At 36.9% G+C, this 144,179-nt stretch overlaps 1 long non-coding RNA gene across 1 annotated transcript; it reads right to left on the bottom strand.

Annotated features, from left to right (window-relative positions):
- Positions 1-22,770: 22,770 nt before the first annotated feature.
- LOC129659435 (uncharacterized) lies at positions 22,771-76,168 on the bottom strand. The gene is made up of 3 exons (XR_008718074.1): positions 75,926-76,168; positions 45,368-45,430; positions 22,771-22,890 (listed from the first exon to the last, which is right to left on the bottom strand). It is a non-coding gene; the product is annotated as an uncharacterized LOC129659435 (long non-coding RNA).
- Between the last annotated feature and the right edge of the window lie 68,011 nt (positions 76,169-144,179).

Raw genomic sequence — 144,179 nt, forward strand, 5'->3', positions numbered from 1 at the left:
CTTAAAAAATTGTTGAAAACAAAGATTAAACTTCATACTCATGTTCCAGGGAAGGAAGGATAACAGGAATACAATATAATTTAATCTTTGACTTTTAGATGAGGCTGTTTACAAAATTAAAACAAATGGCTAGTGATTTCAGATGAGAGATGATGAACAATTTTCAGAAATGCAAGAATTTATTTCATTTTATTCATCCAGGTAGAAAACAAGGTTTTCTTTAGTTACTTGTAGGTTTCTGAATTCACTTTGCTGTATAGAAACAGTGAATAAAAACAGGTAACAAAATACTAACAAAATATTTTGAAAGGAGAGTAGTTAACCTAAAATGTGCACTTTGCATTTCTACCTCTCACTTATTTTCATTCATATTTTTCCCAGAGAGGGGCACTTCCAGAGTTCCCTGTATAACCAGATCCCTACCTGACTTCTGACACGCTGAATTGTGCTCATATAAGCCTCCTCCTGAAATGAGGAAATATTTGTTGAATCTCAGAGTTTCTGTAATCCCAGTTAGCTTTAATATATTTCTGGGTTACATCTTTTTAGGATTTTTGTTCTCTGAAGATATGTCTAATTAGTCTGTCTTTGCAAAAAAAAAAAGAAATATCTTAAGGAAGGACAGATTTTCAATTAACAGGTAACCAAAAGTGCTCAAATGTTGAGGGTATCCTTTTCCTGTGACTATAGTAATCCTTCAGTTCAGTGAAAAGTAGGCAGAACATTTATGCTATTGATTCATCTTCCAGTACCCACACTGATGGCTGCATGGAAATAAAATAATACAGGAGCACCTCACATTATACTACAGCTAGTGATTTCATGGAAGACAAGGTACATCAAACCATTTGCCTAGTTTTGGAAAGACAGGATTAGTTCATGAGGGAAAGGATAATTTTATAGATATTTTGAAATTAAACAATGTTTCTGCATGTGAATCCTCGAGACTTTTCTTTGAAATTGTGTGAAATTGTGTCCAAGCTATTAAACTTTTCTGTTACACAGATTACTCACCTATTTTAATAAAATATGCCTAAAACCTGTTAGAATGAAATTAGTGTGAAATTTAATAATGTGATTAACATCAAAGGTATGTATGTGGCACATGGTAAAAACTTAATACATATTTATTTTATTTGTTGCACAACAAGTGGGCACATCCTATTCACTTTGTTCTTCAGGAAATAGCTCTTTGGTTTTGAGGCTTGTTTATTGAAGTAGGGGTTGACTTTTAATTCTGTGAACAAATGGCAGGATGAGCTTTGTTTACTTTTACTTTATATAGAGTGAACATGAACTCTATAATAGTCTGTAAAACAATAAATTACTTGTAAAAATAAATGGGTATCTAACAGGAAACCCAGAGAAAATGGAACAGAAAAATTGTCTTTTATACAACATGTAATTATCCTGCCAGGGGTCTTCAACCTCCAGGCTGCAGACCAGTACCTCCAGTCCCAATAGCAATGGCATTAGATTAGAAATAAAATGCACAACAAATGTTATGTACTTGAATTATCCCGAAACCTACCTCCCACCCCTAGTCCATGGAAAAATTGTCTTCCATGAAATCAGTCCCTGGTGCAAAAAAAGCTGGGGACCGAGATGATTTTCCTACACCTAGTTAGAAAATGAAACTTCTCTATCTTTGACTGCAACCTGTTACCTTAGTTAGACAACAACTAATTGCTGAGTGAGTTTAGTGAGTTTAACAAATGACTAGTTACAGAATTAAATCAACTACGGAAATACCATGGTGCTTCAAGGAATAAGCTTATCAGAAAACAATATATGTGCTCAAAATTTATGGTTACCACACTCTGCCCATGGCTGTAAATTTCTTTCCGGCTATTGATGTGTATTTGTGTAAACTGCCAGCAAGCTGGGGCTTCCTTGGTGGCTCATGGGAAAGATCCACCTACCAGGTGACTTGGGTTCAAACCCTGGGTCAGGAAGATCCCCTGGAGAAGGAAATGGAAACCCAGTCCAGTATTCTTGCTGGGAAATCCCATGGACAGAGGAGCCTGGTGGGGGTTCATGGTCACAAAGAGTTGCACACGACTTAGTAACTAAGCCTGCACACACGCACCAGCAGGTTAGCAGTCAGATGATATCCAAGCAAGTTCTTCCTATTTTCCACTTCTTATCTTTTGCCTTTGGTTAACTGAATGGGAAACCCATTTAGAATCAAGGACAAGGCCCAATTCTGGTAAAAAGTACCACAGACCCTGGCATATACTTTCTTCTGATCCAAACAGAGACTGCATACCACAGCTCTTCTCCTGATTCCATAGAGGAAGTTCAGAAGTTCCAGTGTCAAGGGACACTGCCTATCAACAAAGAGACTCTTCCATGCACTGTACTATGTAGAGCCCCCATTAGCACTAAAAGAATTGAAGGAAGGGAGACCTCAGGCTTGTAGTCCATGAGTTTAATGCAGCCAGCATTTACACTGTGTACCTCCAGCATGGTCATGGTTAATAACATTGAATGTGAATGCCTGTAGGCTGGTGTGCTCTTCCTAGTCAACTGCAGTCTATTCTGAAACCTGTTATCTTAAATTTGTGGATTTGTCTTTGCAACTCTTGATACAGAACCAAGAGTTACAAACTCAACTCCTTCTTTTATTGCATTAAATAATTAAAACTTTCTTTACTTGAGAAGGAAAGTAATAAGTGGAGACATTACAGAATCTAAAATACCAAATGCTATGCAAAAAAAAAAAAAAAAGTGGGAACCTAAAAGTCAGCAGAGTGAAAGAAGAAACTAGCAAATCCATTTTGAAGCAATATGTAATTAACCTATTGAACATCATGGTTTATATAGTTGGAAAGGATTAATTGCTGGGCATTTTTAACATGACACACATCAAGTGATTTTTATAGAGATTTATCTAAGAAGTCGCAGAACATTTTCAAGAACACAAAACGGCTTTGTGACTGGTTCCAGCAGCAGACTGTACATAGCCAGCAGTTCCTTTGTACAGTGCCGGCTGGTGTGGTTGGCCATGCTTGCCCATCATTTCCACCTTTTGTGTCAAAACAGACAGGAACAAGTCATCTTAAGCTATGTGAATTTTTAAAGACAAAGTAAAAGAAGTAATTTAAGGTCTATAAATGTTTTCATGATTATTAACTGGTTGCCATTATTTTGTTCTGGGAAAGAAGTAGTGTGTACAAGAGTGTGTATGCAGAGATGTGCATGCTTGTGTGTTTATGTGACTCACTCTGTCATATCCAAGTTTTTCTGGGCTAGTGGCTCTTAGTCATGAAGCACTGGAACTGTGTTAGGTCTAACAGACAACCTCAGGTGTGTAGCCCCAGAGCAGCAGCTCCTGTACTTGCTTTTAACTGCTAATCAGGATAAGGTGTGCTGCTGAAATTGCATTTTTGACGCTTGCTTTCCCACTATCTCCCTCAAGGCAATGTTATTGTGACAGACCAAAGAGTAGGGGAGAAGAAATTCTGGCTTTGAAAGACTGATAGAATTTTCCTCCCCTTTCAGGTCCTAAGCACTCAGAAAAATTTGAATATCTTACTGGTTAACGATTTCCAAATGGGAAAAAAAAAAAGAGATTTCCTATGGAGGAAAGGGACATGAGTAAGATTAGAACCATAGCCTTTTTCCTTGGAGAAACTGGCTTTGCATCACGTCTCTCCTATCCCTTCTCACTGCCTATAAACTCTACCTAACACCTGCCCATGGGCAATTTTTCCCCAACTCACCTTGCCAATAAGGGCCAAAGTCTTCTTGTTGAATTGTGATATTCCTTATTCTCAGTGGGCTTCCCCAGTGGCTCTGCTGGTAAAGAATCCATCTGCAGTGAGGGAGACCTGGGTTCGATCCCTGGGTTGGGAAAATCCTCTGGATAAGGGAACGGCTATCCACTCCAGTAATCCAGTATTATTCTTAGTACTTACAAAGACTCATCGTATCTTTCCTCCATTACAAAGCTTTTAAAAACATCCCATTGTCTACCAATTGAGGCACACTTATTTCCATGGCATTTGGTGTCCAGTGTGATGTTGGAACCCACTTTCCAATTTTGTCTTTTGTTGCTTATTTTCATAGACTGTATCCTTCAGCTTTTCTCAGATAGATTGCTTTGGTATTCTTGTAGGAGTGTTTTGTTGTGGAGCACTAATTAAAGAACTTTTAACCTCCTTGGGCTTTTAACCTCCTTGGGCTTCCCTGGTAGCTCAGCTGGTAAAGAATCTGCCTGCAATGCAGGAGACCCTGGTTCGACTCCTGGGTTGGGAAGATGCCCTGGAGAAGGGATAGGGTACCCACTCCAGTATTCATGGGCTTCACTGGTGCCTCAGAGGGTAAAGAATCCACCTGCAATGCAGGAGACCTGAGTTAAATCGCTGGGTTGGGAAGATTCTTTGAAGGAGGGCATGGCAACCCATGCCAGTATTATTGCCCAGGGAATCCCCATGGACAGAAGAGCATGGCAGGCTAAAGTCCTTGGGGTCACAAAAAGTCAGACACAATTGAGCAACTATATATATATATATATATATATATATATATATATACACACACACACACACATACACATACACACACACACACCTGCTTAGCTTTAGTGCTGTTAACACCAACATCACCTCTCAAGTCATAGTGACAAACAAAAATGCCTCACCTATTTCTGAACCTTCAGTAAGAGAGTTTTACTATCCTTCAAGATGAGATATGCTCTTGAACTTCACTTGCCTTCATTCCTTATTCATGCTGTTTCCTTGGTTTGAAATGTCTTCATAGCTAACTCATGATGCCTTAATGAAATCACCTCAATTCTTAGTTCAAAGAGATTTCACCTTCCTTTTGAATTCCCAAGGCAATTCATATTCATTGAATGCCTACACATGCCAGGCAGTCTTGCTACTTGCTTTATATGCATTACTTCCCCTTAACTTTGTCCTTCCTGGTTCACAGTGAGTGATATTGAAACTTACTTCACAAAGGCCATCCCTCCTACCTCTTCCATCTTCTTCTCACCAGAGGGCAAGTTAGAGCTTAAATCTAAGCTCTCTAATCTTATTAGATGTCTAACATTCAGCAGTTTCTATCCTAGATATGAAAAACCATTTACTAATTTTCATAAAGGCAATATATTGACTTAGTTCTTGCCTAGACTTGCCATTTTCATATCTTACCCTCTGTAAGGATCCCAGCAGAGTACACTGGGATCTCAAAACAGTCTCATAAAAATGCTTGCTATAAAAATCTGGACTCTAAAAAAATGACTAATGAATTCCAATTTCCAGTGTTTATTTGATAACCCAGGGAAGTTCAAAAGAGTCAAAATCCAGGATATCTGATCATTGGTCCAGGATGAGGAAAATTGGGTGAAAACAGCTGAAAAAATTAAAACTAAAGAAACATAATGAAATTAGCTTTACCTTTTCAAACGAATACATAATAACAATGTAGTACTCTAAAACCAACATAAAATGCCAGGAAAATTTTGATATTTTGAGGATGTTAATGGGTAACAATTCAGAGCACATTAAGAGGAGTGACTGCACAATTTCCATTACCATCAATGAAACTAATATGGTAAAATTCACACATATTGCAGTGGAAGAATGACCTCAACTGTCACTGGACATGTTACTTTTTGTGGTGTGTGATTTTCTCCTCTAATTTGAGGCAATTTAATTTTCTGCCCACTTCACAGAGAAATGTCAGGCTGAATGACGGAGCATTGATGTTGAACATCTTTCTTCACACATTGTATTTACAATAAAACTGATTCTGTTATCCTTGATAACACTAAATAAAAAGCAAAAGCCACAGTATTCTTTAATATATACTCACCTTTGAAAATCAGAATTTGGACACACATTTTAGTCATACTTGGAAAATAGTAGGAATTTGAAAATTTAAAAACAAAGTTTTTTGTGAACAAAGAAGAAAATTCATTATTGAAGAACAACAATACAACAATATATTAATTGTCTTACTGTAAAGTTTTAGGATTAATGATATATTGGAAAAGTTGCAAAACTTTGATTCTATGTTCATTTTAAATTTTTTCATAAATCAAATATGGAATAGTGGTTAAAAGGACAGTCTCTGAAACCAAACTGTTCACAGACTGATTCTACTGATAGTCAGCTCTGTCATCTTAGATAAATTATGTAACATTTCTGGGCCTCAGTTTCCTTACTGATTAATTGAAAGTATTAGAATTCCTACCTCTTAAGATCATGAAGTTAAAATGAATTAATACCTTTAAAGCATGTCCAGTAAATGTTCATTATCGATATTATTATCATAAATATGAAACATATTATATTGGAAGAAACAAGATAAATTCTCATATTTGTTTTATTTTTATGCTCTTTTAAAATATATTTGATGTGATTATTCTATTTTACTCTATATTAGGGAAAAGGATATCAATGTAAACATGCTATATGAATAATGATTTTAGAGGACTCTTAATTCCTAACAGTCAGTGAATAACAAAGAATGGGACTTATTGACTAATCCAAATACTATTTTTTATCTCTCTCTGCCTCTCTTAATCCAACATAGCTATTCAATCCAATTGCCTGAGTATAGGGACCATTTCTTACTGGATTCTTCATTTTTATCATGTAACTCTGGCTTAGCACATAGTAGGCATTCAGTAAATATTAATCCAGTTCTTTTCAAAATAAATATTCCACTTTATTTGTACATTTATCCAACTAGCCAGTTCACCCAACCATCTTTTATCATGGCCTGGGGCTTTTCATCTTTAATCTTTTCCATCAGAGGAGCCATTTGAGCTCCATCACCTCCTGATTCCTATATACTGCTCTTAGTACACCCTGGAGAAGACACTGGCAACCCACTCCAGTACTCTTGCCTGAAAAATCCCATGGACTGCAGCCGGAGGAGCCTGGTAGGCTGCAGTTCATGGGGTCGCGAAGAGTCGGACAGGACTGAGCGACTTCACTTTCACTTTTCACTTTCATGCATTGGAGAAGGAAATGGCAACCCATTCCAGTGTTCTTGCCTGGAGAATCCCAGGGACGGCGGAGCCTGGTGGGCTGCCGTCTCTGGGGTCGCACAGAGTCGGACACGACTGAAGCAACTTAGCAGCAGCAGCAGTACACCCTAATCTCTGTCTCCTTAACACTCACAACCATATTCAGTGCAACAGTATTTAGCCCTGTTTATTTAGTTTCATGGTAAATTTGACTCTTCAACTAGATCATATGCAATTTAAGAGCAGAGATGAATATGATACTTTTTTGTGACATCTTATAGTTTCATTAGAGTGTAATTCTTCCAATCTTGAAGAGTTACAGTATTGCATTTGTATATTATATGCTTATGCTACTGCTGCTGCTGCTGCTAAGTCGCTTCAGTCATGCCCGACTCTGTGCGACCCCACAGACGGCAGCCCACCAGGCTCCCCCGTCCCTGGGATTCTCCAGGCAAGAACACTGGAATGGGTTGCCATTTCCTTCTCCAATGCATGAAAGTGAAAAGTGAAGGTGAAGTCATTCAGTCGTGTCGGACTCTGTGCGACCCCGTAGACCCCCCCAGGCTCCTCTGTCCATGGGATTTTCCAGGCAAGAGCACTGGAGTGGGGTGCCATTGCCTTCTCTGATATGTTTATAAATACACACAAATATATTATCATATGAAGTAGAGGAGTTAAGGAAAGATTCTAGCTTCTAACTCAGGGACACTAAATGAATATGTATTTCCCTTTTACCCATGGGCCAACGATGAGTTGGCCCTGTATGTATTCAACTTCTGCTACTATGGGAGATGCAGGATAGCAAATAAAATACTTTAAACTTTACTCTGAGTCTAATACAGCTATTAATCAGTTATAGACACCCTTAACATTGAATTAATATAATTTCACAGGCCATTCTAATGTGTTCTGCATCTCTCAAAATTTGATGTACCTAGTTCTAATTCTGTAAAGATTCAAAGAAATTCAAAATTATAATGCAGCTAATCAAATAATGCAGTGTTTCACTATATAAAGTGTAAGCAAATGTTTTATAAGCAATAACTCAATTAATTAAGGTAGACACTATTTTATCCCCATAAATATAGGCGAAGAAATTGAACTGCCCACCAGGCTCCTCTGTCCAGGGATTCTCTAAGCAAGAATACTGGAGTGGTTTGCCATGCCCTCCTCCAGGGGTTCTTCTCAACCCAAGGACTGGACCCAGGTCTCCCAAATTGCAGGTAGACTCTTTACTGTCTGAGCCACCAGGGAGGTCCGAAACTGCAAGAGGTTAAATAATAGTCAAAATCACACAGTTTGGAAATGGATGAACCAGAATTCGAACCTAGGAATTTTGGCCCCAGAGCCCACGTTGTAACTACCTTGCCATATTGCTGGCAGACCCCGTAGGTTGCCTACACAAAGCCTCTGCCCTCCAGATCCTTTCTGAGAGCCTTTCTGTGTGATAGTCACTTTCTTGATCTCCCTGAAGGCAAGGATGGATTATATAACCTAGTTCTGGCCAACAGGATTAGAAGAAATGCCTTCTGGGTCTTTAATTTTCTACACTGGCAAAAAAATAAAAAGACGTGTTAAAAGAGGCCCAGTTTCTTCCCTGATTTTAGATATTGATGTGTGAGGATGTAATGCTTAGAGCTTCTGTAGCCATCTCGCAACTGAAAAGAAGGTCAAGAGAATTACAGAGTCACTCTGTGGTTGTACATATCTAGGCTTGTGTACTAACCCTGGACCTCCTTCCTTATGAATAGCTTATACTGTGAGAGTAGTAATTCTTCTCTTTTTTTTTGCTAAAGCTACTTTTTGTTGAATATTGTTAGCTGCAGTTCAAATCTTCCTAGTGATGAAACTATAAATCGCTATGATTTATTCCACTCTTAGATCTTGTCATAAAATATGACATTTTACTTATAATCAAGATTAGTATTCCCATAAGTATTTATGAGCATCTTATGTTCTTTCAGGTTTTCATATAGGTATGATTGTATTTGTAAGACTTTTTTCCCTTTATATACCAATTTTTTATTCTTGGTCAAATATGAAACAAATGCAATAATTTTATTTTTTCCAGTTTACTTTTTACTAATTCTAAAATTAGATCACCACCTTGATTCATGAATTACTAGCTTGAAAACATGTTTTAAATTCCAGTGACAAATTTGACAAAGAAAACCTTAATTTTTAAACTGTGGATTCATTTGAATTATTTGACTTTTTTCATATCATATAATAGTAATAGTTAGAAAAGTGAAAGTATAATTCAGTTTCATTTCCTTCTTTATATTTAAGTTGAACTTAAACTTGTGTTATGTTAGCCTCTGTCATATGAACTTCCCCAGGCCCCTCTCACCTAAACAATCAATCAGACAGGAAGAAATATCTTTCCTTCAGATTTAAAAATTTTGTTTTCAAAGGACACCATACATGTCCACTTTGCCCCACTGCCTCTCCCTGATCAGATTGAAAGTAAGAATTAATCACCATTTTAAAAGATTTTAGATTATCTGTAAAAGAAGGTAATATAGTCTCAGTTTGCTTTAATTTTTTTTTGCTTGTTTTTAGAAAACATTGGTTCATTAACAGTTAAACATTTTTGATATTTGAAAAATACATCTTTATTTAAGACTAAGAGTTTAATTTTATTGTGATAAGTTAGGGTGTGAAGACAGATTTATTAGCATTAATAGAAGTAGATTCAAAATGTTGTAAACCATTAAGAAAAAAAAAATTTATTCCTTAGGGAGTATTTCAACTGAAAGAAGCAAAAAAAAGAGCTTAGAGAAGCCTGCAGTTTGCTCTGTAATTTACCCGTAGTGCCTGACAACTATGATGTCAGAGTACATAACACCACAGCTTGTTGGGCTCATTTCAAATCTGCATCTGTAATGACAAAGTGCCATTTTCAGCCGTTTGTGAATAAGATCATTGAGCAAGACTCAGGTTTAGATATGTCACTGCAACCACTCTCTATAAGATGAAATTTTGAAAAAAACAAATCAGGATTCCTACAGTGGGCTGTCATAACAGTATCCTCTAAAGATTCCATTGCATGTATTGCTTAAATACATGTGTTCAATTTAAGTGAAGAAACTACCGTTCTCCACCTAAGTATATAATAGGATTTCAATAAAAGTTGGCTGATTTGAATGCATGATCTGATTTTGACGTACCAGGAGAAGAGACAGAGGAAGCAAAATTGGGCTGAGAGTGAGTATAAAATCGCCTGAAGTTACAAGCTCGAGGTCATATTTGAGCTAGAGGACATTTCCTTCATCTCATATTTTCATAAAGAGGTTAAGACTTCCCGTCCACTGCCTAGGAGAGAAGATATTAAAGTGAAGGTTTCTGATACCTCTTCCTACTTAGCCTTGTCTGGAGAGGAGATGGAGGGATTTACTTGCGGGTGAGACTGAGGACCTAATATGCATTGGGCCATGCCCCAAGAATGGGTAAAATTTCCTTTAACTAAAAGCTGAAAGCAATCCTCTGTAATTCTCCTCCTTCTCATTCTGTCCTCTTCCTTGTCATTCCCTCTTTGCTTCTCTCTCTTGCCTTTTTCTCAAGCAGTGCATTTTCCCTCCCCCTTTGCTTCCTATTTGCGTGTATCTCAGAACTTTTCCAGAGCCCGTTTGGTTTGAGGTAGGAGGCTGTTTTCTGTTGTTGTATATAACAATAGCAAAGCCAGTACTGTATCAGCTTGTCATGTGGCTCTCAGTGTCTGCTCACAGTTGTTTGGAATCTATAGGAGGAAACAGGTCGACTACTTGGCTTACATTAGTGTTCAATAAAGCACTAAGTTCTAGGGAGCATCAGCTCTCAAGAAAAAAGTATGTCTAGACAAAGTCTGTGGACAGAGTCGGAAATTTAAGTGACAGGCACTTTTGTGTAAGATATCAGTAAAAGTTTTTTTAGCTTATTTAGGTGTTTCTTACAAAAATTAAATAATAAAAATAATAATAGGTATCATTGATGATTATATTATTATAGGCCAAGTGCTGTACCATGTATTATATATTTTTATATCAATTATTCCCAATAACTTCAAACTATAGATTGACAAACTCCTAATAATAATAATGACTAATACTAAATAATAATGACTGCATTATTATAATGTTTCTATAGACTGGTAAAGTTCAAATGAATAACATAAGAAGATTTATATGAAACAGCTAAGCTCATGGCAAAGGTGATGTCATTTCCCCTTCCAATACCATTTCAGATTTTGCTGATCAATCACAACATAATCAATATGCACTGATACAGAGACATTGAATACATTTGCCATCTTCATGCTGTCATAACCCCAGATGGGTCTAAACTCTCGATTTCCTATGATTAGTTGCCACTTAGACTCCTAGAAATCTCAGTGGCTTAGAAGAATTTTCCAAATAGTAGGTCATAGGCGAGGCCTGTGTGTACTGATGAATCAAGAGAATCATTTTCAGTACTCTCTCTGTTTTATGAACTGTTCAGATAATATCTATATCTGAAATTATCTAAACTACAACAGATAGAACTTTGTGCTCAGTTGTCTGACTCTTTGCAACCCCATGGACTGTAGCCCACTAGGCTCCACTGTCCATGGGATTCTCAGGCCAGAATACTGGAATGGGTTTATATGCCCTCCTCTAGGGGACCATCCCAACCCAGGGATTGATCCTGCATTGGTATGCAAGTTTTTTACCATTAGCCCCACCTGGGAAACCCTGGCATATGGTAAACACTCACAGATATTTTTCAAATATGTGATTGACTAAAGATCCCAGTTGAAGGATAGAAACACAGACAGATTTCCCTTTGTGCCATAACTTTTTCTCCTTGTGTCCTTTAATTTATTTTCCTAGTAATTTAACTTTAGAATCTTTTATTTGAATATATTTCCATCTCCACCCTTGTGAACTCATAGTCCAAGAATCTTCCTTGTGTCCCAAATAAATACCATCATTTCTTGTCCTCCAGATAACAGAGATAAAAAATTTAGGAAATAGTGTACTTAATAAACAGGCTGCATATTCTACTTGTTTCTTTTTCCATGCCTCCTTCCTTTTGCCTCTCTCTGATAATAATTCTCATCCAAGAACTTAATCTAGGCAGAAGAGAATGTTTTCCTTGTTCAAACTTGGGTAAGGGAAATTCTTTTCCTAAGTGTGTCCTAGGCCACCAACTTCCTCTATAGCTAAGTGTAACATTACTATCTCTGTGTATACTTGAAGAGGAAAAGTTAAAATTTTACATAAGCTCCTGCTCCTTCTGCCTCTGTAACCCAGCTTGCTCCTTGCAAAGTCTAGATCACGTAGGTCTCAGAAAGTGAGAACTCACAATACTTGGAACTGGAACTTAACTCACTCACCCTTGTCCTGCTCTTTGCAATCACCCTAGCCCCTGCAAACCCACAAATCTGCTTTATCATGCCTGTCTGTGTATAAAAAACTGTGTAACCCCTTTGTTCGGGGTTCAAATCTTGGAGTGTTAACTCCTCTGGGCCCACAGGCATAATAAACCTGAGTTCTCCAGCTCTCCGAGTGTGGTGCTTGGTTTCTCAAGAATACTGGTTTTGTTAGGGGAAGCACGCTGATTGAAACCGCCCACCCTGGCCAGGCACCATAGTAATAATTTGCATGAGTTGTTTTACGACAGCAGGTCCTGGTAAGGAATATGGAACTAATAAGCCACCAACAACTGGAAGAGTTCGGGAAAGGTCAAAAGGAGACACCACATGTCCGACCACCTCCCAGAATCCTTCTGTCTGTCATCCATCTTGGCTGAATGAGGCGTGCACCACCAGGAAGGACTCTGAGTCAGAATAATTGGCTAAAGACAACCTGGAAACTAATCCCATCACCATAAAACTGGAGACTGCGAGCCATGTTGCAGAGCAGTTCTCCTGGGTTCCCTTACCCTGCTGCTCTCCACCTGGGTGCCCTTTCCCAATAAAATCTCTTGCTTTGTCAGCATATATGTCTCCTTGGACAATTCATTTCCAAGTGTTAGACAAGAGCCCATTTTCGGGCCCTGGAAGGGGTCCCCCTTCCTGCAACAGTTTCTGCAGCACACTTAGTTGAGCTCTCCTTAGAAAATTTTATTAAATGAAAACTATAGACCAGGCACCCTTTAGGAGCTTTCAAAGGTGTTATGTAATTTAATTCCAATAACAATATTAGGGCTGTAAATTCTTACCACCATACTACAGTTTAGAAAAATGAAGTTGGACAAAAATAGGCAGCGTACCTACAGTCAGCTATCTAGTGATGGAGCTTACATCCACTCACATCATCCTGACTCCAGCAATGATTCTTTTTCTGCTGCTGCTACTGCTAAGTTGCTTCAGTCGTGTCCGACTTTGTGCGACCCCATGGACGGAAGCCCACCAGGCTCCCCCGTCCCTGGGATTCTCCAGGCAAGAACACTGGAGTGCGTTGCCATTTCCTTCTCCAATGCATGAAAGTGAAAAGTGAAAGGGAAGTTGCTCAGTCGTGTCTGACTCTTAGCGACCCCATGGACTGCGGCCTACCAGGCTCCTCCATCCACGGGATTTTCCAGGCAAGAGTACTGGAGTGGGGTGCCATTGCCTTCTTGCAAATATTTCTTTGTGTTTCCTGTAATTGCAAGTATCTCTTCTTTCATCATCAAGTGTCTCCTCTTTCATCATTCCAGTTTTATTCTCAGTCCCCAAAGACATCTTTAAGTTACTAAACAGCTTAAGAGAATTTGTTTCATCACCAGGACCTTGTTTTTTTCTTTTTTCTTTCATTTTAACATTTGTAATTAGAATCTGGAATATAAACCACAGAAGCAGTTATCCATTTTGAATCCATGAAGGGAGGTAAGTTACCAAAAAAGCTAAAAACAGCCTGTGGAAGTATCAGAGGCATTTATATACTGATGCTGATTGTATTTTGTACGCTAACAAGACACTAGAAACAATCACCGTAATTTGAGGATTCAGCGTGCCTTTGACCACTTTCTTGCATTCCAAACAAAAAGCAGCACAAAGAATACAAAAAAAAAAAAAAAAAAAAAGATTTAAGAGGCTTGATACTCTTCTTTACAAATTCAACCAAGACAAGTAATTCTTTTTCTTATAGACTATCAGAAAAAATTAATACCTTCCTGGAAAGTTGAGACATGTTTGTTTTACTGCTTTGATACATGACTTGGGGGAAAAAACGTTCTACTCCATGCTTTATTGTTAAACCTAACATCTGACTTTTGTTCTGCAGACACCCAGCACTTTCCTTGTTCCTGGATGCCAGAATACTTAGGAGACAATGTACTGCCCCAAGCCTCCTTGCTGGAGGTTATGGTGTCATTAGCACCTTCTGCTCCAGGCACCCCTGTTTAAAGAACTCCTGCAGCTCCTACAAGGATTCGTACCATTGACAGAATAGCAGCTAATTAGCTTTGGTGGTTTATCAGATGCCACTGAGGTCACTCACTTCTGTCCTCTTTGTGGAAAATATTCACAAAAGCAGGTGCCTTTTTCACTATGGCTCCTAGTGTAAATTCTACTTATGTTTTTTCTCACATTAAAACAATAATAACATTTCTTCCATCACTGCTGTTACCTTCAAGCTGCTGGATATTTCAGATATATAGCTACTGTGCCTTCCCCTTTCCCACCCCTCCTGGTTCATTTTTAAGACACACAGATGCTTTCATCAATGCTCTCTTAAAACCTGCTTGACTCCTTCCTTATCATTCATGTTATTCTTTTCAACACATGTATGGTTCTAGGTATTTCAGAAGGTTACTAAATATTTGAGCTGCTGTTTGAAGTTATATAATTGACAGAGACTTTACTGTCAGAGATTTCTAAGAGATGCAGGATGCTTTTTCAAAGAAGACTATAAATATGTATGTAGATTAATGGAGATTGTGTTATTTTTGTAATATAGAATGCTATTTTTTGTTTTTTCGAAAAAAAAAAAAAGATTTCTGCCCTCATTTAATTCATCTTTTGTTTACCTTTCTAAAATCATAATCTTCCCACTGCAGTACTTGTAGTTTTCCATTGCAAATCTAACAAATAGTGAGTATGCTTAGTAAATTCATGAAATTTTTAAATGTACTCAAGAAAGTTGGATCCTTACACACTTTCCTTTTTAAAAATAATCAAAAAGATGATTGTTTTCATCCATCTAAATGGAAATCAAGGCACTTAGGATATTAAAAATTTCAGAAATAAAATGGTAAGATTAAGTTCTTCTTACAGTGGAATGGGAGAAGAAACTGGCAACCCACTCCAGTATTCCTGTCTGGAGAATCCCATGGACAGAGGAGCCTGGCAGGCTACAGTCCATGGGGTCGCAAAAGAATCAGACATGACTTAGCAGCTAAACAACAGTTGAATGGAATATAAGAAAGTTCTGATAAATTTTTAGTATTGATTCATCTTTCTACAAATAATTTCACTAATGCTGTTTCCTTAGCAGATTTCAAAATGTATTGTACAAGAAAAAAAAATCCCAAGAAAAATGGATTTTTTTTTTTTTTTAGTTTGGTATGCAGTGGTCTACAGAGTTAAAGCCTTTAGCAGATAACTTAAAATTTGTTATCTGAAATGAAATCGTATAAACAAAGATTTTAAACCTGATAAAATTAACACAAACAGAGTATCAACTTTTGAAAAGAGGAAAGTCCAACGTGAATACTCACCACTCAACTCTGGTTATGGAGTCTAGATTCTGAGATTCATTCAGCTTTGCTTTGTTGAGAATAAATTTGCTGGTACTGAGCATTTTAGAGCTTAGATAGTGAAAACTCTTAAGTGTAATGAGTCTCTGGCTGGGGAGAAATATCACCATTTCTAATAGTGCCGTTGTAATAGAATAATACTTATGATTATGTAAACTCCTAAAATGCTTTTGCAAATGTGTCACTCACTTAAATAAAAGAGTATACACTTTCTACCCTGACTTCTTTCTCTTGTTGGCTTAAATAATCATCTACCTTTTTACTTTATTCTATATTAAGTAATAACAATCCCTATTTTATCAGACAATGTGCAGCTCTTTTCCATGAAAAGAAATAACAAGGATATAACCAATAGAAAGGTATAAGAAAGGAAAAAACCAAACTTTTCAAATGAGTACCACAATATAAAACCATACCACTGTAATCGATTTTCATGTTTCCAGTGGAGTGTACAAATATTGAAAGTAAAAATAAATGAGTATACTAGTTATTTCTTGCTCTGCTTTAATCCTGTTTTTTGTTTATGTATTCACCCATATTTATTTTCTTACCATCTATATGACAAACTAAGATAGATCGTGCTGCTACTAGTTACAAATCACAAAATCTCAAAATTTAGCACAACACAATCTTATTTGTTGTCCTGTGAAGTCTTTTGAAGTTCAGTGAAAGTAGCATATAACTTACTAGTTTTTTCTTGTATCTGCTTTTTAAATAGAATCTTTCCCATATAGGCTCATATAATTGAATCATGATTTAATTTTAAATTTTGACAATATATTGTACCCTTCAAGACAGAGGAATTCTGTCTTTTCAACTGTAATGATCTAATTTGAAAGATTGTATTAATTAAATCTCTCAGAGTAAATGCAACTGATAATATTATTAAAGGCCTCTTTTTTAAAGTTATTTTAGGATTTTATTTTTTACATTTGTAATCTCTATAAAGTCAGATCCATAGGTGTGTAAACAAGCAGTTAGTATTTCTTTTTATTCTTCAAATTACTTTGTATTGCAGAGTATTACAAAGAGCACAGTGTGATAAGCAGAATTCCTCTGTGCTTTTGGGTCACTCTGTCTGATTCCTTCCCATTTTGATATGACCTAGTCTAAAATGAGAGACACATTCTTTAAAGTGGCTAATCTGTACAGTTTAAACAAAATCATTCAGCTATCAGTCTTCTCTCTTTACTTCTGGGTTGTAAATTACAGGTTGAATTTACCAGGAGTCACAGTATTTGATTTACAGAAAGAAACAAAGGAGGCCTCTTTGATTGCAACCTCTTTTACCATTTATATCTTGGTTTATATCAAAATTGAAGGTGACATTGCTGATTATATTACTCCAAGAAAGGGACCGCCAGTCATGAGTTGAACTTTTTCACCAAGCACATGAAATCTTTGCATATAGAAAATAATGCCAGTCTATTCTTGAAAGGTAAGGATTGAGGCATAAATATTGTAGTGGAATATCCTGACCAAATCCATCTGGATGTTGCAAAGGTTTTTCATTTCTTTCTCTTGCAGTTGAGCCTGTTTTTTCAAGAAGAGCATGTACAGAGCCACCCCCAAGCATATCAGCACTGCCTGGTTTTCCCTTAGCTGTCAATTAGACTACAGTGCTATATCAAATTGAGTTGTCAGGGGTCCTGGCTCTGGCTGAGTCTTGCAAGCTAGTTGGATAGTTTGATTTGCCTAGTTAAGGTTATAAAACGTCCATTTCTACAGAGCCAAACCAATAGTATGACTATTTGTCACATGAAATTTTTTATCTCACTTGCTTATTTATTCCTTAGATATTACATGAATAATACACAGTGCCTACCTTTAGGAGACTTCAAAGCTACTGGTTGAGGGAGTAGATACATGTAGTGGTGGTTTAGTAGCTAAGTCATGTCCGACCCTTGCGACCCCTAGGACTATATCTCACCAGGCTCCTCTGTCCATGGGGACTGGACAGAATATTGGAATGGGTTGCCACTTCCTTCTCCATGATACATGTAAAAATCATAATAGCTGTTTGAACTATAGTATAGAATAGGAGTGATTCATTCATTGAGACAAGCTGGAGCTTGCTTAGGATATTAGTTTTGTTTATTGCTGCCTAGCATGTCACAGGAAATTAGCAGGTTAAAATAATAACCATTCATTATTTCACAGTTCTCTGGGCTTGACATTCCAATGGGTTTGCCTGGATTTCATGTTCTGGGTCTCACAAGGCTGGCATCAAGATGTCAGCTAAGTTCAGCTCTTATCTGAAGGATCTGAGGAAGAAGGATCTGCTTCCATGCCAACTCAGGTTGTTGGCTGAACCCAGTTCTCCGTGGTCATAGGTCTAAGCTCCTAGTTTCCTGGCTGGCTGTCAGCCTGGGGGCCACTGATTGCTCCAGAGGCCACCTGCCTTCTTTATCATGGGGTCTCCTTCATCTCCAAATCTGGCAATGGCATTTAAAGCCCTTGTGCTACTTACATCTCTGACTTTTCCCTTTTGCTACCAGCCAGAAGAACTCATTGGGCACGACTGAGCGATTTCACTTTCACTTTTCACTTTCATGCATTGGAGAAGGAAATGGTGACCCACTCCAGTGTTCTTGCCTGGAGAATCCCAGCGACAGGGAGCCTGGTGGGCTGCAGTCCATGGGGTCACACAGAGTAGGACACGACTGAAGCGACTTAGCAGCAGCAGAAAAACTCATTACTTTTTAAGAGCTCATATAATTATATTAAACCTACCTACATGATCCCTTATTTTAAAATGAACTGATTAGTAATCTTAATTATAAGGGCAAAATCCCTTTGGCCAGTTAAAGTAACATAATCATTGGAGTAACATGAGGAGGCAAAGGTCATGTGGGCCATTCTAGAATTCTGCACACTAAGTTCAAGAAGTCTTTTTACAGATCTAAGGTTGAACCCAGCATTTGAGAGAGGAAGAACAGAGACAATGGGACATTAAAGTTTAGGTCATATTGTGAAGACAACTGGGAAAGTCCAGTGTGCTTGTATCAAAAAAGTCAGGTGATCCTCATCTTGGATTCTTATGGGGTAATATTGTGCAGTTTTGTAGATTTTGATTCCTGTACAGCTAAGTGCAAATACCATATGGCAGACTGTGTAATAGATGTATCAAGAGAAGGATACAATAAAACATAGAGAATGAGCACAGAAAAGGGGCATCTTACTCAACTCTCAGCAGATGGAGGTATTCAGAAAGATTTCCATGAAGAAACTTGAACTGAGTTTTTAAAAATAGGCCTATTTGCCAGGTAAGTGGGTGGCGATAATGAATGGACCATGAAGAAAAAACCAAAATATCAAAGAGGGGAAGAAAGTGGTATGTGCATGAGAAAGAATATGTTTCAATGTTAAACTGATGAGATCAGTTTGTATATGTTCAATTGGAGGTGTTTGAAATGAATAGAGATGCCGGCAATGGCACCCCACTCCAGTACTCTTGCCTGGAAAATCCCATGGACGGAGGAGCTTGGTGGGCTGCAGTCCATGGGGTTGCTAAGAGTCGGACACGAGCGACTTCACTTTCACTTTTCACTTTCATGCATTGGAGGAGGAAATGGCAATCCACTCCAGTGTTCTTGCCTGGAGAATCCCAGGGATGGGGGAGCCTGGTGGGCTGCCATCTATGGGGTCACACAGAGTCGGACACGACTGAAGTGACTTAGCAGCAGCAGCAGCAGTCACTTAGACTTCTTTGTCTGAAGTTTGGAGGTAGTACTGGCTAAATATAAAGATATGAGCGTCACTTGTATATTGGTAGTATTTAAAGTCAGGGGTTTGAAAGAGTCATCCCAAAGGAGAACATACAGGTATAGGAGTCAAAATCAACGCACTGTAGTAAAGGATTAATGGGAAGTGATAGAGTAGAAAATATGAGTGGAGACTACTCTTTCAAGAAGCTTGGCTTAGAGGAAAATAAGCACTATAATATTAAAGAATGATGTATCTTCTCAAACAGGGCTTCTCAACAGCCAGTAGACATTTGGGGAGGCATAACTTTGTTATGGGGGGCTGTTCTGTGCGTTGTAAGATATTTAACAGCCATCCCTGAGCTCTGCCCACTGGATGCCAGCAGCATATCCCGTGTAATTTGTGACGATCAGAATATCTCGTGACAATCAGAATATCTCCAAGCATTGCCAAATACCTTTGAGGGCAAATTTATCCCCAGTTGAGAACCATTGCTTTAGAAGGCATTCATTTAAAATAAGCAATCAGTAAGTATAAATGCAATTAGAAGAGGATGAGATTGAATATTGAGAGATCCATTGGGGAAAGAAAAACAGTCTGTTGAAGGGATCATTGGGAATACAAACATTTAAAGATGGAGGAAAATTTGGAGAGTAACACTGTTTACAGGATTTGGAGGAAAACTGAAAGAAACTGCCAGCCAATGATATCATAGCCTGTGATATTCTCATTATCAGATATTTTGTTAATGAAAACAATTGTCTCTGTTGCTAGCTGAAGACAGTTCTCCCACTTGAGTCCTGGATTCCCATTGTTCTCACTTCCTTGAGATCATTGCTTTAGCAATACTGTCTTACTCTTCCTCAGCAACAAATTGTCCCTCTCTATGGATTATTTCTGTAGTAAAAATAATTCAAGATTCTGTGAAAAGAGCTCTTGAACTCACAGACACAAAAGGTAATGTGCATTACTTTCTTACTGCTGCTGTAACAAATTACCCCAAATTTAGTGTTTAAAACAATGCAAATTTACTTTCTTACAGTTTTCAAGGCCTAAAGTCTGAAATGAGCAATATGAGGTTAAAATCAATGTGCTGTGCTCTTCTGAAGGCTCTAGGGCACAATTTGTTCCCTTGTCTTTTCCAGCTTTCAGAGTAGGCCTACATCTCTTGGCTCACGATCTTGTCTGTCTTTAAAGTGCATCACTTCAACCTCTGCTTCCATCATCCCACCTCTTTCTTGTGACTTTGACTTTTGTTCCTCTGTCTTAGAAGGATCTTTGTGATTACACTGGGTCCAAGTAGATAATCCAGGATAATCTTCTCATCTCAAGGTCTTTAACTTTATCACATCTCTAAATTCCTTTTTGCCATGTAAGGTAACATACTAAGAGTTGCCAAGTGTTAAGATGTGGACATATTTGGGTGGTTCTACTCTTTAGTGAAAGAAAGACTGTGAAGCTATGATAAGAATTACTGTAGGTTAGATACAGGGAATGGAGGAGGAAGAATTATATTTTCTCTGAAAGTAAATCAAACCTTGGTCATGATATGTGGAATAAAAGAGATCAGCCTATCCATCTGTTGCTTGACTCTCAAGATTGTTCCAGAATAGGACCCATGTCCTAAAGAAAGGGGTAGTAAATCCATGGTGGTAGCTAATGTTCACTCCATTTCATTCTCATTTTTATCAATCTACTAGAAAATTTAGCAGTTTAGTTTCTGGTGCATTTGGAGGCCATCAGGTATTTTTTAAATGCAGCCTCTCAAGAAAATGAAGTTTCATCAGAACCATCTGCAAGTCTACATTCCCAAGGAAGCTGGGTGGCAGACCCAACCTGCTTAGGATACACATTGCATGCAAATGTGTTAGGGCCCAAATGCTACTGATCTGAGATGGTCAATGGAGGTTGCATTATGGCTGTGCCTTCTATCATTAGCAATATGAAATTTTCAATCTGTTTACTTCTTTTTGTCATCTGAGATCATTTTCATAATAAGCTACACAGAACACCTTCTACTAAGCACTGACTCCGGAAAGGGAACGATTGTAACCAGAAGTGGGTGTTGATGCCTAATACATGTAAATGTAGCAAAAAACCATTAGACAATGAAACTTAGCTCCCAGATGGTACTACCATCTGGAACATAAATCCATGAAGGTACTTCTGTAGTATTTTTGTAATGAAAAATCAGGCCTTACTGAGAATTTTTAATGGCCACTTATGAAGTTCACTGTTAGCGTTAGTGTTGATAAATGACAATTATGCATGTATGTATAAACTTGCATTCATCAAGGTGGGATCTGGAAGCGCTGGGCCTCTGTTAAATAAAGAGTGTGTTCTAAACTAATTGGTCTCTGGGAGAATGCACGCAGCTGGTTTAGTAACCGGGGTGTGAAACATTTTAATTCCATCTAAGTGCAGAAAACAGCATTTGTCTATTAGGACTTTTCTCCTTGTTTTCCATTTAAATCCCTCACAAATATTAACTAAGTACTTTACTTAATTCTCTCTTACATTCTCATTTCACAGCTAGATGAATAAGAGAAAGACAATTAGTGATTTATTTGCAGCTTTAAAGTAAATAACAAATGGAGTCTCCTTGCTGTAATATGATTTTCTCTAAAGCAAGTAGGAAAATGAAGATGGCCTTGTCTGAACACTGTTTAAGAAATGTCCTTCTTAATGTCATTACCTTATCTGTAATATACATCTGTAACATCCCTCAGACAGTACTGTAATAACGGCTCTTTCCACTGATTATTTTCATGAAAACTCCCCAATTTATACTCGTAACCTTCCTCTTTGGAAAAAAAAAATCAAGTGACTTCTACATAAAAACTTAATTTTCTATAGATATTTATAGAAATTGTATTCTTTTATGGATATTTAAAAGGTCACAGCCACAACAAGCCTATCTATATGCTACAACTTTATTTACATATTTATGTGCTTTTTAACATTGAATTGGTTCCAGTGTTGCTGTTTTCTACAGGATGAGAGTTGAAGAACTTTAGGGCTGAATTTCAATGTGATCTGCCTGAGAAATGAGCAATAAACAGCAGACAGATTGATTTCCTAGAAACCTGTCATAATGAGATTGCACAGGATATAGGCCCAGCTTCAGGCTTATTCTTCATTGATCCCTGACTGAAAGCTAGAATACAGCTGACCATGAAATCTTACTTGTTTGCATATTAAAGCCCACTTGGGAAACGTGGCCCCTGGATGATAATGACAAATTCTGGAAAAATCTTTATGTTCGTGGCATGTATAGATACACACACACATACACACACACAAAATGTGCCTCTTATCTTCAAAGTTCCCCTCCCCACCTTAGGTCCCTATATTTGAAAACTAAATTGAAAACTTACTAACTTTTGATCCATTATGCATTTTATTGGTATGAATTCCTCAAATGCCAAGCCTGAGTAATTCACAAAACATAGATGAATTGGATTCTCTCATTTGTGAAGCTCGGCACTTCATCTTTGTCATACCTGTAATGGAATAGGTTTAGTTATTAGCTGAATATAATCTTATAAAGATGTGTATTTGAAAGTAAAATGGAATTCCTGTTTTCATCCATGAGTGGCATATTTAAATTCTGTTCACACTGAAGTGCTACATATAATTTCATTTTGGAATTTTAAACGTCTTTAGTTGATGCTTAGCTTTTTAGCATTAAATATGTCCTGCGTGTTCATTCTTAGCTCCCTGGTGCCAGAAAACTTCAACAAAGGGATATGGGAGAGTCTAACAACACTAATATTGTTAGGGAAATCATCATTAGTCAGTGCCCTTTCAGCAGAAGAGGATTGGGAACTCAAGTCCCATTTCCGTTTCTGTCTGTTTTTAACTGCCAGATGCATAGGATATTTCCCCAGAAAGGTTCAGTGGACTATGACAGAGTCAAAAACCAAATTAGCAGCCCTGGACTGTCTCCATGAACTGGAGTGAAATATAGATCAGCACAAATGTCTTCCCTCTTCTCTGTTAGACCAATTGTTTGTATTTTTCTGACAAAATCAATTATAAATCTGATATGAGTCTGCTAAACTGAAAACTACCAAAATAACTGCATGATGCCAGTGTTGGTATTACTTAAATCAGAGGCTGAAAATCTATATTCTGGTTCATAAAAACCAGAAAGTAACAACACTGAATTTTTAGGTCCTATTACTAGTATGAAAATATCACACTTGGCATTTTGGTTCATTATACAGATTAAGAATATTGGTTGAGAATTGCTCTGAAATCTAAAATTATGACCAGTCACTTATCCTTGATGATAGAGGATATTGTAAAGTTTCACTTCATATGCTGACTATTGAGCTTTAGATCCCTAGAGTGACTTACTATCTGAAATGGTTTCCTTTTAATAATAACAAGATTGATACTCCTTCCATAATTGTGTATGATAATTGGTATACATAGTACTTCTCTTCCTAAGAAACACTCATGCAATCACAAAATAATAAAGCTCAGACCTTGCTTTGCACCATTTTACCATTACCACTGTCAGCTATATCTACTCAAAAGAAAGAGATTAAAATGTTATTTGCATTGTTAAGTGAGTTAAATTTTAGCTAACTAAGAATATCCAGAAGTCCGGGACATTTATCCCTGAAGTCTCCAACTTCCTTTTCCACTTAACTAACATGCACTTTAATATAAGTGCATTCCATGTGCCCTGCCAATCTGTCTTTTCTCTAGGTAAGCTAATGCTAACTTTTAAAATACAGATTAAGAAGGTTTATATCCTAGCTCTAAAAACCTAATAATTTAACATAATTTTGTCAAATTTAACCATGCGAAGGCTATTCTTTCCATCATAGGCTATTCCTTTCACATTTCTCATCAAATTTCCATAAACTTTTAAAATAGAGAGTGTGGTTGTTCTTGGTGATGTTGTTGGCTGTTTGCTTTTGCTTTCAGAATAATGGTAAATAGAAATGAGAAGCAACTAGGTGACCTTTACTTCCCTTCCACAGCCTAGCGAGTTTAGGAGTTGATGATTCTGCAAGAATTAATAAATTTGTCTAGAAAAGGCATAAAATGGAACTATCATAGTAGACAAGAGGGAATAGAGAAGGATGGATGTCATGGTAACTCAATACATCTGTTATAATATCATAAATATACTATTATATGACTATGTAATATACTACATAATTAATTGATGTAATGAATTACATACAATGTACTAATTACATACTACATATGTAATATAGAATGTAGTTAAAATACATCCAACTTTCCTTTTGATTGAATTCATGTTGTTGGTAATGCCTCGAAGTTGCTTAAACTTCAATGTATTACCTCACAATGTGTAAGTTGGTCACAGAGTTTAATAATTTCCTGTATATGTTCCATTAACTTAAAAAAAGGAAAATTGTGTGTGTGTGTAACATCAAAACCATAAGAAATTATAAGTGAACCATCAATTACTAGACATGGAAGGCATTGGATTTGGTTAATATGCTGATACAATTTTCATGTAAATAACTGCCGCAATGAACTACAGGCAAACTGTACTTAATGCTACGTGTATATATACACATTATATATCAATCATGTGAATAAAGTAGTATTTGATTGTGTTGCTATATTTTAATATGATAGGAAAGACTATGTTTCTTCATCTATTAGCAGTACTCCTTGAGAATCTACTAGGAAGTTAGTATCTTTTTAGCCTACCTATCCTCAAATCAAAGATATCATTCTTTTTCTCATATTATAAATCCTCAAAATAAAGATAAATCATTGGGCAGATGTACAAATAATAATAATGTATTGTTATCTTGACTGGGATTATACATTCCTCCGAATGTTTAATTGGAGGAAAAAATTATTTTTAAAAATCTTCAAATTAAGCCTAAATAGAAAATACATGCTTGGAATATATTGACACCACAGAAATGGAATCACTTTGATACTGCAAGGTATACCTTTTTTGACTTGGGTAGCATTCTAATAATGAGTGTCCAGAAATTTGAGCTCTTTGCTGTCACTATCTGTCCACTTCATTCAGAGTCAAGCTATTTAATCTCTCTGAGACTTTAATTCACTAAGACCTCACAATCACCGTCCTCAGGGACTATGTCATGAGGAGACTAACGATGACAAGATAACATTAGTCTTTCAAAAGTTAACCCTATTGGATAGTATACTGAATTTTGCTCTCAATTATAAAATATCAGAGCCCATGTCAAATATTCTTTGCAATACTTTTTAAAATGAGTAAACTATTAGAGCGAGTTGTAGTAATATGGTAATATTCAGTAAAACAAAGCGTAGGGAAAGAAATCACATACCTTCACCAGGGTGGACAATCACAAATGGTAAAATCTTCAACAAAGCAACAGTTAGACTAAAAGAATAAATATGTGTCATGTGCCGAGTATTTCCTCAGTTAACTCTCACTGTATTACTACATTTATTACCCTATTTTAGAAATAAGGAAAACTAAATTTAGATAGGTGATATAATTTACCTGAGATTGTAATGCTGCCGAGTGGCAAGTGGGTGGGAGGTCTTGCTAAAAGGAGTATGTCAGTATAGTGTGACCTCAGGGATGAGTGGAAAGCAGGCCAGGGAAAAAGGCCTCTCAGAAGAGAGAGTACCTGGAGTAAAAGAGTCCATTGAGTCACAGTGGAAAGTACATGGATTTGACAATAACACTGTGCTTGTAGCAAATCCCTGTCATCAGCTTGTGATCATGGGCAATTTATTTTATCAGGACTCAAGTTCTTGTAAAATAGCAATAATAATATATTTCTCATAGGATTATTGTGAAGCTTGAAATACATATACGGAGAGACTCACACAGACACTGGTACAGACAGACACACACAGTTTGTTTTTTATTTGTTTATTTGATTTTCTTTTCTTAACTTTATGGAGGAAGCTTGGAATCTATTGAAAAGTTCAAGCTTTAGAACAACCATAACTAGACTCTGCAAACTAGACTCCTAAAACTTAGGAATCACAAGGATACAGAATGCTGTGAACAATGGGAAATCCAAAACTGGCTGTAATTTTATAATTATATTGTTTTTGAAGACAAATGGTGACACAGGAAAGACACTCAGAAAAAGCTACAGCTGTGAACCTGGGAATCAACATAAGGCTGAAATCCACAAGGTTGAAATTACAAAATCCTTTGTAAGAGCTGATGAAGGATTTTTAATAAAACTAAAAATCAAAACCCAAGAGAAATCCATATGTGAAAATGTAGATGATGATAGTTAGGAGTTCCCTGATAGCAAGGATGGCTGGATCCTGACCCCGAAAGCCTTCCAATCACAATCAACCTGGAGTCCAGCCTGCATGAGGCCAGCGTGCAGCCCCCAGGTTTGCATGGAAGCAGTGCTGAGGTTCAGATGAGAGCGCCCAGGGATGGAGGAAACTGGGCTCTGAGGTACATGTGAGACCTGGGTATGGAGCTTGTGATGGAGCTGGTGGTTCATAGAATGCAATCCTAAGCAACAATGAAGTGAAGTGAAGGTCGCTCAGTCGCGTCCGACTCTTTGGGACCCCATGGACTATATATACAGTCCATGGAATTCTCCAGGCCAGAATACTGGAGTGGGTAGCCTTTCTCTTCTCCAGGGGATCTTCCCAACCCAGGGATCTAACCCAGGTCTCCCACATTGCAGGTGGATTCTTTACCAGCTGAGCCACAAGGGAAGCCCAAGCAACAGTGGGTTGTGCCTAATTTAGAGGACTGAGCCTTCCATGGCTGCTTTTATGGAGAATAATATATCTGTTGACAGCAATGAAAAGCATCGTTTTTGGAAGGCATTCATGTCAGTTTCATGATGCAAGGGAGCTGCAGTTTCTCTGACTGAAAGAGACTCTCCACCATGATGCTTCGGCTGAGTGTTTCTAACCACTCAGCTTGCTGCTCCAGTGCCATCTTCTTTTAAGGGCCTCCTGTGACCAGTATACATAATAATTCTTCCTCCACGCTCAGTTATTTTTGCATCAGGATAGCAAATGTCACTCAATACCAACTCATGCTTAGAAGTAATGTAATTTCTGTTTATGTCATAATTAACCTGCTGCTATGTCACTTCAGTCGTGTCCAACTCTGTGACCCCATAGACGGCAGCCCACCAGGCTCCCCCGTCCATGGCATTCTCCAGGCAAGAACACTGGAGTGGGTTGCCATTTCCTTCTCCAATGCATGAAAGTGAAAAGTGAAAGTGAAGTTGCTCAGTCGTGGCCGACTCTTTGTGACCCCATGGACTGCAGCCTACCAGGCTCCTCCTCCCTCCATGGGATTTTCCAGGCAAGAATGCTGGAGTGGGTTGCTGTTGCCTTCTCCATAATTAACCTAGCTTCCTTTATGCTTAACCTATGCAGTGGTTAATTAAAACAAAACAAAAAATCTTTTAATCTAACCAAAAATATTTTTTGAATCTAGTAATTTTAACAATGTGGAGGGATATTCAGCTTTTATGGATAGAAGTGCCCAGTCTTCAACTAATTTTCCCTAACTCTGCTTCCCTTCCCTATCCCTGGGTATATTGGGGGAAGGAGGAGGCTTTGTGACCATATCATGAGAAGGAAGATTCAGTATTCCCGGAAGGAGTCCTCAGGTCTTTGGGACCTCAAGGTATTATTCTTTATTTGACAAGTTGATGCCCATCCTGTGTTTGCACTTGACTGAAAGCTGTAGTCATGTAACTAGTGATGTGGTTTAATCATGCTCTTTGCCATGACCCACTCGTCTCAGTGGTCCCTTCACTATGGCACTCCATGGTTTTGTTGCATCTTGTTGTTAACCCTAGCTTGGGTGATGCCCAGTTCTTTCTATGAAGCCACTGTCCCAGCTATTTTTCGTGGTGTCCTCCACACAGATTCACTGGCCATTGCTTCTAGGTGGGTGCTATGGATGCCATATGGGAATGGAGGTCTCCCTGTGCCTGACTGTTCTACTCTGCCAAGTTCACATGAAGGCATCAGAGTGCCTGGGGGTCATTTGAGAGTGGCTTCTCTTCAAAGTCCTTAATGAGGAATAGAAACAAGAGAGTTCTCTGCCCTTGTTGCTTCCCCAGCTGTCTGACGCCCGCTAACCACCATCTCCCCACCCCAACATTGGTGATCTTTATGTAGTTTCTCCAGGGAAAGAGGGTGGGGGCGTCAAGATCATATGCTTCTCTATACATATTCTCATTCTAGCCCTTGTCAATCAGGACCTCTGTCATCTGCTCACCTCTGGGCTTTGATCATAAAGGACCTGGCTTTAGCTACCCTAACTGAGCACTGTACATTTCATTCTTTGAGAACTATTGCTATAAGAAATGCCAATTCCTTGTTGACATTTTTGCTCAGAAAAATCTTAGGTTCAGAAAGGCAAAGGTGGGACTAAAAGGGATTAAGAGTTTCTAAATATTATGCTCTTAAGAACATGTAGCCTATTCCGTAGCAAGCAGTATGTGAGATCTTTATACAGACTCTACTTAAGGGAAGAGGAAACGACAGAGCAGCACCCTGGGTGTATGAGTCCCTTGACAAATGTTAGTTTATCTGTTCCCCTGATACACTAGAATATATTCTTATGTATTTATGTAAGTTTCTAAATATTATGCCCTTAAGATAGAGAAGGAAATGGCAACCCACTCCAGTATTCTTGCCTGGAGAATCCCATGGATGGAGAAGCCTGGTAGGCTACAGTCCATGGGGTAGCAAAGAGTCGGACACAACTGAGCAACTTCACTTTCACTTTCATGCCCTTAAGAAGCAAGAGGTAATTACATTTCTGTTTTCTTCAATTACACCCAGGGTGCTGCTCTGTCATTTCCTCTTCCCTTAAGTAGAGTCTGTATAAAGATCTCACATACTGCTTGCTATGGAATAGGCTACATGTTATATCCCTTTAAAATTTTATTTGTATCTGAAAATTTGAATAACTTTTAAAAATGTCAAAGCCTTTTAATTTACATTTCCCTATGAGATCCTCACAGTAGCCCTGTTGGTGTGGAAGAAGCTTGTTGGTAGATCTGTTTTAGAAGTAGAAGCTGAGGTTCCCAGAATTTAAATGGCTGGTTCCAATGTCAAATAACAGAGCATGGTGGATGAGAAATAAATTGCAAGAAGGGAATGTCATCTTGCCCTTCTCTTCCAAGCTTCTTCATGTTCTTATAGCATTAGAGTAAGTGATGGAATGTTTAATGTGCCATTAAAGAATCTGCCTGCAATGTGGGAGACCTGAGTTCAGTCCCTGGGTTGAGGGTTTAAACACTCAACTTTATCCCCTGGAGAAGGGAAAGGCTGTCCACTCCAGTATCCTGGCCTGGAGAATTCCATGAACTGTGTAGTCCATGGGGTCACAAAGAGTCGGAGACGACTGAGCGACTTTAACTTTTCACTTTCATTTTTTATCCAAGTTGTGTAGTATTGTGGCAATAATGTTTCCGAATGCTAATCTTAGTATGTATCTGACCAATTTACTTAAATTTGGTTAAAATTAAGGACAGAAGAGACAAAATATTATAGAGTTCCCACCAAATCAAATTCTGTTACCTCAAACCATACACTGATAAATGCCATTAAATGGTTTTAGGAGGATGCAAAATGCAATAAGTTTTCAAAGGTGAACATTTATCATTCTAAGAAGTGCTCCTTAATTCCACTAGAAAAGAATGTAGTTTTCAGAAAACAGTTGCTTTATGAATGTTAATCTTTATTTCTGTGAGGCCTCAGCTGTATAAGTCATTGAGTGCATACAACTTAGGGAGAAATTATCTCATCTGTGTTAATAATTCCTATCGGAGAAGGCAATGGCACCCCACTCCAGCACTCTTGCCTGGAAAATCCCATGGATGAAGGAGCCTAGTGGGCTGCAGTCCATGGGGTCCCTAAGAGTCGGACACGACTGAGAGACTTCACTTTCACTTTTACTTTTCACTTTCATGCATTGGAGAAGGAAATGGCAACCCACTCCAGTGTTCTTGCCTGGAGAATCCCAGGGACGGGGCAGCCTCATGGGCTGCCGTCTATGGGGTCACACAGAGTTGGACACGACTGAAGCGACTTAGCAGCAGTATCTGATGAGGTTGTCATGAGATTTAAAACACATAAGCCAACTTTAACAGTGCCTGGCACAGAGCTGTACTAAACTATAAGCTCTTGAAAGCAGAAATTCTAGTCTGTTTTCTTTACTACTGTAATTCCAGAGTCTATAACAGTACTTAACATAGAAATATACTTTAATATTTATGTCAATTAATTGAACAATTTTATTTAATCAAATAGGCACTCGAGACAATGTGAAGCTGATCAGCCCATGCCATTGTTTCCTACCATGAATGCTTTAAATCTATTGGCACTTTAGATTTGACCTGCTCTTCCGCACATTGAATTGTTTTTCTGGTATATGGTGTGTGCATGTGTGTCTGGGTGGGGAGAGCGAGGAAGGAAGTTTAAGTATAAAAGCACTAGGAAATAATGCTTTTATACATAACCTTACTAATCGCATCCTTACTTCTCCTTTCAAAATATCTATTATACTCTTTCTCTTTTCAAAAGAAATTTGTGCTGACTGATGTTAGAGAACAATACAACGTGATAAAACAGAAGGAGGAAAATTTCATTCATTAAAAGGAAAAGAAAGAAATAGCTAAACCATACAAGCCATTGCTATTTGAGCATCACAATGGACTCAACATTTGTACAGCCCTTAAATTTTACAAATGCCATCCAGCAGAGCTAGCCTCATTTCATGGCTAAAGTGGTAAGTGAGTAGCCATTACACAGGACATTTTTGAGTAGTAGTTAGATTGTTCCATAACACCAGCTTATTTCTCCCTCTGTCCTAACGTCAGTGTATAAATGTTAAGATACCGATATGTGAGAGAGTAGCTACCTGATAGCTTGAATTTGTTTAGAGAAAGAATTGCATGGAAATGTACTAAGGAGGTAGGTCTGAATAAGGCACTGCAGGCGAGCGTGCTGGACACATTGGGATGGCATTTATTTAGAGCTGACCAAATTAGAATAATATAGGGCCTACAGAATATTTTAGAAACCTTGTTGGATACTCCTTATTTGGGTTCCACACTTGTAGGGTGAGATCCACATAAGTATCTTTAATTATTAGAAGACACATAGGTTAAAGCCAAAACTAATAGTAAGAATTGCTTTTTTAAAAAATTCTGGTCACTGTTATCTCCATTGATCTCTCATCGCTAGCTTTTCTCTTCAAAATGTTCAGAGTGGAATCTATCCCTTTTATATGAATGCTAAGAATATAATGCTGTTTATTATAATAATTATTTTACATTTGTCATGCATTACACATGAATTCATCAACAATTATTACACATTAATTCATCAAAAATTTGTAGCAAAAGTAAGAAGAAATAAACTTTATAAAGTCCGTTACATTTATAATCGCTGTGCTGTTAGGATTGCCATTTCCTTCTGCAGGGAATCTTCTTGATCCAGGGATCACACCCGTGTCTCCTGCATTGCAGGTGGATTCTTTACCACTGAGCCACCAATGAATGTGTTAAAACATACTACTAGTATAAAAGATACTGTGGTATCATATTAAATATGATACTTTTAAAGTGTGCTTTTATCAATTATAAATTTTCACTATGTCATATATTGAAATTTGCCTTACATCACCTGTAAATTATCACTTAGTCATTCTAGCGACACAATTGATATCAACAATCAGTTCATTCACTCAGTCATGTCTGACTCTTTGCGACCCCATGGATTGCAGTACACCAGGCTACCCTGCCTATCACCAACTCCTTGAGCCTACTCAAACTCATGTCCATCACGTTGGTGATGCCATCCAACCATCTCATACTCTGTCGTCCCCTTCTCCTCCTGCCTTCAATCATTCCCAGAATCAGGGTCTTTTCCAATTGGTCGGTTCTTCACATCAGGTGGCCAACAATTGGAGTTTTAGCTTCAGCGTCAGTCCTTCCAATGAATATTCAGGACTGATTTCCTTTAGGATGGACTGGTTGGATCTCCTTGCCGTCCAAGGGATGCTCAAGAGTCTTCTCCAACACAACAGTTCAAAAGCATCAATTATTTGGTGCTCAGCTTTCTTTATAGTCCAACTCTCACATCCATACTTGACTACAGGTAAAACCAAAGCTTTGACTAGATGGACCTTTGTTGGTAAAGTAATGTCTCTGCTTTTTAATATGCTATCTAGGTTGGTCATAGCTTTTCTTTCAAGGAGAAAGCATCTTTTAATTTCATGGCTGCAGTCACCATCTACAGTGATTTTGGAGCCCCCAAAATAAAGTCTGTCACTGTTTCCACTGTTTCCCCATCTATTTGCCATGAAGTGATAGGACCAGATGCCATGATCTTAGTTTTCTGAATGTTGAGTTTTAAGCCAACTTTTTCAACTCTCCTCTTTCACTTTCATCAAGAGGTTCTTTAGTTGTTTTTCATTTTCTTCATAAGGGTGGTGTCATCTGCGTATCTGAGGTTATTGATATTTCTGCCGGCGATCTTGATTCCAGCTTTTGCTTTATCCAGCTCTGCATTTTGCATGATGTACCCTGCATATAAGTTAAATAAGCAGGGTTACAATAAACAGTCTTGACGAACTCCTTTGCTGATTTGGAACCAGTCTGTTGTTCCATATCCAGTTCTAACTGTTGCTTCTTGACCTGCATACAGATTTCTCAGGAGGCAGGTCAGGTGGTCTAGTATTCCCATCTTTTAAAAATTTTCAGCAGTTTGTTATGATCCACATAGTCAAAGGCTTTGAGTTAGTCAATAAAGCAAAAGTAGAAGTTTTTCTGGAACTATCTTGCTTTTTCGATGATTCAGCAGATGTTGGCAATTTGATCTCTGGTTCCTCTGCCTTTTCTAAATCCAGTTTGAACATCTGGAAGTTCACGTATTGTAGAAGCATGGCTTGTAAAACTTTGAGCATTACTTTGCTAGCGTGTGAGATGAGTGCAATTGTGCGGTAGTTTGAACATTCTTTGGCATTGCCTTCCTTTGGTTTGGAATGAAAACTTTTCATTCCTGTGGCTACTGCTGAGTTTTCCAGATTTGCTGGCATATTGAGTGCAGCACTTTCACAGCATCATCATTTAGGATTTGAAATAGCTCAACTGGAATTCCATCACCTCCACTAGCTTTGTTCATAGTGATGCTTCCTAAGGCCCACTTGACTCCGCATTCCAGGATGTCTGGCTCCAGGTGAGTGATCACACCATCATGATTATCTGGGTTGTGAAGATCTTTTTTGTATAGTTCTGTGTATTCTTGCCACCTCTTCTTAATATCTTCTGCTTCTGTTAGGCCCATACCATTTATTCTGTTTATTGTGCTCATCTTTGCATGAAATGTTCTCTTGGTATCTCTAATTTTCTTGAAAAGATCTCCAGTCTTTCCCATTCTATTATTTGCCTCTATTTCTTTGCATTGATCACTGAGGAAGGCTTTCTTATCTCTCCTTGCTGTTCTTTGGAACTCCGCATTCAAATGGGTTTATCTTTCCTTTTCTCCTTTGCCTTTAGCTTCTCTTCTTTTCACAGCTATTTGTAAGGCCTCCTCAGACAACCATTTGCCTTTTTGCGTTTCTTTTTCTTGGGGATGGTATCAACAATAAGTTCTGCTCATTTTTACGCAAGGAAAAAGAAAAACTTGTCAAAGAAGTCACATTTTCAGTTTACTATAGGAATGTTACTGGAACCAAGTTTTGTTACTGTTTTCATTTTTTCTTTATGCCAGAGGCCCATGGAAAAGTGGAAATAATTTATCCTTAATTTGCGTAATGAATCATGAAAAAAGATGTCTCTTTCCTAACATAATATGAAAAACAAAGAACTTAAAATAATTTAAATATCTGGTGATCTGGGTAAAGGTTTGTTTAAATATTTTTGAATAGTATAATTATAGCTCTAAGAAAAAATTGAATTGGATTAAAAGCCCTACTAACAATTCATATTTCCAACTCTATAACAATTTCTTTTACTGGCCTCTGGCTATAATGTTTTCTACCAGACTCCAGAAACAGGATATTTTATCCCTTTTTTAGACAATCCAGAAAAATAGCCATATGAGGATTTTATAATTATATCCAAGTAAAAAAGAAACTTGAGCCTCTCTTATTTAATAATGTATTAAATATTAAACCATAAATATTTTTCTTCCTCATTATGCATTTTTATAGGAAGGATAGTACCTTAGAGAGTCTTGATTCAAATAATAATATTCATTTGAATTTGACGCTAACGAGGGAAATAAGTATTTTCTGAATTTTTGCTGTAGGGAACAATTGAAACAAATGTATTGAAATTCATGACTCACACTTGACTACAGGCAATATCAACTTAAAATTCAAGGTTGTAGTGTTCCAGATGTGTTGTGAGGCTTCATGCATACAATTTCATCAACAGGAGACAAAAGAAGAGCAAAACCTCATGAATTTTTTCCTAGGAAACTTAAAATACATTCTTTTCATGTGCAGCTCTATTGGTATTTGTTTATCAGAAAAAATTTAAATGTATGTTACACATTTGTTTGTTTTCATTTCACATGTAGAATGTAGAGTTAAAGCAGTATTTCAATTTTAATTATAGATTTAGTAAATCACTCTTATCTACTCAGATTTACCATTAAATTTATTCTAGTAGAATATCTATCATATATCTGTATGACAATAGGTTAAGATAAAAATTATACTAGATGTTCATAAAATTTCAGCTTTCTTGTGTAATAAAATATCCTAATATTTTTAAAAGAGATATATTATCAATCATTCAAATATATTTTTTATCAACTCATGCATAAAATGGTATTCTCTTTAGCTTGATTTTGAAATACTTTTAATTTAGTGAATTTGTGAACTTTAAAGACAAGAAAGAAGTACAAGTATATAGAGTTACAAAAGAACTAGGAAACACATATTTAACTACAAATGATTTTTTGCCACCTAAAGCAAACCATAATGATCCTCAAAACATATATCATTATTTTCAAAAGAAGTTACTTTATATATGAGGTATTTCAAAAAAATTTTTTTTAATATTCTGATTTTTTCAAGGGTTTTCTAAAATGTTTATTCTGATAATTCTGTTTGAATTTTCCATTTGATTTGTATAAACACCATTGTAAAAAGAGAAAGAATCAGAATATAGTACTCAAATACAAAAGGGATATATAAACCATTATTACATGGTAGTGTTGGCAAGGTGATGAAGGCTGATATCTGCCCAAAACATAAATTTCTGTGCTCAATTGTCAAGAATTTTATTCATAAAAAGACTTTAAGGTTCAAACTGATAATATTACCATATCTTATTGTTGACTATTTTTTGATTTGATCAGTTTTCATGTGGTAATTAAAGGATTACATTTAATATTACTTATACTTAGGTCTGTGCATATGCTAAATTTTCTTTCACCATTCAGAAGGAGGATGTTTTAACACTTAAGATCTGTAGATGACTGCTATACAAGAAAAATACATAATAGAAATTACAAACCATTTGCAGAGTGTTTTTCCTTTTTGATAAATACATCATTTGAAAACTTTACAAATATGTTGACAAAGCCCCTAGAAGACACATGGTAGAGACACATTGTCAATTAATGATTGCATACTATTTTTAAAAGTTATTGATATCATTTTAGTAATATGCTATAGGAATTTGTTTTAAAATACCTCAGGAAAATTATAGAGTAAAGTGAATGGGGAAAATCATGAAAACTGTTGAATCTGTTTGATGATTTTATGAGAATTTGGCTTATTTTTATCTCTACATTTCTATGGTTAATATATTCATGAAGTTTATTAAAAATATCTTTTTGACTATGAAAAGTCATAAATTTGTATTATGTAAGCATTTGTCATTTTTGAAATCAGATTTAATTCTCTTATCTCTGTGCTAACTTTAACATTTCTAACTTTAGAAATACATGGGGAAAATATGTCTTGAGTTCTTTTTGGTCATTAAAATAAACTCTTTGTGGCATTTTTTGGGCATCTAAAAAAGCATGTCCAGAAAACTCTTAAAAATCTGTAAATTAAAATCTTTTCTTCTTAATTTTTTTAAAATTGGAAGATAATTGCTTTGCAATGTTGTGTTGGTTTCTGCCATACAATAACATGAATCAGCCATAATTATAAATCCCCTCCTTTGTGGGCCTATTTCCCCGCTCTTCTTACATTTAAAGGCCAAATTGACTTTTTTCAAATTTTCAATTTTTCCCATTTCAAATAGCATGTAAATCTGCAGTTCATACATTACTCACATTAGTTCTAAATGTGAATCTAAGGAACATTGAAATAATACTCTCATCATATTTCTTGGGTGTAACCTATAAGAAAGTGTGAAAGTGAAAGTCACTCAGTTGTGTCTTACTCTTTGCGACCCCATATAGTCCATGGAATTCTCTAGGTCAGAATACTGGAGTGGGAATCTTTCCCCTTCTCCAGGGGATCTTACCAGCCTGGGGATCAAACCCAGGTCTCCGGCACTGCAGGCAGACTCTTTAACCAGCTGAGCCACAAGGGAAGCCCAGATATACTAGAGTGGGTAGCCTATCCCTTCTCCAGCAGATCTTCCCAACCCAGGAATCAAACCAGGGTCTCCTGCATTGCAGGCAGGTTCTTTACCAACTCAGCTATCAAGGGAGCCCGTAACCTATAAACTTATTTATACATGTGCTTGTCTTAGGAATAATCACTGGATAACTTAATTGCATTAAGCCACACAGTTGATATAATCAAGTCTATTTGGCTAATCTTGCTAAACTTGAAACTACCATAGTCTTGGGGCAGTGATGTTTAGTTGCTTATCTGAAGATCTACTCTTTTTTCTCCTTACCTTATTCACAGTAGTCCTCCATTGAACTAAAGAAGCTATTTCACAGGCTCTCTTGCAGCTATAGTTTGAGAAACAAAAGTTAGGCAACTTTCAGGAAAACTTTTGAAGAGAGAAAACATACCTTTCTCTGTATTATTTCAATGCTTCTCTAAAGATAGATGACGTTCTCTAACTGTTTGGGAGCATACCCTATACTCTAGTGACTGCGTTGTATTTTTAATAATAATAATTACTGGCATTTATTGAGTGTTTGTGTTCTGAGAACAGTGATAAATTGCCATGGTTAACAGTGATAATTACTTATAATGAACATTACCTAAATTATTATTAATTTAGTTATATTAATAATAATTGCAATTCTTATGTTATTATCTTCATTTAACATGTGAGAAAACCAAGGCTTTGGAAGGTTAAGTGGTTTGAGAAAGTTCACAGCATTACTATAAGGTATAGCTGAGATGCAAACCCAGGGATATCTAACTTGAAAGTTTAGTTTCTTCAACATTGTGCTGTAGGGATTTTTGAAGTAAAGGCTTTATATTTTATTTTAAAACTGACATTAAAAAAACTTCCATTAGCCTATTTTACTTACATGATCAGAGACTTTAAGAAGACTGTAGTATTTGCATCAGATCTTGAAAAGTATGTGGCTTTCAGCAAGGGGAATATTGAGGAGAGAAAAAAATACAAGAAAGGAAATGTGATGATTTAGAATTTGTGCAGATTGAGTTTGAAATGCCAGAATGACAGAGGAGGACGTAACCAACAGGCAACTGAAATATGAATCTGGATCTTTCAGTTTTTTTAAAAAGTCAATGCCAGACATACAGGTCAGAGAGTCATTTGCTTAAAAGTGATATTTTCAGTAGAAATATCTGGGATTATCTGAAAGGAATAGTAGAAAGCTGAAAGAAATGAACACTGGTGAAGAGTTCTTGAAAACATCTACATTTAGAGAAAGGGAAATAAAGAAGGTAGCAATGGTAACTGAGAAGAATCAGAGATGTGAGAGGACTACAGTTATGAACTTGCAGTGTCAAATTAGCCAAGGAGAGAAACAGTGAAAGAAAGAAACAGTGGTAGAAAATGTTATAGATACATTCAGTAGGGCTGGAATTCAAAAGTTGAAAATTAGAAAGATATCTGTAACCTTGAAGAAAGGAATTTCAGTCTAGCAAATGATTGTTACTGATGAGTAAATTTAGTTAAATAATCAGACACACCAGGTGTAGAATATTGTTTCTAGAAGTTTGGTAAAATGGAAGAATGGGTATGATCAGGTCTCTGAGTGGGAAGAAGAATCCAGAGAAGATGCTTTTGTTGTTAATGTTATATTTTGTTTTGATAATTTTTAGCATGGAAAATTTTAATATGTGATAGCTGAAAAAATGTTTAAAATGTTGTAATGTACAAGAAGGTTCCCTTTTATCCACATCCTCCCCAGCATTTATTGTTTGTAGGTGTTTGATGATGGGCATTCTGACTGGTGTGAGGTAATACCTCTTTGCAGTTTTGATTTGCATTGCTCTAATAATTAGTGATGTTGAGCATCTTTTCCTGTATTCATTGGTGATCTGTATGTCTTCTCTGGAAAAGTGTCTGAATAACACAGGGAGCCCAACTTGGTGCTCTGTGATGAGAGAGGTGGGAGAGAGAGGAGGGAGGCTCAAAAGGGAGGTCATATATGTATAATCATGGTTGATTTGCTTTGTTGTATGGCAGAAACATTGTAAAGCAGTTTTCCTCCAGTTAAAAACAATAATAAGATACTGAAAAAAAGTTTTAATGTGAAGATAAGAAAAGACAAAGTAAGTATTTACGAGGTGCAAGGTAATTCTTGGATATGGAAGTGAGGGCAAGGCTAATGTAGACAAAGGACACTCTGATGTGACTATTATAAATCTTGATTTCCTTTTGAGATTTTGTTATCAGTTAATCCTTCATTTCTGCTTCTAGATTTAGAAAGGTCTTATACCTATCCTAAGATTTCAGGGAGATGGTCAGCTGTCCCTTGTCCTCTTGAGGCCACCAATTGTGGAATTAATTCCCATAATTCTATAAAGGATTCACACCTCCTTTCTTTTATGCAGATACATAATATAGTTTATTACATAAGAGGAGATGTATACGTCTCTAAAAAGCAACAAATTTCTAATATGGAATGCATTTCTGCTGAAATACGTTCCAACAAATACTTTTTTTCCCTAAAATTAAAATGGTCGTTTTCAACATTACCAGTTGAAATTGCTTATTATACTTTTAATACTTTTTTCATTTTAAGTGTTTTTTAAAAATTTCTTTTATATAACATAATATGCATAATATAAAGTTCTTGCAGAATCTCCAGTTAAAAGATGGAATCTAGCATTTATATGACCATTTTATTTTACAAACTTGTCAAAATTTTATAGTTTTTATAAAAGCTAGCAATATGAGAGTTTTATACCTCTGGGTATTTTTTTCTTCATAGTAAAATGAATTATACACATTATTGAATGAATGAATTATACACCCTATTTCTAAGATCCAGGCCTACCTATATTATATGTGTATATATAAACACACACATTTTCATGTACATATATGTGTGTTAGTCACTCAGTCACGTCTGACTCTTTGTGACCCTATGAGCACTAACCAGCCAGAGTCCTCTGTCTATGGGGTTCTCCCCAAAGAGAGTGGAGTGGGTTGCCATTCCCTTCTCCAGCAAATCTTCCAAACCCAGGGATCGAACCTGGGTTTCCTGCCCAGGTGGATTCTTTGCCCGCTGAGCCACCAGGGAAACTCTATACATATATGTATAAAGAAAAATTAAAACAAATTTAAAATGTTTTGGAGGCATTTTAGTAAACATTGTGAAAACTAAAGTTTATGCTTTTAGGTTTTGTGTTTTTGTTTTGGATGAAATAGAAAATAATCTTTCATTTCATGTAATACTTGTACCCATTAACATTTGTTACAATAACTGGTGTGTTTAGTATTATATTAATGATGAAATTACTGAGGTTGTATTTTGGATGTTATTTCTCTACCCTATAAAACTTTCATCTAAATCTCAAATCCTAAAATGCCCAGGGTTAATTATCCTAGAGTAACAAAATCTCTGTTGTCCCTTCTAATAATGCCAAGGAGTTGACTCCATGACAACATGAAATATCAAAGTGTAGAAATGGAAATATGGTTCCTGAATAGGAATCTGGGCAATGACATGTGACCATAGCTTTTCATAAAGCACAAAAGAGGAGAACAGTAGTCCTTGATTTGCTCAGACAGAAGAGTGACCTTAAGGTGTTTCACAGCAGACTTGCCTTGACTGGATTTCCTATGGACAAAAGATATACTCTATATGCAGAAGACACTAGACAGTTTTTTTAATCAAATAGGAAATATAGAAAAGAAAATTGATAACAATTGCCACCTCATCAAAGATACTGTCTATTCCGTTTTTTGTAAAATAGTCACTTGAAGATCCCTCACGGTGTTCTTCCTAGCATTTGGTATGACTACACAGTTCCTTTGTTTTTGTATTTTCCATCTCCGTTCTCTAGAAAATAAGCTACACAAGAGGAGGGACCTTGTTTGTGTTGTCCACTGCTTCTTGTGTGTATGAGTGCTCAATCATTCAGTCATGTCCAATTTTTTGTGACCCCATGGACTGAAGCCCACCAGGCTCTTCTGTCCATGGAATTTTCCAGTCAAGAATCCTGGAGTGGGTTGCCATTTCCTTCTTCAGGGGATCTTCCTGACCCAAGGATGGAATACACATCTCCCACACTGCAGATGGATTCTTGACCACTGCACCACCTGAGAAGCCCTCACTGCTTATTTACAGCCCGTAACATACATGATGTGTTCAATAAATAATTTAAATGCATAAATGAATGAAATGAACAGATCTGAATGATTAGAATTCATTCACCCATGAGTGAATGTATTTTGATGTATATTTATATTAACATAATAATTTGTGAAAAGCTGAATAATTATAAGCTATATGGTAATGAAAATGAAAACTATACCTAATATGTTTGAACGTTATCAACACAACCTTTGAAATGTATTTCTAGGGTAAAGCTTTTTTTGCAAATTAACACTTAGATATTTTTGTTATTAATGGAAGATATGTGTTTAACTCTCCCCCCATCAAGGAGGCCTACCATGGTTTTAATAATATAAAATAAAAAGGCGCAAAACTAGAGAAGTCAAAGAGAATATGAAGAACAATGATGAATGAGAAATATCATAGAGATTTTGGAAATTCAAGAGTGGAAGAGAGGAGTGGTAGTTAAAAGACCATAAAACATGAAACCTAAGGCTTCAGACAAAGTCAAGAGGGTATAAGGTGATTAATGTTGCAGAACTCTAGAAAAAAACACTCAAGAATTGCAGGTACCAAATTCTTCTGAAGGTGGAAAGGTAAGGTAAGACTGATTGATTACAAGTTAAAATGGGGAGGAGTTAGCCAGTCAACAAGGGTACTAGGATTCAGAGGTTTCCATGCCACAAAGTGGAATCAGAATACCATTAGGTAGATTCATGGACTCCAGATGGAGGTAGAGCTTTGAAATGACCACAAAGAGAATGAGTGAAAATGTCCATGCTGAGTGGTGAGAAATAGCAGGCTTCTTTCTATGACTGGCCCACTTCTTTTTTCTAGTTTGGCTAACTCACAAATTATGTGAATCAGTTACAGTAATTGAAACAATGCAAAAGGAAACTGTAAAATGCTACTACCAATGCTGTCCTTTAAACATATATATAAGCTCTAAATATATGGGGCTGGAACTTGAGGAATGCTAGACATTAAAAAGTAAAATCAATGTTAACTTTCAATCCCAATTTAAATGAATTGAACCATTAAAAAATCAGAGCTACAAAGGAAACACGCTACCACAGAACAATTTCAGTGCTCTTGACTGACATAAGCAAATTGGAACTATATGAAGAATCAGTGCTGCAAACGGCTTTGAAAGCCATAAATTGTAAAATCAATACACTAAGCTACTGGAAGCCAATGTGAAAAGCACAGTGCAGGAACACTCTGGTGGTCAGCCTCACCCCCACCAGTGCCTGGCATCCATTCTATAAATTACATTTCAACAGGTTTGGCTGTCTTGCCAAAGAGGCCTTCAGCTCTTACTAGAAATAAGGACTGTTTTTTAAGTAAAGGAGAAAAAAGAAAGATATCCTTAATATTAGAGCAAGAAACAATTTAGCTCTTAATATCAGAAACTGAGCTAAGTCACTCTTTTTTGTACAACCAAGTGCTGAAGTCCAAATGGGAGAAAAATGAACAACTTTTTGAAAAGTAGAATATCAGGAAAAATTAAGGCACTGGAAGGCATGAGCTAAAATAAGAAAAAGAAAGAGGGAAGAAAATTGAATGTCTTTATCTATCTCCAGTGTCACTAAATTTCACCAAATCTAAACAATAGGTTCGATTGCATGGGTCATGCAGGGTCTCCCTAAGCCTTCTCCATCTACGGGTTCATGTAGAAACTCTCTGGACAGTATCACCATCACTAAACCTGATGGCCTTGAAAAGGCAAGGTAATGAAATACTGAAACCATATCTCACCTCAACTGCCTAGACTTCACTTCAGTGAAGACCTTTTTTCAAATAATATGGAAAAGGTCTAAAGATTTTGTATATCAAATACCAAAACAGAATCAGAATTCATTATCCATTAAGCAGACAAAGAATGCACAGTTAAATAGAGGCCCAAGATAGTACTAACAGTGGCTTTATAGTCACTGAAGGACTAGAAGTATATTGTTTCAAATATTTGTGAATATTTTATTTAAATATTTTACGTAACTGTGTATTAATAGTTTAAAAATATTGTCTGTAGAAGATTATGTTATTTAAACATTAAAATAATATTTGTTAATATACAATAAAGTTAGCTCCTTTATTTGGAAAAACAAATGTTACCCTCATGCTCTTTATTTAAGTTATTCATGTTTTTTTTTTTTTACTAATTCTATATTCCTTTCATAAATTATCTTTTCAGTCCATTATTCTATATTTGCAAAAAAATGAATTTAAAAGCATTATGTCCTTTAAATAGAGTAATATTAATTGGAAAGTCAAATTAATTACTTGTGACTTATTTTAGGTATCTAACATGCTAATTAAAGCCAAAGTGTATTTTCCAGACTTTTTCAAAAATAAGTACATATTCAATAAGTGACTGTAAATAATCTGTCCAATTTTCCCCAACCATTTGAAAGTATAGAATGTTAAATCATTAGGATAAATCAACAACTACAGCTAAATGTTAACAAGTATCCTGATTAAAATTACCACTCTGCTAGAAATAAATTCAGCCTTTCTGCATATATATTAATATTCTGTATATTAAACATAAGCCAAAATAATCCTATATTCCCATCTAGAATAGTTTTAATAGCTAATAAATCATATCTGAAATAGCATAACTAGAAATTAATTCATATATAATAAAAATTATCTATATATCTTTAGATTGTTTTATTTTTGTTATAAGTTGTGTGTGTGTGTTAGTTGCTCAGTTGTTAGTTGCTCAGTTTACTCTATGCAACCCCATGGACCATAGCTCACAAGGCTTCTCTGTCCATGGGATTCTCTAGGCAAGAATACTGGAGTGAATTGCCATACCCTCGTCCAGGGGACCTTCCCTACCCCCAGGTCTGCTGCATTGCAGGTGCACTCTACTATCTGAGCCACCAGTGAAGCCCATAATTATGTTAGTCTCTTTAATTAATATATGAATGACTCAGATATGGATATAAATCATATATGTTTATATGTTAATATTTGTATGTCAGATGTATACACTAGTATATAAATTAAAGATTAATAACCTAAATAGAATAATAGGTCTATTGTTTTGTTAGTGAATTTATTTCTTGTTTTTCTTTTGAACGATAGACATTTATACAATTAACACAAAGTCATCACATGCTCTAAATAAGTAACTTTCAGAGAAATTCCACATCCACTTCAAAGACCTACTCCTCCTATCCCTAACGGATCATCTGACTTGCTGACAGAGTTCCATACAGTTATTTTTTCATGTTGCATTAATAGCGATTTCAATAGAGACGAAAGTGCTTTTATTTCAGTTATTATTCACTTATCAGTTATTAGAATCAGTGTTAATCTGAAAAATGGTGGTACTTTATGTAAAGAAAGCACTAGGCTTCTTGTCCCATCCTAAAGGGACATAGAAGGAGATTTAAAGCAGTAAACACTGTGGATCCTGTAACTTAGAAATAAGAAATTAGTGAAGATTACCTAACTCTGTGTGTGCTCTATGATACTTTTGGCCTTTTATACAGTTCATGAGGTTCTCATGGCAAGTACACTGGGGTGGTTTGCCATTCCCTCCTCCAGCGGATCGCGTTTTGTCAGAACTCTGTGCTGTGACCCATCCATCTTGGGTGGCCCTGCTCATCATGGCCCATAGCTTCATTGAGTTGTGCAAGCCCCTTCGCCATGACAAGGTAGTGATCCTTGAAGGTGACTGCAGCCATAATATCAGAAGATGATTACTACTTAGCAGGAAAGCAATGACAAACCTAGGCAGTGCATTGAAAAGCAGAGACATTACTCTGCCGACAAAGATCCCTATAGTCAAAGCTGTGCTGTTCCCATGGGTCATGTACGGTTGTGAGAGCTGGACCTTAAAGAAGGCAGAAGAATTGATGCCTTCAAACTGTGGTACTGGAGAAGACTCCTGAAAGTCCCTTCGACAGCAGGGAGATCAAACCAGTCAATCTCAAGGGAGATCAACCCTGAATATTCACTGGAAGGACTGATACTGAAGCTGAAGCTCCAGTATTTTCGTCATCTGATACGAATATATGACTCATTGGAAAAGTCCTTGATGCTGGGAAAGATTGAGGGCAGAAGGAGAAGAGGGCATTGGAGGATGAGATGGCTGAACAGTACCATCAATGTAATGAATGCAAACTAGGGCACGTGCATGTGAAGGTTAACTCTGGGAGATGGTGAGGGACAGGGAGCCCTGGCGTGCTGCAGTGCATGGGGTCATAAAGAGTTGGACACAACTGGGAGACTCAACAAAAGCAATGATAATTTTGTCAGAAATACAGAATATATCTGAAAGCATTTTAGATGGCAACTCAGTTTAACACTCACTGTTGTCGATGGACCAGCCAGATGAGCAAAAAAATGGGCAACCAGGCAAGTCATCTTGTCATCCTATAAACAAAGAAGCACCTTTATATTAAATTACAATTAAAACCTAGGCTTTTTCAAGGCACCTGGATGAACCCTAGGAAAGCTACCAGAATGCTCTGTCTCCACAGCTTCCCCAGGCAGAGAACAATTGGGCTTAGAGCATATAACTCCCAGGAATCAGAGATTTCAGTAATAATCTAGTGTCTGGAAACTTGGCTGTAAGCAAAATTACAATTTCATTTTCCCCAAAATCTCATTTATACTTAGCACTTCTGTCAAATGTAAATTTAAACAGCATACATGGTAGTATTGCTACCCTTCTATGCTATATTATATAGCATTATGGTAGTTGCACTCATATAACATTTAAACTCATTTCTACTTTGTGATCTAGGTACTCATTAGAACCCAATCCTAGATATCATCTTAGCTAATTAGTTGATAACAAAGCATACCAGATTTTAGTTTCTAATACACTTTTAACTGAACTTTGATATTAATGTTTTTGTTTTAATCCTATATATTTATTTTATGTATTTTAGAACTCTGTTCAGAAAAGGAACCCATGTATTTTATAAAAATTCCAAAGGTGTGCATGGCGCGTAAACCGTGAGGATGCTCAAAATGCAGACTGCAAGTTAAGTAGCCGCACCAGATCATATCAAGTCTAAGGTGTTGAGTGATTTTTATGCCATGCCTCTGTGGCTCTATTCTACCTTAAGCACTCCCTGGAAGATTGCAAAAGTGCTTAATAGCCACAAAGGGATTTTCAGTGATTGGATGAAAGAATTATTTACAAAAAACAAATATGGATAGCTCAGGAAATAATATTTCTCTCCATATTCAGCATTAGTCATCACCATCTGGCATAAAATTGCTAAAGCAAGCAAATCTGTCATCTTGTTGCTGAAGTTATACTGAGGTTTTGAGAATGATTGGGCAAAGTACATAGGCCACATGTACAAACCAGAATGAGGGACTTAGTGAATGCTAAGTTGTTGTTCTTTCGCTAAGTAGTGTCCCACTCTGCGAGCCCATGGACTGCAGCACACCAGGCTCCTCTGTCCTCTGTTATCACCTGGAATTTGCTCAAATTCATGTCCATTGAGTCAGTGATGCTATCTAACCATCTGAGAATCCCTTGGACTGCAAGGAAATCAAACCAGTCAGTCCTAAAGGAAATCAACCCTAAATATTATTGGAAGGACTGATGCCATGTTCATCACAATAAGATTGTGAATCATGTTTAAGAAACACATATCTCATGTTGATGTATGGCAAAACCAATACAATATTGTAAAGTAATTAGCCTCCAATTAAAATAAATAAATTTATATTTTAAAAAAAGAAACATGTATCATATGTCAAGTGTTGAGTCCAGTGAGTTGATGATACCATGGGAAGCTTTCTTATTGGGTAAGGCTATGTTCCCTGGAATGGAAATGTTTCAATTTATTATAGGACAAGTAGCATTTGGGTGCCCACAGTGGAAAGGCAGTAATGTGTCATTCCTACAGCAGTAGGATAGACATATGATTACAGACATTCTAGAAACATAAAGAAAGGTTTTCCAGTATTATAGAAAGGTTTTTCTTTCTTTTGAAGAGATAGAATACTGTGGTTGGTAGCATATAATTCATAATTAAAGGTAACTTCCTTTTATGTTTCATGGAACTATAGTAAAAAGTCTTACCTAATGCATATGGGAATAACAATCTAGATCCTTGGTACATAACAGATCAAGTTTTGTGCATATTCACAGTAAATAATTACTATCTTTAAGTATTAAAGGCATAGGAGTAATATCAAATCTTAGCAAAATTTCTGTGTATTTATTTCAGTCCTATAAACCCTTCAACTGATTTAAAAAATGAATTCTCAGAATTCTGTCATCTCTTCATTTTTAATTTTAGTTTTAGGTCTCATTTCATATACTTAAAAATTTAGAAGCAGCTAGGAAATGTTTGAAAACTATTTATGTGATTAGTTCAATTATGTAATTAATATAAATAATTAGAACCAGCAATCACAGTTTGTTATGTTTTAATAAGGCTTCCCTGATAGCTCAGTTAGTAAAGAATCCACCTGCAATGAAGGAGACCCTGGTTCAATTCCTGGGTTGGGAAGATCCACTGGAGAAGGGATAGGCTACCCACTCCAGTAATCTCAGGCTTCCCTTGTGGCTCATCTGCCTGCAATGCAGGAGTCCTGGATTTGAACCTGAGTTGGGAAGATCCCCTGGAGAAGGGAAAGGCTACCCACCCCAGTATTCTGGCCTGGAGAATTCTACGGATTGTATAGCCTATGAGGTCACAAAGAGTCGGACACAACTGAGCAACTTTCACCTCATGTTTTAATAAAATATCTATAATGCTAAGAAATTTTATGTAACAGTAGAAATTTTATTCTAAATCTTTGGCCTTTTAAATCACATCTAATCAAATTTTTAAATCTAGAGTGCTATGTAAAATAGCTGTTGCAATTTCATGCTGTCAAGCAGGAAACTGTCTTCATTATGCCTTACAGAAGTTGCTTGCAGACATCGGTATTTTCTTGACCACATTATTTCATGGCCATCAATCAAATAAGCAATTCATTTCTCTAGATCTTGGAACATTTCAGTTCCCCACTATACTTGAGACTCTACTAAAAAGTAAGATATACATGCAGATAGAAAATTATATATTATACATAGTAACTAAATTATGACATAATGTGTGATTTAGAAAGAAAGTCTTAAGGTAGGTGAATTTCTTGAAGTACGTTATAGATAAGCCACATCAAAATTTGATAGCATCTCTCTACTAAAACATTGTTATAAATACACACATATATATGCATATACACATATGTATATAAATGTGCTTAGAAAGAAGCCTGTTCCCTTCCCACAGCTTTCCTATCCCATCATGCTATAAGCATCCTATAGAGCGATTAGTATTTTTCTTAATGATTTAATAAGAAATTTTAGCAAAAGAAACATGTCCTCTGCAAAAGAGAGAAATATATATTTGAACCACAATGATGATCATTGGGGATATAACAGTAAAGAAGGAGTAATGCTTCTTTTCAAGGAATTTAAAGTTTAATAGGCAGAGACAGACATCTAAAGAAACAATATGTGATTTCATAAAGAATTAATGCAAATACAAGAGAAAGAAACAAATAGAAAAAATTGACAAAAGACATAAACAGGCATTTTCTTTTCACATTAGAACAAACACAGAAACACTGTAAACCTATAAAAAGATTCTCAATACTATTAAAAATAGAATATGTACGCATGGAACAATATAATTTTTTGAAAGTTTAAAAATCAGCAAATAGTATACTGTTTAGGGAAACATATGTGGGGTAAAAGCTACATCTTAAAGCACTAAAGTCATAAGATAAAGCTTAGCATAGCTGTTTCTTTTGGTGGGAAAGATGGAAGATGCCACTTAGAAGAGTCAAGGAGTGTCAAGAAGCAGTACTGTTGAGACATAAGTTAATTGATGAGTTTTCAGGTATACTGTATCATTATAATGTCCTGTAGTATGCAGTACATATGTTGTTTTTTTTTTCCTACGTGTTATGACAACATGTTTAAAGGGAAGAATTTAAATAAGGTATTTATGTCACCTTCTGAGGTTGAAGGCAAAAGGAGAAGGAGATGGCAGAGGATGACATGGTTAAATAACATCACCAATTCAATGGACATGAATTTGAGAAAACTCTGGGAGATAGTGGAGAACAGAGAAGCCTGGTGTGCTGCAATCCATGGGGTCACAAAGAATCCGACATGACTTAGCAACTGAACAATTTATGTCACATGAAAATGTGTCTTTCAAAGAGCAATATTTAGAAAGCATGGCAGAAGACTTGCCATTGTAAAGGAGAGAGAAATCACCTGGAAAAGCTATATTTAGATCATACACTATTATAAAAAATAAAAATTAGATAAGGCACAGCTCTTTCTAAGAAAACATCTCATGGCTTATGCACAGTTTTTGTTTACCTTAAAAATACATTAATGCTCCAAGGAAATGCCAATTTAGACAATTCTAAAAATATCCAAATTCCCTACTAAATAGCCCTGCTGTGGAAGCCAAATGATATTTTAATCTTCTAAAGTATGGTTGGGGATGTATTCTGACGCAATTGAAATTCTGCAGAAATTTGTGTGCCTGGCATGCTATTTTATTTTTCAGTGCTTTAGACTAATGCATTCTTAAAGGAAATGATTATATCACTGCATGTTAAAGTGGATAACATGTCTGAAAATAGTCAAAATATATGTAAATCAGTATTTCAAGTAGGACCTAATGGAACCATTTATACAGGCTTGTTGAAGTTTGACCCGTAATTGTGATTGTACCAGTGTGTTGTCAATTTGACTTCCCACTGCTAGTTGATCACCAGAGGACATAAATAGCCATGGAGTATATAATTGGTGCTGTGTTGCCACAAGTAGTCATTTAAATTCAGCTTTTCTCTACTCCCCTGAAATCATGTGCATTAGTAATAATAAGTAGATTCTTTGGAAATATAATCAAATCTTTAAAATATATTTGTTTCATTTTTTATTCTCCCTAATATATTAACCTGGAAACCCTTCGTATTTACATTTTATAAAAGCAAACATTCAAACCTATTCTACAAGCAGTGGGAAAGTGTGGGTTGTTTTTAAACAAACTATGTTTTGAAAATTAATGAAATCAAACATCCATTTCAAAAACAAAAATACTGGCGACCCACGCTTGGATATTTTAAGACAGGACAGAATGACAAATGTTTTTTAACCAATTCAATATGACCCAGCTCTTTGATGAGACCTGCTTTATTTTGGTGAGATAAGAAACAAGCCTGTCAAACCAATTTGCCCAGGTCACTGTGTCCCTTTCAATCAGGAAAGTTGGGGCTGTAATGTTGCTGACCCAGAACTAGGCAGATTGTTCATTAGCATAATGGCTGATCACCCTAATGCATTTTAATGCCATTAACTTTTCCCTGTTCCCAGGAAGGAAAAGAAAATGTGGATAGTTACAATTTTAGATTTGTCATGGGTAGATTTTTGGTTGAGATTCTCTTTTGCCTGTATTTCATAGACTTAGTCACTCATAAACCTACTTCACTTCTGGGTGAGGTCAAGATAGATAGATGAATTACTAGAAAAAGTGAAGACAACAGTCCAAAATACTCTGTGTATGCTTAATTGTTATTAAGCATTGCCATTATAGCATACAGCATATGCTCTAATGTCCTTGCTCCACCCGCCTTAGGAGGGATGTCTACCTCAGTTGAGGGAAAAGCAAAGTCTCAAATCAGTAACTCTTTTTTTCAGGCAGCAAAAAGAACAAGAATTTCCTAGGCTTTGAGGAAGTAAAATGTTCTATCTGTTAAACAGGCAGTGTACCAGGGACAGGCAGGAGAACTGTGACAGAGACAAAGAAATTCTGGAAGGGGATAAATTCACACAAGAGAGGCCAAAATCAAATTACTAAAAGTTCAATATATTTGGCAAAACTAATACAGTTATGTAAAGTTTAAAAATAAAATAAAAAAAAAAAATAAATAAATAAAAGTTCAATATATACTGGTGGCTTCAGAACTGATTTCAAATAAGAGGGAATCATTTCCAAAGGTTGTGGGAATCAAGAAGGCAAGACTCATGGCTTTTAGAAGCAATAATTTAATCAGATGAGGAAAAGGGATCTCTTCTGGTGAGAGAGCTCCTTGGGCAATAGCCATTCTATAAAGCACCTCACTCTCCCTGAGACGTTTCCTTGGTAGATAAATGTTGGAGGACTCGGATCTCTCATCTCAGACTTAGTTGATATGGTCACTGTTGGTCCCAGTTGAGGCTACAGTTGGTATCAGATGAGAAGACCACATATTCCAAACTGAATTGCTGCTCTGCAATATGTTGCTGCCACCTGCTTCTTGAAGCTTTTCCTAATCCCTGCCCGCAGGCTTTGACTTTTCTTTTTTCCAAATCTCTGTTGTACTTGATAGCAGATTTCATTCTCTGGTTTCTGTTTTCATTATTTTTGTCTTATCTTACCTATAAGATGTTAACCTCCCTAACAGTGGTGGGAAAAAAAGTGAAAGTGTGAGTCTCTCAGTCATGTCCAACTCTTTGTGACCTCATGAACTGTAGTCTTCCAGGTCCTTGTGCATGGAATTCTCCAGGCAGGAATACTGGAGTGGGTTGCCATTCTCTTCTCCAGGGGATCTTCCCGACCCAGGCATTGAACCTGGGTCTACTTGCATTACAGGCAGATTCTTTACCATCTGAGCCACAAGGGAAGCCCTAACAGTGGAATTCCAGGTGTAGTACGTAGTGCAATCACTTGTTAGCTGGAAGAAAATGCAGGGAAGAAAATGCATTACCCAGCTTCATGAAAAACTATTAATGTAGCGTAATGATGTTGATGATGGCATTTGAATTTGTCCTGGTTCTTTTTAAGATAAAGATAATTTACAAGAACTGTCATATATCCGAGGCTATAATAATATCCTTTCTCTGTTAATTGTTATGAGTAGCATGTAAAAATACTGATTAATTATTCTCTTTGTTAACCAGACTGAAATGTGAAGTAAAAATAAAGGATACTGCTAACTTTTAGAGATAAAAATAATAAGCACAGAAGAGCATCCAGTTCTATCAAGATCTCTTTAATTGCATTATCATTAATTGCTAGAAAGCTCCCATAGTTTCTTTCAAGTGATGTATATTTTAAGAGATCATCTTGCCCTTAGGGTCCCTTTGAAGAGTCAATATGGCCACAATTGGAAAATGAAATTATTCACAGGGCAGCATACTGCTCAGTCTTGGCAAATTTTCTGAAAGAAGTGAATCCTTCAGAATGTTTAAAAGATAAGAGCTAACAACTTGTTTTCCATAAGATTAAGTTCCTGTGTTTATTTAAGTTGTTGTTGTCTAGTCACTGCCATGTCTGACTCTTTTGCGACCCCATGAACTGTAACCTGCAACATTCCTCTGTCCATGGGATTTCCCAGGCAAGAGCACCAGAGTGGGCTGCCATTTCCTTCTCCAGGGGATCTTCCTGACCCAGGGACCAAACCCCTGTCTCCTGTACTGCAGGCAGTCTTTACCACTGACCACCAGGTTGTGATAATAGGTTTTAAAAAGACAGAGATTTTGATTTCCCTTGTGTCAGGAGGTAAATATGACTCTGCTCCACAAAGTCCTCAGGGACCCAGGCACCTTCCGTTCATCCCAGGTGTAACCATCCTCCTCACATTCCAAGGTGGCAGGTGTAGCTCCACTCATACACTCAGTGTCTATGGACAATGGGAAAAGTGGTCAAGGTTGTAGCATTACTGTGTTTTAAGTAATGGTCCCAGAAGTGCAGAAGCACAGGACATTTTTTCCAACTGCATTTTTTTTTATTTTATTTTTAAACTTTACAATATTGTATTGGTTTTGCCAAATATCAAAATGAATCCGCCACAGGTATACATGTGTTCCCCATCCTGAACCCTCCTCCCTCCTCCCTCCCCATACCATCCCTCTGGGTCATCCCAGTGCACCAGCCCCAAGCATCCAGTATCGTGCATCGAACCTGGACTGGCGACTCGTTACATACATGATATTTTACATGTTTCAATGCCATTCTCCCAAATCTTCCCACCTCTCCCTCTCCCACAGAGTCCATAAGACTGTTCTATACATCAACTGCATTTTATTGACCTGAATTCAGTGCATAGTCAAACTTAATGCAGAAGAACTGGAGAAAGTAGTTTTACTTCAAATATGTACTCAGGTAAAACTCGCGGGTTTGAGTCTGGTGGGAGAAGTGATACGGATGTCAGAAGACCCCTAGCACCACGGCCACAGAACAGTACCCATTAAAAAGAAGGTTTTTAGAGAAATGAATGAATGAAACGAGTAGAAGAAGCAACAAGGTCTTCACGAATTTTGCAATTTGCCATGAAGCTTCTTATTTAATAATCTCTTTGAGGAGATCTCCATTGACCAACGTTTTGTAAGTCTCAAATACCACTTTCCTTGAGGTAGGCCTCTTATAAGGCACAGTAGCTCCCAGGGGCTATTAAAAGAGCATTTAATAAACCAAATAAGAACAATATATTAAAAGGCACCCTGGAAACTCAAGCATGTTAACGTCTACCCACAGGAAATAAATTTTGTCTGAAAGACTTAGGCTGCTCAGTGTGTAAATTTTTTTTTTATTACTTTTTTTTTTAATTTTATTTTATTTTTAAACTTTACATAATTGTATTAGTTTTGCCAAATATCAAAATGAATCCACCACAGGTTTGTTTTTTTTTTTTTAATTGCTTGCAAAGAGGTCAAATGGATTGCACTCAATACTGTTTCCTAGCATGGTCACTTGAAGATATGAGTTAAAAGTATTAATATATTATACTATTCATTTCCTAGGAAAATTTTTCTCTGGGACTAGCGCAAGAAATCTGTGATTTGACTTGCACTCAAAATTATAGGCAGGAAGCAGTTCATTCACATGAGCCATGTATCATAAATTATATTCTAATTGCCTAACCTGTCAAGTTTCTATACTGCTAAATATTCAGCTGAAGCAAAGGGAAGAAAACCTCATTATATGCTGAGCTGTATTTAAATGGGTTCTCTGATAAGGGAAATTTTACAAAGCCATTTCCAACAGAGTTATGGAAATTAATGAATGTTCAAAATATATTCATGTATTTTATTATAAGTACATTGTAACTCAATTAAAAACAAATCATAAATAATCTATATTATCCTTTTATTTTTATTTTATATTTAAAGTTACAAAATAAAGGAGAAAACCATATCCTTATTTTTATCATCAGTAGCAAAAAGCCATTTTATTTCTGATTTTATATGCTGTATTTGGGGTCTGTACAAAGTACATTTTAAAAAGTATAGCCTTAATTTTAAGAACTAAAGCCATTTTCAAGTAATAATTTTCATCACAGAATTTCTTATAGTGTGGCACTTTTAATCATTCTGTTTTCTTTATCTAGAATGTTCTTCAATGTGCTCCACTCCTCTCTGCCAATGTCCCCTCCTCATCACACACCTTTCTGAGAGAAAATCATACTTTTAGCATCCAGTTTACATGCTATCATGAAAATCTTTTATGCCGTTTCCACCTAAAAGCCATGCCAACCTCTTTTACCCTCCACAAGTACTTGTCTGGTCTATCACACAGCACACACTTTTATGGTATAGAATTCTGACTTAATCTTATCCCTTCTGTTAGATGACTCATTTTTGAGCACCAGATCCGTATCTGATTAATTCTGGTACCACCACTTGTCCCCAGGTAGGACAGGATACCTGGCACATGTTTAATGCTCAAACAATGAATAGTTGTGGATATAAAATATCGCAACACTTAAATAAATACTGGATTATATTGTCATTTCATTACATTATGTTTTCTACAGGGACTTTTTTAGTTCCAGAGAGTTGCTTCACTCTGTTTGTTATTAGTGTTTTACTAGTTACTGTTCTCAGAGATCAGAGAAGGTCTCTAACCTGCATTTCTAGAATTTTTTGATGTGAGTTACAAAGGTGGTACTAGTGGTAAAGAATCTGCCTGCCAATGCAGGAGATGCAAGAGACGCAGGTTTTATCCCTGGGTTGGGAAGATCCCCTGGAGGAGGAAATGGCAACTTACTCCAGTATTCTTGCTGGGAATAATCCCATAAACAGAGGAGCCTGATGAGCTACAGTCCATGGGGTTGCAAAAAGCTGGACACAACGGAAGCAACTGAGTATGCCTGCACAACAATGTCCAGAGATGGGAAATGATGATTATTTTATAGTTCACCAAATGCTAGCAAGGAAGGGCCCTGCTAGGGACAGCCTCTATTTAACCCATCATCTCCACAAACCATCTTAAACAAGTCAGTGTTCTTATACTTAAATACTTTGCTTTTCCATAGCTGGATTATCAGTTATAAAACTGATATTGTACTGTATTATCAGTTATAAAACAAGCTGTATTACTTGTTATTTCCTTCTCGCATCAAGTAATAAAGTACAGTATGTTTTCTGAAATATCTGACTTGATACTAAGCCCTTATTCTAGGATGCTGCTGTTGCTTCCTCACTCAGTCTTTTGTGACTCTGTGGACTGTAGCCCACAAGGCTCTTCTGTCCATTTAATTTTCCAGGTAAGAATATTGAAACATTCTCGAAAAGTCCATGAAGAATATAACAATGCCCAAGTGTTAGAAATTCTTAGTGCTTGTACTTCTTTGAAAGGCTTCCAAAGAAATGTTGTTCTAAATAAGAGGTTAAAAAAACCTTTAAACAACATCCTAGGGTGATTCAATAAAAAAAATGAACAAAACTGAAGAAACCAGAGAGTCTAACAAACAACAATAACAATAGCAAAATAAAACCAAAACTCAAGTTTCTGTAACTTTTCAAATAAGAACAGAATTTCATCATTACATAATTTAAGATTTTGCCTGACTCTGATGCTGGGAGAGATTGGGGGCAAGAGGAGAAGGGGACGACAGAGGATGAGATGGCTGGATGGCATCACTGACTCGATGGACGTGAGTCTCAGTGAACTCCGGGAGTTAGTGATGGACAGGGAGGACTGGCGTGCTGCGATTCATGGGGGTCGCAAAGAGTCGGACACGACTGAGCGACTGATCTGATCTGATAGATAAACTTTACTTTTTTAAAACATATGCATCTATGACTTATGATGAATATTAGTTTTAAGTATTATTACTAACAGGGTTTTCTCCTGGTGGCTCAGTGGTAAAGAATCTGCCTGTGAAACAGGAGACGTGGGTTCAATCCCTGGGTAAGGAAGATACCTTGGAGAAGGAAATGGCAACTGACTCCAGTATTCTTGCCTGGGAAATCCCATGGACAGAGGAGCCTGATGGCTACAGTCCATGGGGTTGCAAAAGAGTCAGACAGGACTTAGTAACTGAACAACAACATTATTACTAAGAACATTCCTCCTTTAATGCCAAAGCATCTCTTTTCGTTCTCTTGTACCACAAATAATGGTTAAATTTGTATTTGACTTCTGCCTAGAATTTGTTCTTTTTGCATCAAAAATAAATGTAATGCTAAACTCACTTTGTTTTGTAAGAACTCATCAAATTTTAGCTTAAAACCTGAAGTCATGTTTTCAGTATAATTTTCAAGTTAGATTAGTTGCTCCAGAATCTGTTTCTGCATGTTTTTTATTTCTTAGTTGCGCTCGTCTTTATACTTTGACATATGTCATCTAGGGGAACAGACTCACAGCACAGTAATGACCTTGCCAAGGACCAAGAGGTGTGTCTTAAAGAATTACAGTCTCTTGTAAGTCGATTTATGTGATTACTGTGTAAAACTGAACTTGTTCAGCAATGATGGATGGCAATGCTGCAGGTATTGACTGATCTTTAGAAATATTTATATGACAGGTCCCTTAAGGTTTTGTACATTATGGGAGCAAATAAATGCATACAGAGAAGGAATGAGTTGTGATTCAGGTTCTTAAGCAATGCACTTAATTATCATATTTCTTCCATGCCATCTACAGAGTATTTGCCAATGTAATAGGAGCAAGTGGCATGTAAATAAATGCCCTCTGCCCTTTCAGAGCATCATCTTTGTAAAAACATATATGATTTTGCAAAAAACAACAGAATTATTTCTTCATGTATAGATGAAGAATTTAAAGTAAAAATCTACTTGAATTATTTAGCTTCTAAACTCAGCATGCTCTCTGATACATTTCCAGGCTGGGAATTGCAGATAGACACAGACACACAAACATAAGAAATTCAGTCTATGCTGACAATTCTACTTTGTTTAGGGAATCCCAACTCTAGTATATGAGATCATGTGTTTCCTTCTGTGGCTTTTTGTATTTCCCTAGGTGATTCAGATTTTTAAATATCTTCATTTTTAAATTTTAATTTTCCATTAAATATTCAGATGACTAGAAGAAAAATGTCTTGACAAAGTTAAAGTTTTTCAGAACATATACATTAAAAATGTTTCATTGAATCAATTAAACAAAGGATAGTCACAGAAAAAAATCTGTAAAAATTATAAAATGTTTTTAAACAGGGCTTTGAATAAGCTAGATGAATGTGTTATAATTAAAAAGCATCTTTATTTCTGTACCTACTATACTTTTAAAATTCACTCAGTGTGCAGAGGTCTCTAGCCAGTGGCTGAAATGTAAGATGCCCCTAACTACTATCTTGGTTAGTAGCAAACTCAGTCCCATGTAACAGTCAGTTCCCTATGACAATCCCAATACTGATTTAAGAGTAAATTGTTTCATCCCCCAAAGCTGAGGCCTGATAATGGTTGACTACTGGATCTGAGACGGAAATGACAACCCACTCCAGTATTCTTGCCTGGGAAATTCCACGGGCAGAGGAGCCTGGCAGGTTATAGCCCATGGGGTCTCAAGAGTTGGACACGACTGAGCTGCTAAATAGCTACTAAATAGCTCCATTCTATTGGACTGGAGAATATAAGAAATTGCCTTTCCTACTTCCTTCCCCTCTCCCAATCTTTCGCTCCTTTTTCCACCATATTGTGAACTAAAATTTCTGACCTCAGCAGAGTCACAGAAGAATGGAGAGAGGCAGGCAGAGAGCAAAGGTAGAGCACCTGCTAATATGACTGCCCCTTCCCTGAGCCTCACAGGTATTCAGACTTTCTCATGGGCCGCTTAACCTGGGGTCTGTCATCTAGAGTTCCCTCAGTCTGGGTGAAGGTTTCTCTGTTCTAGCTGGTTGCTTCCTGTTTCAGCAGCAACTAAGATTTCACCAGTCCACTTCCAACTTTGGTTGGCTGAGGTGGTCCTGTCAAAACAGGACTCTATCTTCCATTTCTTGAACAAACCATAGGAACTCAAGGTAATTTGAACACAGCAGCCATTCTTCAGTCTAGCACGAAAGCAGTGAGCAAGCTTCTTTGCTGTTTGTTCTTCTGGCTGGAAGTTGGACCCTGGTTCTTTGTAATCTCCTGGTAGCTCAGTTGGTAAAGAGTCCACCTGCAATGCAGGAGACCTGGGTTTGATCCCTGGGTTTGATCCCTGGGTTGGGAAGATCCCCTGGAGAAAGGAAAGGCTACCCACTCCAGTATTCTGGCCTGGAGAATTCCATCGATTCTATAGTCCATGGGGTCGTGAAGAGTCGGAAGTGACTTTCATTGTCACTCTGCAGGGAAACACATAAAGGTTTTCCAAATGGTCCATTAAATTATTTCTCTCTTGACATGCACCATCTCTTTTCAGAAAACTTTGCTGTGTAAACATCCCATTTCATGGTCACCTTTCTAACCATGTTACAGGCTTAAAGTAGGAAAGGCAAAATTGGTTTTTCAGTTTTAATTTATCTATTTTGAATATTTTGCAGGATACGTTCTCTTACTTATCTGCTACTGATCCCTTAGGGTCTAGACTGATATCCATTTTAAAATCTTGTGAATGTAATTTTGGGCTTCCCAGGTGGTTCAGTGGTAAATAATCCACCTGCAATTCAGGAGATGCAGGCTCAATTCCTGGGTTCAGAAGATCCCCTGGAGACGGAAACAGTAATCCACTCCAGTATTTTTGCTTGGGAAATCCCATGGACAGAGGAGCCTGGTGTGCTACAGTCCATAGGGTCACAAAAGAGTTAGATGTGAATTGGTGACTAAACAACAACCAATGTAATCTCTTGCACTATAGCCACTTAGAAGTTCCTTTGCAAGCATCCTAAAATGAATCAAATTCAGAGAAGAAAGAGAAAAAGAGGGGTTTCCCATGTTCAATGCATATCTTGAGGTTTTTCTCCAATTCATACTTTATGAAATGGAAATTAAACAGCATATCCAAGATTGTTGTTCTTCAGTCGCTAAGTTATATCTGATTCTTTTGTGACCCCATGCTGGGAAGCAGGGTCTGCAGCATGCCTACTTCCTCTGTCTTCCCAGTCTCTCCCAGACTTTGCTCAAATTCATGGCCACTGGGTCGTTGATGTTATCTAACCATCTTATCCTCTGTATCCCTCTTCTCATTTTGCCTCCCATCTTTCCCACCATCAGGGTCTTTTCTAATGAGTCAGCTCTTCACATCAGGTGGCCAAAGTATTGGAACTTCAGCTTCAGCATCAGTCCCTCCAATGAATATTCAGGTTGATTTCCTATAGGATTGACTGAGACTCAGATCATAAACTCCTTATTGCCAAATTCACTTAAATTGAAGAAAGTAGGGAAAGCAACTAGACCATTCACATCAGTTCAGTCACTCAGTTGTGTCCAACTCTTTGTGACCCCATGGACTGGAGCAAGCCAGGCTTCCCTGTCCATCACTAACTCCCAGAGTTTACTCAAACTCATGTCCATTGAGTTGGTGATAGCATCCAACCATCTCATCCTCTGTCGTCCCCTTCTCCTCCCAACTTCAATCTTTCCCAGCATCAGAGTCTTTTCCAATGAGTCACTTCTTCACATCAGATGGCCAAAGTATTGGAGTTTCATCTTTAGCAGCAGTCCTTCCAATGAATATTCAGGACTGATTTCCTTTAGGATGAACTGGTTAGATCTCTTGCAGTCCAAGGGACTCTCAAGAGTCTTCTCCAACAACACAGTTAAAAAGCATCAATTCTTTGGTGCTCAGGTTTCTTTATAGCCCAACTATCACATCCGTACATGACTACTGGGAAAACCATGGCTTTGACTAGATGGACTTCTGTTGGCAAAGTAATGTCTCTGCTTTTTAATATGCTGTCTAGGTTGGTCATAACTTTTCATCTAAGGAGTAAGCGTCTTTTAATTTCATGGCTGCAGTCACCATCTGCAGTGATTTTGGAGCCCAGAAAAATAAAGTCTGACACTGTTTCCACTGTTTCCCCATCTATTTCCCATGAAGTGATGGGGCCGGATGCCATGATCTTCGTTTTCTGAATGTTGAGCTTTAAGCCCACTTTTTCACTCTCCACTTTCACTTTCATCAAGAGGCTTTTTAGTTCCTCTTCACTTTCTGCCATAAGGGTGGTGTCATCTGCATATCTGAGGTTATTGATATTTCTCCCGGCAATCTTGATTCCAGCTTGTGCTTCTTCCAGCCCAGCGTTTCTCATGATGTACTCTGCATATAAGTTAAATAAGCAGGGAGACAACATACAGCCTTGACTTCCTCCTTTCTCAATTTGGAATGAGTCAGTTGTTCCATGTCAAGTTCTAACTGTTGCTTCTTGACCTGCATGTAGATTTCTCAGGAGGCAGATAAGGTGGTCTGGTATTCCCATGTCTTTAAGAATTTTCCACAGTTTGTTGTGATCTACACAAAGGCTTATTTAAGTCTGAATTTGGCCATAAGGAGTTCATGATCTGAGCCACAATCAGCTCCCAGTCTTGTTTTTGTTGACTGTATAGAGCTTCTTCATCTTTTACTGTAAAGAATATAATCAATTTGATTTCGGTATTGACCATCTGGTGATGTCCATGTGTAGAGTCTTCTCTCGTGTTGTTGGAATAGGGTGTTGGCTATGACCAGTGTGTTCTCTTGGCAAAATTCTTATTAGCCCTTGCCATTTTTCATTCTGTACTCCAAGGCCAAATTTGCTTGTTACTCCAGGTATTTCTTGACTTCCTACTTTTGCATTCAAGTCCCCTATAATGAAAAGGACATTTTTTGAGGGTGTTATTTCTAGAAGGTCTTGTTGGTCTTCATAGAACCGTTCAACTTCAGCTTCTTCAGCATTACTAGTCGGGGTATAGACTTGGATTACCATGATATTGAATGATTTGCCTTGGAAACGAACAGAGATCATTCTTTCGTTTTTGAGATTGCACCCAAGTACTGCATTTTGGACTCTTTTGTTAACTATGATGGCTACTCCATTTCTTCCAAGTGATTCTTGCCCACAGTAGTAGATATAATGGTCATCTGAGTTAAATTCACCCATTCCAGTCCATTTTAGTTCACTGATTCCTAAAATGTCGATGTTCTCTCTTGCCATCTCCTGTTTGACCACTTCCAATTTGCCTTGATTCATGGACCTAACATTCCAGGTCCTATGCAGTTTTTCTCTTTATAGCATCAGACTTTACTTCCATCACCAGTCATGCCCAGAACTGGGTGTTGTTTTTGCTTTCACTCTGTCTCTTTGTTCTTTCTGGAGTTATTTCTCCACTCATCTCCAGTAGCATATTGGGCTCCTGCCGACCTGGGGAGTTCATCTTTCAGGTATCACCATTTAGGTATGACCTAAATGAAATCCCTTATGATTATACAGTGGAAGTAACAAATAGATTCAAGGGACTAAATCTGATAGACAGTCCTTAAAGAACTATGGATGAAAGTTCGTGACATTGTACAGTAGGGAGTGATCAAGACCATCCCCGAGAAAAAGAAAGGCAAAAAAAAAAAGCAAAATGGTTGTCTGAGGAGGCTTTACAAATAGCTGTGAAAAGAAGAGAAGTGAAAGGCAAAGGAGAAAAGGAAAGATATACCCATTTGAATGCAGAGTTCCAAAGAATAGCAAAGAGAGATAAGAAAGCCTTCCTCAGTGATTAATGCAAAGAAATAGAAGAAAACAATAGAATGGGAAAGACTAGAGATCTTTTCAGGAAATTAGAGACCAAGGGAACATTTCATGCAAAGATGGGCACAATAAAGAACAGAACAGTATACACCTAACAGAAGCAGAAGATATCAAGAAGAGGTGGCAAGAATACACAGAAGAACTATACAATAAAAGATCTTCCTAACCCAGATAATCATGATGGTGTGATCACTCACCTAGAGCCAGACATGTTGGAATGTGAAGTCAAGTGGGCCTTAGGAAGCATCACTATGAACATAGCTAGTAGAGATGATGGAATTCCAGTTGAGCTATTTCAAATCCTAAAAGATGATGCTGTGAAAGTGCTGCACTCAATATGCCAGAAAATTTGAAAAACTCAGCAGTGGCCACAGGACTGGAAAAGGTCAGTTTTTATTCCAATCCCAAAGAAAGGCAATGCCAAAGAATGCTCAAACTACTGCACAATTGCACTCATCTCACGTGGTAGAAAAGTAATGATCAAAATTCTCCAAGCCAGGCTTCAACAGTATGTGAACCATGAACTTCCAGATGTTCAAGCTGGATTTAAAAAAGGCAGAGGAACCAGAGATCAAATTACCAACATCCATTGATTCATTGAAAAAATAAGAGTTCCAGAAAGACATCTATTTCTACTTTATTGACTAACTCAAAGCCTTTGACTGTGTAGATCACAACAAATTGTGAAAAATTCTTCAAGAGATGGGAATACAAGACCACCTTATCTGCCTCCTGAGAAATCTGTAGGCAGGTCAAGAAGCAACAGTTAGAACTTGACATGGAACAACTGACTCATTCCAAATTGAGAAAGGAGGAAGTCAAGGCTGTCTATTGTCTCCCCGCTTACTTAACTTATATGCAGAGTACATCATGAAAAATGCTGGACTGGTTTAAAGCACAATTTGTAATCAAGATTGCCTCGAGAAATATCAATAACCTCAGGTATGCAGATGACACCACCCTTATGGCAGAAAGTGAAGAAGAACTAAAGCTCCTCTTGGTGAAAGTGAAAGAGGAGAGTGAAAAAGTTGACTTAAAACTCAGCATTCAGAAATCTAAGATCATGGCATCTGGTCCCATCACTTCATGGCAGATAGATAGGGAAGCAATGGAAATAGTGAGAGACTTTATTTTCTTAGGCTCCAAATCACTGCAGATGATGATTGCAGCCATGAAATTAAAAGACACTTTCTCCTTAGATGAAAAGTTATGACCAACCTAGACAGCATATTAAAAGCAGAGACATTGCTTTGCCAACAAAAGTCCGTCTAGTCAAAGCTATGGTTTTTCCAGTAGTCATGTATGGATGTGAGAGTTGAACTATAAAGAAAGCTGAGTGCCAAAGAATTGATGCTTTTGAACTGTGTTGTTGAGGAAGACTCTTAAGAGTCCCTTGGATGACAAGGAGATCCAACCAGTCCATCCCAAAAGGAATCAGTCCTGAATAGTCATTGGAAGGACTAATGTTCAAGCTGAAACTCAGTACTTTGGTCATCTGATGCAAAGAAATGACTCGTTGGAAAATACCCTGATGCTTGGAAAGATTGAGGGCAGGAGAAGAAGGGGACAACAGAGGATGAGGTGGTTGGATGGCATCACTGATCGATGGATATGAGTTTGAGTAGGCTCTGAGAGTTGGTGATGGACAGGGAAGCGTGTCATGCTGCAGTCCATGGGGTCGCAAAGAGTCTGACAAGACTGAGTGACTGAAATGAATTGACCTGAACTGAAGTGAGAATTGACTGATTTGAACTCCTTGCTGTTCAAGAGATTCTCAAGAGTCTTCTCCAACAACACAATTCAAAGCATCAGTTCTTCAGTGCTCAGCCTTCTTTATGGTCCAATTATTATATCTGTACATGATTCCAGGAATAAACATAGTTTAGGCTACCCTGAACTTTGAGTTCAGAGTGATGTCTCTGCAATATTTGTATGGCTTAGATCCAAAAGATCTTATGAAAGAAACAATAATCCAGACAAATACTACAGAGTTGATGTTTTAAAACTCGAGATTACAGATTCATTTCTAAAGTAGAGAGTGGAAAGCTGTGGCCAAGAATACACATGAGACTCGTGTGTCCTCTTTCAATCCCTAAGACTCGAGAGATTTTATACGTACGTTTTTTAAGCTTCAGCTCTTTTCTCCACATCCCTTCCTTTACCTCTACGTTTTCTCCTCTGTTCTTCTTCACCTTTCTGCCTGCTGTCCTTTGCTTTTCTTTTTTATTTGCTTCTGAAGATGATGCAAACTTTTCTGCAGTTTGGCTCGTAATCCTTCAGTTTCCTCTACATTTAGTCCCTTCTTGATTCTGAGGTCCCCAGCTATTTAAAACTGAAAAGACATCCAGATGTTCATACTTCCACACAGGTGTGTCCGTTTTGTATGCAGGTTTATACAATTTGGGGTGGGGAGCAAACCACAGTAAGCAATAGAAATAAAATACAAAATAAAGAATATAAAATTAAGTTCGAGACCTTGGAAAGGACCCCTGCAAGAGAGGGGCCGTGAAGCTTCATTAGCTTTGCAGCAAGTCCGCCTCTGCATCCAAATATAAAAAGCCTTGAAAAATCTTTTGCTCTTTCCTTCTGTCTTTCTAAAACAGTCATAATTAGTTAGCTGCTTCCCTATGTCTTTCCCCTAGGTTATATAAGAATAAATAATGAAGAAACTTGTTCGTTCAGATCTTCAAGATCTGATTCGTATGTGGGTGTTAAATATAAAAGCTACATCACAGTAATTAAGTAACTCTTTTTGGAATGTGCAAATATATTGTAGTGTACAAAAACATAATTTTGGCTCATTCAACACCCTCACACTTATATAACTAGTAATGATGCCAAAGTAATATTACTATGTCTCTTAAAATAATTCTTTAGTTCAAAACATGCAATAAATAGAATATTTTTTTGAGTTCTTAGTTCCTTATTATACTAACAAAAGTATTTCAACATAGTAAAATATGGAAAGTGTTAGCTTTCTCTTGTTTCATTATTATTTTACATAAACCTTAAAATATAACCTCAAGAATATAAACCTATTTTTATCATCCATTGAAAAAAGCCTTTATGTCGCTTCTTATTGTAAATAACTAAATTTACAACGCTTGTCCCTTGTGTTATATTTGATGGCAGTTAATTGTTAGTTGGTTTTAATTATACATCATAGTCTTTGTTCTGGAGACAATCCAAAGAGTAGATCATCTTGGTGTGTAATTTACTGAAACAGTTTCTAGGCAGGCTGCCATACTAAAGACCATGTGGTACAATTGTCATTAAAATTAGAAAAATATTGGTATACATGTTTGAATTAAGGATTAGGGGGTGGTTCTATAAATTATGGAAAACTCAGCAAAGTATTATGAAGGTTTGAGTTCAGCCAAAGGCCTAATTTCTAAGTATCATTACAATACACAGATATACTTTTTATACTTGTGGTTAGACTTTGATGATCACTGTTTCTGATGGTAGAATTTTGCATCACTCGTGGATATTGATATACGCTTTTTTAGCAAGTGAGTAGGTGGGTAAATATTGTTGGCATCTGGATATTGGATAAGACACTAAGAAATACTATCCTGTTATAAAATATAGGACACTCTAGCTTTTTAAAATAAAGGGCCCAGATTCTGGTTAATATTTGTTAAAGGTAACATTTTTCCCAATTTAAAAAATAGTAAAAGTGCTCAGGCATTATTTAATGTCATAAATTTATTCTCACAAAGTGTAAAACAGCTACTCTGCTAGCTACCATTGAATAACATTATTAAATGATATTTTATTGTTATTATTTTATTTTTTGAAACTCAGTAAAAATATGTCAGGCAGAGACTAGCATAAGCTAGCTGAAGATAAAAACACTAGACGCTCTTTTGAAATAAAAGACGTGTCTTCTCATTCCTTCTTCCTTTTGACATCTATCTTAGGAATCTTCAAAAACAAATCTCAGAGCAGAGAGCAAGAGAAACAAAATAAGACACAGAAACAGAACTTGGGTTTGCTGAAGTAAAGCACTGAGCTGCAAATACAAATACAAAAGCAGTGAGCTACAAAACTTAGGAAAATATAGAGAAACTTCATGCTTGTAATAAAATAACAAAAAATGCATTTTGTTTTTTTTTTTTTCTTTCTAAAGTGGGATTTTATCATATCAGTGAAAAATCTAAGTTTCAATTAAGTCTCTTGCCCCTGAGCCTGTGTCAGCGCACATCCTCTCCAGCTCTGACCGTTCCTCCACCAGGTCAACCTAAACCCAGGGAGCTATTTGCATGATGTATGAACAGCCAGCAGAGTGGTAAGCATTCTGGACTCAGTCAGTGTAATAGATAAATGAGAAAAGCATACTGATGAAGCAGGGTCGTAAGGACCAAACTGCTTTCTCATATCTAATTTTACCCACCATTCAGTGTCTGGGTGCTACTCGTCCTTATAACACATCTAATTCCTTGTTTAACCTTGTACGGAAAAAAACACATTTGTCATTAAAACCTATTTTCTCATCAAGAAAAGTAAATACCTGATTTCCTTTTGAAGTTTTTAGTATTTGAATTCAATAAAAGAATTTTAAAAGTCACTTCTACATTATATTTGCTACCAATACTTTAAGCTGTTGTTTTTTTTTTAATTTTAATTGGAGGATAATTGCTTCACAATATTATGTTGGTTTTTGCCATACATCAGTATGAATCGGCCTTATATATATGTGTGTCCCCTCCATCCAAAGAGGAAGAATGACTATCTTGCCTTCTCTTTCAAAATTCTATTTTTAATTGTTTATTTTCCCACAAAATTTGGAAGTAAATAGAAATACATTTAAAAAAAAGTATCTATATTTTAAGTGAAAAGTATGGGGCTATTGTTTTATTCAATAAATATTGAGCTCAATTCATGTGCTGGGACATGTGCTGGATGCTGGGTACACAAAAATAAATACAATTCCTGCCCTTGAACAGCATATAGGCAAGGGCAATGGCTGGTTAATTGGATTAGAACAGCATACTAAATGATGCCAAGATCATAGATTCCACTTATGGACCAATTAGCTTGTCTTTGTTCTATGGCCATAGATTGCATACAGATAAGATGCTTTCATGGGTTTGTGCATTTGTACTCTATCTCTTGCCAAAAAGAACTTGAAAGAGCATCCAGCAAAGATATATAGAGTACAGAAACTTGGTGAAATATAATAGAAAAGGTTTTTTGAGACTCTATTTCATAAGTCTTTTCAAACTTACAAAAAGATGTATTTCAATTTTAGCCTATGAAACACATTGAAACTGAAATGTATTGATTAATTCAGTGATCTGGAAAATACTTAAAAATGTAAGGTGGTTTTAATAGAGTAAAGAAATTCAACAGTTCCCTCAAGAAGATCAAACCAGCCAGTCATAAAGGAAATAAATCCTGAATATTTACTGGAAGGACTGATGTTGAAGCTGATGCTCCAGGACTTTGCCCACCATTGATGCTAAAGCCACTCACTGGAAAAGACCCTGACACTGGGACAGATTGAAGGCAAAAGAAGAATGGGGCAGCAAGGATGAGATGGTTAGATAGTATCACCAACTCAATGGACATGAGTTTGAACAAACTCTGGGAGACAGTGAAGGACAGAGGAGCCTGGTATGTTGCAGTCTTCGGGTCACAGAGTTGGACATGATTTAGCAACTGAACAACAAAAAATTCGTTTATTAGAAACCAAACCTTAAATATAGACTCTAAATTTAGGATAACAGATACAAATATCCAAAGATAATAATTTGAAGAATGAGAGATTTCTTAGTTGTAGCTAGACTATCTATAAAAAAATTTTCCTCACTAGAGTTATTAAGTCCTTTTTGTGGCGGATTCATTATGATATTTGGCATAACTAATACAATTTTGTAAAGTTTAAAAATAAAATAAAATTTAAAAAAAAAGAAAAAAACCTTTAAAAAAAAGAAAAAAAAGTTTTCTTATTTAATTACTATCTGCATTATTTTCCTGTCTTTAATTATTGTGGAAATCATAATAATCATAATTTTATATATTCATTTGCTGAGGAATCCCACAAAGAAGAAACTAAGGATGGAATTTCTGATAAATAATCAGAGGCTGGTATCTCTGCATTTTTGTATACATTACATATTACATAATCATTGTTTTATAAAACTAAAATAACAAATTGACTAAATTGGTTCAGTTAAATTTATCTATTCAAACTGGTTATTCAACAGTATTTAGTAAAACCATACATGATTACTACCTTATTTTTTCATCTTTTAATAAAATGCATTAAACATTTAGGAAAATCATTTTTCTTAGTCTTGTTCTTCCAGAACAGGAACGTGGAAAGGAGAGGGAGATTTAGATGTCAGATAAATAAGAGATCCTTTTATGAACAGGATTTCTACTTATTTATCAAATTTGTATTGTAACATCTGTTGATTTTTCTGTACCCACATACATGGCAAAGACTTCTGATTATCCTGCATATCAGAAGTTCTGGCTAATGGGATATAAGCAGAAGTCGTAAGTGTGCAGCTTTCCTTATGTCCATTCCCCTTCCTCCTCTCTCTTGAATGAAATGCATTTCTGATGACTGCTTCTTCAAAAGTTATCTGAAATATGAGGTGGCCTTGAGAAGGGGAGCCTACATGTTATCGAGTATCAAGGAAGAATGTGTCTGTATCTTTTTTATCAGGGGCTTCTGTCAGTCCTACATCTCTTAACTGTGGACTTTCAGGTGAAAAAGAAATACTTTCTTATCTTACATAAGACACTGGATTTTTCTTTAAATATTTTTTTACTAGCATTTCAAGTGTTGTTAGTGGTAGAGAACCTGCCTGCCAACACAGGAGACGCAAGATACTTGGGTTTGATCCCTGGGTTGGGAAGATCCCCTGGAGGAGGAAATGGCAACCCACTCTAGTATTCTTGCCTAGAGAATCCCATGGACAGAGGAGCCTGCAGTCCATAAAGTCATAAAGACACAACTGAAGTGACTTAGCACACAGGCAGGCATGCACTAGCATTTCAAACTAATTATACCTAACATATAAAAAAAGCGTTTTTGACATAACATTGCAGTATTACATGATATGTTTAAGTTGATTTTCATAAAAATAAGATCATTGGGAGTAAATGTCAAATATGTAAAAGTTTATCTTGAAGCTTTGATTTAACAATAAACTTTTTCTTTTTAGCATTAAGAGGCTGAATCTAGATTGGTACTGTAATTATTTTAAAGAAATTCAGAGTTTTGCTTCCTTACTAACCACAATGCAAATCATAGCACATTTCTAAGATTTTTAATTAGTCTTTTATTTAAGAAAACAAAAATCATAAACAGATTTGGTTACTTTTTCCTCTTTTTTTTTAAACTCTTAATAGTTTATAGAACAAATAAAAATTGTTTCTCATAATTAAAAAGATCCCTTCTCTTATGTTTATATGTTTTGCTGATATCCACAGTTTTACATTATATCAGACAGCTAACTTTAAAAAATCGATTGCAATATATTTCTGTTCTCTGGGTATATGAGATTTCCAATCAGAAATGAGTATTTAACATTTTCTGAAGTGATAGATTTTGAAGAGTTCCCACTCAAAGGAAGTTGCCATAAAGATGGTTTCAAGGAAGGTAGCAGTAGATACAATTCTCGCATTCATTCTGCCCTCTGGCTGCCATATATTACATATTCACAGTAAGGTAGAAAGAAAGAATGTAGTGTTTAAAAAATTAAATTCTTTCAAATGATTACTCTAGCAGTCTTTTCCTAGTGGTCTTTCAGAAATGTTCTAAAAGGAAGCCATGGTGGTGGATGTTATCTACACTCACCATGGTGATCATTTTACAATGTATACAAATATTGACTCATTATGCTATACACCTCACATATGTTACATGTCAATTAAACCTCAATAAAAAATAAATTAAAAAATAAAAGGAAGCCGAAGTAAAAATAAATATGAAAAAACACAGATGCCTCAAGTTCCACAACTGCCTATTTTATCTGTTTTGTCAATTGCTTTAAAAATTGTTCCCAATGGTCTATAAAATCAGTGATCCAAACTATAGAAAGCTTGTGTGCCACAGGAATTGTATATGTGTTATGCCAACTTTGTGGCATCCAGCAATGCTAACACCAGACCTAACTAGATGAATCCAGTTTTATCCTCTTCCAAATACATACTTTCAGGTTGCAAGTTACCATCTATGATTTCTTTTTTTCTTCCAATAGTCTCTTCCAAGCTCAAACTGATTTTGCCCTTCTGTTTCCAGGGAATGGCACTAATTAACTGTTAGATGATATATAGGATAGTGATAAAATACTAAACACTGATAAAATATTAGAAATAAGACGTATTTATGATTTGCATGTGATGAAGTGGGAAAACATGAAAGAGATGTTTCTGTCAAGAAGTTTTCAAATCAGCCCAAGTATGTATTAATTAACTTTCATTTTACTTGTCATTATATTTATAATGTAAAAATATTATAATCACTGTCACCACCAAGATGAATCCCAAGAAAAATGGCTACCAAATGCAAAGTGGTAACCTAAATGGGATCCTGGAACAGAAAAGAGCATTAGGTAAAAACGAAGGAAAACTGAATAGGAAAACTGAATAAATTATGAGCTTTAGTTAATAACAATGTATGAATAGCTATTTTATTAATTTTAACAAATATACAACACTAATGAAAGATACTAATAATAGGGGAAATTGAGTGTGGAATATATATGGGAATTCTCTATATGCTGCTGTTCTTATGTTAATGTAAAGGGGTTCTAAAATAAAAAATGCATTTTTAAAATACATTAAAATATTATGTTATCTAGAGATAGGCATTCAAAAAGAATCTCTTGTTTAGGGTTGGATTCTCACTTCAATTTATAAGTGTCACAAACATTGAACATTTTAGTTCTTCTGGCAACCTGGAGAGGTTGTATAGCTTGTTGATGATCAAATGGCACCTTAATTTTATGTTGTTTACTGAAATTTATTATATCTGTGCATGGAATGGCAGGTTCACCCAACATATCACTAAGTTACCGCAATGCCACTTTTTATGTTGTGTCAGTGTAATGCAAAGCAATTTCCAGCTTCAAAATTACTTGCAAACTTATATTCATTTACTTAAAATGGATTTTGCCTCTTTCTGAGGAAAAAATTCTTATCATTCTTTCAATAAGATATACAATACCTACCTGGGACTTAGTATGTGGCACCATCTGGGATGACCTTTGGTTCTTTATTCTAGCCAAACATTTGCCAAGACCAGGAGCAGTGGGATAGCTGTTGTGGTGTGAATGCTCTCTCTCTCTTAATCCCTTACATCCTTTATGGCCATCTAGTCATAAAACCCTAGAGACAGCCAGTCTCTTTCTCCTCCATCATTCTTTGTGCTTCAGTGTTTGAAGTTTAGTGTTTATGTTTTCCGATGTGACAAAAAATTCCCTCGTATACACATCTCTAGCACTAACATTGAAGCTAAGCGGCCTTGAGTCTTTCCTGGCTTCAAAGAACCCCCCAGTCAGCAAAATAGGTTGATATTAGCATATGAAATACTGCATGTTCTAGCTGTCCCAGACAATCAGGCAGGTCTAAGCACTCCACATGTATTAAAATTCACGTTTAACAAACTCTTTTGAGGTTGGCACTGTTCTTAATTTTACAGGAAGAGGAAGATGAGGCCAGAAGTTTTTAATTCACTTGCCCAAGATCACGAACCAATTAAGTACTGGAACCCGATTTTCAATCCACAGTACCCTAGATCCTAGGACTTTCCTGGTGGCTCACACGGTAAAGCGTCTGCCTACAATGCGGGCAGACCTGGCTTCGATCCCTGGGTCAGGAAGATTCTCTGGAGAAGGAAATGGCAACCCACTCCAGTACTCTTACCTCTAAAATCCCATGGACAGAGGAGCCTGGTGGGCTACAGTCCATGGGGTCGCAGAGTCAAACATGACTGAGCGACTTCACTTTCACTTTCACCCTAGATCCAAATTCTCCACTGTATACTACCTTTCAGAATCATGTCAGTGCTTGAAACTATCAAAAGAAGCCTTGTTGGGGAATTTAAAGACATAAATCCAAGCCAAACCTTAGCTGGAAGTACTTAAAACACTTTATCTCAGTTTATTCATTGATAAATATGTGCGATTTAAGTAAATGCCAGTTTCCCAAAGGTTGGTTGGAGGAAGGGACTATTTGACACCCCATCTTTTAAAAACCCTCTCCATGACTTTTGAAAATTCCCTGCTCAATAAGCACTAAATTCTTTCCCACATTCAAAATTAGTTGACAACTAACTAAATTATTAATTTTTAGAACATTTTAAGATGTTGAGCATAATGTTCACAAATTACAGATTTAGCCATCCTAAACAGGTTTTCCTACTTTATCCTCTGTCCCCTATAGCAGTTATCCACACAGCAGCTAGGAAGTCTTTGCAAACCTTAATCACACCCTTATCCACACTTTCCAAAAGCTTCCCATTTTCAGAAGGAAAGAAAAAAACAAAAAACAAAAAACACCAAAATCCTAAAATGCTCTATAATCCTAAAATGCCTCACCTAATGCATCACCTGCCCCCATCTCACACACATACACACACACTTCCCAGAGCTTCTTCTAACTACTGACTCCCTTGCACACTCTTTCCTTACCACTCTTGGTAGTGGTTTAGCCGCTAAGTCGAGTCCGACTCTTGCGACCCCATGGACTGTACCCTGCCAGGCTCCTCTGTCCATGGGATTCTCCAGGCAAGAATACTGGAGTGGGTTGCCATTTCCTTCTCCAGGGGATCTTCCCAACCTAAGAGTCGAACCTGGGTTTCCTGCCTTGCAAGAAGATTCTTTACCGACTGAGCTATGAGGGAAGCTATGAGATAAGCCCTTACCACTCTTATCCTCTCATTATTTTTTTACACGTCAAGAATACTCCAATTCAGGGCATCATATTTCTTCTCTTAAGAGTGTTTCTTCACCTGGAAAGCTCTATGGCTCATTCTCACTTTTTTCACATCTCTTCTCAAAAAATCACCTATATAAAAGAGCGTTTCCCAAATCCAACTCACCCCATGCATGCAAATCATTGTTACCATACTCTGCTCTCCCCCCCCCAAAAAAATTTATCACCATCCAACACCCTTATACACTATTTTATTTTATTTTTAATTTATCCTGTCCCCCAAGTATGTAATCTTCTTGAGGGCAGAGATTACTTTTGTTTACTGAATATCTCCAGCACTTGGTCCATCATAGGTGTAAAATACATATTTGTTGTGTGATTAAATGAATGAATGAATCTAAAAAGTATGATATGCCTTATGCAGTATGTAGTGGGATACACTTACCAATCTATTTTCTTTTCTTCCTTGGCAATTTATACATCCTAAGAATGATTTCTACACTATTTGAATACAATAAGCTGTTACTATCTCAATTTCAGCACAGGAGAGACATATGACAAGTTTTTTTACCTTTTTGAGTTTGTGTCCTCAACTGTAATATGGGAATAACAACAGCTATCTTGCAGATTTCAGTGAGGAGATAATACCTAGAAGATACTAATTTCGAGTTTTATGGAAATATCAGGCTAATATACAGCTGTTCATCATGGAGAACATTTGTGACCATGACAGAAGAGGAGCCCAGACCAGCCTGTTTGTATTATGATAACAGCGCCACCTCCCCACTGCTTTCCCAAACCTGGCACCTACGGAATTTCTTCAATTATGCTTGCTTTTCATTCAGATGATGGGAGCAACCTGAGATAAATTGCCTTCTCCCTAACCTAGGTGTGTGAATTACCCACCACAATTATTTATTCATACCAATGCCTCCCTTCATTGACATTGAATAATTGAGTGTTGATTGTATTTAGGAAGATCAACAATCCCATAGTACAGTTCACTTTTCAAAACAGAATTCACAACCTTCAAAAGAATAAAGAAGAATTAATGCATTTCAAAACAATGCAAGTGCAAAATTTTTATCTACATTGAAATTTGATAATGATATTGATAAAAATTATAGATTAAAGATAAATATTGATAGAAAACTAAGAAAGATTTTTGATGTATGTAGTTGCTTATTTTGTTATAAATATTAGATACTAGAGATTAAAGTATTAAAATTTTAGTATGTATTATGGTTAGTTTTTAAATTTTTAAAATTTGTTAATAAACAAAAAATTTATTGTATCTGTTCAGCTACATTAGCATCCTATTAACTTCTTCTAACCTTCAGAAATTAGGAAAAGGTAGCAATTATACTCTTATCAATTCGCTTTAGAATCAACCAATTAATCATTCATTGCCCATGGCACTAATAAGTTATTAGTCTTGTGGGGACTCATTATAAGGAGCAATATGTAGACAGGTTCATTTAGATAATCTTTTCTGAATGTTGATGAGGTTATTTGTAGATGATACATGCATGTTAGGATCAATTATAACAAATAACTGAAGGTTTTCTTTCTCCTTTTTTAAAAAAGCAGAAAGGACAGAGACTGTCTAAATCAATGAACAATTACAGTTTTGAGATATCTTTGAAGTTTCTTTAAAGTGAGTGAATGGAGCAATTTTCTAGTGAAACCCAGTTTTTGTATCTTAGTCTATTAACCTGAGCAGCTCACAAAATTCTAATGATTGTGTACACACATTCTGAATCAGGTGTTGTGAGATGCGTATTTGGAAGGTTTTAACTATAGAAGGCTTTAAAGCCAACCAAGACAGGTAATCAGTAGTGACATTGCTTTACTGTTTTTCTACCTACTATTTTTCTACCCACACAAACTCACACACACATTTATTTTTATTATCTTAATTCATTTCAATTTTAAATTCTTTTTGCTACTTACGATTCAGATTTAGGTTGTATCCATGTGAGGTTAAATAATTTAACATTTTTATAGACTCAGGTACTCCATTCTTAAAAAACTAGTTATTGGACTAATTTATTTCACTGAAGTAGCCTTCCAGTTTCATTAACTTAATGGAATTAACCAGTGGCTTTGGTTGGTGAACACAAGGTAAGTAGTTCAATATAAAGATATAGAGAAACCTTATTGTAGTTTAAATAGTTTTAGCACTTGGGAGTTATTTTTTACTAATTGCCAGCTCTTTATCAATCCGTTTGCACATGTGAATATAGAAAAATGCATCCTTAAGGTAAAAATCACATTTAATGTAGACATTTTTATTTTAAGAAGGCAATAAAGGGATTTAAAATATCCATCCAAAGGTCTTACAAGCTAAACTTACTGTATATTTCAGGAATTGTTTTGAAGACAACTTGATTTAAACCATACCATTACTCTAGCAAAACACCAAGGCTAACATTTAATGCATTGTTACTAACAATTTAAACTCACTAATGAGCATTTAAATGTGAATTCATTAGTAATTGTGGCCTAGACTTGTCCTTGAATGCTCACATATTGCTTCCTTTGAGGTCAGTGGAATATATGCTAGAAGGATTAAGCAGCTGATAAAAGGATTTATTTTTTCTGTATAGCATACTCATGGAATAGAACTTCTTAAAAAATATGTTGCAAATATGAACAATATAAGCTAGATCTGATTTTCACAGCCAAACCTGGTATGATTGATGGTTTTGCTTATGACCAATGACCTGCTCATATTCTTACCTGTCCACACCAAAAACCCAAAAGGCAAAGAATGCTTTGTAACTGTCAAAAATATGAAAAAACTGTCAAAAGAACATGAAATCAGCTGTGAAGCAAAAGTCGTGGTTCAGTTTTCTCAAAGACAATATATAAATTGCAAATGTTCAAATTATAAGCACTCCACTAATGCATGTCACACTGTGCCCAGGGAACTGAGACCTCACTCATAAGATTTAAATCAAGCATTATTTAAGTCAAGTATAATTGATAGTCACATCTAATATAACTATTTATTAAGTATGTTTAAATAGGACATTCTAGTACCCAATCATGTAAAAAAAAAAATTAACTTACCATTTACTCTTATTGCAACCAGTTAGATAGTGAATGTATACTTCCACATAAGTTATTGAAGTCAGGAAGTTCACTTCTTTTTAAAATGTATTCTTATTTTGTTCAATTTTTAAATCTGTTGTTCTCTTGTTACATTATTTTATGAGATCAAAAGGCCTCCAACCAGTACTTTGTGGTTTTTTGCACAAAGAAAGAGACAGGTAGTTTTGAGTTGTTCTCGCTCTATTTGCTGATGCTCTTGCTGCCCCCTCCCCCAACCCGGGCCCCAGTCAAAATGACCAGCTCATTTTCCCCTGATTGGGTCCTCCTGCTTTCCTATCTGCCACTTCCTCTTCTATCTTCCTGACCATCAATCCCAATTCATGTCAGACTTCTCATTCACAGTGCAGTGGAAATACATGTGTTTTGTTGAGCCTCCCCTGATCACTGCATCTGGAAGTATTTATTCCTTTCTCTAAGTTTTTATTGCTCTGTTAGCCAGGATCCAGTCAGAAAAACAATCCATTCCATTTATTTTGCCAGAGAGAATTTAATTAAGAATTTGCTTAAACAGGTATAGGAGGGCAAAAGGAGAAGGGAACCCTGACTTTACAAAGAGACAGTAATTGTAGGAAAAGATACCACCCCTAGAGCTGAGAGAACCTAGCCCTAGAGGTTATGGTTATGAGAACCTAGAATTTTAGAGGAAGTCCCCCTGGGGCTGGGCCCCACATCTTCTGGAGGGGACATCTTCTGACATGGCTGGTGCCTCAGAAACTCAGAGGAACTCCCCCCACAGAATGAGGACTGAATTCTGAGAATGAGGTATCACAGCTGGCTTCACAGATTGAGAGGAAAATGGAATATGGAACAAATTAATACTCTGAGTCAACTGCTGAGATGATGTTGATAGATGTGCTTAGTCACTCACTTGTGTCTGTGTCCGACTCTTTGTGACCCCTTGGACTGTAGCCCACCAGGCTCTTCTGTCCATGAGATTCTCCAGGCAAGAATACTAGAGTGGGTTGCCATGCCCTCCTGCAGGGGATCTTCCCAACTCAGGGAACGAACCCAGGTATCCTGCATTGAAGGTGGATTCTTTACCATCTGAGCCACCAGAGAATCCCATGTTCATGTTGATAGGGAAAGGAAGGAAAAAGGTAAAGTGGCATCTCTCTTCTCCCTTCTTCAATCGTCTACCCTTCTGATTAAAGAAAACTAACAGAGAGCCAGCTGGCAAAGGAGAAGCTAACTTCAGCATAACAAAATAGAGCAGAAGGGCAGATTTGAAACTGAGAGATAGTAACTAAGTAACCAGCACTTTAGCATTTTAATTATACCTCTTTCAAATACTTAGCATTAGCATTCCTTCTAATATAGTGTTCTATATTATCTTATCTCCTCTCAGTGTCTAAGGATCCTTGAGAATGGTATGATTCATATCTTGATCTTTCAGATTTCAATTAATAGTGTTGGATAAGTGAACTCTCCCAAATCAAAGCCTTTTCCTTTTCAATTGTAAGTACTGAATGTTTCTTTATAAAGGAAGATCATAGAAAATTAGTTTTTCTTTTCTTTGACACTTCAAATAATTTTTCTAAGATTTAATTGAGTATTTGTATGATAATACATATATCCAAACAAAAGCAGACAAGAGTCTTCTTTTTAAAATTAATCTTTTAGTAGTCTATATATAAATTATGCAAATATTGCTTCAATTTCACAAGAGATGAATTGTTTCTCGGTTCAACCTTGCCGCGTTCTCCTGTCTCTACTAAGAGAGAGAGCAGAACCCAAGAAAGAGACACTGATAGTGTTCCTGAAGATGAGCCAAATGAAGAAGGAGCTGTTAGGATAGGGCATTAAAAAGTTGGAGAAGAAACTGGGGTTCAAGATGAAGATCTTTATGCTACTCTCATCCAGAAATGATTTACTGGTGAAAGTGAAAGTCAATCACACAGTGAGTGCGACTCTTTGTGATCCTATGGGCTGTAGCCTACCAGGCTCTTCTGTTCATGGAATTCTCTAGGCAAGAGTACTAGAGTGGGTTGCCATTCCCTTCTCAAGTTTACATACATATTGCCTGACTCTCCAAGTACTGCAGAGTTAGCTCACAAGGGGAAATCAGCTGAACTCTGTTAATTTAAATGGTCTGTATTTAACTTGACAGAAAATGGGAACTCTCCTGTTGACCCACAAATGCATATCTACTTATACAAAATACACACACACAGACTCAAACCTATGGATCATTACATGTTATACTTCAGAGATTCAGGAAGGCTTCTTAATGCATAGAAAGATTTTACAATGAGATATTTCCTCATCAACTGAAGAAGTGTTGCATAAAATTCTACATAAAACTCTAGAGGTCCTGATGTTATTCTGAGAGGTATGAAATCAGCCTTATAACTTCTTGTCAAAATTTTATTCACTCGAAAGGAAACCGTTTGTTCCAGTGTAACAATTTTATGTATGGTATGTCAAGTGCTGACCTACAGAACAATGGCAAACTAGGAATTGATTGTTCCTTTTACAAATTATTGACTCTACAATTACTTTTATTAATGGGACCTCATTGCATATACAAAAAGCAATTCCATTTATCACAATTGGATTTGCACACAATTTTTCAGATAATGATTTTTTTGTGTGAGTTGATCTGTGCAGCAGGAGGCACAGTCATATAGTGAAATCTGATGAGAGTTAGACCCTGTTAATGATATACTCAATATTCTTTTTTTGAAGAAAATAAGGAAAATATTATTCTCCATATAGTTGTCGAGTCAGAATTGCATCTTCTAGAACTGTTTCTGTAACTGTTGCTCACAAATACTATCCATAGCTGAAGTTCAAGTTATAATTAATGTTAGTAAGCTGTGAAGTGTCAGCAAAATCACTGTTTATTATCTGTTACTTAAAGAAGCAGTGTAGCATAACAGTAAAAAAGCAGAGGATTTGTGTTAAAATACAGCCTCCTTCACTTACTAGCATGTGATCTTAGCAAATTATTTCATTTATTTGAACCTCTCAATGTTTCTTAGGTTTGTTATGCAGATTTAAAAAATTTAGGAGCTCAGGTATTTAGCACACAACTTCAATACAGGGTGGCTATTATAAACACACTGCTATTGTCAAATTTAACCATTTTTTGTCCATCCTCATTATGTATTTATGCATGAACAACTTAAAAGATACTCACTTTAGGAGTGCATTTAAATATAAATCCTCTTGTATTTCATAATCATTTTCAATATTATTAAGCTCTCCTTACCTGTAACCTTAATGTCCTGGTCAAATAGCTCATTTACAAAAAATTTGTGCTAGTATTGGCTAGGGCTTCCCACATGGCTCAGTGGTAAAGAATCATCTGCCAATGCAGGAGTCACTAAATTGTGTCTGACTCTTGGCCACCACGTGAACTGCAGCAGTCCAGGCTTCCCTATCCTCCACTATCTCCCATAATTTGCTCAAACTCATGTCTATTGAGTCAGTGATGCCATCCAACCATCTCATCCTCTGTTGTCCCCTTCTCCTCTTGCCCTCAATCTTTCCCAGTATCATAGTCTTTTCCAGTGAGTCAGCTCTTTGCATCAGGTGGCCAAGAATTGGAGCCTCAGCTTCAACATCAGTTCTTCCAATGAACATTCAGGATTGATTTCATGTAGGGTTGACTGGTTTGATTTCCTTGCTGTCCAAGGGACTCTCAAGAGTCTTCTCCAGCACCACAGTTCAAAAGCATCAATTCTTTGGCGCTCAGCCTTCTTTATGGTCCAACTCTAATATCCATACATGACTACTGGAAAAACTATAGCTTTGACTGTTAGGCTTCTTTAAAAGATAATATGTTAAATCAGCAATTTTGTATAGTTTTTCTCCTTGTATCATCTGGAGAATTTTTACAGTTCTTAACTTCATTCCAATTCAGTAGATTTCCCCTAAAAATTGTCACTACACTAAACCATCTGCTAGAATAAAGTTCAGGAATGAAGTTACATATACAGACTATATTCATTCACTTTACAAACATGTGGATATGATGTGGAAAAATATCATTATAGTGAGTCTAAATTTTCTTATATTTGTTATATGGGTAAGAAATGTGGAATCTGAGGTAAATAAATAAAAGCTGAAGAACCGAAACAACTCTTTGTTTTCTGTGATAGCACTCTGCCATAGATAGATCATGACTTCCAGAGATTCCTACATTCTAATTTTGGACCTTGTGGATATAATTTATGTCACAAAAGAGACTGTAGATGCCATTAAAATTAAGGATATTATTAATTATCCAGGGAGTCCCAGTATAATCACACGAGCTTTAGAAGCAGAGTACTTTCTCTGGCTGGAAGAAGAAGCAATGCCACAGAAGAGGAAGACTGAGAGCTTGGAAGCTTGAGACAGACTGGACAAGCTGTTGCTAGTCTGTAAAGGGAGGGGCCAACATGGCAAGAACGCAAGTGGCCTTAAGAAGCTGAGTGACTCTTGGCTAACAGCTATCAAGGCAAGAGGGACCTCAGCCCTTCTACAAGGAAATGATATCTGCTCATAACCTGGATGAGCTTGGAAATAGATTCTTCTCCAGAATTATACCTCATCTGGACTTCTAACCTTAGGAAACTGAGATAATAAATTTATATTATTTTAAACCACTAACTTTATGGTAATTTGTTAAAGTAACAATAGAAAATTAGTATATATATTTCCCCAGTTGTCTTTAATATGAAAAGTGTTATTTCTGTAACAGAGCAATCAGACAAAATAAAGCTTTTTTAAATACTAAAATCTATTCTTATGTACTTGGAGTTTTACCCTCAAGCCTGATTTATTACTTCATATTTATTTAAAATAGTTTCTAAAATCCTTATGTGATTGAAGTTAATGTAATATTTATGCAATCAGAGTTAATGTTAAGACATGTAATGACTTTATCAGGTAAGCCATGAATATAAATTACAAATTATCATAATTATTTAAGATCACAATATTTTCTTGGTGAAAATATTTTTTCAAAAGTAATGGTTGGTCTTATTAATTTTGCAAGTATACTTTCACAATGAATTTATTAACAATAGTTCTTAATAATAAATAAGTAATAATAGCCATTTAAGAATAAAAATAATTCCAACATAGGTTGAAAATCCTTGTTTAAATGGTTTAGCCTGCCATTGATGCATAATACAAGTTAGCAGAGGATATAGTATTTAACAAATATTGCCATTTCAGTAACTCCAATTCTAAGAATGTATTTTAATGAAATACTTCTAAATATGAAAAAGTTATGCATAAGATATTCATTACAGTGTCATTTATGATAACAAAAATACTTACGTGAACTAGGTGATAGGGAAATGGTTACCCAAAATCGGGGATATAAATGCAATGAAAAATGATGCACTTATATAAAAGATAGCTATGAGTATATAGAAACTCATAAGATTATGGTTTTAAGTGAATATATTAAAAATATGTTATTAAGATTATAATTACTTAAAACTTTTAATATTTGCAAAGGAAGAGAATATGTACACATATTAATACTTTTATGAATAATGGAATCATGGTAGTAGCTCTTTCATTTGTATTTTCAAACAATTTATGGTTACATAATCTGTGCAATTTTATTTACATGTGTTAAAAATAAACATCATACTTATTTCTTGAATCCTATGAGTCTGACTGAAGCCTTTCTTTTCATATAACTCCATAGCTTGATGGAGTCTGAGCTTGAACAGGAATGAATATTGCATATTCTTACAATAAAGTATCAAAAAAAAATCTTGAAAATGAAGGAGAGAAAAACTGACCCTTTACATTTTGCTCATAGAAATCAGTAGGAGAGCCATTCTCTCCAGTTCATCTTCACCAGTCCAGGTCCAGGCTACAGCACCAGGCACCTTGTCTTCCTTCAGTCCATTTCTCACAGGCCAGTGCAGTCAGAATGATGGATTTCAGCAGGAAATCTGCTCACATTACCTTGCTTAAATTTTCTAATAGCTCTTCTTAGCTCTGAGGCTAAAGAATAAAATTCTTTGCTAACAAAGTTGAGCATGGCCTTCCCCCACCAGACTTTCTAACTGCTTCCCAAGCCCTCACATTCTCACACTCTTCTCTTTGGCTACATCATCCTTCAGACATTGTCCCATACACCGCAGTCCTTTACTCAGGCTCTTCCTTCTGCACCATTTTGTAATCTGTTTGCGATATTAATACCAAAATATCCTTCAGATATCAGCTCTAACATGTGCATTACAGCTCAGAATCTATTGTTATGGTATATGCCCTTATCTAAGGCTCATTTCTATGGACTGCTTATTTAATCAGTTTGTAATTATACTTTAATTTTTTAAATGATTTGATTACCTGTCTCCATTAACATATTGGAATCACTAGGAAGATTAGGTCTATCTTTGTTACTTTGTTACTGGGGTGCTAAGAACAGTGACATATAATAGGTGCTCAATAAGCATATTTCAGTGAATAAATGAGTGAGTGGGTAATGGGAAGTGATATTATAAATTAGTTCACAAATAAAATAAAAGGCACCTTTAAGTAAAAATCAAATTGCCAGTACAGTATGGCAAATGAAGGTGCCAATGGACTTCAAGAATTATAGTTTCATTGGCAAAGAGCATTAATGCATAAATGAGTCCATCAATCTGGCTTAGTCTAATTCATTAAACATTTGAATCAACAGGTTAAGTCTTCATGTTCTTTTTCAAATAAATCAAAATAAACCTTTTGATTCCAAATTGGCTTTTGAAGTGATTAGGTTTACAGGAAGAAATGTGACGGCAATAAAACATGAATGTGCTAGCTCAGTTGTCAGTCGCGCTCATGTAAATCAGTAAGTTAATATTCTGATTTATGTAAAATTTTTCATATGTAACCCTGGCCCAAGGAAGTAGGGCTCTTTCAACGTGAGGACCCTAATAAGTTTTGGGATTTGCTGGATTTCACTCTAATCCTGAACTGGGAAAGGTCTACCTAACAAAGTTACCTTATAATTTTTTATTGGATATGGTCAACCAGCCTTTCCCAAACCATGTGTGGTCATTTATAATATATTTTAATTTAATATGCCAATATCCATTGGCTTCTGCACAAGATGAGAAAAAAATGCATATATATGTATATGAAAATATAAATATTTGTTTAACAAACACTTCCTAAAGGTGATAGAGAGATGAAGAGAGTTCTTGCCTTGAGAAAGTTAGAGGCAATAAACATGAATCACTGAAATAAAAGAAAATGCAGTAAAATAAACTACAACTGTGTATGGGCTCAAGGAAGCTTATGAAAAATAATAGAGAATATATAATTTCTGAATGAAGAAGTGTGATAGTAACTAGATTATGTGACAGACATGAGGCTTAGTTATTTTATTTTACTGGACAAATGATGAACTAAACCAACTACACATTTAATTTTTTATTGGTGATAAAATGCCAGCAAATAAAGGAAAGATGAAAATGTAGAATTTAGAGCATTCTTTTTTAAAAAGCAGGATGAGAGAGAGAGAGTTTGGATATGTATACTAGATAAGATAACTGTAAGTGCTATTACAAATAATCTCCAGCTTTTAATGGATGAACATATAGAAATTTTTTGGCCCTCACATGTCAAGGTAGGTGGCTTTCCTCCATGTGGTGATTCAGGAACTCCTGTTCCATCCATCATTTAATTTTACCATCCTCTTCTGCATTTAAGTAGTTGAAGAGAAAAGAGAATGGAGAAGGTATGCCCACTTCGTGAATACTCTGTCCATATTCCGTTACTAGAATCTAGTCATAGGATCAAGCTTGGATGCAAGGTAGGATGACTGGGAAACGTAATCTACAGATGACACTATGGAAAGAGCGTCATTAAACGACAGCAGTTTTCTACCAGTTAAGCTCTGTGAAATTTACACTGATGCACATGAAAGCAAAATTTATAATCTCAACACCCTCACATATAGAATACTATAGAACACATATAGAATACTATAAAGTCAGTGAAAGGAAAATAAATATTTTCTAATTTAAAAAACTGCACCCCCAAATGTGCAATTTTCAGTTTCTAGAAAGCATGAAACCTAACAGCTTTACTCTTAGGGTACAATATAAGGTGGTCAATTTCAGGAAATCATTTCTACGGTTATATTCCAAATGTTGCCTTTAATTTTCACTTGTAATTATGAATTACAGAATGACAGAATGATTACTAAAGCAACTGAGCATGCCTCTTTTACTGTATCATATTTACTTTATAAGCATGATTAGATAATCTTAAATTTGTAGAATATTTTTTTCCTCCCTGGACTTTCAAAATTTTTAATGCATTGTTTTTTATTAAATAGTATAAGCATTTAGACACTGAGTCACATGAAGCAAAGGAATAGGTAAAACAGAATTTTAAAATATATTTAATTAGTGTTTTGTGACATTGATTTCCCGGTATCTAAATTGAGCATAATAACATATACCTCAAATTCTCCAAGCCAGACTTCAGCAATATGTGAACCATGAGCTTCCAGATGTTCAAGCTGGTTTTAGACAAGGCAGAAGAACCAGAGATCAAATTGCCAACATCCGCTGGATCATGGAAAAAGCAAGAGAGTTCCAGAAAAACATCTATTTCTGATTTATTAACAATGCCAAAGCCTTTGACTGTGTGGATCACAATAAACTGTGGAAAATTCTGAAAGAGATGGGAATACCAAACCACCTGACCTGCCTCTTGAGAAACCTGTATGCAGGTCAGGAAGCAACAGTTAGAACTGGACATGGAACAACAGACTGGTTCCAAATTGGGAAAGAAATACATCCAGGCTATATATTGTCACCCTGCTTATTTAACTTATATGGAGAGTACATTATGAGAAACGCTGGGCTGGAGGAAGCACAAGCTGGAATCAAGATTGCTGGGAGAAATATCAATAACCTCAGACATGCAGATGACACCACCCTTATGGCAGAAAGTGAAGAAGAACTAAAGAGCCGCTTGATGAAAGTGAAAAAGAAGAGTGAAAAAGTTGGCTTAAAGCTCAGCATGCAGAAAACTAAGATCATGGCATCTGGTTGCATCACTTCATGGCAAATAGATGGGGAAACAGTGGAAATAGAGGCTGACTTTATTTTGGGGGGCTCTAAAATCACTGCAGATGGTGGCTGCGGCCATGAAATTAAAAGATGCTTGCTCCTTGGAAGGAAAGTTATGACCAACTTAGAGAGCATATTAAAAAGCAGAGACATTACTTTGCCAACAAAAGTCCGTCTAGTCAAGGCTATGGTTTTTCCAGTGGTCATGTATGGATGTGAGAGTTGGACTGTGAAGAAAGCTGAGTGCTGAAGAATTGATGCTTTTGAACTGTGGTGTTGGAGAAGACTCTTGAGAGTCCCTTGGACTGCAAGGAGATCAAACCAGTCCATCCTAAAGAAGATCAGTCCTGGGTGTTCATTGGAAGGACTGATGTTGAAGCTGAAACCGCAATATTTTGGCCACCTCATGCAAAGAGCTGACTCACTGGAATAGACCCTGATGCTGGGAAAGATTGAAGGCAGGAGGAGAAGGGGACGGCAGAGGATGAGATGGCTGGATGGCATCACCAACTTGATGGACATGGGTTTTGGTAGACTCCGGGAGTTGGTGAAGGACAGGGAGGCCTGGCGTGCTGTGGTTCATGGGGTTGCAAAGAGTTGGACACGACTGAGTGACTGAACTGAACTGAACTGAACAGATACCTCAGAGGACTGTTACAAGATTCAAATGAAAAGAACATTAAAAGTACTTTATAAATACAGTATCTAGCTCTACCTGTTTATGTGTGTGTAGGTATGTAGTTTGTTTATGTATGCACACATACACTTATAGGCACAGCTAAAATGTAATGGGGGATTAGAACAGCAGAATAACCAATTATTTCCAACTAAGTAAATTAGAAGAAAGGCCTATTTTCTTAGATGCATCTTGATATCCCTCTGCCCGTATCATCAGCCAATTAGCTGCCTGAAGGTAAATATCACACCCAACAGACTCTTGAGGTACCATCCGCCTCTATTATTTTATGAAAAAGTAATATCATAATGATGTGGAATTACATTTCACACACAGAGTTACAATTCACCGTTTCCAATCTCAGCTTCCACTTTGGTTTTGTTTTTTTTTTTCCCCAGCTTCCTTCTGGGACTCCACTTCTCACTCTTCCTAATCTCTCTCTTCTGTAGCTCTATTTGCCCTTCTTGTTCTCAGCCTGTTATTAGGAAGTGAAATTATTTTCTGCTCTAGTCCTCTGTGATGGCTTTCACTTGGACTTTTCTGAAAAGATCTTGTGTAAGCACTATTCAAAAATCCAAGTTAATCTACCCAGTTGGACACAGGGTACAGAATTAGAACAGAATACACAGACTGATTCCTCAACCCAGGATTTATGGCATGACCATGAGTGAATCACTTATTCTCATCAGGCTTAGGCTAAGGGAATTACCTTAGTTACTCATTCCAGGATAGAGAAATTGAAAGATCAATGGGATAAAATATGTAAAGTGGTTTTTGGAAAGAAGCAGAGGGGTAAACAAGAATTCTTTGCATCCTCTCCTGCTTTTCTAAATGAATTGCTCTAATGTGTTTTGTTATGATTGCCTTGTAGGTGGTTCACTTTCAGATACTGCTGCAAATCCTAGGAAAAGTGGTCATTCAGTGTAAGTTAGAATAACAGTACTAAAAATCACCCCCGCTGGACCAGAGAGGGTAAATAAAAGTCATGAATATTCAGGTTTTCTATGTTCTAAATACCAATTTGATAGAAATGTTTAGTAAGGTTAGAAAAATCACATTGTGATAAGTCTCAGGTTCTGTGTCTCTAAAATCTGATAAATTTAGTGCTGGTTTCAATAATAATAAAACAAATCTCTATAAAGTACTCTTTTATGGATATACTAAATAATAAAGGGACTCCTTGTATTCTGCTATTTTCAGTAATGCTTCTTGGTAAAGCCAAGAGTATTAAAATACTTAGATATACATGTCTTTTTTATTTTTATTCTGAATTCATACTGTTTTTCAATAGACTATGCCTAAATTGGAGCCACTAGAGAGAGAAAAACCCCAGAGCCTATGTAGGTGAATCATTCAGATGGGGAGGAAAAAAGAGTCTCCAATCCGTTGGATTCTGGAGTACCAAGAAATGCCTTTTATTTATTTATTTATTTATTTTCACTTTAGTTTACTGTAAATCAGAAAGCAAGCAGTGTGAGAAGTACAACTAGAAATGCCTTTTAAATGCAGGCTTTTGTAGTTCAGTTCAGTTCAGTTGCTCAATCCTGTCTGACTCTTTGTGACCCCATGGACCACAGCATCCTAGGCCTCCCTGTCCATCAACAACTCCCAGAGTTCACCCAAACTCCTGTCCATTGAGTCGGTGATGCCATCCAACCATCTCATCCTCTGTCGTCCCCTTCTCCTCCTGCCCTCAATCTTTCCCAGCATCAGGGCCTTTTCCAATGAGTCAGCTCTTCGCAGCAGGTGGCCAAAGTATTGGAGTTTCAGCTTCAACATCAGTCCTTCCAATGAACACTCAGGACTGATCTCCTTTAGGAGGGACTCGTTGGACCTCTTTGAAATCCAAGAGACTCAAAAGAGTCTTCTCCAACACCACAGTTCAAAAGAATCAACTCTTCGGCGCTCAGGTTTCCTTATAGTCCAACCCTTACATCTGTACATGACCACTGGAAAAACCACAGCCTTGACTAGATGGACCTTTGTTGGCAAAGTAATGTCTCTGATTTTTAATATGCTGTCTAGGTTGGTCATACCTTTCCTTCCATGGAGTAAGTGTCTTTTAATTTCATGGCTGCAGTCACCATCTGCAGTGATTTTGGAGCCGAAAAAAATAAAGTCAAAAAAAATAAAGTCAGCCACTGTTTCCACTGTTTACCCATCTATTTCCCATGAAGTGATGTGACCGGATGCCATGATCTTCATTTTCTGAATGTTGATCTTAAAGGCAACTTTTTCAGTTTCCTCTTTCACTTTCATCAAGAGGCTCTTTAATTTTTCTTCACTTTCTGCCATAAGGGTGGTGTCATCTGCATATCTGAGGTTATTGATATTTCTCCTGGCAATCTTGATTCCAGCTTGTGCTTCATTCAGCCCAGAGTTTCTCATGATGTACTCTGCATATAAGTTAAATAAGCAGGGTGATAATATACAGCCTTGATGTACTCCTTCTCCTATTTGGAACCAGTCTGTCATTCCATGTTCAGTTCTAACTGTTGCTTCCTGACCTGCATACAGGTTTCTCAAGAGGCAGGTCAGGTGGTCTGCTATTCCCATCTCTTTCAGAATTTTCCACAGTTTATTGTGATCCGCACACAGTCAAAGGCTTTGGCGTAGTCAATAAAGCAGAAATAGATGTTTTTCTGGAACTCTCTTACTTTTTTGATGATCCAACGGATATTGGCAATTTGATATCTGGTTCCTCTGCCTTTTCTAAAAGCAGCTTGAATATCTGGAAGTTCACAGTTCATGTATTGCTGAAGCCTGGCTTGGAGAATTTTGAGTATTACTTTACTAGTGTGTGAGATGAGTGCAATTGTGCAGTAGTTTGAGCATTCTTTGGCTGCCTTTCTTTGGGATTGGAAGGAAAACTGACCCTTTCCAGTCCTGTGGCCACTGCTGAGTTTTCCAAATTTGCTGGCATATTGAATGCAGCACTTTCAGAGCATCATCTTTTATGGATTTGAAATAGCTCAACTGGAATTCTATCACCTCCACTAGCTTTGTTCATAGTGATGCTTCCTAAGGCCCACTTGACTTCACATTCCAGGATGTCTGGCTCTAGATGAGTGATCACACCATCATGATTATCTGGGTCATGAAGATCTTTTTTGTACAGTTCTGTGTATTCTTGCCATATCTTCTTAATACCTTCTTCTGTTAGGTTCATACCATTTCTGTCTTTTATTGAGCCCATCTTTGCATGAAATGTTCCCTTGGTATCTCTAATTTATTGAAGAGATCTCTAGTCTTTCCCATTCTATTATTTTACTTTATTTCTTTGCACTGATCACTGAGGAAGACTTTCTTGTCTCTCCTTGCTATTCTTTGGAACTCTGCATTCAAATGGCTGCATCTTTCCTTTTCTCCTTTGCTTTTCACTTCTCTTCTTTTCAGAGCTATTTGTAAGGCCTCCTCAGACAGCCATTTTGCTTTTTTGCATTTCTTTTCCATGGGGATGTTCTTGATCCCTGTCTCCTGTAGAATGTCATGAACCTCCATCCATAGTTCATCAGGCACTCTATCAGGTCTAGTCCCTTAAATCTATTTCTCACCTTCACTGTATAATCATAAGGGATTTGATTTAGGTCATATCTGAATGATCTAGTGGTTTTCCCCACTTTCTTCAATTTAAGTCTGAATTTGGCAATAAAGTGTTCATGGTCTGAACCACAGTCAGCTCCCGATTTTGTTTTTGCTGACTGTATAAATATATTTAAAACACAAAGCCACATGCAAATCTGAGGGAAGCCAAATATTCCCATCCCTAATCTGGCAAGGCTTAGAGTCATGATGTTACAAACCATCAGCTAGAGCTGAAACATTTTCACAAATTACTATATTAGACTGGACCATAAAAAATAATATATTGGTAGGGACAATTCAATGGGTGGAGAACAACCCTGATTGCCAGGAACACTTGTAAATCTTGCAACAGATACACAGTTCAGGTTTACTACTGTCTGTTTCCCCCCTCTTCATCAGCTAGGTCGGTAGGATCATAAACCTAATCACTGATGTTAATTCACTTTGCCTGCCGACACAGCTGCATTTTTCTAAGACTTGACACAGGAAACGATTTGAGTATGTATGGATTTTACTAATCTGCCTGTCTAATCCTGTGGTGTAAACTGTAACTTTAAAGTTTCCTAAAACCATCATTTTCAGCACTTACATCTTTAAAGGCACCAATTTATTGTGTGCTTCCTAATATTACTGATTTTTAAATTCTTACAGTAGGCTTCCCAGGGGTGCTAGTGATAAAGAACTTGCCTGCCAATGCAAGAGATGTTAAGAGACATGGGTTCAATCCCTAGGTCGGGAAGAGGGAGGAGGGAGGCATGGAGGAGGGCGTGGCAACCCACTCCAGTATTCCTACCTGGAGAATCCCATGGACAGAGGAGCCTGGAGGGCTACAGTCCATAGGGTCGCACAGAGTCAGATGTGACTGAAGCAACTTAGCACAATAGTTAAGTATAATTCGTATGATAGTTAACCAGATTGGTGCATTATTCCTATATGTAAATTTGAGCTGCCTAGACCACTAGATATAAAACAAATGTAGGTCCAGTCCCTATCTTTCATTCAGGGTCTCCTCAAATGCCACGTCTTCCGCAGAGACTTCCCTGGTTCATGCAGAGGGAAGATATAGCTAGCCTGGAATTACCATAGTTCTCCTATGAAGCCGGTTACTTCTCATCTCATTTTATAGATATGTGTACATCTCTTCTACTAGTCTATAAAGTTCTGAAAGTTCAAGACTATGGTTTATTAATTCTTTAGAGAAAACAGAATGTTGCTTCCTACTGCCTATAGGATAACCACCAAACCTTTATTGTAGTTTATAAGTAGAGTGGGCATAGCATACACCTCGTCTCTTTAAGTGAAAGGAGGCATTGCTACTAATTACTTCTGTGATAATAAGTATAAACTGCTATTGTTCTGAGAAAATTGGGGTGTATATCTGCTATACTTCCATGAGTTCTTCATGATTTGGATGGACATTGCCTTGATTTCCAGACTGCCTCTCCATCATGCTCTCACACCCACTCTGAATGACAGCCATGCTAAATTATGTGCAGCACACCACATGTGCAGTGTTCTCTCTTCCACCTAAACCTCTGCAGAAGACTCAGCTGAAATGGCAGTTCTCTGTAATCTTTTCTCAAATCTCAGAAAGAGCTTCAGCCTTGTAGGACTGTGTGCAGATTCTGATCCTCTTTTCTTTTTTTAATACTTTAAAAGTTTTTATTTATTTTCAGTACATCATTAATTATGTGTTTAGAGAATTATTTCTTTTTAAAAATTAATTGTAATCCAAACAGGGCCCAAATAATTACATTCTGGTCGGAACATTAAACTAGAACATAACATCAGTTCAGTTCAATTGCTCAGTTGTCTCTGACTCTTTGCGACCCCATGAACTGCAGCACGCCAGGCCTCCTTGTCCATCACCAACTCTCGGAGTTCACTGAGACTCACATCCATCGAGTCAGTGATGCCATCCAGCCATCTCATCCTCTGTCGTCCCCTTCTCCTCCTGCCCCCAGTCCCTCCCAGCATCAGAGTCTTTTCCAATGAGTCAACTCTTCGCATGAGGTGGCCAAAGTACTGGAGTTTCAGCTTTAGCATCATTCCCTCCAAAGAAATCCCAGGGCTGATCTCCTTCAGAATGGACTGGTTGGATCTCCTTGCAGCCCAAGGGACTCTCAAGAGTCTTCTCCAACACCACAGTTCAAAAGCATTGATTCTTCGGCGTTCAGCCTTCTTCACAGTCCAACTCTCACATCCATACATGACTACTGGAAAAACCATAGCCTTGACTAGACGGACCTTTGTTGGCAAAGTAATGCCTCTGCTTTTCAATATGCTATCTAGGTTGGTCATAACTTTCCTTCCAAGGAGTAAGTGTCTTTTAATTTCGTGGCTGCAGTCACCATCTGCAGTGATTTTGGAGCCCCCAAAAATAAAGTCTGACACTGTTTTCACTGTTTCCCCTTCTATTTCCCATGAAGTGATGGGGCCAGATGCCATGATCTTCGTTTTCTGAATGTTGACCTTTAAGCCAACTTTTTCACCCTCCTCTTTCACTTTCATCAATGGCTCTGTAGTTCCTCCTCACTTTCTGCCATAAGGGTGGTGTCATCTGCATATCTGAGGTTATTGATATTTCTCCCAGCAATCTTGATTCCAGCTTGTGTTTCTCCCAGTCCAGCATTTCTCATGATGTACTCTGCATATAAGTTAAATAAGCAGGGTCATAATATACAGCTTGACGTACTCCTTTTCCTATTTGGAACCAGTCTGTTGTTCCATGTTCAGTTCTAATTGTTGCTTTCTGACCTGCATACAGATTTCTCAAGAGGCAGGTCAGGTGGTCTGGTATTCCCATCTCTTTCAGAATTTTCCACAGTTTATTGTGATCTGCACACAGTCAAAGGCTTTGGCATAGTCAATAAAGCAGAAATAGATGTTTTCTGGAACTCTCTTGCTTTTTCCATGATCCAGCAGATATTGGCAATTTGATCTCTGGTTCCTCTGCCTTTTCTAAAACCAGCTTGAACATCAGGAAGTTTACAGTTCATGTATTACTGAAGCCTGGCTTGGAGAATTTTGAGCATTACTTTACTAGCATGTGAGATGAGTGCAATTGTGCGGTAGTTTGAGCATTCTTTGGCATTGCCTTTCTTTGGGATTGGAATGAAAACTGGCCTTTTCCAGTCCTGTGGCCACTGCTGAGTTTTCCAAATTTGCTGGCATATTGAACATAAAATCACATGGCATCAAATCTGACTTTGAATTTTATATCTGAAACTCCAATACTTTGGCCACCTCATGCGAAGAGTTGACTCATTGAAAAAGACCCTGATGCAGGGAAGGATTGGGGGCAGGAGGAGAAGGGGACGACTGTTGGGGGCCGGCGTGAGGCACTCCGCCCATGGCAAAGGTCATGAGGAAGGAGGCTCGACATACGCAAAGGCGGGATCGAGCCTCAGGAGTCCCCCTGGAAATCCTCGAGCATCTATCCCCATAACCAGAGCCTGCCTACTTTACTACTTTGTGCTCTCACCTACACCTCTGACTTTACAGGGGGCTGTCCCCCACCACCTCTTTCGGAGAAGGAGTTAACCTAGAGCTCCAGTTAATAAAAACTCCTGGGCGTGACAAGAGTGTTTTAACCTACAAACTCCTCTGATGGTTCTCTAGCCTGCCTGACAGGCTTGTCTGGCCACATGTGATTGCTCACAGCCTCCCAACCGTGAGAGGCACAAGATGCTTTAAACCTTCTAAAAACAGATTCCTTAGAAAAGTTAGAAAACTATTAGTATAATGGGCTGATTCGAAATTGTATTGGTGAAGGGTTTTTCATTTGTTGAGCCAATGTTTGTTGCTAAGTCTCCATATCCCCTGCCCTTACACACATTAATGAATATATAGAAGAAATAAGTATTAACCTTTGATATTAATCACATTAGACCTTAGGCTAAGTAAATTCTTTCCTTAACTAAAACCCACTACACCCTCACCCTATAGGAATGTAGCTTTATTTGGGTGGCATCTGGTTTTTTTTTTTTTTTTTTAATTTTATTTTATTTTTAAACTTTACATAACTGTATTAGTTTTGCCAAATATCAAAATGAATCTGCCACAGGTATACATGTGTTCCCCATCCTGAACCCTCCTCCCTCCTCCCTCCCCATTCCATCCCTCTGGGTCGTCCCAGTGCACCAGCCCCAAGCATCCAGTATCATGCATTGAACCTGGACTGGCATCTGTTTTAAGAATAATCACCCCTGGAGAAATAAGTGTCCTGGTTGACTGACCGCTGTCACAAGGAGAGGGTCATAAATTGTCAGCAGGCCCCCTGGCCAGAAGATGATATAACACCCCTAAGACCTCTGTATACATTTGTATGAAGCACCTGACTTTGATAAAAGTCAGGACTGCTGACCCCGCGTGACTTTTGCATAACATCTCAGTGTATAAAAGTAGACCATGGAAAATAAAGAATCGGGATCAGTTCCTCAAAAGACTGGTCTCCCCATGTCTCTCTGTCTCTCACTCTGGCTGAGTCTCCATCTGGAGCGCGGAACCCGCCATGCTTACTAATTATGCCTGGGCTTCTAAGATCCGACCGGGGAGGCCTCAGTGTCTCCTCTCCTTCGGGAGAACGGAAGGATGCCTGCGGCCTATGTCACCGACGCAGTCCCCGCTTCGAATACCCTGGATCAGCCGGGGCTGGACCCCGGCAGACGACAGAGGATGAGATGGCTGGATGGCATCACTGACTCGATGGACGTGAGTCTGAGTGAACTCCGGGAGTTGGTGATGGACAGGGAGGCCTGGCGTGCTGTGATTCATGGGGTCACAAAGAGTCAGACACGACTGAGTGACTGAACTGAACTGAACTGAAAGTGACCAATGCATGACCTTTATACCCTGACTCACCTATAATGTTTAATACAGTGTTAAAAGATAAGCAGTGAAATATTGGGTTGGCCAAAAAGTTTGTTTGGATTTTTCCCTACAATCATAAAGAAAAACCCAAATGAACTTTTTGGCCAACTGAATACTTGTAGATGATCACCATCTGCCCTTTAAATTGAAGCCCTAACATTTCAGATGTGGTAAACTGTGTTTGTTATTGTGCTATCCCACTATCTATATTAGATATTAACTTTGGTTAACAAAAGCTGTGTCCTTTAACACTGAGTACTCAGTCGCTCCATCATGTCTGACTCTTTGGGACTCCACGGCCTGTAACCTGCTAGTCTCCTCTGTCCATGGAATTTTCCAGGCAATACTGGAATGGTTTGCCATTTCCTACTCCAGGGGATCTTATCAACCCAGGGGTAGGACACACATCTTTTGTGTCTCCTGCACTGGCAGGTGGATTCTTTACCAACTGCGACAACTGGGAAGCCTTTAAGGTTAACTTCGATGTTATGGCTCTATTATAACTGTGCTTGGTTTCTGCCATTAAAGAGTATTGTGCAGAAATCCAAGGAGACAAAATTTTATGTGTGTTTTGAATAATGAAACAGATTTCCAGATATCTCAGAATAAATTAATCTTACTTTGTTGAGTAAATAAATATTGAAAATACTAATGACTTTCTCTGGTTAGGTAGTAATCTGTATATGTATGTTTGTGTATCTTTACATGGACAAACAGTTTAAGATATATAGAGATTTTTTTAAGCTGACATGATTTTTACATAAAAATTATCATATGCCAGATTACACCAATTCAACATTCTGAGACATATCAACAGGAAGCAGACACTGATATTCTTGGTAAGCCAAAAAAAAAAGAAAAAGAGATTGTTGTATCAAGAGCCATGAAATAGAAAAAATATAGAAATTTAATTTAACAATTGTTGAAAATCAATATTTTTGAAATTATAAAAATTAAAGTGTCAGTTAATGTCTAGAAGGGCAAAGTCAGAGGGAACTAACAAAATGTACTAAAACAATAAGACAGTAGGAGCTGAGAAACAGGAGTTGAGCCTGATAGTAAATAATAAAACATGTAAAAATTACATTGCTTTTTCAGTTTTTGTTTCAGTACCATACTAGCTTTTAAAATATTTTCTAAAATGCTTTTACTTTGAAGCTTAGTCTTCAGGCTTTACTAAATATGAATATAACCTCCATTTATTTAGAAATGTAACTTCATTTTCCATAATTACCATCCTAACTGCTATTCCAGTAGGGCTTTGTTAATTCAAACTAATGACAGGGAGACAATTGCTGAATTTTTGCAAATTACTAAGTATATGAACAAATATAATAAAAGTCATGGGTACTTCATCTGAGGATGTACTTTATTCATTTAACTTGACAAGTTTAGTATAGCTCTTAATTATTCTGATAATACTGTGCATATGCGTGTGTGCTCGGTCGTGTCCAACTCTGCAACCCCATGGACTATATATAGCCACCAGACTCGTCTGTCCATGGTTTCTCCAGGCAAGAATATTGAAGCGGGTTGCCATTTCCTAATCCAGGGGATATTTCTGACCCAAGGGTCAAACCCACATCTCCTGTGTCTCCTGCATTGGCAGGTGGATTCTTGACCACTGTGCCACCTGGAAAACCCTCTAATATTACTGGGACCAGCCAATATCCTGATGAGTATTCTTAAAATATAAGAGATGCTTTCTTGCCAACAAATTGCTTTGGTTTAGCTAGCCTAGGATTTCAAATTATGCTGCTGCTGCTGCTAAGTCGCTTCAGTCGTGTCCAACTCTTAGGGACCCCTAGGACTGCAGCCTACCAGGCTCCTCCATCCATGGGATTTTCCAGGCAAGAGTACTGGAGTGGGTTGCCATTGCCTTCTCCGCAAATTATGCTAAGAGATAAGTAACAGTATTTTCTTGGGAGTGTATTCAACATTAGGATAGCAAAGCTGTTACATACTATAACCTGTCTTTGAGGACCTCACACTCTAGTATGACTTAGAACTTGCATTTTTAAAAAAATACCTAACACTTCATTTATTTCTGAACCCTTCTTTGGTCATTCTAATTTAATGAGGTATACTTATAATTTATCTTGAACAATGTTTTAGGCTAAAGGGCATTTATCTTTTGTTACTTACTATTGGTATTAGCGTTAGTTTTATAGGATAAATTCCCAGAATTTGGGATACTGCCTAAATATTTCCCTAAATGTTTATCTGCTCTTCTGTAAAAATTCAAGCTATCACTTGAAGAAAACCTTAAAATTATATCTATAAACTATGATTTGGGGAATAAGTTTTAAAGTTTAGACATCCAGAATGGAAACTGAGATTTTTAGATTCCAAACCTGAGTCATAAAATGTACCCAGGCTTGAGACTTACCCACTTTGAGTCTCCAGAATTTTAATTAGTTTCTGAATTCTTACCTTACTTTCTGGGAATGTTTTTTTATTTTATTTTTAGGGCACTAGCTTGTATTTGAATGCTATGACTGTTTAGTCTTAAATCAGCATAATAGAAGCTGGTGTAAGTGAAATAACTTCAAAATTCCTGCTTCCAATTCTGAAGGCACAATTAAGTATCTGGCAGGAAATCCTAGTCTTTTTCCCAGGGGGGCACACACACACACTTGGAGAGTTTAAGATTTTGCAACATTTGAATTGACTCACAAATCTCTCTACACCCTTCATATTAATTTTGCAACATTAACATTATACAGTCTTTACTCACGAATGCAAGTAAACACCATGGGCCTTGTGTAATGCCATTTATCCATTCAGTAATCATTTTGTAAATTAATGAGTGAAAAAAATGAAAGCCTATCATAAGTGCCCTGTTGACCCATACTACTTCAGCAAAGCCAAACTGAGACTTCTTATATTCATTTCTGTGCACATGATCCTGTCTGATTTCTCCTTTAGAAATGTTTTCAGGGGAGGGAGGAGGGAGGAGGGTTCAGGATGGGGAACACATGTATACCTGTGGCGGATTCATTTTGATATTTGGCAAATCTAATACAGTTATGTAAAGTTTAAAAATAAAATAAAATTAAAAAAAAAAAAAAGAAAAAAAAAGAAAGAAATGTTTTCAGCTTTCCCATGTTAATAACCTCATTATAGCATAATTGTGTTAACTGTGTTATTCTAATACTCATAGTCTAGACAAGCATGTTTGCTTCCTCTTCTCTGTCCTTTCCACTCTCTTAACAGATAATCCCCTCTAATAATCCTGGGATTTCCCAAGGTCTCTAAAGCCTTCCCCACAGGAAAATAAAAGTCCCTGCCTTTTTCTTGAGCCAGCATATTCTCACTAGATCATGCTTCTTATCATGCTGACATATGAGTGTAATGTATACATTGTCTTTTATGAATGTTTATGAACAATTCAACCAAGGTACTTTCTGATTCTGATCCATTTCAGAATTCAACTAATCAATATTGATTGCATATTATAGAAACATGGTAGAGTGTAGAACAAGAAATGGATCCCAACTATGAAATTTATATGGCTTTGAGGGAAAATAATTCCATTAAACTCTCCTGAAGTTGTCTTTCCATGTACAAAAGGAAGGTTATACTCGAAGGTAAAAATGAAGGATGTAGATGTTACCTTACAATAAAATTTTTAAGGAAGTATCTTATTCTTTGTTCTGATTGTACCTAACAAAGAACTCTAAATAGAGTGCTCATTACCCCCACGCACCCCCAAAGAAAATAGATTTTAATTCATTTTAGAAATTTGACAAAATCAGTATCATATTTTGATTTTTTTCAACTTTTGAAAATATCATGTGTCCAATAGACCAATCAAATAAATGACTTAGAAATGAAACTTATTGTAGAGGGGAAATATTTAATTAAATCCTTAAATATTAAGGTTTGATAATCATTCATTATAGAAAATGGATATTTAAATTGATAATTGTCCTGATTCTTGGCTTTTAAATGCCAACATATTCATGCTGGACATGCTGCTGCTTCTTAATTTTTCTTTTTTGGAAAAAATTTTTTCCAAATTTTTTTTATTTAAATTTTCTTAAAATTTTTTGCCTTTTTTTTTTTTTTTTTCAAAAAAGGGATCTGATTTTTTTCAGTCTTCCTATTTCTATTGACATCTTATTGATTCTCAGAAGGACAATAAGCTGAACCCCCAGGTAATGCTCCAGAAACAATTTTGAGAAGGTAAAATCTATTTCCTATACCTAAGAGCACATAAATAGTTGACTTTTATTCAATAATAACAGCAACAGACCATTTCAACTATCATAACCAATAGAGCCCGTGCTAATATAATGAAGTACATCAGATTCACTGAGTAATTATGATGGCACTTTATCAGCTCTGAGCAAGGTGCTGGCAAAGGAGTCCCATCGATATATTTACCCTGATATACATTGTTATGCAGTATGCAATAAATTCTCTATTTTATAGTCTTCTGGGAACTGAGGGAAATGATTCAATTAGCAAGAACACGTGAACTGGGGGAAATTAAATCAACTTTAATAAAAACATCTATAAAACATGTTGCAAGCAAAGTATAGTGGTCATTAGGGGCCTCATTCCTGGAAATCAATAAAACATTTCAAGGGTCATATTTTTATAACTTCTTCTTGCATGTTAGTTGGACTCAGCTCAAGGGCATCCTGAAAACTGCCAAAAACCTGAAGGCTCCTGACTTCAGGGACCCTGCATCTCTAAAGAGGTTGCTAGGTATGCATTTGCCCTATGCATGGAGCTGAGCCTGAGAGAGCACCACAGCAAGTGATCTGTGAATTTAACTTAACGTCAGCTGGAAATTCTTGCAAGAAAAGTGAAATTCATGAGATTTTTTTGTTTTTCCCTTAAAACCCAAGGATTCCTTGACCAGAAATGGTTTTCATCTATTTTTACCTATTCAGATCCTACTCCTTCATGATTGTGGGAGTGTCCGTGCTTTCTATGGCCTCGTTATACATGTATATATTTTTGAAGCTTTTCTAAAATGCCTGTGTATTTGTAATTGCCATTACAAAATAAATAAATAAAATAAATCATAATTGAAAGATAGCAAAAGTTCAAATATGTACATGTCTTCTTCACTGCTTCCTGCTTCCCCCATCTCCATTTTCAACTACTAGCCTCTTGGGTAATTGCTGTTTTCAGCCTAGTATGTATTCTTCTAGAAATAAGTTATACATATATGTATGTATGTATACACACACACATATACATATGTGTGCTAAGTTGCTTAAGTCGTGTCTGACTCTTTGTGACCCCATAGACTGTAGCCCACCAGGTTCCTCTGTCCATGGGATTCTCCAGGCAAGAATACTGGAGTGGGTTGCCGTTTCCTACTGCAGGGGATCTTTCCTACCCAGCATTGAACTGATATCTCTTCTGTGTCCTGCATTGGCACGTGGATTCTTTACCACTGGTGTCATCTGGAAAGCCCCATATGTGTGTGTGTGTGTGTGTATTCCTGCCATCACATATAGATTCTCTATAACTGATGTAACATTTTATGTATTATTCTGATGTTTTTTCACTAATAGTATATATACCACATTCTTTTAACAACTCCATTTTATTATCTATAATGTATATACTATAATTTATTTAACCACTGTTTTGGGTGAATGATTTGACTTTTTTCTGACCCCAAGATTGTACATATTTCTCTAAAATTATCTAGTATATTTATATATTTTTCTTTTCAGTTGATATTTTTTAATAATCAGACTTTTTTTTGTATGTAATGAGATTGCCTTGATATAAGCCTAGTTTATTATTCCAACACATTCTACTAATAATTCAGTCAAAAGCCCATGATCCTTTCCCTTTTTCTCTTTCAACTGCCCCCATCTCCTTCCTCCAGGCTATAGACTTTGAGCATTGAGATTTCTTCAAGGAAACTGAGTAATGTTGGGAGCCATGTCCCTCTTCCATGTTGAGATGCAGATTTTTAACTCTGGTGGACCTTGTACTCAGTGTCTTCCAAGCTGAGTGATATCTTCTAGAAACCCTTCACAGTCTGCTTTGTTGAAGGCACATGCTCCCCATTCTAAGAAAAATTAGGAAGAAATTGGCTAGCCCAATAGATATAAACAAAAACAGTCCTTTCATAGACATATTCTTCTATTTCTTCTGCCGCTTCAGATATTTTGAGAGGTAAAATAGTCAATCAACCATCTTAAGCCAGTAGCTTGTATTACCTTTATAATCAGTGCAAGTTATAAAAAAAAAATAAAAGCTCTATGCTTCTTTCAGGGCCAATTCAGGGGGCCACCTGCCCCTAAAGCATTTTTTTTATCCTACTTCTGTTCAGATTGACTTCTTTTTTAGTGTGTTTCTAAAGTTCTTTCTTAAGCTTCTACTGCAGCATCAATTGTATTCTTTATTGTCTTATGTCTTTCACTTGGGACCCTTGGTTAATTAAAAATCAAGACAATGACTAAAATATCTTTACATTAGCAGCCACACTCATGGAAAATATCAGGATATGTTTATTAAATGAATACATGGAGGACCATACGGCCTATCTGTGAAATAGGATAAGTAATGCATGCTAAGGAGCAGATAGGTTTGTAGAAGAGGGGTATTTATCCATCTGATTTGATCACAGAGAATTGCTGTGACCTAATTGTGGGAAATGATAAAATAAATACATTTTAAAATGTAGCTGTGGTTTCTATTACTGTGCTACACAATAACATATTACAACAATTCAGATATACTTACTTTTCTCTGTGATTTTATTACTTTTCTGCTACAAAGACAAACATTGTTCCAATACTTTCAGACCCTCAGGAAAGGAAGAATGATTTTCACAGTAGTTTATACAAACATGACTCTTTAAACTGGATCAGGAAAGCTTCCTTATAAATGACAGCAGTCATAGAATTTAGACTCTTCGACTGCAATATAAAATTAAATTTTCAATTTTTCCTAGCTGTGAAGAATGATTTAGAGGTTAGATTGGAAAGGAGAACTTGTTATATATGTAGAAGAGGTTTTAAAAATGATTCATTATTGAAAAAAATAAATTGATGACATTTTATTGAATAGAAGGTCACTTAGCAATGAGCTCTTTCAGTTTGGGCTCCTTGAGTCAATCTAAATATACAATTTGGGCAAAACATTAATTCACTGTCATGTAAGGTATTGTATGTCATTTAAAAAGAAACAAAATTGTGATAGAAGTAAATATCTTCTTTTATTATTCTTTGGACTCTATCCATCTTAATATACTAAGACTAGCCAGCACCTTCCAGAACACGGAACAGAAATTGGCTCGCCTTAATGAGATAACCCACAACAAGAAAATGAAACAGAAAGATGATGCAAACTTCCCTGAAATGATAGCACTCTTCTTCTATGCAACCATGGCTACAGTATTACAAAAATTTTCCACTCTATGCTGTTGTCAGCTCTTTCATACTAATACATAATGATAACCCTTGCTCCAATTTGACTGCCATTCACAAGTTCACTGTTCCTTAGCATTGACCTATGTGGCAAACAAGAGGATAAAGTTGTGGGATTTGTGGGAACCTTCAAATTGACAAACATCTTTATATTTTTTAAGATTTTTCTTTATATGGGCCACTGTTTTAAAGTCTATTGAATTTGTTACAATATTGCTTCTGTTTTATGGTTTGGTTTTTTAGCTGCAAAGCATGCAGGATCTTAGCTCCCTGATCAGAAATCAAACTCGTACCCCCTGCACTGGATGTTGAAATCTTAACCACTGGACTGCCAGGGAAGCCCCAACTAATATCTTTATAAACCTCTTTAGCTAATTATCTCCTATAATTTTTTTTTTTTTTTTCCTGCTAGCAACTAATATCGAGCTTCCCAGATGAGGCAGTGGTAAAGAATCTGCTTGCCACTGGAGGAGCCACAAGAGACATGGGTTCTATCTCTGGGTTGGGAAGATCCCCTGGAGGAGGAAATGGCAACCCACTCCAGTATTCTTGCCTGAGAAATCCCATGGGCAGAGGAACCTGGTGGACTATAATCCCTGGAGTTGCAAAGAGTCGGACGAGACTGAGCACACACAGCAACTAACACAGAAGTCAGCACCGTAAAGCTAGATATTGTGAGTTGACGTCTCCTAAAGATAATATTTAGATAGATTCTCTGCTGAGTATTTTTCCTCCTTGGCTGTTGGCAGCTTTCACAAACAAGGGACTCCAGTGAAGGTGGTGTCCAGCAACGTGCAGTGAATGCTTATCTGGGAGCCCGCGAACCCATTTGGAAACTACGTCTGGGCCGTGCTCTCAGTCTTCTTTCATATCTTCCCTTCGTACCTTCCCACAAGTGTCAATTGTACTAAAATTTGAGACTAGACAGTGTCTACATTAGAGCTTAAGTGAGCAAGATGTTCTCGTAGTGGCTTATTCAGCAATGAAACTGAGTCTCTGAATTATTGGAATGTAAAAGATGAGGAGCTATTTCACCTTCACCCTGTTCTCTTCTAGAAAGCTTTTCATGGCAACCCTCCAGTTGCTTTTCTTCTAGTGGAATTTGAAATGCTCTATTACCTTGGCTAAGTTTCAACTATGTCAGTAAAATCCCAAAGAGCAAATCAAGCTTAGCAGCTAAAGTGCCTTTCCTAAGTAAATATACCGCTGACCCCCAAATATGAGAAGAAACACCTACCAGTAGGATTATTCCACAGTCAGTTTTAATAAAGGCAGCCATTTTCTTGTGCAGGGCATTCCACTGTTGAACTCAGTTTAAAGGAGCCGCCAGTCTCCCTAAACTGAACTCAGCTCATGGCAATACTTGAGGAGTGTACTTCTTGAGCTGCTAGTATGACCACCACTACACCAGTCACCAGTGTAAAATGCCAGAAACGTGCCTGAAAAGGGAGCTCATCCGTGTTCCCCTAAGAAGCCATCGGGACCAGTTGGTTCACCGTATCATACATCTTGGGTAACTTCAGCCTCTGTAAACAGCCCATTCCTTTCTCTTCTGAAACAAACTACTCAAAGCATGTGGCTTCTGATGGTTACATCCGCCACTTTTCTTTGTAGTGCTAAGTAACATTGTCTTCACTCTCAAAGTCATCATTGAAATTACCTGCTTTATATTTCATCACTTTTGGGGATTTCATGAAGGTCTTCCATCTAACATTCACATCCTAACAAGTTGTGTTTTTATCCCATCTTATGAGCCCTTTTCCGGGGTCTCCCTAGAGCTGGTCAGTATCAGTCATTAGAAGAGGCAACATCTCTAAAATCTCATTTTTAAATATTTCACAGCCTGACGACCACTCACCACCTCTCCACCTCACTTCTATTAGCCAAGCTTTAGCCATTATTCAATCCCATAGGAACCTGCAATTCATTGACACTATTCATGTTTTACTGTCCCTTACCCCCACTTAACCTTCCTCACTGCCCTTGTACGGATCTTAGATTACATGACTCACCATTATAATTGTCATTCCTTTGCCTACCCTCTCTTGTTCTTTGCCTGTTTTTTTTTTTTTCTTTTTTCTTTTTTACCTTATCAAACTCACCTGTCAGACTTGAGCTTCTGTTAAAAATCCATTTCTCCTCCTACTGGCAGCCTACACTGTGCAGTGAACATGGTTGAAGAAACTGACAGTTGTACTGACAGATGTTAAATTTATGGCCACAGATTTATGACTCAGCATTGCCCAGAAATCCTCCTGCATTTCTCTAGTCAATCCATGCTCCCACACTCTGAAATAGCTATTTGATGCCTTCTCTTCTCTCCTCAAACCTCAAGTGCCTCCTCCCCCATCCTAACTCTTTCAGCTGATTACCTTTATTTTTATATCCTTTGAAGAGAAGCAATCAGATGATAACTTTCTAATTGGCCCACCACAAATCTACCAACCTTCTTTACTTTACCTGTATATCAGTACTTGTTTACTCCTACTTTAGTGGATGAACTGTCCCTGACACCATTGAAATCCAGCAATCAAAACTGTATCCTCCCCTTCTCATGCACTCAAAGTCTTGCTCTTATAAATAATTTCACTTTTTTCCTGCACCAGTTAACTGATTGTTCTCATCAGCATACAAATGTTCTGAAATATTCCCACCTTAGGGAGAAAACGCCTTTGATCAAATATCCCTCTCCAGCTGTCACCCTTTATAGAAAAACTCCTCAAAAGGTTTGTTTCTATTACTTTCTCTCTTGATATTTTTATAGATGTGCTTTTAAGCCCACTTTGCTTCTGAGTTCTCTTTCCTGGGTCACCAGGAACATCAACCCTGCTTACTTCAGTGGTCAGTTCTCAGGTTTCATTTTATTTGATAGCTGCTTTGACACAGTTAATCTACTCCCTCCTTTGCAAAAGACTTTCTATACTTGGTTTCCATGCCACAACACTTTTCTGGTTTCTATCCTATTTGACTAGCTCCTCTTTTAATCTCATTTCTTGATTCTTTATTCCCTTCCTAATAAATGTTGGAGTTTTGCAGCTATCTGACCTTGGGCCTCATCTCTCTTTAATCCACATTCACTCTCCAGATGATCTTATCCAGTCTTATGGCTTTAAATATTGCAAAACCTCTCAGGCCTCAAGCTTCATATTCTCCTGAGTTCTGCTTGCCTGTCCAACAGGCATATCAAACAGAACCCTTGATGTATGTGATGTGCGAATGAAGTCATATTTTTTTAAGTTTATTTCTAAAAACCAGAGGGAAGACAAAGAAAAGTGGTGATTCTTGCTAAATCTATGCAATGATTGTATCAATATCTATTATGTTTCAAATTTTCCCTATAGTTTCAATGCATCATTTTTTATTAAAAATAAAAACTATTTTCACATTCTTTAAAAATATCAAATGCCAATACCTGTCAACATGTGACACGGCTACAGAAAAAATATATCAAACAAATAGGCTCACATCTAACCAAGTTATAAAGTATAGGCAATAAACCTTTAAATCACTGAAACCTGAGCTAGATTGTTATTTTTAATATCCTAATACAATGGATGATATAACATTAAAATTGTTACAATATTCTAGTTCTAAAATCTTGTATTCTTTTAATGAAAAAAGCAGATGTCACAAAGATAGTTGTGACCTATCAGTTTGAGAAAAGCAGGATTAAGTACTGACAACAAAACACGAAAGTGCCCCCTAGCTGAGATACAAAGATAATGTATTCCTTTCATATTATTACAAAAACAAAAGATATGCAAGATTACTGAACTTTAGTGGCAGGATGATGTAGAAAAGAAGCATAAAATAATAGGAAAAACATGATTAAAATTTGAGATGAAATATATTAGTTATGAAAATTCACAAATAGAACAAAAGATTCATTAAATGCAAACACAACTCACACACACACATACATTCCCCTGGAAAGATACGACATGCATGTTTATAGTAGTTTACAGATGAAAAGTTGACTCATGATATTGCTCTCTTCTTTTTACTACCCTGTATTTTATATTTTTGTTGGTAAATATTCATTATTTTCATATCAGCAAAGGTTAATAACAGTACATTATTTAAATAAATTACAGCCCATCTTTAAAACCTTTAATCTCCATATATTTACAAAGTATTTCACCTTTAATTAAAGGACTTTCAAAGTCTATTGCACTTAGCAACTTTCCAGTCATTTTTATGATTTATAATGTGAAAAATGCTCCAACTAAAGAGGTCTGCCTTCTGATCTTCAGGCATTGTGCAGGTTTTCACCTTTAGCTAAACTTGTAATGCCTTCAAGGTCCAGCTCACATTTCATTTCCTCCATGAACCCTTTGAGACCATTATAACCTTTAGAGATTATTCTCACTCCAGATTCTAAGAGCATTTTCTATATACTGTTCATCTTGTCAGAAGACAAAGGACTTCTGACAGTTTTTAAAATTCAAGTAATTGTGTTCCCTAAGTATTCGACATTACTAAAGAAACAAAGTAAATAACCTGCATCAAGCTGAGAGCTCTACCTAGAAAGATCCTTAACAAATGTTGGTATTATTCTAAAGGATGATATGCAAGCTAACATAAATCTGTTACTAATGTTTTAAAATAATTTATATTAAACCAAGACATGTATTTGTTTAACCAAAGATAAATTTAAAATATGTTGGTTTTATGAAAAACTGGATCATATAACTAGATAAGTTGATCTTCAACATCCCATTGTTACTGCTTCTTGTCCAGATCTATTCATAGTCCCTTCCATCTTGACATATAAATGTTTCTACAACTCTCTTTGCAGTCCTTTATCCACTGTAAGTATGGCGGGTTAATAGCTTGATAACAATTACATAATATAACTCTTGTTAAATGATAACTGATGCAGAATAATTAATGGTCTTCTTTGAAACTGACTAGTTTGAAAAGGATTGAAAAATTCCAGTCATAAAAATGGAGTGGTAAGGCCAAGAAAAATTCTTCATCTGCTTGATGCATTGTCATTCCTAGCTCAAACATTTTGAAAAAAAAAAATTGTTTTGTTTGACAACATTCCACAGTAGTATATAAAACAAATATTAAAATGTCTCTTGTATGAATCTGTTGTACAGAAGATGTCCAAATGATTTATGTACATACACCCCACTCAAGGAAGTGAAGTATAGTAATTCCATCCCCTTGAAGGTGGCATTAGGACTTACTTCTTAATAGTAGAATATGGAAGGAGCAGGGCATAACTTATATTGGAGTAATATGTAAAGCGGGAGCTCAGCTACATGATCAAGGCTCACATCTTCAATGTTAGACTTATTGATAGCACGTACTATTATAGGATTTAATAAGAAGGGCATTTTACTTTTGTGGTTTTCCTCTCCCAAACCCTAACTTCAGTCTAACCACAAGAAAAACAACAGACAAACCCAAATTGAGGGACCCTAAAAAATACCAAGTGATATTCCTCAAAACTGTCAAGGTCATCTAAACACAGAAAATCTGAGAAACCACTCCTGTATAGAGGAGCCTAAGGATACACTATGGCTAAATGTAAGGTGGTATCTTAGATTGCATACTGGAACAGAACAAAAAAGGGAAAAAAGCAGTTAAATCTGAGCATAGTGTGGGCTTTAGTTAATAACAATTAACCAATGTGGGTTTCTTAATTGAGGCAATGCACTATAGTAACACAAGATGTTAGCAATAGTCAGAACTGGGATAGGTATAAATGGGGTTTCTATCTTTGCAACTTTTCTATAAATCCAAATCTATTCTAAAATAAAAGTATTATTTAAATTATAAAATGTCTTTTGACATTTTATAATTTAAATAATACTTTTATTTTAGAATAGATTCATTTTGATATTTGGCAAAACTAATACAATTATGTAAAGTTTAAAAATAAAATAAAATTTAAAAAAAAAAAAGGGAAAAAAAATAAAATAAAATGTCTTTTGTACTATCCACTATAAAATAACATTTAATGTTTACAGGAACATACCACATCAAGTAGAGTGATACAAGAAATAATTTTTGATCTTTGGTATGTAATATTGTTTAAATGAAAATGGTGCTGGTTAAACAAGAATTGTTCTAGAAAGTCATTCTATGTCTCCAGCAAGATTGTGTTTTATGTATAGTCTTTGGTTTTAAAGAGTTGTAACTGCTACAAATACAGTTGAAATACGTCTCAATAAATAAGAGGGAAAGTGGATGAATCCTAGTAAAACCTGACTGTTATAGTAATCTTCTGGAGAATTATGGGCTGTTCTATATCCTTTGGATGTCTCCATTCTTCTGTAGCTAAAGCATGACTTAGTTCCATCATTATTCCCCTTCACAAATAACAATATATATACATTCTGTGTGCTTGTCTAATCTGGCGTATGTAGTTCAAGAATGAAGACTCATTCTGCTGATTTGTATACTTTGAGCCGTAAAGGGTTTAATAGTATTTTCTCTCTGCACTTCCATTCCAGTTTCTGCTTTCTTTGAGAAAAGGTAATTATTGGTAGTCTCTCACAAAAACCTTTACTTAATAGGTGTTTTGTGCAACAATTAGATGAGGCAGTGTTGTTTATTTCTAGTAGTTTATTTTGGAGCTGGGAGGTAACAGAGTTCACGTGCCATAGAACCTTTATTATTTAAAGGAAGAAACTGTGGCAGAAAGGGGTAAATGATTTACCTAAGGGTACATAATACATAACACACATAATGCATAGTTCATTGCAAAGCATGTTTTATACATCTTATTCCTACTATTGTTCTAACATACTTCCCACAAACTAATATGCACAGCTGTTTTTTCCCCAATGTTTTGGATTTTAACAAAGTTATTTAAATGCGTAGTTATCACAGTTTCTTACAGAATATGTTGATACATTTCTGACAAGTGAAGTAACCATTCTAAAACTGTACTGTATCATTTGTGGATGATAATAGGATATACATTCATTTATATTCTATATATTAACCCACAACAGGATGAAAGATCCAACTGGAGACAGTCCATGACCCTCAGAAGATCTTCAGCATTACTTGTGTTTTTTTGTGTGTGAGTGTGTATGCATGTGCATGTAGCACAGCTGAAAGGTAATTGAAAAATATACAGTCTAGTAATTTTGTATTTCACTCATTTTTGTGCTAGAGATCCCCAGGCAATGTGGCCACTAGTTAAGCTAGTCACCCTTTGAAATTATTTTGTAAAACAGACAATTGTTATATGTAATATAAGTAATGTATATCAATTATATATATTATAGGTAAGAAATCCATACATATCTTATAGGTAAGAACAAAGGTGAAGATTATTATAAAAAGTCAAATAAATATTTAGATTATCAATTGATAGCTAGTATTACAGGATGCATATACACATATCTTTAACTTCATCTTTTCTTATAAACAGTTCATTTGCATATTTGCCTTAGGAGTTCAGGGACATCTGTGGAAACTATCTGGATTTGGTTGTCAAAAGCCTCTAGCTGCATGAAACCAAAGTCACCTCTGAAGGAAGCTTTATGGCTTATGATCACTTTGCTGATTCCTTGTGCTGTACTAAGTAGCTTCAGTTGTGTCCAGCTCCTTATGAACACATGGGCTGTAGCCCACTAGACTCCTCTCTGTCCATGGGATTCTCCAGGCAATAATACTGGAGTGGGTTACCATGCCTTCCTCCACGGCATCTTCCCAACCCAGAGATTGAACCCATATCTCTTACATCTTCTGCATTAGCAGGCAGATTCTTTACCACTAGTGCCATCTGGGAAGCCCTACAAAGGTTTGCTGATTCCTTACAAGGGTATTGATGTCTGGGTTCCATTTGATAGAAATTCTTGCCAAGGAACAGTGAGCACAGGTGTAGAACCAAGGAAGGAAGATGGGGAGATGAGACTCTTAGAGACACGGACTGGCATCCCCTGTATATTTCCCAAGGCTATGACTCAAGTATCATCCAAAATGGAACCTGCTGATGGGAACCCAGAAACAAACTTTGGCTACAAAGCCTTGACTTGAGCTGGTGTATAGCATAGTGAGACATCCCTATTAACTCTGAACTCCTAAGAGCACAACTCAAAGATGTGGCACATCTAGAGGTGAAAATAATCGAATGTCTTCAACTAGAAGAACAAGGTTCCACCATAGTGAACCCAACAGAAAGGGACTTAGAAGTCAAACTAGCAAAGGCATCAAATGAAATGATATTCTTGTAAAATGTTTCAGTAGTAGATGTTATATAACAAGTTAAAATGCTGTTTAAGCTTACCTTATGATATAAAACTGTCAAAACCTCTTTAAGACTATTTTTATAAATTGTGCTGTTTTAATATGAGCGCATAAACATTGATAGATCTACACATTAATGATGTACTTTTCATATAGGCTTTAAGCTTCATGTCCTAATATAGTTACTTAAATATTCTCCAGCTGGTGTGGGAAGCACCATTTATAACAACTTTTTGTCATATCTTGTTGATATATATTAGTTTTGACTGTGTTTTTAAAACATGTCAAAATTTGGGAGTGACATTACATTTTTTTCCTAATTAGAGCCTCAGACATTTGGATGATGCCAAAGTCTTAGATAAATATTCATATATGGACTAATGCTCAAATTTCACACACCTTGTTAGCAGGCCAACTACAAAAGTAGTTGTACCCAAGAAAGCTGCTTCCTGGGAGGATGTCTGTGTCTACACAGGCAACTTTTGATCACTATCGTAGATAAGTTGATCAAAATATAATCAAATTCATCAAAATAATATGTTGACTTTTTGGACTGACTTCCTTGAATGGGATTGACTCTGCTTCACTAAATATAGAAATGATAACAGCTTTCATTGGGCAGTGACTGAATTGGCTAGTATCTCTCTATATAGCTAAAACATTTTATGAGCAAAATAGTTAACATACCCAAACCACTTGAAATTATTTTATTGTTTTTATAAAAATTCATTCAATATGGTAGAACTCAGGACAACATCGCTCATGTATCCTTTCTCCACCCCAGCCTATGATCTATTTTTACTTTTTCCCAATACGTTTTTCAAATGCAGTTAAAAAGATTAATAGAAAAATAAAGAACCATTAAGTGCTACCTATTATTAGATTCAAAAGTTATACAAGTGCTCATCAAATTGCTGTTAAATTTCTAAATCTGTACTCTCAATTTCTGTCCTTATCTCAACTTAAAGTTGGAGGAAGCGGAGAACCCTAGCTCCTTGGAGTACCTCTGTTTTAGAATAGATCTGTTGTCCTCCAATCTGGCTAATCATTAGAGCCACCACTGGGAAAGCTTTATAAAAGAGAGATATCCTCATTGAGTGCATTTATTCAGATGATGGAGGAGATGGGATTACTTCCCATTTGTATAGGAGTGTAAAGTGCATCATCTATGCACACAAAAACCAGCTACCACAGAACCTCATGAAATAGAGAAAAACTGGAGAGCTTCCAAGTTCAAATTCCAGAATTCTCAGTCTGGAGGAGGATTTTCTGAGCTCATGCACGAGGCTTGCATGCTGTAAGCACATAGGCCCATCAGTTGGCGGCCACCAGGACAGGCCATAGTCCTGGGTCTGGCCTTTCCAGCTGCTCCTGGCCACAAGCCTGGAAGCACCAGATGACCTGAGTAGGAAGAGGATCTTGGCCTCAGTGCTTTGCACAAACATGGTGTGATAAATCTTCTGGTCAGGAGGAAAGAGAAATGGGCCATATTATGTCATTAATCATCAAAATTGTATCTACATGTATATATTTGATGATAAATTCACAGGCATCTAGGGCAATTTATTTGAAGGTATTTTATAACCAATGTCATATTGGCTCTTCTATTTAGCATTTTTCTGTATGAGGAAGGAAGACATCATTATAACACTTTGAATGTTCATCTTAAATACATGTACCATTTTACAATCATTTATTGGTTTAAAGAGATGTTTTTTGTGACTTAATTTTGATTAAATATTTCAAATATTTTGATATTGGGAAAGTGAACATTACTTAGTCATGTCCAACTCTTTGTGACCCCGTGGACTATACAGTCCATAGAATTCTCCAGGCCAGAATACTGGAGTGGGTAGCCTTTCTCTTTTCCATGGGATCTTCCCAAATCTGGGATTGAACCCAGGTCTCCTGCATTGCAGGCAGATTCTTTACCAGCTGAGTCATATATCAGGAACATGGGCCAATTGTTTGTTTACTCATGTTTGTGCTCAGTCGTTTAGTAGTGTCCAACTCTTTGCAACCCTATGGATGCGACCCTATGGACTGTAGCCCGCCAGGCTCCTCTGCCCATGGATTCTCCAGGCAAGAATACTGCAGTGGGTTGCAGTGTCCTCCTCCAGGGCATCTTCCCATCCCAGGGACTGAACCCATGTCTCCTGCATCTCCTGCATTAGAAGGCAGATTATTTACCACTGAGCCACCTGGGAAGCCCCTATTTGCTTATTGCTACTTGATAAATTAATGGAGTTAAAAATATAACCTGAAATGTCAGATTCTCAAGACTCAGTGCTGTGTTTGAAAAGCAGTAAATAAATCAAAGACAGTGTCGGCATCAGCCATCAAACAATAATATCAATATATTGGATTACATTCTAATTCATTACAGTAAGCACTTATCATACATTGGGTAATTTTATTTCAGTTTCAAATGTCAGCACCTTTTAAGAAATTTTTAAAGTCAGTTTTATAACTGGTTTTGGGAGAAAGAGTCACAACACTTGACGCTGTTCACTCGTATAATTATTTTATATTATGAGAGTGAAGCAGTTTTAATAGAAGTTGATCATTCCTCTCTAAATAGCACAGGATTTCTAATGTATTGATTCTCCATACCTGTGAGAAAAATAATAAAACTACCCCAATAAGTGTCCTAATTTCTAGCACAGCAACAACATCATGTTATTAAAACCTAATGTGACATTGTTCTAAGTAAAATGTCCTAACCATCCACCATCTTCTTTTCAGTTCACTTCAGCATATTTCCACATTGTTTAATGAAATGTGTTCTGTTAGTGGAATACTTTTATTCCTAAATATAGACAGATATTTACCTTTTCTAGTAATCTGTAGATAGCATCTGATACAATTTGAAGGCCAGAGCATGTGGAAAGAATGACTTAATGTTGAAATGTTGTCTGTTGTAACAACTTTTTGCATTAGGATGCAGTGAATGGCTTCTATTTATTGCTCACTTGCTATGTGGCAGGCAATGAAATAAATAATTCTAGCTGTTATAGCAGTCCAGCAAGGCAAGGATTGCCCCTGTTAACCAAGGCATTTGACCCTACTTTTTCATGACCAAAGTCAATTTTGATAAATTTGCATCCAGAAAAAGATAACACACAGGGGCGCACACGTACATACACACACACACACACACACACACACAAATGCTGCACTCAAGAATTTAAAGTGGTTAGGTTTCTAAATTTATTTTTTTTCACTGCATAGCACTGTTTATTGTAGAAATTATGTCCAAACATATGAACTTTAAAAATCAAAGATAGTTGTCTAGTATACAGGATGCATCCTTCATATGTGCTTCCTACTGATTCTCAAAAATCTGCCAGTTCCTTTTTTTTTATCTCTCTTTCTAAGCCAAGGTTGCATAGTCCATTTAAGTGTGTAATTTGAAAAGAAGCCTGGGAATTTTTTCTCACCCAGCCTGCCTTCTGAATGATAGACATCATCGAATGCAACTGACATTCATTTCTGATAAGAAACTACATTTTAGACAATTATTATCTCCTAAAAAGGTGTCCCTTTGTATGAGCTTTTTGGTGGCGTGTGTAGTTGGGATAGACCATCATTCTAACTAACTAATCTGAAAAACTGAGTCAATAGAGAAGGAAGTGATGATCCCACGACTCACAAGAAAGCAAATATTGGTGATTGCTGTCTACCTTATCAATTTGAGTTGTGGATTTCCATAGCTAAAAGCATTAGCATTCACATGGAAATGTTTACTCCCCTCTGAACTGGCTACCTTCAAAAATAGGTTTTGATTGAGACAGGAGCATATTGTGAAAAATAAATTTTTTAAGGAATAATATTCTATGTTAACGCAAATTATAATAGGTTAGGAGCAGGAGGAAACAGGAAAGCAAAAAAAAAAAAAAAAACTGCAACTGAGAAGATTAGCAGAAATTCTAAGGAATGGCTCATGCTTGGATACCATTCCATAATAGACACAGCCTTATCTTTTACACAATTTTGAGCAAGGATGTCATTTAATTTATATGTACTCTTTAATATTTTCCCAACAATGGAAATACAAAAATACAATATCATCATTAAAACATCTTTTTCATTTTGTCCTAAATAAAATTTTATTTAAGGAGCTGTTTTAATTTTTTAATTTTTTTTAAATTTTATTTTATTTTTAAACTTTACAATATTGTATTGGTTTTGCCAAACATCAAAATGAATCCGCCACAGGTATACACGTGTTCCCCATCCTGAACCCCCCTCCCTCCTCCCACCCCATACCATCCCTCTGGGTCGTCCCAGTGCACCAGCCCCAAGCATCCAGCATCGTGCATCGAACCTGGACTGGCGACTCGTTTCATACATGATAGTATACATGTTTCAATGCCATTCTCCCAAATCTTCCCACCCTCTCCCTCTCCCACAGAGTCCATAAGACTGTTCTATACATCAGTGTCTCTTTTGCTGTCTCGTATACAGAGTTATTGTTACCATCTTTCTAAATTCCATATATATGTGTTAGTATACTGTATTGGTGTTTTTCTTTCTGGCTTACTTAAGGAACTGTTTTTAAATTAATAACCATTATAAATTAAGAATCCCTATGCAACCACAAGGTACTGGAAATATTTTCATAGAGAATACATATCAATCTAAAATTAGCAGTGGCCTCTTGACCTTGGCTTTGTAATTGGTTAATCCTTAGGGAAAAAAATCTATGAATCATGGCTTCATCTACAACATCATTTTAACTATGTCAGGATCAAATTCTCAGCACAAATTTTGCTCTCTTGCATTTCTGTCCTTGATAATAATTACACGTGTTCCCACAAACTCATCCTCAATAGCTTTTGCTCATTTCTTAATTCCTCAGTGACTGAAAAAGTTGAAGTTCAAAAATCACCTGATTTTCTCGGGAAGTCAAATGATAAGAGATGATAAGTTCTGTTATGTTTAAGTCTGCTGAGAATTCCCTAAGTTAGCTTAGAAATAAGAACAAGTCTGAATATCAAAAAATAGAGATAACTCCTACTTATAGAAAGCCTTTGAGGATACTCAGTACTCTTAGTTCCTTCATGGTTCTGAAAACTACTTTAGAGACCTTTTCAGGTTTCTATAAGCTTCCCTCTCTCCTATGCAAGCAAACATGGCCATGTATGTAAACTGAATATTTAGATTCCAATCCAAGACATGTCTTTGAAAGGAAAAATATCTTGCAAAAGTAACTTGATTCAGGCTGTCATTCTGTGCAGAAATTACTTCTACCTCCCACCCATCAATCTCTATATTTCTATGTGCCTACCCTGAAATAGTCAGGCACCAAGAATGAGAGAGTAGAATTGAACAAGGCAGATATCCATCTTCCTTGTCTGCCCTCATTGAAGTTCAGCCAGAACTGAGAGAAAAGACTGGAGAACTTTGACTTATGCAGAATTATTTGAACATTTGAGTATTCAACTATGTCTTACAGGTGTAAAGAAATAACAAAATGGGGATTAAATACCTGAAGAAAGATTTTCATTGTGTAAATTACAGGCAAATGTCTTCCCTGATTCTGTAAAGTTTTATTCTTTAAGACAAACTATTTGCCAAGTTAAAGTTAAATAGAAAGAATCAGAATAATTCCTATATAAATTACCTTTAAACAGAAGTATCTCTTTCAGTTGTTTTTGTTTTTTTTTTTCATTGACCTGATTTAAATTTCAAGTATAATCTGTGTAGAGTCTCTATGCATCTCCAGTTTGCACATAGTAGGTCAGCCAGCACAGGACTAATACACTAGTAAATGAAATGTAGGGTTTAGTAAGCATGACTTTGAAAACAAGGTAGAAGTTATTGATGTTGAAGCAGTTTAAAAAAGTACTCAGGGTTATAGAAAAAAATGTCATTCAGAAAATAAATGAATAGCATGTTCTAACCTCTCATTTTACAACTGCTGTTACCAAGAAAACAATCAAATTTGAAATAAATCATCCTTTGACTAGCAAACCATTAGAGCCCAAAAATCATTGTTTTTAGAATTCAGTATTATTAGCTTCTTGACTCTCTGAACTGACCATATACTGACAAATATACTTAAAGTATGGGAAAAAGCATAATCTACAAGGAGAGATTGCACAAGAAATTAAAAAAAAAAAAAAACATCCAGAACTAAAATATACAATAATGTATTCACAATATATATACATGTTTAATTTTCTTCCCCAAATTTTGGCAAGATAAACATCAAATAGCAGTCTTCTGACCTCTATCTCTGCCTCCCAGTAGAACCTGACAATTCAGGAAAGTAATGATCTCTACTTTGAAAATCAAATTTGTTAGTAGGCCCCAATACTAGTTTATTGAGCACCAGTTAACCCTGTTAATGCAACAGTGCAAAAGGGTTGGAAGAAGGACAAGAGTAAAACGGGGACATCAGCAGTAAATACTCTTTTTTTCCCTTGAATTTGGGAGACAGATCTATTGAAACTTAGCAATGTATGTGAGAGAAATCATTTTATATGTACTTTTCAAAGTAATCCACACCCATTATTTCACTTGATTCTCTTAATAACACTGTGAATTAAGGAAGGTTTACCTATTTCTGTATTTGAAATTGGAAATCCAGAATTCAAAACATTTATTTTCCCCAAATCTCATGACTACTAAGTCATAGATGCAAAAGTAGCAGTCACCAGGTTCATCTGACTGTAAGTTCAGGTCCTTTTCTTTTAAATCCTCTGACACCTGGAAAACATCTCCTTCCACAAGTTTGCCCTGACAGTATCAAAATTGGAAGTTGGACAGTTAGGTTGATAAATTCTTGGGCAATAAATAGTTCATTGAGTACTCAAAAAGATTATTGCCTACATGGATAAGAATGCAATACAGAATACAGATTTAAGTTACATTTAGCACAGTAAGAGAAATTATCCATTTTACATCAGTGTCTAGTATAATATGTGCTTCATGCTATCTACAATGTAATGTTAAAAACAAATCTTACGTTCTTGAACATTGTTTATGCTCTCATGTTGTGGCTTCTCAGTCAATATGAAATGATATTTATATTTTTCCCATTTTCATCTTCTATTTCACTCTCCCCATGAAATCGAGATCTGTTGTCAGAATCTGAAATGACAACAGCCATGTTATAACCAATGCTCTTCAGTAATTATAAACCGTAAGCCCTGGTACTAGAGTCAGAATCATTATTTGAAAACAAAATATGTAATATGCATGAAGTTATGGGAAATTCACCTGAGTGCTCAATAGTTACGTACAATTTAAATCTTCCTTCCATTCAAATAAAACGAGAGCTAAAAGGCCCAAGACAGATAGGCAAATTGTGAATCAGTCAATAGCCAGCCTCAGAGTTGCCAAAATCCCTCGGACTTTCACCATGAACCTCAGTAAGAGCTCAATGACTGAAATCATTGTCCATTCTGCTCTAATAGTATCTGAAGAACCTCTGCTTCTGATTTCACTTTCTAAGAAAATGGGTTTTTGTGGGTCATGTTGTCCCCGAGCTTCCATTTTCTTTTCAGTTTTTACAGCAAAAAAATCTTCCCTTTCTCTTATTTCTCTGGCAAAATGACAAAGACAGACTCAGAGATATGGTTGTTGCAGTCCTGTAGAAGCTATTAGAACTCTCAGTTGCCTCTGCTTTTTCTTTCTGTTGTTGCTATTAAAGAGTCCAGTACATCTAGGGGTGATATGGATTTCAAAGTCAGCCTGAGGATGTGGATAAATTATTCACTCATCTTAAAAAAGTACTTTACTTAAAATAACTCTAGGCAACTAAGAATTATGCTGTTCTTCTATATTTAATTTTAAGTACAAAAAAAAAGACTAACAGGTGCTTCCTGAATGTTCTTTGTATCGTCAATAGTATAGAATGTCATCACATGATTGATGAAACATGAACACTGACTTGAGGCTTGAGTAATATATTAAGAATGTGAGGCAGTCAGCTTTGTTCACCTTTATGCGTCTTATGGATTTTTAGATACAGCCTTTTCAAGAATGGAAGGAGGCAGCAGTATTTCAAGCAGAGCTCTGGCCTCAGATTCTGTCACAAATAAATGTGACAGTGACCAAGAGGCCTAAACTCTTGGGGACTCAGTTTCCACATTTCTGTATTGAAGCAGCTGTTCCAACGTTATGACCTTAAAAATGCTTCCTTGGTGCTATAAAGAAAAGATGCCTCCTCTAGTCAGCAACTGGGTGCTTCCGAGAAACTGCTGAGAGAAATGACCGGTAGGATTTACAATAGAGCATGTGTTTACCTGGGTAATTGCCCCCCCGGTTCAGGAACCAGAGGAGGAGTCTGGAGACTCATTCAGAATAATCAAGCTTTCTCTTCTGTGGAAGTCTTCTTTACTTGTGACTTTTTCATAGTGTGAAATTTTGTGTCAGAATGAAACTGTCCCAAATCACAGTGTTAGGTGGAGGGGAAGGTATGGAAGGAGCAGGTAGAAACTTATTCCTGACTGGATGAACTAATTAGAAGCACTGCTACTAGGGAGGTGAGCAGGAGTCTTCCTCAGTTTAAAATGGTGTGATCAGTTTCTATGTGGGGTGAGTTAGGAGAATCTGAAAGCCCAACATCCTCCAGAATGGCCCCCCTTCCATCCTGCCTTTATATTCCTACCCAGCACACATTCCCCAGAGAGACTTATTTCTTTGAGATCAAACAAGGGAAGTCTTGCCTCCACAACGCTGTTAGTGGGAAAGCAAGGTTCCACATCAGTACCTTAGCAGTATATGCTCATTAAATATTTGTTGAGTGAATGAATTAAAAAGAAATGAAGGAATGGGGCTCTTGTAGCTTTCCCTTGGGACGTATACTGTCAGATTCAGTCATTTTAGCAGAGCCTGCTGAAGGGGAACTGGAATAGAAGTTATATTTCAGTGAGAAAGAGAGGGGGTTGTTACTGGTGGTGGTCAAGTTCCTTGGCTACATGGTGCTAATGAAGACTGTATAAAGGGCTGGACCAGAGAAGCTGCCAAGGGAGGTGGAGAGCCCTGGACAGGAGGCAGAGTGAGGGACGCACCTTGGAGGACTGACCACAGATGGACATCTAGCTCAGTGACAGTGTGACAGATTTTGTTCCCATCACCATTTCTGTTTGGTTGTGGCATTCAGATGTCATCTTTTTTTTTTTTTAAACTAGACTTTGAATTCAAATGAAGCACTCAGTTGCAGGAATTGCTTTTTAACAGGGTTGGTATCTCAGGGAAATCTGACCCTATATCCATTAAGATGCCAAAAGCCACAGAGACAAGGCTGACCCTTTTGAAGTGAAAGCAGAAGCAGCATGTCAGCATTAGACATGGATTTCCTAAAGGGAAGGTACATTCATACTACATTATACTCGAGCCATGTTGGAAATAAAAGGCATGCCATTTTTAAGAGGACCTCTATCCCATCTCTTTATGTTCTATATATCAGTCATCATTTATAGAAATTAGCCATTTTCTATCAAGGACATAGGGGGAATACATAGGAAATTGAATGGGAAGAGGACAGAGAGAAAGCAGACAAATGAGAAGAGTCATTCTCTGCAAGCCTCACAGCACACTCCTGCCACCAAGGCTGTGTCTTTGCACACTTGGCGTTTGTGAGTTGACTAACACTGCTATAGTGTATCTGTTATGACTTAACTGACATGTTGCTGCCAATTACAGCTAGAGCCCTGTAGTGGGTTACAGATACAAATAACATTTAAGATAATTTCTTTCCTTTATACCTGGAGGAATTGTGAACTCAACAGCAGGTTTTCCTTTACTCTAAAAGCATTCATCCTGCTAACTGAGTAAAATAGCTGTTTTTCAGTTCATGCTGAGTTTTAAATATAATGTGTTATAAGATATTTATTCTCTCACCGATTAGCTCCCATTATCATTAATGGGAGTTGCCTGAACAAGTGCTCCATGAAGAAGTGAAAATATTATATTCTTAGGCTGCTTTTTAGGGAGATGCTTTCTTTCAGTGAATTCTTTTCTTCACCTCAGCTCTCCTAAGTGTGACATCCTTTGTTGGCCTGTCAGATTTTGTTTTGTTTTGTTTTTTTCTGTAGTATTGGCAGATAGCACAGAGAGAGCCATAGCAAAAATGATTATAATAAAGGACATAGAGATAATAAAGATGAGATGGAAGAGAAGACGGAAGCATGGATAATTCAGCAATCTTCCCCGAGCACAGCCAGCCTCACACAGAGCTGGAATTAGAAGCGGCCTCTGCAGAAGAATGTTTTAGGATTGCAAGGTACCTGTCTTCTCATCCCCCACCCCATTACCAGTTCTCACGGGTTCTGCCTGTTCTCTTGCCTTTGGGGGGAATGATACTAAAATTGGAGTTACTTTCCTTTTCTTTTTTAAAGTTTAAATACCCTAAAAAGCAAAGTATATTATCAGCTGATTTAGTAAGGTAGGCAGTAAGTAGGATTTTATCCTACTATCCCCATTTTACAAACTGAGAAAAATGAAGTAAACACAAGATTCAATGCCATTTCAGAAATTGGTCAGAGATGATTATCTCTTAGCAGGATGATCAGAAACAAAATGGTTAGAATTATCCCCATCACTTCGTTACCTATTTTGCTTGAAGCAGAGAGACCCACAAGGTGTGTCCAATGAAAGCAACAGAATGAATAATACTCAACTGGTCAGACCTCACTGCAGGCTGATGTATCTGCAGATTTGCCAAATGGTATTTGACTGTACTTGATTCCATTTCATGTTAAGAAACAGGAAATGGTTTTGCAACCAAGCACTTTGTAGTCAACCACAGGAAGCGCCGCTGTTTGTATTCACACATGCTCATCAGGGTCTCCAGGGAGCTGTTTCAGGATAAAACATGCCTTGATAACTCTCTGCGTCTAGAGTAGGAACAATTTGCCTTTATGTGTGTGGAATCTCCCTCTGAGTCTGAGAGAAAGCAAATTCTGAGGAAGGAAGCAAAGTCATAAGTCACTTTCCTATGGACTTTCCCACACATGAATGGAGTTGTAAAGACAACCTTGAAATAGCACTTCTCAAATGGAAATACCAATTTATAAGATTAAATTGGGGTGTTATAATCAGCAGCAGACCAGCTCTAAGGAAGGGTAGTGTTGTGTTGAAATCCCATGAGGAGCAAAGAATAAAAATAATTTGCAATTATTTATTGTAGAGAACTAAAGATTGATAAATGCCAATCAATATTCAAGTACAATAAAAGGTTTTCTATTCATTCAGAAATGTTAATAAACTGGCAGGACTCTAATAAAGTTATTCTTTATGCTATGCTCAAATGAAAGACTCTAGGAAAGAAAGGAGATGGAATAGTTACTTGGAAATATTTGAATGATTTCACTACCAGTGGGCATATAAAAATTTCTTCTAAAATAAATCTATATAATTATGAACCATTCCTATCTATCAAATTAGATCCCTAAGAACCCCTAGTAGTGAAAAGCTCAGCACATAGCTTCCTATCTCATCAGTTCCTTTTTTTGTTCATATATATTTACTCATTCATTGATCAGTTTTGCCAGGCCCTGAACTAGGTATTGGAGATATAAAATTGAATCACACAAGGTATGTGGAGAAAATTTGAAATTGAATTCTATCTGGTGATAAGATTGTACCTGTGAATCAGGGCTTTTTATGGAATAGAACTCATCAGATTTTCTCAGTGCACAGGAAGACACACCATCACATTTGTTTCATTGTGAGTTAGCTTTCACACTTAAAAAAATTGCCATGGAATACTATTGTAAAAGCTGCATGACTTATCTTTAGCTAAACTAGGAGAGGTCTAGATTTTTTAAGGCACTCTTTCTTTTCCTCTTATCAAACTGTGTCTGTGCTATAAAGGATAGATAGCAGCATCTAATCACTGTGGCCTGTAATCTGTGTATCCAGTCATTCATTCATCTAATATTCATTAGATGTTTATTATGTGCCAGGCACTCACTGTACTCAGGTACTGAAGAAATGAAGATGAATGAGACAAAATCCTTGCCCTCAAGTAGCCTCTGAAGTTAAAGCACCTCCAAGAAGACGTCTGATAACCAGGAGACAGAATGATAGTACTGGGTACAGAGCATTTCTCTTTGACCTTTTTCAGGCATCATAACAACTCAGGTTGACACAAGATACAAGAAACCCAATGAGAAAGAGATTCCAAGAAAATGGACTGCAATCACTCTCTACCCTCAAGGAAAATAAAAATCTTATATGCAAATCCTAGAATGCAACATTTCCTTATAATCCTATATATGTGAATTATGGTAAGCTCCAAATGTATTAAAATTTCAGTTTTACTACACTGAAAGAATTCATAAAAGTCACTTTCTTTTAGCTTAAGAGAATGGGCAGTGTTTTTGTTTATTGGATATAAAGGACTAATTGTGAAAGAATTTTAAAATCCATACTTTTTATACCTCATCTTACCTATTCCTGCCATTAGCCACCCCTCTCAACACCTTGTCCTTTTGTCTGTCATTTTTTGAATCTCTGCTTTGCCTCTACAACTGGGTGTAGGTTCCTTGACTGTGTGGCTCCTGTACCTACTACAGTATACTCTGTGCACTGGGTACTCAATATGCTGTTTCTGCTACTGCAGCTGCTGATGAGGTTGATAAATTAACATCTCAATCCATCTCTAAATAGAGAAATGGACTGCATCTGTTGGGGATGATTTTAGACCATCCTGTAGCACAGAGATTAGATGACTCAGCAAAGGAAAATGATTCTCATAGTACTTATTGACTGAGGGGAGATGTTTAAAGAGATGGGCTGAAATTAAGTACAGGAGAAAAGGAGGTTCTAGCAGCTTTTTACACCCACATTATATGGCTCAGAGAATGGTGTGAATGTCAGGTGGGGAGTTGTTGGGGGAGCATCCTCAATGTTGCAAATTTTCCTTCTCTCCCTTATTATGCAGATTGCTTAGGGGAAAACTGGAGCTCTTCTGGGTCATCTCCTCTTGTGACTTACTGACCTTGATAAGCAGCTCATACCCTCATGGGCCTTTTCTTTTAATGTGCTTCGGGTGGGAATTACTGGTATTTTGTTATTACTCCCTACAGAGTTAGCCTACTTTCCTGCTGAGCTGGAGAGGATTCAAAAATTAGTTTTGGCCACAAGTACACACCAAAGAGTAAAGAGTAGCTAACGACCCAAGAGGCAGTAACTGGAGTTCAGAGAATTAACTCAATTATATATTTTAGAGTAAATACAATATGTCCTTCTGCTACTGTTATTGAACCATACTTGGATCCATTCACCCATACACAGTAAAGCCAATTTGCTGATGCTGTGTTTTGGTAAAGGGAAGGCAATGGCACCCCACTCCGGTACTCTTGCTTGGAAAATCCCATGGACAGAGGAGCCTGGTGGGCTGCAGTCCATGGGGTCGCTGGGGGTCGGACACGACTGAGCGACTTCACTTTCACTTTTCACTTTCATGCATTAGAGAAGGAAATGGCAACCCACTCCAGTATTCTTGCCTGGAGAATCCCAGGGACAGGGGAGCCTGGTGGGCTGCCGTCTATGGGGTCGCACAGAGTCGGACACGACTGAAGCGACTTAGCAGCAGCAGTATAGTGTTTGTTGTAGGTACTGAACAAGGGGTATGGGACAACTAATCTCAAAATATCCAAACTCCTCAGTGGCTTTTATAGAAGAGTTTCTAAGGGCAGAATGAGGGAGGGGAGTCTCAGAGTGAGTGATCAGCTTGTGTACAAGTCTCTGATTGGTTGATGGTGGGGTAATAGGGCAGTGTGGCAGAGGTTATTATCAATTCTCTGGCTCCAGCTAATCTTGTGGCCATATACTCATAGTCATTATGTAGTTAACTTCTTACGTTTAGTGGGGGGTTTAACATCCATAAAACAACTTGGGAGTGAACATTAGATATTGTCATCTATATACTTCAGGGAGGAACTAAAGAGTCTGTGACTGCCACATGACGGATTTACTATTTCAATCGTTACCAGTCTTCCTGGCCCCATTGCTACTTTTGTCACTGCATGTTCATATCCATTCAATCATTAATTCTTGAGCCAGGCTTTTGTGACTTGCGGGAGGCCCAGGAAACTACAGATTTTCTACAAACAATAGGCAGGCAGAGACCATAGCAGGGGTGGGAAGGGTCTGTCTCCAGAAGGCTCCTCAGGGTCCTGCTCAATAACAGTAATCCTGGCCAGTTTCACGTCATCTCCAATATCAGTCAGAGCCATGGTTCTCAAACATTAACTGGCATTGATATCATCTGAAGAGTTTATAGAAGACTGCTGGCATTTATCTCCAGAGTTCCTGGTTTAGTAGTTCTGGAATGAGGCCAAGAATTTACATTTCTAACATTCCCAGGAGATGCTAAAGCTTCGAGTCTTGAGACACATTGAGAAACCCCCTGCGATACAGAAAGAAGAGAAGACATTCTCATGGATCTTTGGAGTTAAACACAGAATGAAACCTAGCTAGCTGTGCTTCTTACATGGCATGTTTTACCCTCTCTTCTTCATGGAAGAAGACTTTCTTCATTTCTCTTAATCTCTTTCCTCCATTTATTTACATAATTAAAGGCAACAGTGGACCTAAGAAGGAAACACCAGGAATCTACAAAGTCCCGATTGATCCCACACCTAAATATATGGTGCTTTTCTTTCATTATAATATGAATTTAAATGTAAATGTGTGCCAGGGAACCACAGTGCTGTACAGCTACCCAGAGATCTGCAGGTCCTTTATCCTCCCATTCTCTCACAGGGACTATAATGCCACACATTCCAGGTGTCTGCTGACCCCTGGTGGTTGGTGATGCCATCCCCTATTTCTACATTGAGTTTTAGAAAATAACCTACGGGAGGATTATGGTTCAGGGTCATGATATACCATAATAACATTGACCAATCACTTTCAATTTGGGGAAAAAACATGGACAGGTTAATTATTTTTTCCTGCTTTACATTTTCTTAGTAGAAAGTAACAATGATTGGCAAAATCTTCTACTCCATGAAAATCAAATCTGTCAGGTCAACATCTTACAAATTCAAGACAGTGAGCTTTCTACAAAATCCAACTGTTTGCTCAGGATTTAGCTTCTTAAACTGTAGAGATTAAAATCTGAGTGTAAAGGAGGCTTTGTGTGGTTTCAAAGAAATGTAATTTAAAGGCAAATTTAAACAGGTGTACGATGTAAATCAAATGTGAAGATAATGACACTTGTTTCAGGGGACATTTAAGTTGGATTGTTTCCAATTGAGTTGCTCAGTATTCTGAAATATGAGCATATCTGCTAGAAAATTCACCATGTTTAGTACATAGTTGTTAGGTGAGTGTACCCATAAACAAAATAAAGAGATGTTTTTTCTATAGATAAAGAAAATAGCTTAAAGTGCATTTAAAATACCATGTTGTTAGCATTAAAGAATTATAACTTGTAGTATTTTAAAGGGGGGAGTTTAAAACTGAAAAGGAGAGCATTGGAAATGACTGGCACTTGAACAGTTCTTGAATTCAAGGCAGACATGAATAGACACATGAATTACAGGAGTGCTTAATCATTCACTCATGTCGACTCTTTGGGACCCCATGGACTGGAGCCTGCCAGGATCTTCTGTTCATAGGATTCTCCAGGCAAGAACACCAGAGTGGGTAGCCGTTCCCTTCTCCAGGGGATCTTCCCAACCCAGGGATCGAACCTGGATCTCCTGTGTTGCAGGCAGACTTTACAGTCTGAGCCTCCAGGCAAGCCCCATGTGAAGTACAAGAGAGTGCTGATTCCTTATAGAAACGCTTTATACCATCATCTTGTATGTGACTTTGAAGAGATCAATAGTAAGTAGAAAATATAGTAAGTCCTCTACATACAAGCAAGTTTCATTGTGAGAGGGAGTTTGTAAGTCCAATTTAAGTTCTACAAATTTAGCTCAGGGACCCAACTAACACAATTGACTATTTACTCTGTCAGTCAGTTCAGTCCCTCAGTCCTGCCCAGTTCTTTGGAACCCCATGGACTGCAGCACGCCAGGCCTCCCTGTCCATCACCAACTCCCAGAGTTTACCTAAACTCATGTCCATTGAGTCAGTGATGCCATCCAACCATCTCATCCTCTGTTGTCCCCTTCTCCTCCCGCCTTCAATCTTTCCCAGTATCGGGGACTTTTCACGTGAGTCAGCTCTTCGCATCAGGTGGCCAAAGTGTTGGAGTTTCAGCTTCAACATCAGTACTTCCAATGAATATTCAGGACTGATTTCCTTTAGAATGGACTGGTTGGGTCGCCTTGCAGTCCAAGGGACTCTCAAGAGTCTTCTCCAACACCACAGTTCAAAAGCATCAATTCTTCGGTGCTCAGCTTCCTTTATAGTCCAACTCTCACATCCACTGGACTACTGGAAAAACCACAGCCTTGACTAGACAGACCTTTGTTGGCAAAGTAATGTCTCTGGTTTTTAATATGCTGTCTAGGTTGGTCATAGCTTTCCTTCCAAGGAGTAAGTGACTTTTCATTTCACGGCTGCAGTCACCATCTACAGTAATTTTGGAGCCCAAAAAATAAAGTCAGCCACTGTTTCCACTGTTTCCCCATCTATTTGCCATGAAGTGATGGGACCTGATGACATGATCTTCGTTTTCTGAATGTTGAGCTCTAAGCCAACTTTTTTACTCCCCTCTTCCACTTTCATCAAGAGGCTCTTTAGTTCTTTTTCACTTTCTGCCATAAGGGTGTTGTCATCTGCATATCTGAGGTTACTGATATTTCCCCCAGCAATCTGGATTCCAGCTTGTGCTTCATCCAGCCCAGCATTTTTCATGATGTAGTCTGCATATAAGTTAATATGTAGTACTGTACTGTAACAGGTTTATAATACTTTTCACACAAATAATACATAATAAGCAAACACAAAAAAATTAATAAAACATTTTTCACCTTACAGTATAGTGCCTTGAAAAGTACAGGAGTACAGTACCACAGCTGGCACACAGGGGCACACTCGCATCTTTGAAAGCTCGCAACTTGAAGGTTCATAAAAATCTTCCAACACTATTTGTTGTCCTTCCATTCCTCCACACTTTAAAAGAGAAAGACATAATGAACACTAAATTGAATAAATTTTCTTGGTGAGTCACAGAGAAGGAGTCTTCTTTACAATGAATAATCTTTAAATCAAGGACTGGCTTGATGCCCCCGAGCCCACCACACACAGAGAGCCTCCTGTTTCAAGCAGCTTAAGGTGACCCATTATTCTGCTGATAACATTAGGAAGGAGAAAACAACAGAAGCTGTGAGGAGGCTTGCCTCAAGGAGCACGGAGACGTGTGCTGGGGGGAACAGAAAGGCCTGACTATGTGGACACCGTTGCCACCTCGAAGGCTCTCCCTTCTTCAGAAAAGCTTAATCCTTAGCCAGAAATTTGATTCTGTTTTATCACTATTTCAAAGTCTTTTTCTGGGCAGGTTCTTTTAGGATCTCATCAGATACATGGCTATTTTGCTCTATTCACTATGACATTTTATTTTATTGGGATGCAAAATGAGGACTTGCTACTAAAGCACAGATTTGTAAGAGAGAAAATTTATTGCATACATGCACAGAGAACAGGATTACCTGAAAAAACACGTGCTGGCAAATGACCTAGACTTACAATATTAATAAAACAGATTTACCTGTATAATAGACATGAAATATAAATCGCTCTGAGGAATTTGTGGCATATTAACATTGCATAAAACCAAGTTTCCTTGCGTAGAGGTCTATTGTTTTCATCCCAGTTTGAGATTTTACACTGTTGTTCACTAACATTTTACAGAGGTTGCTGTGCATATTGTTAAATTGATGAGTGTGTTAATCTATGTTGTTTCTGTTGTTGTTTAGTTGCTAAGTCCTGTCTGACTCTTTTGAGACCCCATGCTGTAGAGGGGGCAGGCTCCCCTACAGCTCTATAGCCCACCAGGCTCCTCCATCCATAGGATTGCTCAGGCAAGAATACTGGAGTGGATTGCATTTCCTACTCTAAGGGATCTTCCCAATCCAGGGATCGAAGCCACGTCTCTGGTGTTGCAGGTGGATTCTTTACCACAGAGCCACCTGGGAAGCTTGTGTTCATCTATAAAAGTCCCCAGTTCTTGAAGTTTGCAACCTAGGATTTCATTTCTGAATCTTGCAAGTTGGCAGCTAGTGTTTCATTTTTCCAGTATGTGAGATAGCATAACACTTGTTCCTGTCAATGAGAAGTACTTTCCAGAATATTTTGTGTCATTTTTAATTGTATATAGATATCTTTAAAACCATGTGTAAAGTGATGGTATAAAACAATTCATATAAGTAATAGCTAAGATTCTCTTCCATGTCTTTAATCATCCTGTTGGTATTGCTTGCACCATCATTTCCCTCTTCCAACACAAAAGCCCATGTTCTCCAAGAAATACTCCTAAATCTTTCAATACCTACATTTTTCTTGTTTTTATTCCTAATAACCTTCTTACTGTACTAACATACAACTTTCCTACCAAAGTATATCATATTTTTCATTGATTTGCGTGTGTCTCTACCAATAGCCTAGGTTCTTTGAGAGGTTCAGAACTGTGTTTTCTGTTATTCCTGTATTCCAACTCCAGAACATTAACACTTAATAAGTACCCAGTAAAAATCCTTTGCATAAAATTTCAAGTTAACACCCAGAGTAATCCTAATTTCTATGACAGTTGTAGAGGCAACTGAGAAATAATGAGCAATTAAAAGAGACTAATTCTTATTCTGTGGTATGTAAGTACCACAATCCTGAAGAAATATAAGATTTGAATATCTGCAATTGTCCTAATTGGCTAACTTTCTGTGACCTGGCTTAGAAAATTAACAGTATAGGCCTCTTAAAATTGTTATTAATGTTTCCCCCTGATGCTTTTACTACTAATATTTTTCTAGAGTGCTACAAAATATTCAGAGGCCTTTAGAAAATCATCACATAGATCTTCATGGGATGTTTCATTATGTTTTCATATAGTTGGGAACTCGACAAAAGGGTATACATATCTAAAAAATTATGATCTGATATTATAAGCTAAGATTTTATTCCAGAATTAAATAATAAAATAACCAGAAAACTGTGCAAGGGAGAGACTATAAATGGCCCTGATGAATCACAAAAGGAGAGGCGCTGCAGTCATAGGTAGGGGGGTAAGACATTGGAAGGACAACTATCACACCCTTAAATTACAGCATGCTTGGTGACATTCACAGCTCTGAAAACCTTTTCCTCCTACACACAGGCACACCCTCATCCTAACTGTTCACCCCTAGAATGGAAGGGGACATTAACACCTTATTTTCAGCTCAGAATTAAATTAATTTTATCTATCTGTACATCACTTGGAATTCTAGGAAAAACTAAACAGGAGCTGGAGGATATATGTGAACAACTAATTAGCTGCTCTGTTTCTTATAATATCTTCACTTGAATGATTCTCTCATTGAAAATAATGGTCTATGTCCTATGGTGAAACAGATTGAGTCAGCTGTTCCCTGAGTTTTTCAAGGGATTAAACTGATGAATTTGTTCTTTATTTGCAGGATAATTTGGGCCTTAAATTTCTATTTTTCTATAATTGTCTTTTCCCTCTAAAGCTCTACCCTGTTTGTCTATGTAGACTCAGCCTCGTTGGGTGAGAAGCAGAAGAAAATATTACGGAGATCATTATATCCAACAGGGCACAATAACGTAAAGGTGGGAGGTAGTCCAAAACATCATGTCATCAGGTCTTGGACTACCTCCAAGATAATATAAATTATCTGAATAGATAGATAAATGAATGATAAGTCATATAGCCAGAGTTCACAGAGTAATTTTTGTTTCTTTGCATTACTAACATGTAGAACTAAATAAGGACTTCCCAGGTGGCACTAGTGGTAAAGCACCTGCCTGCCGATGCAAGAGATGTAAGAGATGTGGGTTTGATCCCTGGGTCGGGAAGATCCCCTGGAGGAGGGCATGGCAACCCTTTCCAGTATTCTTGCCTGGAGAATGGGACGGAGAAGATCAGTGGGCTACAATCCATAGAATCACAAAGAGTCAGACACAACTGAAGTGACTTAGCACAACACAGACCTAAATATTGGTTAAAAACATTGAAAATGTTGCTACATTCCTCAGAAGTTGAGTCACAAGAATGCAGTTAGCCTTCAGTGTATAACTTTATTCCTTGATAAGTGATGAGAACTCTTCCCCTTTTACAGCTGAGAAACCAAAGGCTCAGGCAAACTAGAAAATCTCAACATTGTGCAGGCAAAAGGAGAAGATCTGACTACCTTGAAATGGTACTGAAGAATTTATTTACAGGGCAACAATGGAGAAACAGACATAGAGAATAGACTTATGGACATGCAGAGAGGGGAGGGGGGGATAAGAGGTATGGAAAGAGTGACATGGAAACTTACATTCAGTTCAGTTCAGTTCAGTCACTCAGTCGTGTCCTATTCTTTGCAACCCCATGGACTGCAGCACGCCAGGCCTCCCTGTCCATCACCAACTCCTGGAGTTTACTTAAACTCATGTCAATTGAGTCGGTGATGCCATCCAAACTTCTCATCCTCTGTTGTCCCCTTCTCCTCCTGCCCTCAATCTTTCCCAGCATCAGGGTCTTTTCAAATGAGTCAGTATCAAGCAGAGTATTGGAGTTTCAGCTTCAACATCAGTCCTTCCAATGAACATTCAGGACTGATTTCCTTTAGGATGGACTGGTTGGGTCGCCTTGCCATCCAAGGGACTCTCTAGAGTCTTCTCCAACACCACAGTTCAAAAGCATCAATTCTTCAGCTCTCAGCTTCTTTTATAGTCCAATTCTCACATCCATACATGACTACTGGAAAAACTATAGCCTTGACTAGATGGACCTTTGTTGGCAAAGTAATATCTCTGCTTTTTTAATATGCTGTCTAGGTTGGTCTTAACTTTTCTCCCAAGGAGAAAGCGTTTTTTAATTTCATGGCTGCAATCACCATCTGCAGTGATTTTGGAGCCCAAGAAAATAAAGTCTGCCACTGTTTCCACTGTTTCCCCATCTATTTGCCATGAAGTGATGGGACCGGATGACATGATCTTAGTTTTCTGAATATTGAGCTTTAAGCCAACTTTTTCACTCCCCTCTTTCACATCATCAAGAGGCTCTTTAGTTCCTCTTCACTTTCTGCCCTAAGTGTGGTGTCATCTGCATATCTGAAGTTATTGATATTTCTCCCTGCAATCTTGATTCCAGCTTGTGCTTCTTCCAGCACAGCGTTTCTCATGATGTACTCTGCATATAAGTTAAATAAGCACGGTGACAATATACAGCCTTGACGTACTTCTTTCCCGATTTGGAACCAGTCTGTTGTTCTATATCCAGTTCTAAGTGTTGCTTCCTGACCTGCATACAGATTTTTCAAGAGGCAGTTCAGGTGGTCTGGTATTCCCATCTCTTTCAGAATTTTCCACAGTTTGTAGTGATCCACACAGTCAAAGGCTTTGGCATAATCAATAAAGCAGATGTTTTGCTGAACTCTTTTGCTTTCTCGATGATCCAAAGGATTTCGGCAATTTTATCTCTGGTTCCTCTGCCTTTTTTAAATCCAGTTTGACCATCTGGAAGTTCACAGGTCACATATTGTTGAAGCCTGGCTTGGAGAATTTTGAGCATTACTAGCGTGTGAGATGAGTGCAATTGTGTGGTAGTTTGAGCATTCTTTAGCATTGCCTTTCTTTGGGATTGGAATGAAAACTGACCTTTTCCAGCCCTGTGGCCACTGCTGAGCTTTCCAAACTTGCTGGCATATTGAGTGCAGCCCTTTCACAGCATCATCTTACACCATAAGTAAAATAGATAGGCAACGGGAATTTTCTGTATCGCTCAGGAAACTCAAATAGGAGCTCTGTATCAACCTAGAGGAGTGGGATGAGGAGGGAAATGGGAGGGAGGTTCAAAACAAAGGGGATATGTGTATACCTATGGCTGATTCATGTTGAGGTTTGACAGAAAACAGTAAAATTCTGTAAAGCAATTATCCTTCAATTAAAAAATTAATTAATTTTTTTTTTTTAAAGGAAAGTACCTGGACTCAGGATTAAATATCAGCCACCACTCTTAAAAAAAGATTTACCTTAGGGACCACCGCCTTTGTTATTTTATCTCCAGTTAACAACTGTACTTTCTAAATGAAGAAATTTATGCAAATGGTCTGATAGGAAAGGAAAAGGATCCTCATGATAAAGTGGGATAATTTGCTTGAAATTGAGACTCTGTTGGGTAGTCACAGCTGTGAAATAAGCACAGGGTAGAATCCAGTCTGTGATATCATGAGTTGCTCTATGCTAGCATTTGATTAGTCGCTTCCCTGGTGGCTCAGATGGTAAAGAATTTGCCTGCAATGAAGGAGATCTGGGTTTGATCCCTGGGTTGGAAAGATCCCCTGGAAAAGGGAATGGGTACCCACTCCAGTCTTCTTGTCTAGAGAATCCAATGGACAGAGGAGGCTGGTGGCTTACAGTCCAGGGGGTCACAAAGAGTCGGACATGGCAAAAAGCATTTAATTTTAGTTAACTGTGATCTTTGAAACTTGATTTGCTAATCTTCCACATCCAAATTTTAGTTTATGAATTAATTTTCTAATGACATCAATCAGAAGATTAATCAATACCTTAATACATAGTAACTCTGATCACCTAAGGAGGTATTGCAAAATATCCACAGTCCTTGGAATAAAAAGTTCTCAGATAAAGGGCAATACTAACATAAAATAAACAATTTAATACTGCATTCAAAAGAGCTTTCCATGGACCATGATAGAGCTGGAATGACTTTCCTATTCATCTATTGAAATCATAAGGTGACTGTCTTTCATAAAAAATAATTTTAAGCAAACGGTGCATATGGGCCAAAATTGTTGAGTCGTTCTCAGTTAAAATTTAGCATTAATATGGCTGACTCATAAATAATTCAACATTGATATAAACACTCCTGATTTTCACAGGAAAGTCTTTTTCCCAGGTCCCCAAAATCATTTTTGCAGTCCATTTTTATTACACAAAACCTTGCCATAGATTAATCAGCAGAAAGAAATTCTAGGTATTCAGTAGTTTTAAAAGGCTACATTTAAAAGACTTGCTACTTGAAGTAGAATGATGAATAAAATTTGATTTAAAATATTTGCCTTTTAAAAAACCTCCAGTCAAATAACCAGTGGGAAAAGTGACAAGAAATTATTGGAACTAGTCATTTTTTAAAAGCTACTATCATCTTAAATTATAAGAATTCAGTTTCTATAGATTATTTCCTATGCTCAAGGTCAAAACAGTGTGGTAAAGGGCTTAAGCTAAAATCTTTTGCCTTTTGGAGAGAGAAAGGTTTTGTGTTAGAAACAGATGCAAATGAATGCTAAGACAGGGGAAATCTTGCAGAATTACATTTAAAAAGCTGTCTTTTAGAAAATTCTTTCTACCAGCCTGTCTCAATGAACAAATAAGCAGCAGGCTGCGAAATCAAGATCATTAGTTTGATATCCCCCTGCCTGAAATTTTCCACATGATGTGTTTCTCTCAATGTCTCATATTTGAAATGTTGAATAATTGCTCAAATCTGTTAAAGCCATAAATGTTAAAAGGATCATTGGATAATTCTTGTCCAACTTACCAATTTTAGTGGATCAGAGAAGCTGTATATGACCTGCCCAAGTCTACAAAAATAACAGGACACATTGTGGTCAGTTATTACACTAAATGTTGATTAGCCTGTAAACCAGCCATGGTGGTGGTGGTGGTTTGGTGGTTTAGTTGCTAAGTCATGTCCAACTCTTACAACCCCATGGACTATAGCCCGCCAGACTCCTCTATCCATGGGATTCTCCAGGCAAGAATACTGATGTGGGCTGCCATTTCCTTCTCCAGGGGATCTTCTAGACCCAGTAATCTAACTGGGGTCTCCTGCACTGCAGGCAGATTCTTTGCCAACTGAGCTACTAGGGACACCAACCATAAGTACTGTCAAATTGCAGCAGCTTTACAAAGAGTAAAACTGATTAACAAACACACCAGGACCTCCCTGGTGGTCTAGAGGTTAAAACTTCGCCTTCCAATGCAAGGGGTGCAAGTTTGATCCCTATTCGGGGAGCTAAGATCCCCCATGCCTTGTGGCCAAAACAACAAAACATAAATCAGAAGCAATATTGTAACAAACTCAGTAAAAGCTTTAAAAATGGTCCACATCAAAAAATCTTTAAAATTAAATAAACAGAAATATACCAACATGTTTGTGCACAAATGATCAATCTTTCAAAACAGTTACTTTAGGAGGATACACAAACATTCCAATGATTGCAAAAAAAAAAAAAAAAAAGAGATTTGGAGCCAGATCTTCCAACATTTACACATGTGTTTAGTTATTTCTTAACAGTGACTGAGAGTCTACTACACACTGAGTATCTCAAATAAAGAGATAAAAACCACTATGTCCTTGTTCTTAAGGGTAGCAGTAGAAATAAAGATGGACGCAAGGAGAATGAGTAGGAAACACTGTCAATCAAATTGGAAGATTGATAGGATTCAAGGCACACAGGAAAGGTGGAAAGAGTGAAGGTGAATAATAACTTGCATTCACTGTATCAGGCACTGATTCAAGGATTTATGAAAATTAATCCTCAAGCCAACATATGAAGTATAACTGTTTTCATCTTTATTTTACAGATGAGGAAACCAAGACTCAGATATAATGAACTTGGAATTTCCCAAAGTCACAGAGCTGGAGTATGAACCCAGGCAGTTCAGCTATAGAGCCCACAATTTTCATTACTAAACTTTTACAGAATGATTTTGATGGCTTAAGTAGCTAAGCAGATGAAAGTATTTCTGAAGTATATTAGGTGTGAAGAAGTCCAAACAGAATTATGAGGAAGGGAGAAAGATGGTGGGTTTTTTTTTTTCCCCCGAGTTTGGACAGACTCAGGAAACTGTTATTGAGTCAGGCATTTTTACACAGTGGTCAGGGCTGCGTTTTTCTCTAGGAGTTATCAACGCAAAGGTAGCCCCTGATGGCCAACATTGTTCAGACAGGTTATACTGAGTGATAAATGAAGTTCTCTGAAGTTCAAACACCCACATTTAAGGAAACAGAGCAGAAAATAAACTAGCAAAATTGAATGAGATGGAAACATCAAAAAGAAAAAGAATAAAACATGAGAATACTGTATTAAAAATTTAAAGATTAGACCATGTTCCACAGTGTCAGCTTCAAAGGCAAGTCAAGAAGTTGAAGGATGAAAATATAGCCACTGAAATTGAAAACAGGAGGTATCGAGCAAAAGAGTAAAAAAACTGTTGTGTTGCATGTTGAACCATGAGTTTGTGGTGGTCAGGAATTAGTTGTGAGATGGACTTCTTGTTGAAAAATATTTATTGTGAAGAGAAGAAATAGTTGGGGTTGAGGGAAGCAAAAATGGATTTTTCCCCTGAATAATAATGTCCTGATTTTTATATAAAAAGATGTAAGTTGTTCTCTCACATAAAAAACAGGCTTTTAATTATATTCAAAATAAAACAGTCTCTTAAAGAACAATTATTTGGCATCATTTGAGACATTAAAAAAATAAATTGCAAACTCTAAGATTAATGCCATAAAATAAAACAGATAAATTTTAAAAATGTACATAGCAGAAACTGCACTAAAGATCTATCATGAGCAAATACAGGCAGAATCAGAAATGATATGAGGAACAAAAGTAAAGATGTCAATTTCAAGATAATGAAAGATACTATATGCCAGTAATAGAGTCCATGAGATGAAGTTCCATTGTGAAAATGTATTTGGGAGCTATACTAATATTCAGGAAAAAACTTCAGCCTATCAGCAACATGAAAAAATCTGAAAAGTCAGGCAGTATGAAATGTGTATATTCTTAGTTTACCTGAGACCCCAATCTAGCTGTTTATTATTCACCACCATTAGAGGTTCTAATATTACAAGTGGTTCTCTAAAATAGAACCGTAGCATATCTGCTGGAGGAAAGCTCAATATAATTATTTTCCCTGGTAATCAAAGAATTATCCTTTATGAGAAAATGCTGTCTTTTAAAAGTTGAAAAATGGTACATGAACCTATTTCTAGGGCAAGAAAAGAGACACAGACATAGAGAATGGATGTGTGGACACAGGGTCGGAAGGAGAGGGAAGGACAAATTGGGAAAGTAGCATTGATATATATATATACTACTATAAGTAAAATACAGCTGGTGGGAACCTGCAGTATAGCGCAAGGAGCTCAGCTTGCTGCTCTATGATAACCTAGATGGGTGAGATAGAGTGGCGGGTGGGAGGGATGTCCAGGAGAGAGGGGATATACGTTTACATACAGCCGATTCACTTCATTGTACAGCAGAAACTAACACAGCAAACATTCTTGCCTTTCCACTGTTAGGAAGGATATGCACTTAATAAACTTAAAAATAATTTAGAAGAAAAATACTTAAGTAGTGACAGGCTTTTCTCTTAACGGAAAAGCCTTCCTCCTGAATTTCCTACCTCAGATTACAACACTGTTCCCTCAATTGCCTAGCATGTGAGATATCCTTCTCGACTCTATTTCCCTGTCACCCACATCAATCACTAAATCCTTTCCATTCTATTCCCTTTTTATAGGCTATATCAATCTATCATCTGTTACTCCAGTGTCCCTACTTAGACTTGAATTATCATTTTTTAAGCCTTCAAACTGGTCATACTGCCTTCATTCTGCTCCTTCCCAATCCATTCTCCGCATAGGGAGGGATCATTTTAAATGTAAATGTAATTTCCTCAGTGTCTTGCCATCACCAAAAGATTGAAATCCGAATTTGTCAGCATGATGTACCAAATCTTTAATGATCTGATTCATGTTTTCTTTTACCTCTACATTCAGGCCACACTTAACCACTTGTACTCTTTCAAATAGTCCAGACATACTCCTAACTCCAAGCCTTTGTAGAAACTCTTCCCTCTGCCTGGAATTCCTTAACTGTAGCTTTCCCGCTTCTTTACCTGGCTAACCCTCTACCCTTCCATTTGTCTACATAGGTGTGTTCCCTTTCAGGAATCCACCCCCTCCCCCTTATCTCCCAAAGGTGAATTAAGTATCTCTTATATACTCTCCATGCAGCCCATAATTAGCCCCTTGGAACATTTGTAAAACCACATTAAAATTGACTGTTTATATATTTATGTTTCTACTTGTAGCTAACTTAAGGATAGACAGCATTTTTTCTATACTTTTAGTTATATGTTACCAGGAAAAAAGTGAGTAAATGAAAATTTTCTAAAACCCTCATTTCTGTGTAATATGAAAATATGTGAACAAGTAACTTTCTCTCTGTAAGCCTCTGTTTTGCTTATCCATAAAAGCACAGGATCACTGAAAAGATCAAAAGGGATACTTAAGCGAGAACTCATTAATAATAATAAGGCGTATATCTAATGTGTGCTATATTGTTGCATTTTTTTGTTGTTGTTCTTGTTAATGGTCCTCTGTGAAACTGATGCCATGGATACAGCTGCTTTTATGATCGCCTTGAGACAGCACTCTATATTCTTCTCCATTTGCAGATCTGGGCTCTCCCATCCACATTTTGACAGCCCATCATCCATCAAAGGATTCCTTGGAGAAAACCACAACAGTAGCCCATGGATTAATAACTGGTTACTAAGAGTTTGCATCAATAAATTAAAGCTGTTTGACTAATAAAGATGTTATTCAACAAGGATATAAATGCATATACTTCTGCAATACAGTTCTTAATAGAGTATAATAGAATTAGATTTAACCTCAAACTCATCAGAATTAATTTAACTCTTTGGGGTTTTCTCTATAGAATTGCTTGTGGTTGAAATTTTTAACTCAGGAGGTTTTACATGCATTTAGGAAAACATGTAAAAATCAAAGGAACAAATGTATTTTTTATAAAGCATGAGAAATGTCAAGCTTATCTCTAGTAGTCCTTTTGTAGTTGTGTAAGGCCTAAAACATCTGATTCTCAATTTTCAGTGTCTAATTATTACCTAACCTAAGATTTATAATAAAATATATAATTAATACTCCTACTGCTAGAAATTCTGATTCAGTACTATAGTTCAGGGCTGAGGAATTTGCATTTTAATGAGAACCTCAGATGATTTTGATACAGGTTTTAATCAGTTCATCCTTTAGAATCCTCTCTACAAAATGTGCCTAACTTTGTTCTTATTTTTAATCGTACTTAATATATTATTGAACATGCCTGCTCACACAGAGTGATGTTTGTAGATGCTTGCAGTGGGGGTGAGTTCTCATTTTCACGATTCATATTCACTCATGCTCAATTAAATTTCAATACCAGGTGGCTCAGTGGTAAAGATGGAGAAGGCAATGGCACCCCACTCCAGTACTCTTGCCTGGAAAATCCCATGGACAGAGGAGCCTGAAGGGCTGCAGTCCATGGGGTCGCGAAGAGTTGGACACGACTAAGCTACTTCACTCTCACTTTTCACTTTCCTGCATTGAAGAAGGAAATGGCAACCCACTCCAGTGTTCTTGCCTGGAGAATGCCAGGGATGGCAGAGCCTGGTGGGCTGCTGTCTATGGGATCGCACAGCACTGGACATGACTGAAGCGACTTAGCAGCAGCAGCAGCAGCAGCAGTGGTAAAGAATCTACCTGCCAATGCAGGAGCCACAGGAGAGGCAAGTTCGACCCCTGGTTCAGGAAGATCCTCTGGAGTAGGAAACGGCAACCCACTTCACTATTCTTGCCAGGATAATCTCATGGACAGAGGAGCGTGGCAGGCTACAGTCCATAGGGTCACAAAGAGTGGGACGAAATCGAGCTCTTATGCCGGATAAATAATGCATTTTTCTTACATTTTAATGGATGCTATATATTATGATATAACTATTATCATGTGACTACTATCCTGTTACTGGGATTGTATTAAAAAAAAAATAGAATGGAAAGGCCTGAACTGGACAAGAGAAGATCTGCCTTGTCACTGCTTCTGTGAGCTTAATCAAGGCACCTCATGGCTGTAGACTTCAAAGTCCATATCTGAGCAAGGAGTTTGTACTAAATGCTCTTGAAAATGCTTTTCAGATTGAAGGCTATAACATTCACATTTTAATTTACAAGTAAAAGATGTTTATATCTGACAATAGCTCTTAATCTGAGTTGAGTGAGGAATAAATATGGGATATTTTCAAAAGCATCATGGCATTATGTATCTTATGTTTCACTTATAGTCTACACATCACAGAAAAGAAGGAATAAGACAATAAAAATAGACATTCTAGGACTGTAACAGCCCCTCTGGTTGCCTCTTCAGTTAAGGGACTGGTGGCAAGGACATATTGAATATCCATCCAATGAATAAAATTATCAGCTCATAATATAGTTGTGTTGACAGCTTTTCTGTGAAAAGCCTATTTAGGATCCAGTAAGTTCTAACATGGTTGGTTTAGGGACTTTTGTTTGTAAGACTCTTTCTGCCGAGGTGTGAAGTCATGGATCATTTTCTAGACAAGAATGAGAGTTCCTGAGATTCCATAATTTTTAAGATGAAATGCATGCTTGTCTGTTAAATCAGGGGGAAAAAGAGGCCTGGGATTCTCTTCTTATAGTGTTCCTTCTTTGAATAATAAAAATATGACTCTGTATTCTCACGGAATACCTGAGAAGGAATTTACAAGACTGCTTCTGTTCTATTTAGAAAATCAAAGTCTGCATTGTTGACAAATATTTTTTAACTTTCGGAAGTTCTGTCAAGGTGAGCATGATTAGTCGATTTTCCAGTGATCCACAAGGATTACGGAATTATTCTCTAATTCCTAAGTATACAAGCCATCCTATTCATCAAAAGAAACTTAAGGGTCTTAATATTGAGGGCTCCCAGACCATCAGAGTTGTATCCAGGGGTTAGCTGATGGTTGTCATGGACAGAAAGAGGACCTGGGAACTTTTAATACTAAAATGGTTGCTTTTGCTCAGGAATATGTAACTTTTTTTTTTTTTTTTTACTGACATGTGTATGCTGAGGGTACTACTTTGTCATTTGTATTCATCTATTCTGAAATAGCAGAACACTGTATGGCTGAGGGGAAAGGGAAAGAATTAATTGGGAAAAGACACATTGTTTTCCTTATTGTCGCAAGTTACCTGGTGTAATGTAACCTAGAAATTTATATGTCTTTTAAAATATTTCTGTCACTTCTTTAGCAAGAATTTCTATTACTATTTTATAAGACCTCCTGAGTCTCAGGGACATTTAACAAATCAACAGAACAGAATATATACATACACACACACATATATAAACACATAAAATTGCAGTTTCCAAACTTCATTTCCATATATATATTTTTTGTTCTTAAGACATTGCTCCTTCTTAATGTTTAAGTTATTCATCTTTTTCCCACATGATTTTCATAAAGAACTTTATACAAATAAATTTAAATACATTTACATTTATGCCTAAACCTCTAGCACTGGGCTAAGATGTTGGCTTATTTATGAAGCTTATGATTGTATTTTACTAATGAGTGCATTGAAAAACACTAAACAGTTTGTTTGTGTGTAAGCCTGTTTTGCATTTTTAGAAACAGGAAATTCTTTTTCATCAGTGCAGCTATTATCTGACATATCTCTGAGGAAAAAAATCCTGTAAAATAATACCCATGTTCTTGTTTTTGTTGTGCTGCTTGTCTATGTTCAAAGACCATTGGAACCAACCCTTTTATTATCTCTTCAGCAGTCACAGTGATTGCTATCCTTTTACATAGAATATGAAGGTTCTTCTTTATAAAAGCTCTGTAATAGATATAACCATAGTCTGATCTGTGAAGAGCCATATATAATTGCATATACTTAATGTAATTCCTCAGTAATCCAGAATTTCAATAGAAATGATATCCAGTTTATCCACTTGATACAAACGACTGCCTCAGATATAGATGTTTTGAAATCCATGTATCTTTCATCTGAAAAAGTAGCCAGAGATTTAAGAAGAAAATAAATCTGTCACAATTTTGAGCTCAGAAGTTGATTTTCTTTCAGGTATGCTTACAAAGCTCGAGCTCCAGTTTTCTACTTTAGATGGGAATATGGTAGAGCCCTCCCAGAATTTCAGCTGCCATGGTGAGGACATCCCATAAACTTCTGCAATCCCTTGTCTTTATATGCAGATATTTTCAGAGAAGCACCAATACTGAAAATGAGTGAATGCTTTTCTCCTCTCAGTATAAAGTATCACTTATAATTGCTTCTTGACACAATAATTATGCAGTGTAACATTTTCATTAAGATTTATATTGCTGCCTGCAAAGCTGGTTGCAGATATTAAATCTTGCACACCGACATCATGTGTGCCATCATGCTGGTAAAGAAAACCAATGCTTAGGGAATGAAATGAGATATCTAGAGGTCAGATAACAATCTGTAGGATCAAAATCAGCTTAGCACTCATTTCTTTCATCTTTCCAGTTACACACAGGTTGCATCAATGATGCATGTAGTGCTCCTGGAGCACTACAGGAGCATATACATGCTCCTGCATATAGGATTAATTTAATGTTTCCCTATGTATGTTCTTGGTAATAAACCTACATAAAAAATGGTCGATACAGATCAGTTTCCAATTTAATGCATTGCAAAAATATCCAGGAACATTTACATAAGCCTTTCCAACATAAGTGGAGGAGCCCAGTTTAATGACTTTGAGGCAGGAAGCAAATAAACCCTTTTCTAACCCTGAAGATTAATACTGTAGAAAATTCTGTGGGGTTACATGAAGATTGCTCTGTATTAAACTAAAAATCCCAGACTTTAAACTCCATAAGTATTTTGTGATGAATTAAAAATCATTTGACTCTGGAACTACTGAGTTTCTAAAGAGACTGACTAGATTCCAATTTATCCTTAGCAAAATGTAAATTCCCATTATTAGGATAAAGACTAATCAAGTAAAAAGTCTTATTGAACCTCAGATAATTCAAATGACTATAAAGGAATTAGAAATTAAGTGATTACAATTTCTCTCAAAACACAAGTGTATCTTAACTTTGGGGCAAGTGAAAAAAGTGAAAGTTAAAGTCACTTAGTCCTGTCCAGCTCTTTGCGACCCTCATGGACTATACAGTTCATGGAATTCTCTAGGCCAGAATACTGGAGCGGGTAGCCTTTTCCTTCTCCAGGGGATCTTCCCAATTCAGGGATCGAACCTAGGTCTCCTGCATTGCAGGCAGATTCTTTACCAACTGAGCTAGCCAAGAAGCCCACTTTTAGGTAAAGGTTTTCTTAAAACCAAACCCCAAGACTTCCAAAGAGTTACTTAAGAAATTTTACAGATGTCCAATCATGGAACTCTGGCTTTAAAGTACAGTTAACAATCAAGATTAGAACACCTAGATGAGTGTTGTGAGATGAATTAGCACTTGAATTCTGGGCCAGGCTATCTGATCTCTAACATTCCTTTATTTTTTATCTTCAAGTTACTAGGCTTCTCTGTGTCCTCAAGCCCCTTACCAATAAAATGGCGACAATGAGATCTACCTCTTGAAGTTATTATGAAGATAGTAGTATAGTGTGTTAGTCGCTCAGTCATGTCCAGCTCTTTGCGACCCCATGGACTGTAGTCTGCCAGGCTTCTCTGTCTGTGAAATTCTCCAGGCGAGAACAGTGGAGTGGGTTGCCATTCCCTTCTCCAGGGGGCCTTCCCAAACCAGGGATCGAACCCAGGTATCCTACATTGCAGGCAGATTCTTTACCATCTGAGCCATGAAACAAGTTAATGTAGTAAGTGCTGTGTAAGTATTTGCTATGGTAAATGTCATGAGGATTATTATGAATGATTTGATATTTTGGAATTGATTATTCATCCAATATGTTATAAAGGCAGGGCATGTCTGGTTTTTCTTAATTTTTTGTGTCCCCTGGTACTTCCTGGATAAATGCTCCATAACTTTGGCTGAATGAATGAGTGTATCTTTCACTTCTGGTCACTCTATTTCTCACTAGCACCACCAAAAGATAAAAAGAGCAAGTGAATAGGAATAGAGTAAAAAACAAAATGTTAATTTGGGGGCATAGTTCTGACTTCAAGTTCATCCAGCAGGACATCTGTATTAAGTACACTTATTTCTCAATTTATTCATGCAATGCTCATCTCTTTCATATAAAAATAGTTTTGAAGTGACCACACTGTATGCTCTAGTTACCATCTTCCTTATCTATAATAATACTGAAGAATCTTCACACATAAGAGGAACCTCTAATTTCAGACTTGATTCCTTGATTGCTTTAGTTCCTGGATTAATGATAAGAGAAGCAGAATACCCTCCAGTGCTGTGTTCTACAATTTCTAATTGTTAATTATTGCCTCTGAAAATTATTTATCTAATTATTTCCTGATTGCATCCCCTTATTTATAAATAAAGCTTAATAATCCAAATCACTTACTTCACTTTGGGCGATGTCATTATTAGTATAAATCAAAATTAAGAACCCAGACTGGAATATGAAGCCTTGAGCCTTCTGCTTGTTTACCACCTTTGGCCAACACCCCCATCACACACACACACACACACACACACACACACGCACACACAATGCTCCTGCATCACCATAAAGAAACACAATCCATATTTAAAAAAAACAAACTAACTTTGCATTAGTAAATACAAAATTCTGCTATAAGGAAAAATTTTCTTGTTTTCCAGTCATATACCTAGCAGGTGTTACTTAAACAAAGTTTACTTTGGGGAATAGAAAAACAATTTTTTTAGCTTAAGTAATCTTCCTGGTAAAACAGTATAATATCTCACCAAAGTGATTTTGTAAACTCTTGTTTATAAATTGAGATTCTGTGATAGAGGACAGTGGAGGTGGATGTGTAATTGGAGAGCTTCTGCGCTGGGCCACAAGACTGACAGGTTGATTGAGCTGTAATGGAGGCAAGGGACCTTTCAGCCGGGGGATTGATTTTTATTTGACAAATGCTAATGATGGTTGAAAAAAGATCACTGAAACACTCCCAGCACTGTCTCTGTTAGGTAATAAATTAAGGATGTTTAGAGAAGTGCCAGTCTCCCTCTTTGTGTAAATACTTATTTTAATTGATATTCTCCCTACCTCTTAACCTTTGTGTAAATAATTTGTGTTTGTTAGAACATAATTTTAGAATATCTGCATGATATAAGGAAGTCAAATTTTTAGAAATTAGCAATTGATTTCGAGTGATAGTTGTTTTCCATTTTCTTCAATTTTTCTTTATTTCAGATAATCTTTGTATGATCTTTTCTCTTGTGTTATCTCAAAACAATTTATTGCTAAATCCCATAATATCCTCTTTTATACCAATGTATAAATATTATTTTTCTCACTAAAGATGCTTCTCAGTTAAAGATTTGACCATTCTTGGATTCATTATAGTTTTATCTCTATTATAGTTTCCTCACATTTT

This window comes from Bubalus kerabau, chromosome 8 (genome assembly GCF_029407905.1).
Source record: "Bubalus kerabau isolate K-KA32 ecotype Philippines breed swamp buffalo chromosome 8, PCC_UOA_SB_1v2, whole genome shotgun sequence".
Taxonomy (NCBI): Eukaryota; Metazoa; Chordata; class Mammalia; order Artiodactyla; family Bovidae; genus Bubalus; species Bubalus kerabau.